A 121,896-nucleotide genomic window follows, 5' to 3' on the forward strand; every position below is an offset into this window, starting at 1 on the left:
TCAGCCACCCAGGCACTCTCCCTTGGGCTACACAACCCTGTCTTCACTTTGGAGGTTGACAAGAGATGCACTTCAGCCCCCAGGTCCCTTCAAAGTGTCCGTGTGGTCTCCAGCCCCTGATCACGGTATACCCTCAGAAATCCCACATCCTCTGTTCCCAAAGGAACAGTGTACCACAGTTCACCACTTTACCTTATACCACTATGCACAGCACTCAAGTTCAATTATAAAACAAAAGGAAGTTTGTTTAAGAAAGAATAGAGATTCAAATAAAAACCAAAGTGAGAGATGGGAACAAATGGTTACATATAAAACAAAATCATACCACTCATTCTAGAGACTAAACCTAACCAAGCTAACCTGTCTGAAGCAGATTCCTTCTCCCAAACTTCTTCCCAGTGTTTTCAGCCAAGCCTAGCTGAGATCTCTTTTTCATAAAGCAAACCCACTGTCAGGTTACTTCCTAGCTGAAGGATGCCAGGGTGTCTCTCTGCACTGCCAAATATACCAGAACAGACCTTTGATGTTCACCTTAAACTAGGATCTTTTCACCTGCCTTTACCTCTTCCTGTTTAATTTCCTTCTGAAGTCTCCACCAGCTCTTCATTAGCATTTTTAGTATGCTAATAGACTCCTACTGTATGATATACAATTCACAGTGGTCCATCATGGAGATAAGTGTCTCCCATGCCCTGCTGAGAGAAGTTTGTCTCAAGACAATCTACATTTGAGTAACCTGCTTTTAACTACAGACCTAGAGAACTTAATTTTTGTATATACCCATTTAGCTCCTCACATATTTTCTGTGCAATGATTATGATGACTGGTGTAACACAAGCTTTCAGTAGAGACCTTACATGGCCCCTTTTGATGAACCCATGGGATCCCTGTGCCCCTTTGTATTCCTGTGCCCTCTGCCAGTTGGCAATGAGTCCTTGGATCACACCCCCTCTAGCACAATACATGGCGGACATGCTGTAAGGAGTTGAGAGCAGAGTCTGACTGAGAATTAGGGAGGAATGGACTCTAAGGAGAAGGCTAGAGATGAGTGGAGAACCAGGAGAACACAGATGGGTGTCTCTGATTCTCTGGCCCCTGGCTGCAGGGAGCTATACTTTAGATCTCTTCTCTGGACTGGGCTCACGAGTTGTGCTTTATACCTTTACTTTGGTTGCAGAAAACCCAGTAACAGGACTGGTCTACATTTAAAAGTTAGGTCGACATAGCTATAGTTCTTGGGTGTGAAAAATCCCTGAATGCTGTAGCTAAGCCAAGCTAACCCCCTGCGTAGACGTGGGTAGGTCAACGGGAGAATTCATCTGCCAACCTAATTACAGCCATTCAGGGAGGTAGATTACTGTCCTACAGTGATGGAGAACCACCATCTTTCAGCATAGGAAGCGTCTACATTACGGGAGCTACAGTGGCATGACTACAGCACCGCAGCTGTGTCACTGTAGCACTCATAGATATGGCTCTGCTTCTGTTTAGCCCTTGAAGAGTCAGGACGTTCCCAGTTACTTTGCTATTTTGCAACAAAGCAGTCCACAGTGGTAGTTAAACTCCTTTCCTGATTCAGGCAGCCTGTCTCATGCCATGATTCCGCCTCATCAAGGAAATCAGCTTAAGGAAGAAGACTGTATCCTACAGTGTAGACCACTGTAGTCTATGCCTTCCTACATACTCCTAGGCCTTGATTCTCCACTGCCCTTGCGCTGTCTCATTTACACCAATGCAAACTGGGTGTAAAATGCTACCATTCTGACATGCTGGCATTTTATACCCTCTTTGCACTCATCTAAATGACTATTGAGGATCAGGCCCCTCACCTCAGAACATCTTTCTAAGCAGTAACACCCTTTGAGATCTGGCCTCACTGTTTGGAGCCTGGGCATGGCATAATCAAGCCACTGATAATATTTGCAAATGTACAAGCCTGCTGGCGTGTATAATTATAAGGGCCAGCCCTTCTGAAACAGGCTGAGCAAGTGTGGTGAAAACTGCCTCTAAAAAGGAAGAGGAACGCGTATTTTAAAATGCTTAGATCGAGTGTTGGGTGTTGTTTATGCTGCAGGGAAAAGGCCTTTGTTGTCGAGCCATCTTGGGGTGTTTGCTGCCAGCATGAAACAACCAATACCTAGAAGCAAGTTAGCCTCCAGGGGTTTAGCACTGAGAGATATTTTGGAGAGATATTTCGGGCCTTATTGTTTCATGGGCTGCCTTCATTTGCAAGCAATAACAAAACTGAAAACTGAAATACAAACAAAGCTCCGCATTCCTCAAGAACTCATCAGCTGCTTTATCCACAACAAAGCAAGATTTGTGTTTAGGGAGAATGTGTGTGTGTGTGTTTAATCTGCCTGTGGGAATTCAGTAAACTTTATTTGTAGGAACATAGGAATTGCCATATCAGATCAGACCAGGGCCAATCTACCAAAACCCTGTTAAACTAGCTAGCAGGGGTAACAATAGTAGCGAAAATGCAGCAGCTCGGGCTACAGCATGGGCTAGCAACCTAAGAAGCCTGCCAGGGCCCTGGTTGCTAGCCTATGCTAAAACCCATGCTGCCATCAAGTAGCCAAGCTCGCTAGATTAAAGCCAGCATGGGTAAGCCTACCTACTCTACAAACACACCTTTACTTTCCAGTGCAGACATGCTTTGACAGTAGACATGCTTTGACAGTAGACAGCACCAGTTACTTCAGAGGAAGGTGCAGGAAACCCTGCACTCAGGAGTTATGGGATAACCTGCCCCAAGTGGGACTGTTCCCTCCTAAGCTCTAATAGTTCAAGGATGGCTCCTGCCATAAAGCAGGAGGATTTCTATCCCTGCCCAAACTCTTGTTTGTTTTTTAAATATTTACTATTCTAACTCTGGATGTTCTGGTTAGCCCTATAAGTCTTTAATCCCTTTTTGAGTCTCACCAAGAACTGGGCCTCAATGGTTTGTGGCAGTCAGTTCCACAACTTAACTGTTGATTGTATGGAAAATCCTCTCTTTTATTCAATTTAAATTTGGTGCCTTTCGTTTAATTGAATGTCCCCTTGTAATAAGAGAATGGCCACTGCAATTCGCCCTCTCTACCTTTTCTATACAATTATCTGATACGGGTTCACATTACCCTCTTCCCCCTTCATGCTTAACAGGAGCTCATTTCATTTCATACAGGCATGAACTGCCTACCCCTCCAGCCCCAAACTCTCCTCCATGCTTAGTGATCATTTTCTGGTTTATACCATTGGGTGGGCAGTCAAAGCTGCCACAGTCTTGACTTTGCTGATACACAACGTGCTGACTATTTCCAGCTCTGGCATTAGGGCCCAATCCAAAGCCCACTGAAATTGTGGAAAGATTCCCACTGACTTCAACTGAGGTTAGATCAGGCCCTTAGACTACTTCCTAATCCTCTAAGTCGCTCCCTGCCCTTCCAGTTTTCTATCCCTTTCCTTTTCCTTGAGGCTAACCACTCATTACTTACCAGGGCAGTGGCACTCTCAGGAGTCTATACTGATAGCCTAAAGCCGTGTACCTTTTCCCATAGGACAGGGGTTCCCAAACTTTTTCTGAGGTCCCCCCAACATGCTATAAAAACTCCACGACCCACTTGTGCCACAGCAGCTGTTTTTCTTCATATAAAAGCCAGGCCCAGTGTTAGGGGGTAGCAAGTGGGACATCTGCCTGGAGCCCCTGCCACAGGTGGCCCCATGAAGCTAAGTTGCTCAGGATTCAGCTTCAGCCCCGGCGTGGCAAGGCTTGGGGCCCCAGGCTTCAGCCCCATGAGGTGGAGCTTCAGGTTTCTGCCTTGGACCCCAGCAAGTCTAATGCCAGCCCTGTTTGGCGGACCCCCTGAAACCTGCTCACAGCCCTCATGGGGGCCCCAGACCCCTGGCTGAGAACCACAGCCATAGGATATAGCATTTCACAATGGACCATGTGGCTATCTCCATAATTTATGTGTAGCATAGGCAGCCAGAATGGGATATTTTAGTGCGTTAAACTTAAGATGTGTTGTCCCTAGAATCCCTGAAACTACAGGTGTGCATCCTGGGAAGGTCAACTCAGCCATTAATCACTCTGAAGTACGTCAAAGGTACATAATACAGGATACTGAGAAAGGACCTTGTGTGTGAAATCTTAAACCAGATTTCAGAGTAGCAGCAGTGTTAGTCTGTATTTGGAAAAAGAAAAGGAGGACTTGTGGCACCTTAGAGACTAACACATTTATTTGAGCATAAGCTTTCATGAGCTACAGCTCACTTCACCAGATGCATTCAGTGGAAAACACAGTGGGGAGATTTATATACATAGAGAACATGAAACAATGGGTGTTACCATACACACTGTAAGAAGAGAGTGATCACTTAAGGTGAGATATTACCAGCAGGAGAGAGGGGAACCTTTTGCAGGGATAATCAAGGTGGGCCATTTCCAGCAGTTGACAAGAATGTCTGAGGAACAGTGGGGGGTGGAGGGGGGGAATAAACATGGGGAAATAGTTTTACTTTGTGTAATGACCCATCCACTCCCAGTCTCTATTCAAGCCTAAATTAATTGTATCCAGTTTGCAAATTAATTCCAATTCAGCAGTCTCTCGTTGGAGTCTGTTTTTGAAGTTTTTGTTGTTGAAGAATTGCAACTTTTAAGTCTGTAATCGAGTGACCAAAGAGATTGAAGTGTTCTCCAACTGATTTTTGAATGTTATAATTCTTGACGTCTGATTTGTGTCCATTTATTCTTTTACGTAAACCAGGAGGTCCTATTCGCTTTCTAGACGAGATTAAAGATCCCAACATGCTTTTCATAAAAGAGTAGAGGAGCTTTCCAGTGAGCTGGCTAAGCCTTCTCCTTCCTGTTATATTTGGTGGTTATTATCTGTCTCTTGCCCTCGACCCTAGGGGTGGCTTCATTTTAATGGTGTTGTAATACATACAGGGTTTATGAAGCATTTTTTAGGAAAATAAAGGAATCATTTGTGTCTTATATACATACACGAGGTATGTATCACTATTTGTATTGGTGGTGAAAGAGGATATTCTTCTGCTAAAGCTGGGCTTCTAAAACGAAAACTGTCACTCAGTAAAATAGATCTCTATCAGTCCAGCCTCCTGAAACATTCCACTGGTGAGAACTCAGCAGGGGCGTTTCCTCTCCAGGTAGTACTACGCATATGCAAGGTAGAAAGCCGAAAATCAAGTCCCCTCCCGTAACATGCAGGGCAGGAAAATACTGTGAGACAAGATTGGACCCCAGGAGATAAGGCTGTTACTACCAGACTTGTGAATTGGCACAAATCCTTTGCTCATCTATTTCCTGACTGCAAGAAAGGTGTGTGGTATCATGGAATTTGTGTCAACACTTGGCCCTCATTATACATGGTTTGGGTAAGACGCCAGTATGAACTGACCAACCCTTCAGCTGGAGGCACAATCTTAAAATAGTGTGTTATTGCATAGCTGAAATGAAAGACTTGGTAGAAAAGGCACAGAGACACTTCTTTTAAAGTAATCATAGTTTACACATAAAAAGAAAAGGAGAACTTGTGGCACCTTAGAGACTAAAATTTATTTGAGCATAAGCTTTCGTGAGCTACAGCTCACTTCGTCGGATGCATTCAGTGGAAAATACAGTGGGGAGATTTATATACACAGAGAACATGAAACAATGGGTGTTACCATACGCACTGTAAGGAGAGTGATCACTTAAGGTGAGATATTACCAGCAGGAGAGCGGGGGAGGGGGGCTGGGGGGGGGACCTTTTGTAGTGATAATCAAGGTTGGCCATTTCCAGCAGCTGACAAGAACGTCTGAAGAATGGTTGGGGGTGGAATAAACACAGGGAGATAGTTTTACTCTGTGTAATGACCCATCCACTCCCAGTCTCTATTCAAGCCTAAGTTAATTGTATCCAGTTTGCAAATTAATTCCAATTCAGCAGTCTCTTGTTGGAGTCTGTTTTTGAAGTTTTTTTGTTGAAGAATTGCAACTTTTAGGTCTGTAATCGAGTGACCAAAGAGATTGAAGTGTTCTCCAACTGGTTTGGGCCAGATTTCCCAAAGAGTTCAGTTCCCATTCAGACACCAAAATAAGTGCCCAGATTTTCCAAAAAGAGCTCAGCATGCAGGGTTGGCACCTTCTCTCCGAGGACCGCAAAGCAGAATTCACACGTCCTCTCTTCCTATTTTGCCAAAAGATACATCAGAATAGCCCAGTAACAGACGCAGTTTCAGGGTAAGCTTTGTCTGCCCATGATGGGAAGGGAGTGTCTTGTACCATCGTTTAAGGGTCTCCCCTTTGAAGAAGAGGAGGAACATTGGAAAATTTGAAGGGACTTTTTGGTTTCCAAAGGAATCCCTCTCCTGGAACATAAGAAAAGTTCTACCTGCAGTATGGAGACCTGGGTTCTAGTCCCACCTCTGCTACTGACTCATTATATAACCTTTGACAACTACTCTCTCCCCATCAGACAGATGGAGACAGGAATATGTCCCATTCTTTGTAAAGTCGGCTATTTAAGCTCTAACTATATTTAAATCAATGGGACTTCTCATAGGACTCAGGCCATGTCTACAAGCTGTGCTGCTGTAGCCCTGTACGTACGCACTTGCAACAGCAACAGAAGGGGTGTTTTCTGTTGCTGTCGTAAATCTACCCCCTCAAGAGGTGGTAGCTAGGTCAACAGATGAATTGTTCAGTCAGCCTAGCGGTGTCTATATGGGGGCTTAGGTCAACTTAACTGTGTTGCTCAGGGGTGTGAAAAAATTTTCACACTCCTGAGAGATGTAGGTAGTTTGACCTAAGTTTTAGATGTAAACCAGGCCTAAAGATTAGGATGTGTGGAAGAGTTTCCAGGATGAGAGCCTGAGGAGGTGCCACTTCCGAAGCATGAGAATACACAAACTTCCCAATGGTGCAGTAATATATATCCTGACGCGCTCAAAATCTTGCCCAGTAAACACTTAAAAAAAAAAGTCCCTCATGTGTCCAGCCAAGTGTTTCATTTCCCTTTCTTCCAACCAGAGATTTAATGAACCCTGAAAATAGTCACCTATAAGCAGAACAGTTACTAAACTGGTCTTCTCAAGTGCTCTGCTTGGTGCCATCAGCCCTTCAACAGCCATGGTGGATCCTCTGTGTCCACAGAATAGGAGTTGAGGGTATCGCATGGCTCCGAAAACTCTCTCCTGGCCTGATCTGGCATTCCTTGTTCACCCAGAATTCCCACTGAACTCAATGGGGGCCCGATCCCACTCTCATTTACACAGGTGTAAATCTGCAGTAACTCCGCTGAAGTTAGTTATGCCAGAGCAAATGCAAAGTGAGAGCAGAATGTGCCTCTAGGTGGTTTGAGAGAGGTGTGCCAGGACTGGGATCAGGCCCCTGCTGGCTCCCCTATGCTCAGGAAGAGGGGCTATTACTAGTGCTTGTTCATCTTGTACGGGACGCTACCCCAGCCGTGAAGCTGGCACAGCGACTGGGAGCCCAAGCCGCCCGTGTAAATCCATTGATTTCAATGCACAAAACTAGCGTAACACCGAGAATTCCTCCCCTGCGCTTCATATCTACCCCATGACTTCAGTAGGCTTCGCATCCGGCCCTGTGTGCATTTGCCCAAGACAGAGGCTATTTGTCCACATCCTCTGCCTCACGGTGAATTTCCACATTGAAGATGCCAAGACAGGGAGGCCCTTAATTACCCAAGCAGGAAAAAACACCTAGGGAGACAGAGTGAGCCTGTGAGCCAATGGAAAGCTTGGGAGAGGTGGCTCCTGCTTCACAAAAGACGCCCTGTTCTCCACCCCCAACCCCCCCCCCCCCGGCCCCCGAACAGCCAGGTCAGTAATTTTCCCTCCTCGTTCTCTCCCGCCCCCGCTGCCCAAATCTTCCCAGATGACAGAAAACAGAAATAACGCCCGCCCCAGAGCCCTCCCTGCCCCTAGCCCAGGCAGCACGAAGCTCTGCTCCCCCGCTCCCCACCCCGTGCCAGCAGAGGCGCCCAGCACTGGAGGCAGCTCCAGGGATGCCGCCTGCCAGCCAGGGCCTCGAGCTCCTAGTTACACAGTAACCTGTTGTCTGGTTGCGGCTCCACCTCTCCCTGCCTCCCAGCCCTCCCCTCCCCTCCCCTCCCCATGCTGTCCCTCCACTACCCAGCCGCCTGTCACCTGCTCTCAGAGACACTGGGGAGACTGAAGTGGAAGACAGGGGCAGAGCGAATATAAAAAGGAGCCACCCTGGAATATTAGGTGGGTTCCCCCCTCCATTAAACTATTCAGCTAAAAGCCTCCGGGACACTGGGGCTGTATTCACATCAGCCAAAGCAATTTGCTGAGGGAAAAAGCACAGGGACGCCTGGTGTACTGAGAATGGCAGCAGGACTTCCCTAACAGGGCACAGCTAACTGGGAGAGGAAATAGAGACCAGGAAACAAACAGCAGAGGCTTCTCAGCACCGGTAAGTCTCACCTCTTAGTTCTCCACAGTCCATTATTCTGTGCGACATGTGCCTACTTCAGAGAACGGGGCCATGCAGCTGGGGAAGCGTGTGCGTTCGGTGCGGGGAAGGGTGGTAAGAATTTAGTGCTGGGAGACGTTAAAGAGAGGGATTTCTCTAAAGAAGGAAAAAGCAGCAATTTTCACAGTGTTTTCCTTTTCTCTCCCTTTCCTGCCCAGTGTCCTACCTCCAGTAGGTGGCACTTTCTTGGCAGGGGACGGCCGTTTGGCAGAGAAGAGGCTTTTTAATGAAGTCTGAAGTTTGTATTTTTATGTCAGCTCTGTTTGTTTGCAAACAAACATTGGGGTTTCCTCCTCTCTGGAGAAGTTGGAAGGAATTTCTCCTGTTTCAAATCGGGATCCTTTCTGACTTGCTGGTTTGCTGGGTCATCCCACAGCACACAAGTTTAGACCGTACTTAAAAATCTAGTGGGAGTAATTTCTGAGCTGCAGAGCTGACCCATGACTGTGCAGACTCCCTGAAATCTTTCATTTTATACCTGTAGCAAGAGACATTGTCTGTATGCTTTCCCCCTTTTGCTTATTTGGATGTTAAATACTGGAGCAAATTCCTCAGGGGGACATTTGGCAAGACCAGATTTCTTTGAAGTGTTGACTGATGGTATTTTTAAACTCTGGGAATTATTCCTCATATTGGCAAAGAGTCCTGTGGCACCTTTTAGACTAACAGACGTATTGGAGCATGAGCTTTCGTGGGTGAATACTCACTTTGTTGGATGCATGCATATATTCACCCACGAAAGCTCATGCTCCAATACGTCTGTTAGTCTATTAGGTGCCACAGGACTCTTTGCCGCTTTTACAGATCCAGACTAACACGGCTACCCCTCTGATGCTATTCCTCATATTGTGAAACAATCAGGCAGTAAAATATGATGCTACGTCTCCTATAATTAGGGCCATTTCGTGTGATTCTGCCTCTGCTGGGCTGTTTTGAAAATGTTCCAAGAACTGTCTGGAAGATTAAACAGGGCCAGATCCTTCAGTTCTTGCTCATTCAAAAAGCCTGTTGCAGTCACTGAGCTGCCCCTGCAGGGTTTGCCTTGCAGTGAGGCCAGTTTCCATGTCAGGGAAAGCAGTTGCAGTGAGAGGGCCAGCTCCTCGACTGATGTAAACTGTCCTACCTGCCTAGAAGTCAATGGAGCTACACGGCTGTCCACCACCTGCGAAGCTATCTGGGAGCCTTCTTGGTGCCAAACAAAATACAGCTAATATGGGCTCCAAGAATTCAAAGCTTGCAGTTATGTGTCCAAGGTTCCATTTAGTTGTGTAATCAAGTGATTTGCTTGGGCACAGAAAAGAATGGCTCAGTAGAAAAAGAGACCCTGACAGCTAAGCTCTTTGGAGGTATAGGCCTTTTAAAAGGCTCTGTCATAAAAAGGGAGATTGAAAGCCACAGACTTGGCTATGGAAATGCAAATAAATGCAGTAGAAACTGTCACACCGGGCGGCATAATGTTCTCATTTAAACAAGAGGCATTTAGAGTAATATAAATTATTTATTTACCATCCTAGATTTGCGGTCAGACCTGATCCTGATCCTCAGCTGGTGTCCAAAACTGGTTGCCTAGTATAGGTTGGTCTTTATGATAAAGTGGAACCAAACTGCACTGGAAACTTTAAAGTGATTGCTTGGGATGAGGGTTTCCTTGCTAGTGCCAGGTGCTGCTTAATGCAGGTGCATGATTATTTGTCTGACATATTAAAGCTCTGATCATTAGGTTTTGTAGTATAGCACTTGAAAGCTGAACCCATGCTAAAGGAACAGATTAGGCAGAATCTGCTATGGGTATAAGTCAGCTGTGGTAGCAATAAATCAGCTGTGGTAGCAAATTGAGTTATGCCAATTTGCTCCATCTGAGGATCTGACCCCTGGATCGGACAGATCACTTTCCTTTGTGCATTGCAAAGGTGAGTGCCCTTCAGATAGGCTTGTGACTGTCCAGGTTCCTTATTAGGGATGTGGGAAATTTAAGAGGCCCCACAGTTCTAAAAGCCCCAAATGCTCCCAAAAATATTCCAGAGGTTTTGTCAGATTAAGGAAAAAGTGAAATATATCTATGTATTGCCAGTGTGTGTAGCGATGGGGTTGAGGAATGTCCATAGGAAACAACTCAGAGCACCACACGTGATCAATTAACTATTCTGGGGCATGAAAAAAATCCCACATTGGAATGTGTGTGTGGGAGGGGAAGGGGGGAGTGCAAGTGTAATCTCACAGAATTATTGCCTGGATGATTCTTTTAGGGCTGGATCCCTCAGCTATGTCCTCCTGTCTGTCCCTCTTCCTTTCTCTCTCTCTGCTCCCTCTCTCCCCCACATCAGTCTCTCTCTTTCTCTTTCGTGAATGCTGATTCTGGGAAGGTTAAGTGGTTTTGATGACAACCATTTTCTCCTAGCACAGGGCCAAATTCTGCCCTGACTCACACCTTGCATAAATTTATAATTTCAGCGTGATCTGTAATAAAGCTACCCCACTACCTGCTGATTCTACCCAAATATACACAAACCTGCCATTCTTCCAAACATCCTCTCTGAGAGACCGTCCCCAGAGGCTGTGCCTTTGAAAGACCATGGACTTCCTGGAATAACATCAGGGCCAGGGATTATTTCCCATCCCGCAATAAAACACACCCAAGTGGCCCAACCTTTGCAACTGTTCCTCCTGGAATGATGTCACAATGGCACTGCAACATCACTCCTTTGCCAAGGTATCCACATCAGGTCTCGTTTGACCTATGTTCAACATTAGATAGCTAGCAAAGTGCCCACATTACTAGCTAAGGTCCTTCAAAACCTCTCACCTGATCTCTGAGATACCTCTTTCGTCCGCTCCCATTGTACTCATCTGTCATAAGAAGCCTCATTGAAGAGCTTTCATAAACAACATGTATGTGATTATGCTACTGCTAATCTGAAATTCTCTAGCCACAGAATAGGTAGTGGAAGTTTCCAAACACTACCCCACCTATATTACAGCAGGGACTCTGGACCCCAGCCAAGAATGAGCTAGACCTTATGCAATCCGAGGCCAAGGTGGGAACAAACTTTGGCTCTGGACTCCCAGTCCAGTACCCCACCCACATGACCATGTGGTCTATTTATCTTACCTCTGGGAGGTGCCATTGTTAGAGGATAGCGGGGAGTTTGAGTCTCCAGACCCGTTCAATCATTGGCCTTTCTGTCGAGATGCATTTTAGGGTCAGTGGTGGTAGGGTGGACACTTGTTCACTGTAAACTGGGCTGAGACATTCCATGCGTCTTTCATATACCTTTAAGGGGGTGACAACAATTCACCCTACCTGCACTGGATTTGAACAGACAACCTTAGGGCAAATTTATCCTATTACCAATCCCTAAAACAGCTGGTCACTACAAACAGGGAGTTTAACTTTCAACTGGAGCACCTTAGGCAGCCGGTAATGCATGGAACTCTGATTGTCCTGATATTGCACAGAAAAGGCCCCTTTTGCTAGGCAGGTTTGTATGCAAATGGAAAGCTTTTCCCTTTGAAGGGAAGCAAAAGGTTTCCATTCACATTATGCAGTTCTTCGGTGGCAGAGTGATTTGTAATCCTCTTTTGATGAAACGCATGATGCCGAGGATAAGATGACCTGTTTTCTTCCCCCGGTAATCTGGATAAATGAGTAGGAATCACAACTAAAAAAAGAGAAATAATCTGCCCTGAAAGTGTCCATGTAGCGCAACAATTTGGAAGCCTCATACAGTTAGTTTTGGTTGCACAATGATTTCCCAATGAATGCACTTAGGCTCCATCCATTCTACAGCTCATCAGTGCTCACAACACCACCGCTGAAACAGGCTCGTTGCTAGCAGGGCTCTAGTGAAATTTCCTTAGCTTGTGGGGATGGGAATATTTTTTCTAACAACCTCGTTATAAACCATGCTCTGGACTACAGGGTAAGGGATCACTATTCCATTCCATGAGTCTCAGAAAAACTGTTCCTGTCCACACCAGCCATGTGAACACCCTGCTAGCAAAAGTCACCTAGAAAGAGCAATGGGTGTATTTCCTGAGGCAAAGGAGGCTGCTCATCCTGTGATGCTCTCCTCACCAGATGTTTTCAGAGGAAATACAGTTCTTGGTTAGGGACAGCAGTTTCCTCAGTCTGCTCCTCCCACCAGCAGGCTCCTGTTGCTTCCACATGGAAAGACTCCATTTGACTTCCATGGGCTTGAGATCAGGTCCTATTGGTCTCCCACACAGGTGGACAATGTATCCCTGAGAGCTGGGAATGGCCCTCACTTTCAGGCTTGTCCAGATATCCTGGTTATTCTACGAGGTGTTTTGTCCCACTTGTTTCAAACACTTACATACTTGTGTGGCAGAGCCTCTAGCTAGTTAAGCCAGTGAAATTGACCTCTGGCAGGCGGAGTGCATCTGTACCTCAAGGATGTCCTGCAATCAGACTTATCATGCTGTCCTCTCTGAGGCACTCTAGCAAACTCCCAGCTGCCAAAATCCTCCTGCCTGCGCTTTCCGGACACCTCACCAGAACCATGCCCTGCCCCCACGCCAGCTACAGCTGGCTGGGACTTTCCACTGTGAAAATGGGGTCACTCAACTCCTACTGCTCCCACTCCTCCCGCCTTCTCACTGGCTGAAAAAGAAAAATAATGACTTCTTTGCTGCAGCTCTCAGCCTCCCTGCTTCGAATGCTGGGGGCTGCCTGCCACATGCTCAGTCTGTCTCTGGGAGCAGCTCTGCTCTCCACAGCAGCCAGGCAAACTGTCTTGACCCTACCTTTGCTTAAACCATGTATTAGAGTAGTGCATTTAACCCTGGATTCCTTAGGATCCAGCCCTTGGCATACTGTTAGGAGGAGAGGTGCAAAGGGGGGGGGGAGGGGGGCTGCTCTGCATTGGCCTGCAGGTGTGAATTACAACAGCTGTTGTTATGGCAACTAGGGATCATTAAGGGTGAAGGGGTGTCCTAGCCATGCTCCTTTTTCCCCAACCATCTCCCCACAAGGGCTGCATGGAGGAGTTGGCAAGATTTCTCCTATCTTGCAGAGGGTGGAATCCTTCTGTGGCCAGTTAAAGAGGCTTTAGGGCAGTTTTGCCCTGGGGGAGCAGCTTACAGCTGCTTTGACACAGCGGAAGATCTGGATTTTAAACTACAGGGACCAATTACAGCCTTTGCATAAGAGTGCAACTCCCACTAGAGCTAATGAAAAATGCACCTAACTGGATATGGCACTAATAAGAATATTACAAGCTTCATTTGGATTTGTTCTTTCAATGCAAATTCTCAAGGGAGACAGCAAATTTCTCCTTCATTCTGGATCCTAATTCTGTTATCAGCTCAAAACAGTTTCTGTTTTATTTTCTCTGAATTATTTCTTCCTGTTTTCTTTTTCTTGGTTGTTTATTGCCTTATCAGTCTCAAATTGTCCAGATTTATATCCCGCAAGGGCTAAAGTGCAGTCCATTTGCATGGCAGTAAACCAAAGTACCATCCATCCAGCAGTGAAATTCACCAGCGCTGTGTAACTCTGAAAGAGAAATACACTCCATAGGAAGAAAGGCACAGTCCTCCAGACCAACACTCCCCATAACCAGCACAGTTTACATCCTACCCCAGACAACCTTCCTTTTGCCAAGGACAGCTGAATGGGAATGGTCTTGGAGCCTATAAGTGTAAGAGTCCCTGAGTCACACCTTGTAGCAAGGACTACGTTACAACTCAGACAATCATTACAATGGTTTTCATTGGTATAAGGAACAAAAGTGCTGTGTTTATGAACGATTGACACGGGCCAAAGCTGGAACCTCTTTGAATTTTATGGAAGTTGGGTGATAGGAGGTTTGGAGTGAGAGCCCAGCATCAAAATGTGCCCCAGTGGTTTTGGTTCTTCTTTAGATCCAAAGCCAGAGCCACTGTAATGATCCCATTAAATCTCCTGCTATCGTGAATCTTTTGCCCTAGGTGGGAGAACTCTCACACAAATAATTGATCTCACAGGGTTTCTGGGTTAGTGACTCCAAACCTTAACTCTTCCCCAAGTCAGCCTTCAACCCAAACAATGTCCGAAACAATCTGGATCCTGCCTCATCAGCCCAGCTCTACTGACTTCATGAGTGGATTTTCTTGAAGTGAGCTGTAGCTCACGAAAGCTTATGCTCAAATAAATTTGTTCGTCTCTAAGGTGCCACAAGTCCTCCTTTTTTTTTTGATGGATACAGACTAAAACAGCTGCTACTCTGAAACCCATAAGACTACAGTAACTCCTCACTTAAAGTCGTCCCGGTTAATCTTGTTTCGTTGCTGATCAATTCAGAAACATGCTTGTTTAAAGTTGCGCAATGTTCCCTTATAACGTTGTTTGGCAGCCACCTGCCTTGTCCACTGCTTGCAGGAAGAGCAGCCTGTTGGAGCTAGTGGTGGGGGCTTGGAACCAGGGTGGACTGGCAGCCCCCCCGTCAGCTCCCCGCTCCCCTAAGTTCCCTGTGCGGCAGCCGCCCAGCAGGCCATCAATTGCCGGCAGTTCCGCTGTCCCTCCCCCCACGGCCCATTGCCAGCAGTTCAGCTGTCCCTCCTGCCCTCTGCCTTGGAGCTGCTCCCGGGAGCCTCCTGCTTGCGGTGCGGGCTGGGGTGGGGTAAGAGAGGGGCTAATATCAGGGTGTCTCCCCGCTCCTGCCACCTGCTTACCCTATCTCCATAGAGCAGGGAGGGAGGGAGGGGAGAAGGGGACATAACAGGGCTCAGGACTGAGGGAGCTTACAGGCAGCAGCTGCTGACTCAACTTCTGGATTTACTTAAAAAGGCAATGTACTTAGAATGCGGTTAGCATACTTAAAGGGGCAATGCGCATCTCTCTCTCTCACACAGGGTGTGTTCCTCTGTCTGCCCTGTTGTCTCCCCTCCCTCCATTTGTGCTGCCTTGTAGAGTGTGAGGCTACATTAACAACGTGTTAACCCTTGAGGGCTCTGCTGAGTTCTAGTTCATCATTTAGCAGTAAGGCATTCCCTAGGAAATATCCCACCCTCTGACTCCACCACCTCAGCCAAGCATCACAATCATCATTGCTGTGTACAGTATTAAATTGTTTGTTTAAAACTTACTGTGTATACATATATTTACATAATATGGTCTTTTGCCTGGTGAAAAAAATTTCCCTGGAACCTACCCCCCTCATTTACATTAGTTCTTATGAGGAAATTGGATTCACTTAACATTGTTTCGCTTTAAGTCACATTTTTCAGGAACATAACTACAACATTAAGCAAGAAGTTACTGTATTCGCTACCTGCTTGATCATTGCTGCAAGTGGGACTTCTCTGGGATCCCTTCGCGGCCTCACTTTAATATTTCTTATACCAACCTGATGGAACTAAGGAATTCACATACTGATGGTGGATGCTGGTGCTTAGTGTAGTCAAGGACTCTCTGATCAATATTGTGGGCCACAGTCTATGCTGATTTACCCCCAGTGCAACTCCAAAGGACCAAATTCTGATCTCAGTTACACGGACTTCAGTGGAGTTGATCCAGATTTACACCAATGAGAGATTCAGATCAGGTCCATAGATGTCAGTGTGGTTGCCTGGGGAATTAGGCCTTGATCCAGAAAAGCACTGAAGCATGTTCTTAACTTTTAGTGTGTGAGTAGTTCCATTGACTTACAGGAGGGTTTGAAATCTGTCCCCAAATCCAGACCCACAACTGGATGGTCCCTGTTTCTATAACGGGCTGATTGAAAATCCCATATCAGCACACCTTCAAAATTTCATGGGGGGTGTAATCAGCAGGCCTGATCCCCTCTCTTTCACTGTGATATAAACCAGGAGTAATTCGTTGAAATCTATGCATCAGAGCCTCAGCATGGCTTCAAGGGAACTGCACCAACTGATGCCAGCTGAAGATCTGGCCTTATAGTTTTACATCCGTGCAAAACCAGTGCTAGTGAGAGGAGAGTCGGGGCTGGTATCCAGATCCAGATTTGCTGTAATCAGGCAGTATCTTGGAGTCCCAGGCACCCCTTGTGATTCAAATTAAACCTGAAGTAGGCTGGCATGTGAGGAATGTGAATAAAGTGGTTTTTTGCCCTGGAGATGAGGAGGGAAGAGTAAACATGTCACAAAAGGCTCAGGGCACTGATTTCAGTTCACTGACCAATCTCAGTTGGGGCTGAACGCTGAAGAAAACATCCAAAGGTTAATTACTGCTGCCGGTCACAGCTGCTTTTAAAACAAAACAAAACAAAAACAAAAAAGCTTAATTAGCTGCAATAAGCAGCAACCCAGCCAGCTGAGACTCAAGAGAATTAAAACTGGGCAGGAACAGATTCAGCAGGATAGAGAGACCAAAATGCACTTGTGTTGTGATCATAGCTATCTCTTGCCAGTGTGTGCATATGATACCTTGGGAGTGCCCAGCTGATTTGGTGATCCTGTCACATGTGGGATAGATGGGAGGACCCTTTTCCTGCTGCGTGTCCATGTGACTGTGATTTAATTACTTATTAAAATGTGAACACCCAAAGTGAATAACTTGTCATCCGAGCTGGAGTTGGCCAAAACAGTGATCTAGAAAATGGAGCACTAAAAACGTGTACAGGCAGCTGTCCATGGCTGTGTGTCCTTATTAACAGCTCCCCTTAGCCAGCAGATGGGGTGCAGAAGAACAGTGGTCCTGATTACTATTCAATCAAAGAGAAGGTAGGGTGAGTTTAATTGCAGTCTGGAAAATCTACATGAATCAGTCCCTGCCCTGAAGGGACTTGTACTGTCTACTCTGAAGTGTCCCACGTTTCTGCCTCTTCCTTTGGGAGGCCATTCCACCACCTGACAGTTCTCACTGAGCCAGATTCTCCACTGCTATTTAGCCTCAGGCTGCACAGGCTATATTAACTGGCCTAGGTTACTGTGCCCTTAAAACAGCCACCACTAACTCTCCCTTCAGCTCCAGGAGCCCATCAGTCTGAGGCTAACAGGTGTCTCTGTTGCCAGGCTCTCCCCTGGCGTTGCCAGGAGCTCACAAAGACCAATCGTGCTCACCCTGCTTCCCTGCATGGTTTTAAAAGTGCCTTTCCGTTAGATGAGCACCAGTCCTGATCCCCTCGTTCCCTGCCCACCTGTCCCCTGGGAACTAGCACAAGGGTGTCGAACAAGGGTGCTCCTCCTTTGTGCCCACAGGCAAAGTTTTACCTGTGACACCCTTCAGGGCTGGAAATCAGGGCCAAGCCTCTGCACAGACATACAAGAGACCTGGTAGCTCAGAGGGGACAACTTGGGGGAAACTGGTAAAGGCCTGATGGGTTCATTGATCGCAGGGGGTTTGGTGCATCCTACATCTGTGAGGTAGGTTTGTGCTGCACAGATGACTTTTCCACCCCTTCCCTTCTCAGCACCATTGACTACTCCGCTGGGTTCCTCCTCTGCCAGCTGGCATGTTGCAGCAGGCACCTGCCACAACTTCTGCTGTTTGGCCCTAGAACAAGAGCTCTGATAAGGAGCCAGGAGAAATCACATGGCTGATATTCTGTGACCCAGAACAAGATCCCCAACATGGGTCCAGAGCTCAAATACAATGACAGCTTTTTTTCCCCTTGTGCCAGGTTAATTATTTGTGCTGAGGTTGTTAAAATGCTTCTGCATCATTAAGATTAGAAATGGCCCTTTTAAGCTGCCTGGACAAATCCAGCGACACACTTTCTTCCATTGGAAATGAAACAAAGGGCAAAGCGAACAGACTTCATTTGGAACGTCTCTTGGGGGGGGATCATTCTGGTTACTGTGTAACTCACCGTGCAGCACGTGTTGTACATCCCCGTGTGTCTGATCCACAGAGGATGTGTTTCCGACAGCTCCTAGATAGAGGAACTAGTTCTGCTTTATCTCTAATTGTAATTAATTGTAGAGGCTCATGCTCTTAGCTGTGTACGTCCAGGGTTTAGTCCTTAGTGCTGACTAAAATGCCACTCATTCCAACTGCACACTAGATTCAAGCTACTAGAGAGAATTCAGAGCTTTGGCCTGTCTTTTAAGCAGACCAGATTGCAGAGTTCAAATTCAAATGTGAACTAAATGGGGGGGGGTCTCATTAGAACATCATTCCAGCTTATGGTGACAGTTGATGTGAACATAAACCACATCTCTGAAAACTCTCCTTAACAGAATGAGCCAAATACTAAAATGTGGCCAGAAACTACCTGCAGAACCATACAATAGGCTTGGAACAAAGGCAGGCAATGCATCAGCCAGTACTGGAATCTAGGATTAGGGTTCAGCCCAATCTCTGACACACTTTGGTTTCGGGAGTGTTGAGATCCAGATTCAAACTGTGTGTCTTGGACCCACCATCTCCCCCTCCAGGTATGGCCCACATTACCATAATATCCAAGCACCTCACAATCTTTAATGTAATTATCCTCACAATAACCCTGTGAGGTAGGGAAGTTACATTATCTCCATTTTACAGATGGCAACTGAGGCAGAGTGGCTAAGTGACTTGCCTAAGGTCACATTAAGAAGTCTGTGGTGGACTTCTGAACTGAACCCCTGACCCATTCTTCTTGCCTTAGCACCTTTTCAAATGGCAAACTGAACTAGGTCTCCACCATCATGTCTATTGAGTATATGCACCTTGTATATTAACAGAGATGTGGCACAGTGCTATGGCAGGCTGCAATAGTTGAGGGCAACCCTTGTAGAGCTATATTGAAGCATTTAAAGGTAATTTAGGATTTCAGAAAATGGGATCCCTGTTCCACATACTGGTTGTAATCCCAACTCCTGTCATCAGAGAGACAGAAACAAGAACCATATAGGGATGATCTATGATTCAGACATAGCTGGCTGGTACCACAGTGCCTCTGTGTTTGCGCCTTTGGCGGATGGTGTTTCTTTATCAATAGCTGGAAGTGGCGACTGACGAAATAAAATGACTTCAATGAAATAAAATAGGGCTTACCTGACTGAAAGCCAGCACTCTTCTTCCAAGGCACTTTGAAAACCAAAACCTTCACTTATAGTCATTTTCAGTCAACAGTCTGTTGCCCTTATTCCTTTGTTTGCAAACAAACAAAGGTTGTTATTCCTGGAGCTCTCACTTGGAAGAGGACGTCATGAATAGAGATGGCCACAAGCTTTCCACTGACAAATGCCATTTTATCAAAATTGAAAGTTTTCATGGAAACATGTTGTGTGTGACAAAATTTTGTAAAGGAAAGAAACCGAAGAACAACAACAAAAAAAGCATTTTGCTAAGGTCAAAACGTTCTCTTTTGACGTTAACAGAATGGAATATTTTGATTTTTGTTTCAAAACGACTCTTCATTTAAAAATTGATATTACAAATTAAAAAAATAAAACCTGTTGAAAGCGGAACACAACTTTCTGATTTGATCGAAATGGAACATTTTAATTGATCCAAAATGACAGCTTTTCGAAAACTGCATTTGGCGAGATTTTTTTTGCCGTCATTTAGTTTCGGAATAAAAACAAATTTCAAAAAGTTTCTTGCAGAATGGAAATTCTGAGTTTCGACCAGCTCGAGTCATGACCACAGAGCCAGATTACTGGGGTTCTGCCGCCAGCAATATTTGTAGAGACTCCTTACAAAACCCGAGAGGAATGATGGTGGTGTGATTAAGACTGGAAATCAGAAGATCTGGATTCAGTACAGTTTTATTTTGACTTAATAGCATTGTATACCCCCTTTGTACTGGTGTAAAGCAACAGAGAATCAGGCAAAAAGTGCACAAAAGGACATAGTAAAGAAGGTGCCGGAATACAGAAAACTGATGTACAAATGCAGTGAAAGACATGTATTTGTACAGTAAAATGGGCAGTGCAGTTTAGCTTGTTGTTGAGGCCAAGAATTTGGCACCATTCAAAGAGAGATTGTACATTTACATGGATAACACAAAGTTATAATAGTTAATGCTAACAGAATCCCATGCTGCAGGGTTTAAACCAACCTCTAACCATTAGGGATTAAGGAGAGACCTTCCTGGGGGTTTATACTACTTCTGCCTATTGTGGAGTTTCCTGCACCGTCTACTGCTGATTATTGTCAGAAACAGGACAGTGAACTAGATGGACCACAAGTCTGATCCAATATGGTAATTCTTATGCTCCTATGTTGACTGGTATCCGCGCACATATCTACCACACAGTCAAGCATGAACACTGGGACTTTCTTCCCCTGTGGACGCTCAGGGCCAAGTTCAGTGGAATTACATCAGTGGAGAAGTCAATGGATTAGGTCTGTGGAATTATGCCAGCTGCTAATTTGGCCCATAGACACATTGCATCCTGTAAACAAATATCAATCTACATCCAACAGACTCCCACTGCCTTTTGATCCTGCCAGCCAAATCAGTCTGGCCAGATCAGCTCCCCTACCCCTTGCAGAGCCATCTACCCCCATAGGACAACTCTGACCACAAGGGGTGAGGAAACCTAACACCACTCCAAACAAAAATCCATTCATTCTCTCTGGCTGCAGCTGTAAATGGAGCTGGCTGTCATAGGCACCTATTGTGCAGCGGTGCAAGGAAGACTAGCAGGCATGAAATATTAACAGCAGAAGTGTGTCGGGCACACAGGAGGAGCAGCTGCAGGGATATCACCTTACAGAAATGCCACATCATTCAGAGCCACACTACCCTCCAGGTACACGCGGGGCATGGCATACTGTTGATCAGCCCCAGCAAGCCCTCTGTTCAAGACTTCCTCCAACTCACTACTGTCAAATAGAAGCCCAAGCCATGGATGGCTCCCAAGTCTACTGATCCCCAGAAGGGTTCTGGGGAGGAGGGTTTCCAGAGCTCATCAGTGCCACTCCACATATTGTCCAGGGGCTGAATGGGCTGCTTCAGTAGCGCTCCCAGCCCCTGCCAGGCCTAGGGCTGGAGACTCACGCCCTCCCCCCATGTGGTTGTGCTGCCACCAGACCGGCTCAAACAATATCTGTTTGTTTTATAGGGACACTCCCGGCTGAGTTCCTAAGTGCCAAGTTTCAGCCCAAAGTGAATTGTTAGCAAGTGTCCAAAAATATACAGACAGGACGTGAGTAAGAAATAGAAACCGAGCAGGAGGAGAGGGAGATGAAAGCAGCAATAGTTAGTTTACAGACTGAAAAAAGCCCTAAAGTGTCAGACACGATTTCAGCAGATGAAACGTCTAAATCCTCCATCGCCCAGCAAAAAAACCCTCAAAATTCCCACAGCTGTCAATGGAATTTACGGATGCAACAGTTTATCCCAACTGAAGGCATCTGTGAACTGCTTCAGGCCCCCTGGAAAGGGGAGGAGAGTGATTCTAGGGCAGGTGACGCAGCTACTCACCTGTGGGGTTCAACATGGGAATATTTGCAGCTTTATTCCTCTCAGGGCATTAGGGGAGCCTGACAGAGGCTTCTTGACTCAACAGAATGAAGAAGCCAGCAGTTTAACAGGAAAGGGACCCTAAGAAATGGAGAACATCTCCTGAAGTGGGAGGGGTCAGATTCACCAATCTGGATTTGCACCCAGCTGCAGTCCCATTGATATCAATCAGGGCATGTGAATCAGCACTGAACCTGGTCCAGAGAGTCCATCCCCCTTTGGGAGGCAGGCTGGCCAGCAGGCACTTGTAAATTCTTAATGCTAAGCCCCATGCCTTGCATTTACTGCCCCTCCTTGCAGAGGGCATTCTTCTGTTAACCAACGGGTGTAAAGCCCTGGTTTCAGTCTTTGATGGAGTGACTTTATCCCTTTGCAAGCCTGAATAGCAGCCAGCAAGTGAGTCCAGCTTTAACATCCACCTTTGGGGAGTGTCAAAAACACCCTTAGCAGCCAATCTCTCAGGTGGAGCTGGTGGAAAAGAATTACAACAGCCTCCCAGTCACACACACAGCTCACTGACCTCAACCCCTTCAATAAATCATCTCATGGGCGGGGAAAGGGGGAGAGAGGGGGGCTGCAGAGGCTGAGAAAGGCTCTTAAAGAGGAACACACCTCAGCATTTCCTGCTGGGTGGTGTGAAGCAAGCCATTATGGCAGGTCTTCTTTCTCGAAAGATTTTGGCCTAGTTCAGACTGGTACCATAATAACACTAGTGACCACAGTGAAGTACAGCTGTCACTGTGGTCACTAGTGTAGACAGGGCCTTTGCTGGGAAGCAGAACGCTGCAGTGCATTTGCCTGCCAGCTCTATTAAGAGCAGCTTTATGGGTCACTTATGAAATCAGATAACAAATTGGTGTTGAGGGCCAGAGGTATCTTATAAACAAGGAAATCTTGTAAGGGCAAGCTAGAGATTATTGTATTGTGTTAACATGTTAACTTGGCCACCCAGCACGTGTGTTAAATAGTGGTTTTAATTAAATATTTATGCAGGTAAATGATTAGCTTAAAATAACCGTCACTGAGAAGCCAATCACTGACCTGGTTACCATATGTTATAGCTGCGGTAACAGTTATTACTCTCAGTATAAGAAAAGAGCTGTGATCTGTCATGTCACTGTGCAGCGAGTGTGGGCTTTTAAATGACAAGTATTCTCACTGATGTGCAGCCTGCTTGAGAGTAAAGCTGCTGAAGGAAGCAAGGTTTTGCATTTTCTGATTGATGTGCTTAAATAGTGTAGTTTGGGGTATTAAATAACAATGCATCGTGGGTATATTCCACCCCATTTCAAGCGAGGATCTGAGCTCTTGAACATTCCTTTACAAAGGCCCACAGCCCCCACTATTAGGTAGATCAGTATACTGTACCCTTTTCTTAAAATGGAGGCATAGAGCCTTCAAGCAACTTACCCAATGTTATACAGTGAGTCAATGACAGAGCTGGGAGTCCTGACATTCTGTCTTCCACTCCAGCCACTAGGCCACACCAGCACATACATGCCACTGGCTGCTTCAGAAGTCAAGTGCCTGCTGGCTTGGAGAAGGCAAATGTGCAGTTCTGGCTCCTGGGGGAGGTGTGCGTGTGTGAGGTAAAGCTCTTCAAATGTGAGCGCTCAGCCAGGAGAAATGGACACGCTACCATTCATAGACACCCTCCACACTTTGCATAGACACAGAGCCCCTCATTCAGTGCCATGTTAGGAGTTTGGCTGGAGTAGAACATTATGTTCCCCTGGAGTTTTTCTTGCTACTCAGGAGGTAGACAGTGCTCTACTCATTAGAATACGAGTCTCATACACACAGCCATTCCCTGTTTTGATTGGCTAGGCTTCCCAAGCAATATAATTCCCTATTTTGATTGGCCCAGTCTCTGATTTATAATGTAATCACAATGTGCACCAGAGGAAAAAAAAGGAGGGGGGGGGCATAGGATTCTTTTCATCTTGAGACTTCAGGTCAGATGCTGCTCCCATTGAGACTACTTCCACTCCCACTGACTTCTCCGCTGAGCCAGCCCTTAGTTCACTCTTTCCAACCTGGCATTATACACTAACTGTACTGGATTCATGGTCCTGAGTCAGGAATGGAGGAGGGAGAAATATTCCCATTTGTGCTATTCGGATCTGAGAGCATTTCACTCTGAAGCCACCAATGCACCTCCTAAGCAAGCATCTGCCCTATCTGGCGCTAAGGGGTCAGGATCCAAAGCCCAGTAAAGTCAAAGGAAAGATTCCCACTGACTTGGATGGGCTTTGAATCAGGGCTTCGCTTTCTCTCAGCCACCTGAGTCAGACTTGCTGCTGAGATTAGAAATGTTTCCAGAATCTCTTGGTCTGTTCCCATGTGTTGTGGATTCTGTGCTAATTATAGGGCAAGGTGGCAGGTTTTACTGACTGCAGAATGGGAGAGCGGAAAACCAAAACTAGCCAACATTTCAAGGCTTTGGGCAAGAGGAAAAAGCTACAGAAGTCTCCGCAAACACGGGCACTGAGCCATTCCCAGGGAGCCTGGGGAATCTGGAGCTGTTTTTCCATATCAATGACTCATATTACAGACCCGCCCTTCTGACACTTTTGATTTGGGTCTTTTTAAAAGATTGTATGAGCTTTTCTATACAATGCCCGTTTATTTACCTGTGCCTGCATTCCCAAAAGGCTCCCCTGATTTTGGGTGTCTCCATTTTGGGGTCCCCATCTTGAGGCACCTAGGGCCTGATTTTCAGAGCACTCACAGCTCCCATTGACTTCAGCTGGAATGTAGGGGCTCAGACTCAAATCAGGCCCCTGGGCTCACAAGGGGGCACCCTAAAGCAGTGAAAATTTAGCCCTTAGTTCTCATTATTATAGAGTAACAGATATTAAGGCAGTCAGGATTTTAGAAGGGATCATTGTGTTCCTCTAGCGGACGTTCTCCATAACGCAGGCAGACCATACCACCCAGAGATTCCTGCATCAAGCCCTTATTAGATCCTTAGGAACTGATTAAGGCAGGATCCCGAGGCTCCAAAACCTGCATTCCCAGGGACCCCGGAAGCAGCAGTGAGTCAGAGAAGGCAGTAATGCAGTGCAGGGATGACCGCTGCTATCTGTGGACTGCTTCCCTTGGCAGGAAGACTTAGGAATGGAAGGAAACAAGACCTTATCAGAGGGACTTGGGGGGAAGGGATATGTTTAAATCAGACGCCATATGAAATCGGAGTTGTTCCCTTCCAGTTATTTAAAATCACCTTCGGGCCTTTGCAACTAGAGGGCCTGATTCACCATTGGCCTGCACCGTGTGTAGTCACACCAGTGCACAATGAGTGTAGAATGCCACCAGATCAGAATGGCCGTGCTCCACACCCACTTTGCTCTGGGTTAAGCACCTCCTCAAGGTGCCAGGCAATGGACAGTCAGGCCCAGCATGGCTACCAGGTTTTCCTCACCCTTAGCATTTCTGCCTGGTGTCTGGAGAGAGAAAGCAAAAAAAGAGTAAGAATAGGAGGGAATTTCAAAAGCCAGGAAAGAAAGTGCCCAGTTCTGAGCCACAACTGTTTACTCATGATAGAAGCACAGATCATGAGCAGCATGGCATCCTTGGCAAGGTATGTGATCAGCAGAGACACGACAAGCTGAAACCTGCTCTGTGTTTTTCCTTAACTTGGATTTGACAGGGCTGTCCATACAGAAGCACAAGGTAAATTCACATGATATAAATCAGCTCAGAGACTGGAGAGTCTGCCCTCTGTTAATTCTCCCTTCAGACGGACACTGAAGTCAACCTCCAAACTTCTCCCAAGAGCTTTTAGATTCTGCACTTTCCCCAGATATTTATAGATCAGCGATGCTGACGGGAACGTGCACGCAGCCAGTTCTCTCATGTTCTTGAGGACAGATTCATCTTCTAGCAGGAATACTCTTTTGGTAGCAGCAGTAGTATACATGATGCTATTATTTGGGTCTCTTCACTAGCATTGGGCCCGATCCTGTGAGCTGCTGAGGGCCCTCAACTCCCACTGACCCCACTGGGCATTGAGAGCTTCCAGCGCTCTGCAGGAATGGACTCTTGAGCTATATCTGTCTAGATTAAATGTGGCTTGCAGGTTGACAAGGGAGGGGAAATAGCCCCCATTTCATGAGCTCCTTCCAAGCGGTTTGTGAATTTTGTATAAAGATTCTGCAAATACCAGCATGTTCTCAGCGGTGGTGCTTTGTGGTATCAGTTTTATGTTTTGAATGCAGCTTGCAAGATCAGGCTTTAGTCTCTAACCCAGGGGTGGACAAACTTTTTGGCCCAAGGGCAACATCGGGGTTGCAAAACTATATGGAGGGCCATGTAGGGAAGGTTGTACCTCCCCAAACTCCCTGGCCTCTGCCCCCTCCCACTTCCCGCCCTCTGACTGCCCCCTTCAGAATTCCTGACCCATCCAACCCCCCTGCTCTTTGTCCCCTGACCGCCCCCCCGGGACCCCACCCTCTATCCAACCCCCTCTGCTTCCTGTCGCCTGACTACCCCAACCCCTATCCACACCCCTGACAGTCCCCCCTGGGACTCCCACGCCCTATCAAACCCCCTCTGTTCCCCATCCCCTGATCCCCTCCGAGAACCTCCGACCCATCCAACCGCCTCCTGCTCCCTGTCACCTGACTGCCGCCCCGGGATCCCCCACTCCCCGCCCCCTTACCATGCCGGAGCCAGCCACGCCGTCACACTGCCTGGGAAGAGCAGCGGGCCTGAGCGCTGGTGGCGTGGTGCAGCATGCTCAGGCTGCGGGGGGGTGGAGGGGGGACAGCGGTGGAGGGGCTGCGGGCTAGCCTCCCTGGCTGGGAGCTCAGGGGCCGGGCAGGATGGTCCCGTGGGCCAGATGTGGCCTGAGGGCCGTAGTTTGCCCACCTCTGCTCTAACCCCTTCTGTTGATCCACAGTAAGGAGGGCAGCCACAGAGGCAGTCCCTGTCTGAGCTCTAATCCAATCTGGCAGTGACCTTGCAGTCCTCCCTCCAAGGGAGCAATCCATGCCAAGCCCAGTCTCAGGAGAAACACATGGGTGGTTTACTTTCAATGCTGGGAAGTTCACCCCACCTAAGCCTTTTCTCAGGAAACCTTTTTTTATTTTAGTACAAATCCTGAGTTTATTATTGTTTCTGAGGAGCTTAGATAACAGAGTATTGGGTTCTTTGGAGAATTCTTCCACTCTGGTACCATAACAATATGGGTTAACTGTGGAAGAGACATTTTTGTGGCTGCTGATTTACCCCACCATGTGCAGTAAAGGGGAAACCAGCCTTGGTTTCTGATCCAGCTCACACTCTGCAGTCAGTGGGAAGATCTGATGCTCTGCAATATACCTATGACATGGGTAGGTACGTAGGGCAGGGGAGACGTCACAGAGAGGGCTGAAGAGGCTCCCGTTGGAGGTGTCAGTGCTGAGTACTGCTGGGCAGCAGAGCCCAGGGGAGTGAGTGTGATGGGGTGGGACAAGGAGCTGCTCCAGTCCTGTGAGGATGGACTGATCCCTGGAGGAGGGGGGAGAGGTTTAACATGGGACAAATCTGGACCATCACAGAGTCTTGATCCTCTACTGTTCCCCCCCCCAAATACAGCCTACTATCCTGCCCTTGGTTCTGAACTGCAAGGAACAGTCCCAGGAGGTAACTGGGTGGGGTTCTGAGGATTGTCAGCATGAAAGGAACGGTCAGCATGAAAGGAACGCTTCCTGCATTCAAACTAGACACCCAGAGACATCTCCTCCTCAGCCTTAGGGTTCTTTCAGACACACCTGTCCCATTCTGACTACCTGCCCAGTTAGCTTTGGCTAAATCCAGAGCCAGTGGTTGCCAGCGACTGCGGTCACCTCCCCACCAGCTTGGATTATTTTTAGCTGTGTGTATCTTCTGTAGAATCTCTGATATGTGAAATATTTAATTTGGAGAACAGGGAGTGTTTGTTTCAGATTCCTAGCAGGACCCACTCACTCCTCTAGTCACCACAGCATGCCCCAGTGCCACACACACAGGCTGCCTGCACTCTCACACTCACCTGGGTGTGTTCTCACACAAGCAATAGGCCAAGATCTTCCAAAAACAACTAACAATTGTGAGTGCCTCAGTCTTCAGGTATCCAGTTATAGACTCCTCGCATCAGCCTGATTTTCACAGGCTGGGAATGCGGCACTTTGGGAAAATCTGGACCCTTTAAGGCACACAATTGAGGCACACCAAATCACTAGCTCCTTAAAACAGGCTGGCCAGTCTTCCCCTCATTTGAAAGCAGGAGCCATCAGCACCAGTTTTAAAAAAAAATATCCATCCAAAACAAGCACCAACCCCCCAGATTTGCTCATGTGAAACAAACAAAACGTGGGGGGGCACATTTCGGAAAACAATTTTTGAAAAACTTGACCCTAATGTTACAGAGAGGATTAACAACAAGTGCTGGTCTCCCTTGCAACAGTTAACTTCCCTTCCAACTAAAACAATACAGACCTTTGAGTGTGAACCATTTTCTTTTTCTAAATTTGTTTCTGTTTAGAGACAGATGGATTTTTTTTGTGGTAGGCGACAGAGCCCTTCACTTCTAGTTCACATGTTCAAATCCAGTTTAGGTTGGTAGTGGTGGAAATTCATTGCCATCAAATAGCTGTTAGGCAGCCTGTGTGAAATAAACCAGTGATCTCAGACCAGTACCTAGTGGATTGGTGTCAATGACAAAGAAACCACACTGCAGTTGGCCCTAGCAGGCACCCTCACTGGCAAACCCAGCAGAGCCACGATGGGGAAACAACTGAGGATGGTTCTATCACGAAGGCATTAGATGGAGGCTCAGGAGAGCTGGGTTAAATTCCTGACTCTGCAACGAACTCCCTATGTGATTTGACAAGTTATTCAATGCCTCACCCCCCACCTGTAAAACAAGGCTAATACTTCCCGCCCAGGAGTGCTGTGAGGATGAACACATTAATGTTTTCCAGGAGCCTAGTAACAGCGGGGTGGGGGCCGGGGGGGACATAACAGGCCATGGAAGACAGGACGACACTCTCGCCTCTGGAGGTGGGCAGCCCAGGCTGTGGTAGATGTGTGCTGGCAGAGCAGCGTAGGGCATCTGGTACAGCTGCTGGCTGTGCTGTACCTGTTCTCATGGGCACAGGCAGACTTAGGCACCTTTCCCCAGCACTACATACACTTCCAAAACTGTCCAACAACATGAACAGATGGAGCTTTGTTATCCTGGGCACTTTAAGAGATAACGTCATGTGATCAACAGCTAATGTTTCTAACTGGAGCCTGGTGTTATTTGCTCAGGCTTTCCCTAATCTAGCATTCTTGTGTGACCCTTTCTGTCGGCACTGACCGCAAGTGTGGCCACCAAAGGCAGAGTAAGGTCAGATCTGCCTCATGCGTGGGCCCTCCCCAAGGGCAGTGTTTCTGTCACAAACATCTCATCATCGCCAACCCCTTTCCACTAACAACATTTGGTCCTTGTGCAGGGTCTTCTCTCTCAGGATCAGGATGCATTTCCTATGCATTCATTAATTATGCCTGACAGCATCCATGGGAGGTGCCAGCCTTGCTCTCCCTGCCCAGACCGCTCTCCTGCTTGTGCCCGTTGTCTCCTTCATCCACTTTGAAGGAAGAGAGGGATGGAACCTGGCATTGACAGCAACACTAGAGCTGGCCCATGCAATGCCAGGCTCCCTTCGCTCCTGCTGACACCCACAGGTTCCATGTCAGCTGGAGTGATCACATGGCCGTGGCTAATGTGCTAAAGCTCCTCCCGGACTAGGATTCCATTCAGATTCCATTACATTTCAGTCCTACCGTTTGGTGAGACTTTAGAAAATGCATCATCTCCTAGGGACAATTCAACATCTCCTGGGCCAGAAAATACACAAAGAAGGGCATCAGATAGGCACAGTTGCCTAATTAACCCCTTTTTGTGTTTGCTCCAGTTAACCCAGTCCATGCTGAATATGATATGCCAGCTCCACTTAGGAAAACATGATCCGCCATAAGGGCCAATCCATCAGATAGGCGCCGTCATGCCAGTCACACAGACAGACATTCCAGTGACAAGGCTGATGAAGACAAGGACATGGTCTGTTGGCGGCAAAAGGGTTAAACCCCAATGTGAAGCTCTCAGCATTACTCCTTAGCTAGCTCACGTTTTGTTCCTCTACATTTTAGAGATAGGACTGAAGCAAAACTCCGAGTGCAATCAACCCTGTACATTAGGGCAGCGTGGACTAGTGGATAGGGCACTGAACTGGGACCCAGGAGACCTCACCTTTGCTGCTGACCTGCTGGGGGTGATCTGGGAGAAGTTACTTCACCCATCTGCCTTGTCTATTTAGGTTGTAAACTCTTTGGGGCGGAGACTGTGTGTGTGTACAGAGACTAGCCCAAAGGGACCCTAATCTCTGTGGGTCCCTCTGAACACAACTGTAATCCAAATAACGAATAGGAATTAAGATATTTATTCAAATGTTGCAGCTTTGGCCAATCTATAGCAGATCTGTAGGTTTTGTAGCCATTTTTAACCAATGGATTGACTTCCTGCCAACCCATTTCTGCTGTAGGACTACACAGGAGGTGGGATTAGCATGTTTGGCTGGAGTGGCTTCATCTCATGCTCCAGTAACATGGCTATATATTCAGTTCAATTTCATTTGACTGTTTGCTCTGCTTATGATGAGCCTTATTTTAGGGAGGCCATCCCATCTGAGCTATATAGGGATATTCCTATTTAGAGAGATACTACCCTAGATAGCAATACTATGCCAGGCAGTATGGCCTCTAGTGGCTAGAGCACTAGACTGAAACTCAGGAAACCTTCATTCTGCTCCCAGCTCTGTCACTGGACAAATGTGTGATCCTGGACAAATGACTCTCCATGCCTCTGTTTCCCCATCTGTCAAATGGGGATGGATGATACTGACGAGTGCCATGCGGAGGACAGAACTCCATTTCATGAAGGCGTCTGACATTTCGAAATTTGGCTTCCTTGCAAATTGGAATGAAAAACCAAAAATTTCAAAAATTTTCCAGGAAAGAAAATTCCAAACAAAATGTATTATGGGTTGACCAAAGTCTTTTGTTTCGAAAAGACTGAAATGTGTTGTTTAAGTTTTGACTTTTTTTAGAAAGTAACTTCAAAACGAAAAATCATTTCATTCCAAAAACGTTGAAACGGGGAGTTTCAATACTGTCAGAACTTTTTATTCCAGTTTTCTTCAGAAAGGAAATTCTGGCTAAATCAACCCAATTGCATGAAGCATTTCGATTGCATTGGAACTGAATATTTTGATGGAATATGCTTCTGTAGAAGTTTCTCCGTCCAGCTTTAACATGTACCCCCTTTACAAAGCACTTTGAGATGAAACACGCTATATAAGAACGAGGTGTTATTACTATTTCTAACACTACACCAGCATTGCTCAGCCTTTCCTCGTTGGCAAGCCTTTATTCAAAGTCAAAATTTTTCATGATCCTCTCACATTTATTATAAAAGTAAGAGTAAAAAAGTATTAATATTCAGTGCCTCACAACCCCCATGATTGCCTTTTGTGGCCCCCCCTTGGCAGTCAAAATCCATGGGCTTTGACAAACACTGCACTACACCATCAGATAAATCAACCTGGGATAGTTCTGAGACTGGTCACCAGAACAGAATAATAGAATCACAGAAATGTAGGGCTGGAAGGGACCTGAAGAGATCATCTAATCCAGCAGTTCTCAAACTGTGGGTCGGGACCCCAAAGTGGGTCTCGACCCCGTTTTAATGGGGTCGTCAGAGCTGGCATTAGACTTGCTGGGTCCTAGCACCCAAGCCCAAGCCCCACCACCTGGGTCCAAAGCCTGAGGGCTTCAGCCTTGGGTGGTGGGGCTCAGGTTACAGGCCCCCAACCTGGGGCTGAAGCCCTTGGGCTTTGGTCCCCGCACCCGGGGCAGCGGGGCTCAGGTTTTGTCCCCGCTCCTGGGGTCGTGTAGTAATTTTTGTTGTCAGAAGTGGGTCATGGTGCAATGAAACTAATCCATCACCCTCTCCTGAGTTAGGATTCAATATACCTAGACCATCTAAGACAGGCATTTGTCTAACCTGTTCTTAAAAACCTTCAAAGACAGTAATTGTGCAACCTCCGTACGAACCAGTTCCAGTGCTTAACTATTTGTATAGTTAGAATTTTTTTCCTAATATCTAACTTAACTCTCCACAGTGGCAAACTAAGCCAGGAGACACAGAACAATTGATCTCTCTCTCCTCTGTATGACAACCTTTTACATATTTGAAGTTATGTCCCCCCCCTCAGTCTTCTTGTCTCAAGACTAAACCTGCCCAATTCTTTCAACCTTTCCTGACAGCCATGTTTTCTAAATCTTCTATCATTTTTGTTCTCTTCTGGACTCTCTCCAATTTGTTCACATCTTTCTTAAAGCATGGTGCCCAAAACTGGACACGGTACTCCAGCTGAGACCTCACCAGTGCTGAGCAGAGCGGGACACCTCCCGTGTCTTACATATGACACTCCCGCTAATGCATCCCAGAATGACAGTTGCCTTTTAAGCAACAGCATCACATTGTCAACTCAAAAAGAAAAGGAGTACTTGTGGCAGTGATCCACTATAACCGCCAGATCCTGCAGTACTGCTGCCTAGCCACTTATTCCTTATTTTGTTTTTTGCATTTGATTTTGTCTAAGTGTAGTACTTTGCACTTGTCTTTATTGAATTTCATCTTGTTGATGTCAGACCAATTCTCCAGTATATCACGATTATTCTGAATTACAATCCTGTCCTTCAAAGTGCTTGCAATCCCTTCCAGCTTGGTGGCATCTGCAAATTTTATAAGCGTACTCTCCCCAGCCCCATCCTCCAAATTATTAATGAAAATATTGACTAGTACTGATCCCAAGACAGACCCCTGTGGGACCCCACTGGATATATCCTCCCAGTTTGACAGCAAACCATAACTACTTTTTGAGTGCAGTTTTGCAACCAGTTGTACACCCATCTAATAGTAATTTCATCCAGTCCTCATTTCCCTAGTTTGCTTAAAGAATATAATGTGTCAAAAGCCTTACTAAAGTCCAGATATATCACATCTACTGCTACTTTAAATACTGATTTAAACAAAGGCAAATTTCCTACTGAGGGGGATGAGAAAAGAAGCAAATAGTGGCAGAGACAAAGCGATCCCGATACACAGTGTTCTAATAATCATATTGCTAAATCTGCCTCGTTTATTTTTAAAATGTACACTTAGTGCCCCATGAAATACAAAGCAAACAACCACGCCCATCAGGAAGATAAAGAGATTTCAGGAACTCTTTCATCAGGAATGCATGAGTAAGAAACCAAGTGAAAGCAAGCGGAACCCAGAGTGAGCTCTGGAGGCTGCGGCGATGCCCCACGGAGAGGAAAGAACCCGGGATGGTGGGGTTGATCACAGGCCTCAGCGCTCACACATTTTCTTTGGTCTATGTCTATATTCAAAGTTGAAACAGTTCAACTGTCAATCTATTAAAAACCTGCTTAAACTTGGTTTATCGCAATTTAGCTTAATAATAATACCACCACGCCCTAACTCTTGTGTAGTGCTTTTGGGCTACAGATCTGTCGATAAGGAATTGAGTTTAACTGATATAAGCCAGGTTTAAAATCAAATTCAGAGCGTTCACAAAAGAAGATTTTGCACAGATTTAACTAAATCAGTTAGACATCACACCCTCAGTTACATATAGACAAGACCTATTGGTGAGAAGTATTAGCTGCATAATCACATGAGACTTTATCATAATGAAATAGTTCAGGGTGGAAGGGGGAAAATCAGGCAAGGGTTAAATACTACTAACAAATAGTAATAATAATGCTGACTAAATGAGAGGGATGGAAGTACTGAAACACGTGCCTGCTAGCTCCCTGGGCTCCTTGCGTGTTTCCTTTTGATACCGTAAGCTCATTGGGGCGAGGGCTCTCTCTCAATCTACCTAGCACTGGGGCTATTGACAGCTACCACAATATAACTGATGATAACAGATAGATTCATAGATTCCAAGGCCAGAAGGGACCACTTTGATTGTTATACCAATAAAATAAAACCCAGCAGGATCTTATTAAAGGAGAAAAAGGCAAAATGCCACATTTATTGTGAATACAGAAAGAATCATAGTAAGCAGTTAGTTATAGCTATAACATTCCATTCAATCTCATATTTATTCTCACACACACACAGGTTCTTCAAGGTTGTTATCATAGTTACCAGCCTTAGAGTTGCTCATGCCAAGCCACTGGCCAGGTGGCCTGGACATGAGGAGGGAGCAGGGCCTTGTCAGATGCTCATCTAATGCTCCTGGAAGTTGGTTTGCAGAATCAGACCCCAAAGTTCTCACTTTCTAGAGTCCACTTTTATAGGAATTTCTTCCTATGCCAGTCTATGGGAATTGCTTCATCATGCTGTTGCTGGATCAATCAGCAGATGGCACATTCCTGACGGCTCCGTGCTGCCAGATGTTATCTTGTTCTTTGGTTCTCCCATTCTTGGGACTGTTGGGTGGATTCCAGTCTGCCCTCCGGGGGCCCTCTGGTTATTTCCACTTGACGCCTTCTTCAGCCGATGGACACTGGATTCTTAGGCTGGCACCTCCCTGATCATTCCGTTATTATCCACACCAAGCATCCATCCACATACATCCTCTATCTTTAATCACAATTGTTAACAAAGCGAGATGAATACAACAAAAGGGCGGGGAGTCTCTGGGTGCTGTTTCTGTTGTTACAGAGTAGTGCTTTGAGTCTCTCTCTGCGTGAGTAGTTGTTGTTACAAAGAATTGCTTTGAGAACAGACTATGTCTTAGAATGTACTAACACAATTAGCAGCTTGCAAGTTTCATACATAGAGGGAGAGAAACAGTACCAAAAATCAAGAGACCTCTTAATTAGTAATACCCTGGAATTTAAACTGTGGGGAATCAAACTCATTTGTGATTTTAATACAGAACTTCTTTAATATGATCCAACATGATCATCTAGTTTGCCCCCCCGTATAACACAGGCCTTCCCCAAAATGATTCCTAGAGTGTATCTTGATTTAACAATTGTCAGCGATGGAGAAATCACCATGACCCTTAATAAATTGTTCCAATGGTTAATTACTCTCACGGTTGAAAATTTTACATCGTATATCTAGTCTGAATTTGTCTAGCTTCAACTTCTAGCCTTTGGATTGCCTCTGCCTGCTAGACTGAAGAACCTGTTATTAAATATTTGTTCCCCATATAGATACTTATAGACTGTAATCAAGCCACCCCTTCATCTTCTTTGTTAAGCTAAATAGATTGAACTCCTTGAGTCTATCACTGTAAGGCATGTTCTCTAATCCTCTAATCATTCTTGTGGCTCTTTTCTGAACTGTCTCCAATTTATCCAACCTTCTTGATTTGTGGGCACTAGAGCTGGAGATAGTATTCCAGCAGCTCTCACACCAGTGCCAAATACAGAGGGAACAGAACCTCTCTGCTCCTACTCGAGATTCTCCTGTTTATGCATTTTAGGATCGCATTAGCACTTTTGGCCCCAGATATACTTTGGGAGCTCATACTCAGTTGATTATGCTCCCCACATAGATACAGGGAATCATTCAACAACTAGTGAAGTCACTTCCGGGGTGGCATGTAGCTCTATGATCTGTATTAATTAACCTAATATAACACCAGCCCTTCTATCGATCTGCAGGGACTGACCCTTGGACCTAAAAAGCAGGAGCCCCTACTGCTCGAATTACAGGAGCTTGAGCAGATTCTGAGAGGTGGTAGCACTCTCATTAGCCACTAGAGGGAGACAAAGCACCACTCCATAGTAGTGTGGCCTACACCCACAAATACCTGAGCGTGGCTAGGTACCTGGTATGCTGTGACTGCTGCTTAGTACACTAGTCAGTAATCTCACTGTCACCACATGCTCCCCATGTCTGCTTGCTGAATCCACCTGTTGCCTCGCTTCACACAGTTAGACCGTAAGCTCTTTCAAGCAGAGCTCAACTTCTCTGTGTGTGTGTGTGTGTGTATACATACAGTACCTAGCACAATGGGGCCCTGATTCCTGATGGGCAGCCTTCCACCGACTTCAGTGAGTTCTGGATCAGGCCCTTAGCATGTGCCACTCATTCTACTGTAACTGGACTCTCTTACTGAAGTGGCTGTCGCAGCACGATGACTCACCTTTAAGTCAGTGGCAGCTTTCTACTCTAGATAAATGTGGGGAATTTACATGCGACACTCCCACCGAAATGCCAGCAATGCCCGTGCATGTGAATCGCACACTTGGCCAGATGAGACTTTATGAAGCCTTCATGTGCACATGGAGCTTACCGCAAATTAGGGTTGCCAGTTTTAGTTGGATGTAGTCCTGAAGGTTTCATCACATGACATAATCTTTAATGAAAGATGAATCTTTAATTCCTGGGGACTCCAGGCCAATCCTGGAGACTTGGCAACCCTAGCAGCACTAGGAGAGGGACTGTATCTATGTGGATGGTGTGTCACATTTCAAACAGCAAGTTTTAATAGGTGACAGATGGCTCCGACTTCCTTTGAGGCTCTTGCTAGACCAGAGGTGGGCAAACTACGGTCCGCGGGCCACATCCGGCCCACGGAACCGTCCTTCCCGGCCCCTGAGCTCCTGGCCCGGGAGGCTCACCTCCAGCCCCTCCCTGGCTGTTCCCCCTCCCATGCAGCCACGCCAGCAGCAGGGCTGCGAGCTCCTGCTGCTCTGAGCAGCATGGTAAGGGGGTGGCGGCAGCACACTCACGCTGCAGTGGAGGGGTTGGGTAGGGGGTCCCGGGGGGGGGCGCCAGTCAGGGGACAGGGAGTGGTTAGGGGCAGGGGGTCCTGGGGGGCAGTCAGGGGTCGGGTGTGTGGATAGGTCAGGGCAGTCAGAGGACGAGGGGGTTGGATAGGGGGTGGGATCCTGGGGGGGGCGGTTTGGGGGGGGCGGTTTGGGGGGGTCCCAGGAGGGAGCAGTCAGGAGACAAGGACCGGGGGGGTTGGATGGGCCAGGGGTTCTGAGGGGGACAGTCAGGGGGCACGAAGTGGGAGGGGGCAAATATGGGGCAGGGGCCAGGCTGTTTGGGGAGGCACAGCCTTCCGTACTGGACCCTCCATACAGTTTCGCATCCCGATGTGGCCCTCAGGCCAAAATGTTTGCCCAGCCCTGTGCTAGACCATTATGCAGGATACATTTTTTGGCTGTTCTCCTGGGTGCAATGGCTTATTCCCCTGGTGCTCCACTGTTATCAATGTCACTTCATTTTATGGCTTATACAGACTCAGTAGGACTCCATGCAGCTTCTCTATGGGAGCTTGTATAAAGCTCGGTCATCCCTCCACAATAATGGATTTGCTGATGGGGCAGCATGCAGGGGCTGCTATCTCAGAAACCAGATGGGGTTTGATTGAACCTAGCCCTATAACGGGAGGAGAAAGGGAGGTAGATCTCACAGCATGACGCTTTCTGACAGAGCGCGTGAAGCAACATAAGTGCTACGGTTTTTAAGATGGCCGCTCCGTCAGTCACCTCCCCAGTTAGAGCTTTCTGTTCTGGGATGCTGGAGGTAAACTGCCAACTCCCTGGGCCAAATCCTGCTCTCATTTATGCCCATGCAACACTTTGGACTTCAGAGAGATTGCAACCATAGTGCAGTGGTTTAAGGGGAGGTATGAACCGCACATAAAACAGCCCTAAAGTGAACAGAGCACAACTGGGGTTTATAGAGCACAGTCCATTCTCCAGCAATCCTAAAGTGCTGCACAAAGAGATCCATCAGCAGTGTGGGGATTATAAAGAGAAAGCAGCAATTTTGAGCTCAGCAGCAATTCACACACAAAGCCTCAGGCACTGGAACTGGCTTTAAAAGGCTTTACCTTCTACCTGGGCAGAGATGAACAGAGGGAACCTTGGGTTAATCTGTCACCTAAATGACGCGCCTCTAACACTGCAGCAGCCTTTAATGATCCTGCTGTAATGCCAGCGTCAAGTCATAAAACGACAACATAGGACAAACTGAAAGCATTCGGTTAGGAATGGGCCCACAACCTGCTGTGGAACTTGAATCCAGGACTTTTGTCTGCCTGTGTGCACACATTAGGTGTTTCATATAGGGAGATATAGCAATTCAAACAGATGTGCTTCCATGACCTCTCCCCGCTGCACATTAGGTGCAACTAAATACGATTATTTGCACACACTATTGACTGTGGACACAGAATCAAAAGCTGGAGCCCTGGATGCCGAATGAAGTCCGATTATGAAGTGTGGTGCACACCCAGGCAAATATTTCATCAGGTCAAACAAGCAGAATGTGCTAATCACAACTCCTTTGTTTCTGTTACAGTTTAATGTCTTGACAGCAACATGAGTCTCAAAGGATCTACCAGCAGCCAGCCTGGCTCTGCAAAGTAAGAACCTGAATGACAAAGTTTGACTGAATGGCTCATCCGCAAGAACTGCAATAGATTACTACCTTCCACCACAAACACATTTCCTTCCACTCCGGGTTCTCCCGTAAGGGCGAGACTCTGCTTTCTCCTGCTTACTTACTTGGGTCTCCTCAGCTGGGGCCAGGGAAGATTCCACCTTGCCATGTCCCAATGCAGTCTAACCAAACATGCTCACGCATGCCATCATGTATCAAGGCTTTGCCACAAAGTGCCATGTGGTTTGATTGACACTCTAGAGGGAAAAGAAACCTATGTCTGGTTGCCCTGTTTCTGTAGTTCTAGGGTTCATTCAGGTGCCCACAATTTCTATGGGGCAGATTCAAATTATACTTGGCCTGGATACACAAAATCACTCCCTTCTCTCCCTGAAAGCTTCAGCCAACCCTGGACAGCAGGGTGCACATGGCAGTACACGACACAACTCTGAGCTGCTGCCTGCCCCAGGAGGGGGAAACCAGGACACAGCTCACTATCCTGACTGGCCCCATTGCTATAGCACCCCCTGGCATCAGGACATGGCATTGCAGGGTACTTTGCTGCTTATGCCCCCTGTTGACCACCTGTGCTGGCCTCACGATGGCCTGTTGCTGTTTGGATTTTCTGTGGCCGTCACCCCCTCAAATTCAGCCCCCTTCCGGGGTAACAGAAATCCAACTGTAAGTCCAAATAAATACCCAAACTAATAGTTCTTCTGCCCCTCTCAAGCAACCCTGAAGTTCTCTACTCCCCACCCCCACACCTGGCCCTGGCAGAGTTTCTCCTATGCTGCTTCCTCCCCACCACAGGTCTCCTCCACTGCCTCCCCTCCCCAGGAACCCCAGCAGCTTCCCTCAGGGATCTCCCTGCTCCTCACAGGCCCTACCTCAGGGTCCCCCACAGGAACCTGACCTGCTCCCTGAGTTGTATCCTCCAGCCTGACTTCCCCAGGCTCCTCTGAGAAAGGGGACTCTCCTGGCTCCTCTCTGAACTGAGTTCACGGCTCTGTTTACACAGTCCTCTCTCTGATCTCTCACAGCTGGGATCAGGCATTATAATTAAGTCTCCATCACATTCAGCTGGGGGATAGCTGTCTGGTCACAGGCAAGGCTGAGCCTTGCTTGCCTTAAAGGGCCAGCCAGCCTGCCTGTGACAAGGCCCTACAGACTAGAAGGGACCAGCAGATTCTGGGAGAACAAAGAAAGAAAAATGGGTGATGTTCAGTGATGGAAGATCCATACATCTGTTGTCTGAGGCAGAGAGTCCTCTGCCCTTTCTAGGTCTGACCTGCCTGAAGGGAAAGCCAGTGGGCTATGCCTTGGAGTGAGCGAAACCTCAAACAGGAGTAGGTCAGATCCCCTCCCCTCACCAAAAGTAGAGCTCTCCAACAGACTATTCCAGCTTCCTGCCAGGCTCCCCAGCTTGTTGCAGTCGGAGGTGTCCCTGGAGAATTGGTGTCAGTGACTGATACTCCTCCAGCTCACCAGGCAGGGTGCTGATAACTACCTCACTTCCACACTAACGCAAGCTGGTGTGAAAAACCCATTGCCCTTTGCCATTAAGGTGGTTTGAAAAGCCCACTGCCATTTGCCATTCAAGCACTAGACCAGATTAATTGGTTACTATCTGTGTTGCTCAACTGAATCACATAATGAAGCCAGTAAAAAAAAAAAAAACACAACAAAAAACTTTCTGAGATTTGTTGTTTATTTGCTCCTTTTCTTTCCTTTTGCAGCAGCAGTCTGGGCAAAGCAGATGGTGCTTCGAGAATGAGTGCAAAAGATTTATATGGTAAGTCACCACCACGGATACACTAGGCTGCTGCTGAGATTTGTGTGAGTAAAGACTGCCAAGTTCAAACTGGTAGCGGGGAAAGCCGAAGGCATCTTTATTGCATGGCTTCCTGTTTGTATCTCATGGTGGGATAGGGTGGGGCAGTTGTGAGATGAACTGACATGGACACGTCACAATTCACCTTTAGGGGGCTTCTCACTTTCTAATGAAGCATCCAGTAGAAGAGGCTATTGCAGACAGGACGTCAGACTAGACAAGCCACGGGTCTGTTCCAATACTGTTTCCTATATTTCTCCCTGCTGAGGTGCTATGTGGCAGCAGATAGGCAAACGACATCTGTTTTCCTATACACCATGCTTACAGCAGGTTTTCATGACATGGTAACAGAAAGGCACATGTCCTCTCTGCACTAGTGGTCATGCCATTGCAATCACTTAGTGCAGCCACCTGATAGGGGCTACCACTCTTGTATTAATTTTGCTAGTGTTACAAACCTGTGCAAAACAGACACACGTCCACAGGAATCCCTAACGTTCTCTGGTTGATTTAGCCAGACAACCAGGTTCTCAAAAGTGTGAAGCTAAAAAAGACTGTTGTGAGCAGGTTAATGATTATACTCATTAATTATTCCATATACCATGAAAAGTCAATGTCCTCTGAAGCTTTCAAAGAAGAGAGAGTTTACAAGAAATCATTTTCTAGATGGCAAGAAGAGCTTCAGATGAACATGCGGGGCCAGATCCTCAGCTGGTGTAAATTGATGTAGCCACATTGAGGTCAATGGACTTACATACAAAAGCATTGTATCAGAGATAGATATTAATAATCATCAACATAACTGATGGATCTCAGCTGATTTACACTAGCTGAGAATCTGGTCCACACTATGTAGTGATGGCCTGAACAAGCAAGGGGAGGGGGTGAGAAGAGAAGTCTTCTCCACCACCCAGTTCAGCTAGGAAGATAAAAGATCCTTAGTTTGGTGTACTCTAGTTGTGCTCTGGAAAGCCTTCTGTGTGTAGAATTCTCATTGACTTCATTAGCAGGATCCGGCCACAGATACATAATGTTAGTTTTGTGAGTGCAATATGATGGGTGCAGATATAAAGCCAGAACTGAACAGAACAGGGCTTTTCTGATTTTGCTTTCCAGCTGCAAAATTACTACACAACCTTGTGGAATGCTGGCAATTCGTCTGGGTTTTTGTAGACTATCAAAGCATTCCAGCAGCAATTCAATGAGTTGTTCAGACTTGATTACAAACTTGCCTTTGCCTATTGGTTGCCTGAGATATTTTCACTGTATCACAGAATCATAGAACTGGAAGGGACCTCAAGAGGTCATCTAGTCCAGTCCCTTGCACTCATGGCAGGACTTGGTAGTATTATCTAGACCATCCCTGACAGGTGTTTGTCTAACCCGCTCTTAAAAATCCCCAATGATGGAGATTTCACAACCTCCCGAGGCAATTTATTCCAGTGCTTAACCACTCTGACAGGTAGGAAGTTTTTCCTAATGTCCAACCTAAACCTCCCATGCTGCAATTTAAGCCCATTGCTTCTTGTCCTATCCTCAGAGGTTAAGAAGAACAATTTTCCTCCCTCCTCCTTGTAATAAACTTTTATGTACTTAAAAACTGTTATCATGTCCCCTCTTAGTCTTCTCTTCTCCAGACTAAACAAACCCAGTTTTTTCAATCTTTCCTCATAGGTCATGTTTTATAGCACTTTAATCATTTTTGTTGCTCTTCTCTGGACTTTCTCCATTTTGTCCACATCTTTCCTGAAATGTGGCACCCAGAACAGGACACAATACTCCAGTTGAGGCCTAATCAGCGTGGAGTAGACTGGAAGAATTACTTCTTGTGTCTTGCTTACAATACTCCTGCTAATACATCCCAGAATGATATTTGCTTTTTTTGTAACGGCATTACACGATTGACTCATATTTAGCTTGTGATCCACTATGACCCCCAGATCCCTTTCCACAGTACTCCTTCCTAGGCAGTCATTTCCCATTTTGTATGTGTGCAGTTGATTGTTCCTTTCTAAGTGGAGTACTTTGCATTTGTCCTTATTGAATTTCATCCTATTTACTTCAGACCATTGCTCCAATTTGTCCAGATCATTTTGAACTTTAATCCTATCCTCCAAAGCACTTGCAACCCCTTCCAGCTTGGTATCGTCTGCAAACTTTATAAGTGTACTCTCTATGCCATTATCTAAATCACTGATGAAGATATTGAACAGAACCAGACCCAGAACCAATCCCTCAGAGACCCCACTCGTTATGCCCTTCCAGCATGACTGTGAACCACTAATAACTACTCTCTGGGAATGATTTTTCAACCATTTATGCACCCACCTTATAGTAGCTGTAAGGTGATCGTGGTCACAGATGGGGTGTCTGGGAAAGTTGTCTCTCTAGAGTGTCCTCCATTGCAGCCTGGTTGCCTGGAGATTTGTCACTGTAAAGTGACCTCAGCCTGGGATAGTATCACCGTGAGTGACCTTGGCTGAAGGGCTGAGTACTTAGCTTAGTGGATAAAGTGTCGAACAAAGTAATCATTAATCATTTAGATTAGCTGCAAAGACCAATACACACAAATAAAGGGAGGAGATAATTCAGTGCTATTTGCACCACTCACGACTATTTGTGGTCTAATTTCTGTCTGGGGAGAACGTGCACCGGTTATTCTATTGGTCACTTGTGTCTGGTGACTAAATAACATGTTTGAGTGGGAAAAAGAAGTGCTGATGCATTGGACTAGTTGGACCATATTCTCGTTTGCACTAAGGTGCCATTACACAGTGTAAGGGGGCCATAGTGCAAATGGGAACCAGGCCTGTTATGTTTTGTAACTCCTATGTAATTCTGTTTTTAACTGTATGTTGAAGGTACCCAGAGCTTGGCTAGGGGAGGGCAGGTTTTCGTGGTGCAAAGATTTCAGTCTAAAAGCCTCCTTCAGTAAATACCTTGATCATATTTTAGTCTCCTCCGAAGGTTGGTCAAAATAAAAATTAAACCGAAAGTTGAAAATAAAGTATTTTAAACATCTCATGTACTAAGGCCACTTCCCTTAAGACAGATATCCACCAACCATGTGAATGCATCACAGAACTGAGACTTGTTATTAGGTAATCAACATGTGGGTGTTAAAATACTGACTTTGTGCCTCTCCATAGGGACACTGGCAGCTCTAAAATAGCTTTTCTGCCCAAAACTGGAAATGGAAAATAAGTAGCCAATGGTTTGGCAAACACTCCCAAAGCACCCATATTCTCTGTAAAACAAATTTGTTCTCAAAAACAAAAGTCAATCACAACACTTAGGTGAAAAGTGCCTTGCTTTTTGGTGAAGCTGCCCCAAAAGCAATTGTTACAAATTCACCGACACTGAGAGCTTTTCCACACAGCTCCAGTGAATAGTAAGCAAGCAGCATTAGGCTGTGGGCCATATTCTCAGCGGGTGTAAACTGGTATACCATCATTGACTTCAAGGCAGCTCTGCTGATTTACAGCAGCTCTGGATCTGGCCCAATATTGCACAGAGGTGTGTATGTGGCATCTCTCATGCCTAGGGGCACATGAAACTCCCCTAGGTAATTTGTCAAGGCTCCTCCAAATATCCCTCTGCATGGAGTGATTTCCCAGTCCCAGGGTGCTAGGCCTCCAGCCTCCCTTCTTCAAATCTCTCCCAACAGTTCACTTCTGCAAATCTCACAAGCGGGGAGAAAAATTAAAATTGTGTAAAGAATTACAGTTAAAAATGCAAATAAAATAAATCTGAAGTGGCCTCAATTATATGACTATGAAGCAGCCAGGGAATGTTAGGTGCTTAGAACCTTGGAAATGCACTTTTATTTATACACACACACACCAGGTACATTTGTTGATGTAAATGATCAAAGCTCCACTGGGGCCAATGGAACCCCTCCAGATTTATATCAGCTGAGAATCTGTCCCATTTTGAGCTCCTGGGTTAGGATACATGTACAAACACAAAGCATTATTCTTAAGTGAGCAAGGCCTTAGTTTTATGTCTCTTCCAAAAACAGCCCCTCCAGCAGCACTGTGCCTTTTTAACACCCTGCAGCGTGCCACCCATTCAATTATTATCACCAGTACCTGGGGCTTCTGTGGTGGTTTCCCATCCAAGCACTAACTGGCCTGATTCTGCTTAACTTGTCCAATCTTATGGGATTGTAACACAAAGTGGCAGGGATCTGGACTAGACCATGTCATTCCTGACAGTGTTCTGAGCCAAACAAAGCCTTTTAAAAGTTGGCATGCTCAGTCCTAAGGCTCTTCAGCTGGTATAAGTCTGTGTCGTGCCTTTGAAGCTGATGGAGCTACACCAATTTACCCCAGCTGAGGCTCTGGCCCGGTGAGTTGCAATAATTTAGCATGGAGGTCAGGAAGGCATGATTCACAGTGGCCAGGTCATATAGGTCAATACAGGATGCAGCCTCCTGGCTAGCGGCAGATGGAAGAAGTGTTCTTGGAAACTGTGGCTATCTGAGCTTCCAAGTACAGTGGGAAGTCCAGATGGATCCCAAATTCAACAGTATAGGAACCAATGGCTGATAAAATCTGCCCTTACCATCAGCTATGGCTGCACACGGTGGAAAATTACTACAGACAGCTTTAGAGAATTAATGTTCTCAATGATTCAGCCAAAAGAAGCACAAAGGAATAGTGCTTTTTTCCCTTTCAGGTCCACAGGCAACCGAGAATGAGATGTGTTATCAGTGTCGAAATGAAAAAAGGTCCAGCTTCATTACCATCCCCATGTCACTAATGGGGAAACTGAGGCACAGAGGGGCTAAATGACAAGTACTGGCATCCCACAGAAGGTCTGTGGCAGGAGCTGGGAATAGGAACCCAGGGTCCACTCTCCCAGCCCCATGCTAGACTACACTGCTTCTATATGAATGAGGTAAGCCTTCTGTGTGCTTACTTTTCTGCCGAAAAACCCTCAGTGGTTGGACACCTATCAGTCTCTCCCACTTTATTGACCTGTATAGGCAACATTTTATAAATGTCATTTAGGATGTCAGAGGTGCAGTACCCCAGTAAATAGAGCATTGAACTCAGACTTGGGAGACCTAGATGCTATTCATGGCTTGGCCAGCAGCCTGCTAGATCATCTTGGGAAAATCACATTACTGCACTGTGCCTCAGTTTCCCTGCCTGTGAAATGGGGATAATGACACGGACCTTCTTTGTAAATCACTGTTTATTAGTAGATCTCAAAACACTTTACAAAGGAGGCAAACGTTGCATTAACCCTCTTTCTTTTTGCATTTAGTTACCCTCAATCTGATGGGGTTTAAATAGGCTGATTCCATTAGCACTAAGGGGAATTTCTCCCACACATCCATCCTCATACCCCATTCACTGATGAAATAACAACAATAATAAAATAATAATAATAATAATGCAAAAAACAAACAAAAAAACCCTGAGGTTAATGCAACATTAAATGTTAGAACATAAGAATGGCCATACTGGGTCAGACCAAAGGCCCATCTAGCCCAGTATCTTGTCTTCTGACAGTGGCCAGTGCCAGGTACTTCAGAGGGAATGAACAGAACAGGTAATCACTAAATGATCCATTCCTGTTGCTCATTCCCAGCTTCTGTTGTAAAATCAAACACTCAAAAGTGAGGAAATTCTGAAAGTTACATTTTCTCCTGCAATGTAAAGTTGGCCATCTGTTCATCCTGTCTGCCTAATATGAATTCCTACACATAGGTTTACATTTAACAAGAAGGATAGGAAAAGAGAATACCATGGGCAGAATCACTGGTACAATCTGGCTGCTTTGCATCACCAGGCATCCAGAGTATACTAGCAAACCTGGCCCTGTGTATGTGCCTTGTGTGTGAACAGTATATGGTCAGCATCTCCTTCAGAGTCAACTAGCATGGCTGGGCCACAAACAAATGAATGATCCCTCACCCAGTTTGCATGAACAGAGGGTGAATGGGTTGCACCCAGCTGTTGGTGAGCTTACCTCCAGGTCATCATGGGTATATAGGGTCATCACCCTTAAAAAGTAAAACACAGTCTCTCCTTTGCTCAGCCCCAAGTTCTGGAAGGGTCTCTGGCCGCATTTATAGAAAGTACCATGGCTAGCCAGACAGTAGGTAGAACGACAGGTAGCTATCATGTTCCTGACTTATTCAACGCACAGGGCGGCCAGCTGAATAAATGTTAGTGTGCACCATGAATAAATAAAGCTGCTTCTCTGCTTACTGGCTTCTGTTCTGAACCTAGATGAAAGGACATTGAGGGAAATCCATTGTATTCTTAGCAATCCCAAGAGAAAGGCTGGGAAGGAAGTACTTTAACATAATTAGTAGTTTACACAACAGGCTTATTGCTGTCTTTGTGGTTGCATTAGCCGGCAGCCTCCTACTGATCTAAACTGTTTTCAAGGCTTAATAAATAATACTGTACCCATTCAAGGGTTATCCACTGAACCCAGGGGGAAAAGGGACTGATCCTAAGATAACTGAAACTAAGGGGGGGGAGGGGGTCTCTCTATTTACTTCAGTGGGCTTTGAATCAGGCCATAAGAGATATTACACACCAGCAATATTCTAGACTGTATAAGTACTTATACTGTGATCATCTGAGTGCCTTCCAGTAGTACATTCAGCAGCATGACTCACCTCAATCACCCCTTCCCGGTTGTCTGTACGCCATACTAATTTACTTGTGCCTAGGGAAGAACTAAGACTGATGCCTACAAAATGGAAGGGGGATTTCACAGCCTGTAACTGAGCTCACAGCAAGAAGTAGTTGTGCTGTCTTATCATGGAGCCCAAGCTCTGAGAGTGCTGAGCACTTTGCCTGCTGCAGATTAAGCAGCTGATGAAACAGTTAACTTAAGGAGTGACAGCCTGGCAGCCGTGATCACTCGATACCAAAAGCAGTTTGTAACTGAAGAAAGGTTTCTACGCTGTAACAGAACACTGGGCACGATGGGCCCAGTCATTCCCACCTGCCTGGCTTAGGCAAATGATGCCATCTGCCTGGAGGTGCTTTGCTTCAAGCAGGGGTACTCAATTTTTTTCTTTCCAAGGCCCCCCTAACATGCTATAAAAACTCCACGGCCCACCTGTGCCACAATAGCTGGTTTTCTGCAAATAAAACCCATGGCCGGCATTAGGGGGTAACAAACAGGGCAATTGCCTGGGGCCCCATGCCACGGGGGCCCCCTTGAAGCTAAGTTGCTCAGGCTTCGGCTTCAGCTCTCGAGTGGCAGGGCTCAGGGCCCTGGGCTTCAGCCCCATGCGGTGGGGCTTCGGCTTTCTGCCCTGACCCGCAGCGAGTCTAATGCTGGCCCTGCTTTGCGGCCCCCCTGAAACCTGCTCGCGGCCCCCCAGGGGGCCCTGGACTCCTGATTGAGAACCACTGGCTTAAGGCAGTTGATGTGCTGTAGCCAGGAGACTCTTAAAAGGGGCAGTCTGCACCCAACCTATGGTGATCCATTGGCAGCACAGTCTCCATGGAGAAATGCCACTGTAGGATCCTTGGCACATAAGAGACCTCATGACCTCATTGGCTGAGTGGAATGTACTACAGGTCAAAGATTAAATTACAACCCGACTGATCACAGACTGGTTTCCACAGTTACACAGCCACAGTATCCAGAGCGAAGCTGATTTCAGTTACCCAACAGCCCGAGCTCTTTGGGAGACTTGGGTTCAATATCTGAGCCTAGCATATAGTTACATGGGCTGGGAGCTCTGCAGAGGGAAGTGAGTAATCTGAACTGGAAAGAAGGTTTGGTTGAACTGGGTGTGCATGAGGTAAGGGTCAGCTCAGTCCGTATTTTTCCCAAGCTGACTTGCCTCTCTCTCCCTAAACAGAACGCAGCAAAGTGCTAGATAAGTGGCAGTTGCTGGTTCTCAAGAACAGAACAAAACGCTTAATGGACTCATCAAGATTGTGATTCTGCAATTGGCTGCCCACATGCAGAGCCCTGTGCCCAGGCGGAGCCCAGGCGTCCATTTGCGTGGACCAGCTTTCAGGATCAGGGTTCTACTGAATAACTGCACAGTCCTACAGTCCTAATCCGTGTCCTCTCCCTACCCCAATTTTGACTTGTTTTGCCTCTCACTTTGAGTGTGTCTACACTGCAATCTGAGGTGTGACTGCAGCACTGGTAGATGTGCCTGCTTCAGCAGAGTCTAGCAACGTGAGTACATCTCCATGGGCCCACAGTGCTGCATCTACGCTGCTGGTTTGAGCCACGTGAGCGCTGGGATGTCTTCCCATGCTGCAACCTCACTTTGGATTGCAATGTAGGCATGCTCTTTGTGTCTTCTGTGAATTTACCTTGTACTTTCCTCTGCTCAGGGATTGTCTCTTTATTTGTTCTCTTGAGGAACCTAGCATGCTATCAGATACTCAAAAATAATGTCAGTTCCAGCTCTGCTGTAAATATGGCGTTGGGACGAGAATCAGTGTTTAACTGGTGGAACTGAACAAACAGGCCATAAAAGAAATGTCGCTTTCTAACTTCTAACAGGGGCTGATAAACAGCAGCATAAATGAAAATAAAGGGCCCAGGTGATCCCTCAGCTGGTATAAATTGGCACAGATCCACTGACATCCGTGGTGTTACGTGCATTCACACCAGCCAAAGATCTGGCTCCAAAAACACAAAGCTCTAAAAATTGCCTTGAGACTCTTTTTCATAGAGCTGGGTAGAAAATAGCCCTTAGTTATTGATTCATTAGCATGCTGGACAACAACAAGGGTGATTATTCAGCATTAGTTACTGGTAATCTCCTGTATAGAACCATGGGCTTGTTAATTATTCCAGCTGAGCTACATGTGACATTCACATGAAGATAAATGGATACACTGTAACTGCGCACATGAAATATTTCCTCCCCCCCCAGAAAATTCCACATCTTTCACACTGGTTTAACAGATTTCAGAGTAGCAGCCGTGTTAGTCTGTATTCGCAAAAAGAAAAGGCGTACTAGTTTGGCACCTTAGAGACTAACCAGTGATGCATCCGATGAAGTGAGCTGTAGCTCACGAAAGCTTATGCTCAAATAAATTGGTTAGTCTCTAAGGTGCCACTAGTACTCCTTTTCTTTTTACTGGTTTTACATGTGTAGCTAATGTCTGCAATGTAAAACTTCAAAGAGAATTGATTCAATAAACAGAGCTCAACCAACTATTTTGTTTAGTGGATTTAGGCCTTGATTCAGGGAAACACCTAAGCACAAGCGTAAGGCCATCCCAGTTCAGGACATAACCGATACGTGCACTACTTGAACTTAAGCTCATGTTTAAAAGTAAACCACACGCTTAAGCCCTGTCTTGAATTGGGATGCTTTTCTGAATCAAGGCCTTAATTTGGCTCCCAATTTTGGGGACGAAAGCAGAACTCTGTCCCAGGGACCACCAAAGAGCAGACTTCGATAAGTTACAGCTATTCACATTAGCAAGAAATCTCTCCCCATCCCAGAAAATGAACACAGCACTCATAAAAGTACACTGGCTATTAAGAGACTTGGAGACTTCACCTAATTTCTCACTCCAGCTCATTTATCTCCTCGGGCCCCTTCTTTCATGGTTATTTGCCCTGCATGGTGATGGGTGGGGAGGTGTCCGTTAAGTGCATGCTTAAGTTTGCTTCCAATAGGTACGAGGAAGAAAGAAAAACATGCCTCTTTGTGATCATCCGCTTACGAGAGGATTTGTGCACTTCCTGTTCAGCAGCATGTCTAGTGGGTAGAGCACTGGAAAGGGAATCAAGACTCAGGGTACAATGTGTATAGTGGGGGAGAGCCATTGAACCAAAGTGTAAACCGGTTATATAATGGAAACCACTTCAAGCCAGGGGTGTGGCAGCACCTAGGTCAAGATTCCAGGATTCAGTTTCCCTTTCTGTCACTGGACTTGGGCAAGTCACTTAACCTTTCTGTCTGCCTGTTTCCCCATCCACAGAAAAGGCTGTAAGAAAATATTGACATCCATAGAGGTGACTGTCACAATTCATTAACTCGACTGGGGCAGGGTGGGGAAGGGGTGGAATTTCTATGAAAAAAAAGTCAGTGTACACACTGCTGCATGCTGCTGTCATCATCATTGAAAGAACTGGGCTACAGTTCAGGCTGGAGTGACTGCACAGACTGCCAGGAGAGGCTGTCCATGGAAACGATCATTTGAAAGGAGTGATGTCAGAGGTCCAGAAAAAAAAATAATCGTCACTTCTGCAGCGGGGAAGAATTGCTGCCCTCGGATTCCATTGCAGCGTATCAGCAGACAGCCTTTATGTGTATGTAATGTGGTTGGTCAGTATTATTGCCCAATAGGAACTGACTGTCTTCACATGACTTTTCTCAGCCAATTGCAAGCCAGGATTTTCTCATGTGTAATACCATCACTACATTACATTACAGGGTGTTGTAAATATCTGTCCCCGAGTGTGGCCAGACTGAGCACAGGGACTGCTTCCTGAATGTGACCCCTGGGGTGCCAGTCAACCCACGGGAGGCTGGGAGGGGGCAGGGCCATGGGGCTTACACGTCTCACTTGATGCCCTGACTCTCCCACTGGGGCAGAGCCACTCCACGCTGCCCCCAGTGCAAGGCTGTGGCTAAATCTGGCTCTTAATGTCTGGGACGTGCTTTGAGACCCTTGGGCACAGGGCACAATGAAAGTAACAACATTGTCTCCAGTGGTTCCCTACCCTATCGTTATGGTTGACGTGGGTAGTTTTCTGGCTCCATATGTGCCCCTCCCCACCACAGTGCCTAACGTCTCTAGCCAATAAGATGCTGTTCATGTTCACCTTTATGGGTCTGAATATTTTAGTCTCGCTATGATAATTTCTGCCTAGCCCATTAAGAACAATACTCAGCAGGAAGAACACGGTACTCAGCAGGATTAATGCAGCATTCTCCCACCTGCTGGCCATGCAATTCCTACCTCCAGCTCTGATCAGGGGTCCAATGGCTAGTGCACTGGTCTGGGAACCAGGAGACCTGGGATGCATTTTACCAACCTGTTTGCATCCACTTGGCAGTACAGAGTCTGCTCCTATCTGCAGCAGGCAGCTTTCTGCTCTGATCAGCATTCATAGCCCTGAATTGCTTGGCCAAGTCACTTCAGCTCTTTGCGCTTCCCTCCCGCCCTGCCCTTTGTGCTTCCCTCCCACCCGCCCTGCTATTTAGACTGCAAACAGCTTCAGGGCAGGGATTGTCTCTATACTGCGTTTGTGCAGTGCCCATCACAATGGGGCTCTCATTTCATTTGGGGATGGTAGGCTGAGGCCGCAGGTTGCCCACCACTGCTCTACTGTGTGTAAATACTAATCAAGAGGACAGCCTTTTGAAGCTGGGCCACTTAAACTTTCCCAGCGCCTGGTTGCTGTGTGTTTATGCCCCTGTGGAAGTTGGTGGTGGAGATTATCTGGTTTCATGGAGCTGTGCCACTGGAATACCTGAGGCACGCTAATTCCGTCTTTCCCCACTGGCTTTGAATGACTACGTTGTTCAGATCAATGTCTCCGGCTGGGTGACTGCAGGGTCTCTCTTCGCGTTCCTTTCCTACCACAGATCCCAGCTTCACGTTACCCCTCGCTTTTCCCCACTGCAGTGCAGCTCTCCTCTTGCTGGCGACCTTTCTTCTTAAAGCCCCACTCACCCTTTCCTTTTTCCCTGCGCCATCTGAAAACAGAGCTTTTTGGAAGAAGAGGGCAGCATCCTTTGGGCAGTGTGTGTATTCAGTTCAGCTCCATTAGGCTTGGATAGGTGTCTGAATGCAGCCGAATCCATGGTCATCACCCTGCTGCCCCATTATTGGTATGACAGTAGCATCTCTAGGGGCCCCAACCAAGGGTGAGGCCCCCACTGTGCTAGGGACAGACAGGGAACAAGAAAACAGCCTCTGTCCCAGAGATCTCACTGTGGGAAGCAGCTGAGTAGCTGCTGTTGTGAAGTAAGGTTGTGGGAAATGGCGGGAGAATTCAGACAGCAATGCAGGGCTCTGAAAGGTATGTCTACACTTACCTTCGGAGCGATCAATCCAGCAGGGGTCCCCATCTCTGGTCGACTGCGGTACTCCACCAGAGCGAGAGGCGCAGGCGGAGTCGACGGGGGAGCAGCAGCAGTCGATCTACCACAGTGAAAACACCGTGGTGAGTAGCTCTAAGTACGTGGACTTCAGCTATGCTATTTTCGTAGATGAAGTTGCGTAACTTAGGCCAACTTAGCTCGCCCCTTCCCCCCAGGGTCAACCAGGCCTGAATGCTGAACAAAGCAGAGAGCTGCCTGCTGCAGACAGGAGCAGACTCTGGTTTCTGTGCTGCTAGGTAGAAGCAAAGTGTGTATTTGTTTGGCCCATGTTCTCCTTACATTAATAGGGAGAGCACCACACAGTCTAGGACAGGGATTCTCAAACTGGGGGTTGGGACCCCTCCGGGGGTCAGGAGGTTCTTACATGGGGGGTTGTGAGCTGTCAGCCTCCACCCCCAACCCCGCTTTGCCTCCAGCATTTATAACGGTGTTAAATATGTTTTAAAGTATTTTTAATTTATAAGCGGGGTCACACACACAGGTTTGCTATGTGAAAGGGGTCACCAGTACAAAAGTTTAAGAACCGCTGGTCTAGGACATAAAAGAGCTTTCTGTGCTTCCCAGCCTTCTCCCTTCTTGCTGCTCTCCCACTCCCCCTGCCCCTGATACCTTTCTCTAGCTTCCCCAATTGCAAACAGGTCCCTGCTGCTCCCTCATGTCCCTCACCAATGTGCTCCCTTTTTAGGATGGACATGGGTAGTTTTCTGGCTCTGTATGCCCTCCCTAGAGAACCTAATGTCTCTAGCCAAATACAATGCTGTTCACTTCCCTACGATCCAAATTCTGCCCTTGGTTACACACACCCAAATCCCACGGAGTTGCAGGTGTAGACAAGGGCAGAAGCTGGCCTGCTGTTAATACTCCCTAGGGGGAGAGAGGAGTCCGGGTTCTAACCCCCCTCTTCTGGCCTCTGGCTGGCTGCTTTCTTCAACCTGTGTGCATTCAGCCATGTTCCACAGCCCATTGCTGCTTGTCTCTCTGGAGATGCTCCTGAGATCTGCTGAGACCTCTCAAGGCTGGTGGTTGTGGTGGGACAGCTATCCAAGCTGATGTGAATCCCAGAAAGTATTACTCTAGCTCTGATTTTTTTCAAGCCAGTCCATCCATCCTATTGTTTCAACTTGAAGCCACAGATGGATGATACTAGGTCAGACTTGCTGCTGTGGCCGAGATCTGCTCAGCACAACAGGTTGGGGAGCTCCCTAATTCTTTGCCCAGATTTGCCCTGATCACTGCCCTGACACAGGCTAGAGAAGCCCCACATCAGCTGGCAGTGGTCCCCAAGGGACCATTGTGACAACATCACAGAAATTCAGGTGATGAATATTGGTGAGGGTGGACTTGTGAAGTAGTTTTGACTCTTGCAACACCCAGCCTTCATCCCCAAGCTTCTTTTCTGCACAGTTCAAAGGGGAGTAGACAGGATTTCTTTCCAAGGTTTTATAATCTTACAATCAAGAATTTTTTCTCATTGTAACTTTTAAAAAACAAACACTGGCTTTTTTACTGGAATGAAAAGTTTTGGGAAAATATCCATTTTGGTAAAAAATTTCTTTCTGTTATTTTGAAAAAACATTTTTTCAATTAAAATTTTTGGTTTTGGGTAAAAAACTTTCAGTTTTTGAAATTTTTTACCAATATTTTGGTAATTTTTTTACCCCCAAAATATACTGAAAATGGTTTTCAAAATAAAAAAATATTTCTGTTTCATTTTCCCCCTATAATCCCTGAAAAATGTTTGTGGGAAATTTAGAAAAAATAATATTTTGCATTTTCTTGCAAAAAAAAAATACCTGCATTTTTCATTAAGCTCTACTTATAAGACAGGCGGCTGTCTCTGTATCTAAGCTTACATGACCAAGGATTTTTTTTCCACTGGGTTGATTATTTTCCAGTAAGTTATTTCCCCCCATTTGGTTTCTTGTCCCCAGGCCACAGCATGGGGTGCTACTGTAAATACTGCCTTCCATCCTTGCATGCTGTGATGAGTTAGAGGCAGACATTTGGTGTTATTGATTGCATGAAGCCCTTGCACAAACAGGAGGTTGGCTGTGTTTTTCTTTGCTCTCATAGAGTGGGTTATATCTGCACCTAATAAAAAAGGAATATGACCCCTTGGAATTGCTTTGGTGATAAACATGAAGCATGAGGAACTGGAATTTAGTTATGCAACTCCAACTAACAGCTAATGACATGCTGTCTATAACACAGACCCCATTATTGTTATAGAGCTTTCATACCTTTGGGCGTCATCCAAAACCCACTGCAGTCAACGGGAGTATTCCCATTGATTTCCAGTGGGTTTCGGCACAGGCCTTTCATCACCAACTAAAAGTGATAGCTTCACCAGGCACAGCTCCCCAGCATGGCCGGAGCAGAGACATAAAATCTCTCACACAGAATTGTTAGGGCCAGCTCAAGATGTATTGGTGCCCTAAACAAAGATGTGAGTTGATGCATTTAAAAGGTGCTGCAGAGCTGCTTCCAAGAAGGTGCAATGCATTGTAGGGAATATTTTTCTTTCTGTCTTTCCCCTTTAAAAGGTACCTTAATAAAATGTAAGTGGACCTGCCTAAAAATGGTACCAACCATGGATTTACTTTTCATGGCATGTTTGAGCAATCCCAGATTTCATCTGTCCTGCGGGTGAGCACTGATGATGTCACAGCATGCAGTACAGCCACACATACTGTGTCCTGCTCCTGTGTGTTACATCTACACTTGGAAGGCTTTGCTGGTGTAGCTATACCAGTCTACCAAAGCACTCTTCGTGTGGATTCAGCTTTTGCCAGTATCATAGAATCATAGAATCATAGAATATCAGGGTTGGAAGGGACCCCAGAAGGTCATCTAGTCCAACCCCCTGCTCGAAGCAGGACCAATTCCCAGTTAAATCATCCCAGCCAGGGCTTTGTCAAGCCTGACCTTAAAAACCTCTAAGGAAGGAGATTCTACCACCTCCCTAGGTAACGCATTCCAGTGTTTCACCACCCTCTTAGTGAAAAAGTTTTTCCTAATATCCAATCTAAACCTCCCCCACTGCAACTTGAGACCATTACTCCTCGTTCTGTCATCTGCTACCATTGAGAACAGTCTAGAGCCATCCTCTTTGGAACCCCCTTTCAGGTAGTTGAAAGCAGCTATCAAATCCCCCCTCATTCTTCTCTTCTGCAGGCTAAACAATCCCAGCTCCCTCAGCCTCTCCTCATAAGTCATGTGTTCCAGACCCCTAATCATTTTTGTTGCCCTTCGCTGGACTCTCTCCAATTTATCCACATCCTTCTTGAAGTGTGGGGCCCAAAACTGGACACAGTACTCCAGATGAGGCCTCACCAATGTCGAATAGAGGGGAACGATCACGTCCCTCGATCTGCTCGCTTTGCCCCTACTTATACATCCCAAAATGCCATTGGCCTTCTTGGCAACAAGGGCACACTGTTGACTCATATCCAGCTTCTCGTCCACTGTCACCCCTAGGTCCTTTTCCGCAGAACTGCTGCCTAGCCATTCGGTCCCTAGTCTGTAGCTGTGCATTGGGTTCTTCCGTCCTAAGTGCAGGACCCTGCACTTATCCTTATTGAACCTCATCAGATTTCTTTTGGCCCAATCCTCCAATTTGTCTAGGTCCTTCTGTATCCTATCCCTCCCCTCCAGCGTATCTACCACTCCTCCCAGTTTAGTATCATCCGCAAATTTGCTGAGAGTGCAATCCACACCATCCTCCAGATCATTTATGAAGATATTGAACAAAACCGGCCCCAGGACCGACCCTTGGGGCACTCCACTTGATACCGGCTGCCAACTAGACATGGAGCCATTGATAACTACCCGTTGAGCCCGACAATCTAGCCAGCTTTCTACCCACCTTATAGTGCATTCTTCCAGCCCATACTTCCTTAACTTGCTGACAAGAATACTGTGGGAGACCGTGTCAAAAGCTTTGCTAAAGTCAAGAAACAATACATCCACTGCTTTCCCTTCATCCACAGAACCAGTAATCTCATCATAAAAGGCGATTAGATTAGTCAGGCATGACCTTCCCTTGGTGAATCCATGCTGGCTGTTCCTGATCACTTTCCTCTCATGCAAGTGCTTCAGGATTGATTCTTTGAGGACCTGCTCCATGATTTTTCCGGGGACTGAGGTGAGGCTGACTGGCCTGTAGTTCCCAGGATCCTCCTTCTTCCCTTTTTTAAAGATTGGCACTACATTAGCCTTTTTCCAGTCATCCGGGACTTCCCCCGTTCACCACGAGTTTTCAAAGATAATGGCCAATGGCTCTGCAATCACAGCCGCCAATTCCTTCAGCACTCTCGGATGCAACTCGTCCGGCCCCATGGACTTGTGCACGTCCAGCTTTTCTAAATAGTCCCTAACCACCTCTATCTCCACAGAGGGCTGGCCATCTCTTCCCCATTTTGCGATGCCCAGCGCAGCAGTCTGGGAGCTGACCTTGTTAGTGAAAACAGAGGCAAAAAAAGCATTGAGTACATTAGCTTTTTCCACATCCTCTGTCACTAGGTTGCCTCCCTCATTCAGTAAGGGGCCCACACTTTCCTTGGCTTTCTTCTTGTTGCCAACATACCTGAAGAAACCCTTCTTGTTACTCTTGACATCTCTGGCTAGCTGCAGCTCCAGGTGCGATTTGGCCCTCCTGATATCATTCCTACATGCTCGAGCAATAATTTTATACTCTTCCCTGGTCATATGTCCAACCTTCCACTTCTTGTAAGCTTCTTTTTTATGTTTAAGATCCGCTAGGATTTCACCATTAAGCCAAGCTGGTCGCCTGCCATATTTACTATTCTTTCGACTCATCGGGATGGTTTGTCCCTGTAACCTCAACAGGGATTCCTTGAAATACAGCCAGCTCTCCTGGACTTCTTTCCCCTTCAAGTTAGTCCCCCAGGGGATCCTGGCCATCCGTTCCCTGAGGGAGTCGAAGTCTGCTTTCCTGAAGTCCAGGGTTCGTATCCTGCTGCTTACCTTTCTTCCCTGCGTCAGGATCCTGAACTCAACCAACTCATGGTCACTGCCTCCCAGATTCCCATCCACTTTTGCTTCCCCCACTAATTCTACCCGGTTTGTGAGCAGCAGGTCAAGAAAAGCGCCCCCCCTAGTTGGCTCCTCTAGCACTTGCGCCAGGAAATTGTCCCCTACGCTTTCCAAAAACTTCCTGGATTGTCTATGCACCGCTGTATTGCTCTCCCAGCAGATATCAGGAAAATTAAAGTCACCCATGAGAATCAGGGCATGCGATCTAGTAGCTTCCGTGAGCTGCCGGAAGAAAGCCTCATCTACCTCATCCCCCTGATCCGGTGGTCTATAGCAGACTCCCACCACTACATCACTCTTGTTGCACACACTTCTAAACTTAATCCAGAGACACTCAGGTTTTTCTGCAGTTTCGTACCGGAGCTCTGAGCAGTCATACTGCTCCCTTACATACAGTGCTACTCCCCCACCTTTTCTGCCCTGCCTGTCCTTCCTGAACAGTTTATAACCATTCATGACAGTACTCCAGTCATGTGAGTTATCCCACCAAGTCTCTGTTATGTAGTGCTTATTCTATCCCTCCTGAGCAAATAAGCTATACCAGCAAAAGTGCAGTTTTGCTCATATACTGTGTCTACACTAGGGACTTCTGCTGGCATAGCTATGTCACTTGCAGATCACACCTTTTCACACACCTGGAGCTAAGCTGACAGAAATTTGTCGTGTAAACCTGGCCTAGGAGTAACCACTAACCTGTTATATGTGTGAGGCAGCACTATTTAGTGACATGTAACTGGATTGCTTTTCTGACCCAGTAATCAGTTACTAGCAGTAGATTCAATGTCATCAGTATCTTTAACAATCCAGCTCTGCAAATCCAGCTCCATGGTAGTTTTAATATTATGCAGAGGCATTTGTTGTCTTGCTTCGTCTCTATGAGCCTCCTTGGAAAGACTGTGCCCCGACCTGTTTTTTTGGCACAGATGCTAAGAACCATGCTAAACGCTCATGTTACCACAAAGTGTGTACGCTGGTAAAGTCTCAAAACTTCACGTTCCAAAAGACTGCTTCCAAAAGTTGCCTGATTTATGCTGGAGGCTAGGCAGGCTTCTAGCAGACCCCAGAATACAGAGGAGCTCAGAGGTCATTCCCACCCTCTTGCTGCCATTTTCCACGGTTTTAATCACAAATCTCGGTGTGTTTTTCCTTAAAGGCTCAGCTCTTGGAGTCATGGGAGAATTACAGCTTTCACTTAAAACAAAAATATGGGAGGAGAGCTTGGGAGAGTCCATGCTCAAAAAGCAGAAGGCAAATACAAGAAACCCGAACTTCACGCTTGTTAAAAATCTCGTGATTGTTAAGCCTGTCTCAGGGGCCTGACTCCTGACTTTGGCTTTTGTGGGGTTGGCAGTACAGCTGCCTATTCTGTCCCCACAGCTAGTGAGTGTAGTTCAGATAGCCTGGAGAAGCTGCCCTGCTCCCTGCCCCTAATACTAAAGTCACAGCCTGTTGCCTGAGATGCGCACTCTGAACCTGGCCTTCCACTGCCTTGTATCATCATTTACACCTGTGCAAAGGGAGTGTGAATCACTGCCGGATCAGAATGCTGGGGCTCTCTCTGAAGTCCATGGCACTGAGTTCCTGGTTATCTTCAGCAGAACTTCTCAGTTCTGCGCATGTCTCTCCAGAGTTTAGAAGTAGTGCAGGGACAGACACAGAGCTCAGCAGCTCTGCCATGGCCTCAAGTCCCTAGGATATTTCTAAACTCCTTAAGGATAGGTGTGGAACTCATTGGTTCCTACTGTGTCGGCTGAGCTCAGAGGCTCTGCAAGGACCATTTTCTGGTCACTGGGAAGGCCTCTGCAATCAGCATGAGAAGCTGCTCATCAAGCGGGCTTCAAAACCTTCCAGGGATTTCCTCTGTATCTGTGGCTAAAATTTCCATCACTATCCCCTGCCTTAGAGGTGGCTGCCTATTAGTGGTTCTTTGCGTACCTAGTTTGCAAAGTGCTGCAGGATGAAAGGCGCAAGGTAAATATGATTACTGGTTAGGCTGCATTGCAAGTGTCACTTAGGTGACCCAATAGTCAGTCCTCTATGCTTCTGCACCTGTGACTGCCCCATATTATTCCCTCTCCTCCTCAATGCCTTCTGCTAGTAGCAGCAAAATCCAATGTGAGAGAAGAGACAGGGAGCCTCCTTTGTGATGGAATATTCAAATTAACCAGATTCGGAGGTGGGGGATAGAGAGCGTGGGGTGCATTCATCTCAGGTGTGACTGGGGACAAATGTAACTGGCACCAAGACTGAGTGTGGCCCCTTGTGTACAGCCACTTTGCCGTTAAGTTTCTGTTTATAGCAATGGCACAAATGCAAATGGAATGGAAGGAGATGATAGCTGGGAACCGCTCATCTCTTTGGATCCTGTCGATAGCACGCTGCTCTCTGGCTTCTGAAATTCCTTACTCTTCGGAGGGCTTCAAAATATATGCCCCATATCAGGAGGCAGAGGGGAAATAGGGTCAGTGGCATACCAGCATGAATGCTGTAGAAGCCCAAAGTGGTACCGTTCAGAAAAGGCAAAACAAGTTAAAATAAATAGCAATCTTTTTTGCTCCACTGTGCTGTCATCATCCATTAACGTCCTTTTGGAATCAATGAGGTTGTTGGGACACACCCAGTCTGTGCCAGATTAATAATTATTCCTATTACGATAGCACCTAGAGGCTCCAAGTGCAATCAGGGCCCTGTTGCGCTAGGTGCTGTACGTACACATCGGAAGAGAGATCCCTGCCTGAAAGAGCTTAAAGAGTAAGAAGACAAAAGGTGGGGGAATGGAAGTCTAATTATCCCCACAGATGCCCAGGAGGCTTCAGTGACTTGCCCCAGGCTACGCAGTAACACTGTGTCTGAGCTGGAAATTGAACCCAGTCCAGTGCCTTAACCATGCGGCCATCCTTCCTCTCCTGCATTTTGTCTGGACGCTGTACCTGCTATGAACAGCAGGAGTCATCCAATAAAAGAGGACGGATCAAATTCTGCTCTCACAGTGATGTAAAGCCTAAGCAATTCCATTGACTTCAATGAAGTTACTCTGGATTTACACCAGCTCAATTGTTTTACTGTCTCTCTCTGGCTTTGTGTGTGTTACAGTGGCATCGGCTGAGTGTGCAACACACACACATTGCATGCCCCGGACCGGCTGTGCCTGAAGGATGATTTGGTCAAGCTCCAACATGCAAGGAGCATGTTTTGTTCTACAAAATGGCATTCTCTGCACAGTGTGACCTTGCACACACCATATATGCCAGGTCACTCCGCACAGAGGACGCCATTTTCCATGCAAGTGTTGAACTGCATGCCTGACTAAAAATGTCAGGGCATGCTGCCAGTTTGTAGCCATGAGCAAGGAAGAGAAGGGAAAAAACAGAGCAGTGGTTACTGCAGGTTTATGCTGAGTGGACCACAGATTATGCACTGCCAGCTTTTATCAACATGCTCCTTTCCCCTGTGGGGTTTGCCGTAGCCCTGAGACTTTCCTTCCCCTTTCGCCACACTAACACTTCACACCCCCCATAGTGTATCAGAGCTATAATCTTTCAAGTCAAAGAATACAGGAGAACTTCTTTGGAGCCAATCCATGCACCTCTGTCCAGTCAGCAAGAGGGTACCAGTAATGTAAAGAATTCCTTCCTCTGGGTTGTACTGTCTCTGCAGCACGTGTAGGCTGGAGTGTTTCAGGAAACAACAGACCATGTGTGCAACCAAAGCATGCCAAACGGCAATTTAAAGCAAAGCTATTGGCCATCAAGCTGTTGGTTAGATATTGCACAATACTTTACTTCAGCACTAAAAGGAATAATTTTTGAGTATTGCACATGGGTTGGTTGCAGTGCCATGAGTCCACCATTGCTCTAGCAGATAGAGAGCAAGGGTAAAAGCAACAGTCTGGAAGGCAGCAGATTTAGGGTACGCCTTCACTGCAAAGTTAACTCTGGTGATCAGAACCCAGGTGACTAGCACCTGTGGGGTGAGCAGCCACATTGCAAAGCCCTACCTCAGTCACTGTGTCCTCACTGGTGCTGCAGTCACCTGTATGTGTTGCTAGGGCGTTTGGGGGCACATCCTATGGTTCTTAGCACTGCGGTACCATGAGCTACTCCGAATTGTGGAAGAACTTGTCTGTCCTTCTGGGCACAGAGAGAGCATTGTGGGAAGGGCATCAGTACTGGAGAGGTTCAGCCTGCATTATCATTGCAAAGTAGGTGGGTTACAAGATCAAGTGACAGTGACACTCGGGCTCTATTTCATAGCGCCAGCCAGGCCAGCTAGCAAGGGTTGAAAGCACCATTAAATCCAGTGAGATGATTTTGTGTGTGGCCGGGAGGGGGTTGGGGCAACACAGGAGTAAGAACCCAGGTTATCTCTGCAGCAAAGACATAATCTTAGAGTCTGATCCCGACTGTGACAGTGAGCTACCATGTAACTTTGGGAAAGTCACTTACATATCCATTACTTTTCCCCAGCTTATCAGATGGGAAAATGTAACTACTTCACCTCCTAGAGACATTGTAAGGACTGGATAATGTTTGTAAAGTATTTTGAGCTTCTCCAGTGGAAGGTGCTGGAGGAAGACAAAGGATTCTGTTATTAGAGGTGTCTGATAATCCAGAAGGACACAGATAAATTAGCTAATGTTACTGATAGTCCAGCTTTCCCCTGTTTAAAATAAACTTGAGGATGGAGCTGTGCCAAACAGTTACTTGGGAGACACTAATGAGAAAGTTGCTGGCTTCAAAGCCTTGTTACTGGTTTAACCTAAAAGTATGAATTTAAACCATCATAGTTAAGCCAGTATAAGTCCCTGTGTGGACACTATTTTGGTTTAAGAGATGCTTATTTCGGCTCAGCATAAGATGACTGAGAACAAGTTTATGCTAAACCAAAATCAGAGTATCCACACAGGGGTTTGCATCAGATTAAGTATATTGGTTTAACCCCCCTATTCCCATATTAAACTGATGCACCTTTCCTATGTAGACAGGGCCTGTGACGGTGAGGCTACTACAGTCTACTGCCGTCTTGCTGCTTAGAATCTTCTGTCTGTGATTAAACAGATTAAACATCCTCCTCATTAAGTGTGTCTGTTTTCAGGCAGATTAGTTATGCTTTGAGATTGGGAGGGGTTGGGCGGGATCAACAGGAAGATGGAAGGGGATCCCGGAAGAGAAGTAAACAGAAACCTAAGGTAAAGAGCCAGACAAATGTACATACAACACACACTGCAATCCACCCACTGAGCAGCTGCCAAAGGCCAAAGTGTTGGTTTTAGAAGATCCTCATTTGAATGACATCTAAGGACAGCATCTCATGGTGACAAAGCCAGGTTGTCCTTGTTCTTTGGACCTTAAAGGTAACACAAACATACCGCCCTGGAGAATCAACAAAAGGAGCTAGGAAGTTTTGGCTTTCCTTTGATTTTATTTTTGCAGCTACTTGGTATTGTGAGCAGAGCAGTGGAGATGCAGCACTGATTAGACAGCAGAAGAGGCCCCCTGAAGTTGTTCAGCACCTGCATAAATTATCAAAGTGACAGCTTTGTACTTACAAAGAAAAGCCTCTCCAATGAGAGATGAGCCTGGTCAGCAATCCATCCCTGCTGGAGATGCCGGCAGAGAGGTGGAGCTAGTCCTAGAGCAGCATGTCTGACCTGATCAGGGCATAGGACCTGATGCAAAGCCAGCTGAAGTCAAAGGAAAACTCAGCCACTGATTGCAGCGGGCTTTGGGTGCATCTCTATATGTATAAGCTTTCGTGAGCTATAGCTCACGAAAGCTTATGCTCAAATAAATTTGTTAGTCTCTAAGGGGCCACAAGTACTCCTTTTCATTTTGCAGATACAGACTAACACGGCTGCTACTCTGAAATCTATATGTATAGTAATCAGATGGCGTAAGTGAAGGAAAGGGAGAACATAGAAAAATTTGAGGTTTCACCACAGCCCTAGAACTTTTCAGGAAGTTCTACAGATTTCTCAAAATATTTCAAAATTTTGTTTTGAGAGGGTGAGATAATTGATTTGCCTTGCCCCACTTCCCAAATACAGCAGACCCTTCAGAGACTTGGGATTCCATAGCTCATTAAGTTCTAAATGATGAGTTCCAAGTACTCCTCTCTCTAGGGCAGCTGTAGCAACCTGCATGGAACTTGGAGGAGGAGCACAGGTTGCAGGAGGGAAAAATTTGAAGGAGGCACCAAGAAGCCAGTCTGCGTGCACATGGCTGGAAAGCTAGCTGCAGTTATGTCAACTCTGTAAATAGTCCCCTTAATAAAGACCTAGTTTAGTTTTTGAAACATGGAGTTCTCTCATATTGAACAGCTCGTATTACATGGCACATGAAACAGCAGAGATCAACCATTGTCCTGGGAAATGGGTTTTGGGGTCCCTGCTATATAATGAACAACTATGAGAAAATAAAAGGGAGGAGAGGATGAGCGTACTTGCACAAGGAGAGTATGTAGAACCATGCATAGTGAAGACAGGCACTGTACAAGCTTTCCCACACAGCTCTGCCCACGCACCTCCTCCCTGAGCTACAACAGCCCATCCTGTTCTAAACTTGCCCTACCACAGCTGTGTCAATGCACCTCAGCCCTCTTATGTAGCACCCCCTGCTATTCCGTTGCTCGGCCCTTATTCAGTTCAGCAAGCACCTTTACAGATAGGGGGAAATTTGAGATAAACCTGTTCCAATGTTGAAAAGTTTTAGTTTCCAGACCTGACAATTTGGCCTGTTTCACCAGTAGTAAATTCACTTTAAAAGGAAGGCACCCAATGTCCCAAGGTCCAAATTGAGCTTTATCCCACACAGACTTGGTGTTCTCATTTTTATTAGTGAAATTATTTAGGTCAGAAATGATGAATTATACAACTGCCACTATGGAAAAGTCTTATTCAGGTTAGACATTAATCCCACAGCCCAGTAACTTTGTGCACAAACACTTGAGTGCCTTTCCATCCAAGCTGGGGCAGGTTGTGATTAAAATGAAGAGAGAATAGAAACAGAAAGTTTCTATAGATGTAGGACACTGAAATGGGGAACAGGGACACAGAGAGATTAACTGTTTTATCCAAGGTCATACTGGATGTCAGAGCTGGGAATTGAACCCAGCTCTCCTTAATCAGCACCTTAATCACAAAAACATTCTTCCTCCCGTAAACCTCTGGCACAGATCTAACACTATAAAAACAATACTGAGTCTGAAGTTTATAGTCTTACTCATTTATGCTTTTGCCAGTGTATCCATAATAAACGCTTATATTGTGTACACCTACCAGTTAGGGACTACTAGGAGCTGCTGTTGCTCTGTTAAGTAGCTCCATAGACAAAGCACATGGAAATATGTGTAATGTAGGTTTATGGGTCAACTCCCAGACTCAAAATAAAAAAAGTCATTAAAAATCAGCTTCCACCAACCCACACAAGGGTATGATTGAAAGACGATACATCTTGTTCTATTTCCACCTCCATGTTCCTTCCTTGGGATGTTTAGGATGTCCTAGCACCACCAGTTAGCTTTGTTGTTAATAAAGACTAAAAGTGTTCTTCCTCTGGCCAAGCAGCCAGAAACATCAGGCTGTGGTTCCCTGACAACCAGCCCAACCAAGATCTAGTGAGGAATGACTGGTTTCAGAGTAACAGCCGTGTTAGTCTGTATTCGCAAAAAGAAAAGGAGTACTTGTGGCACCTTAGAGACTAACCAATTTATTTGAGCATAAGTTTTCGTGACCTACAGCTCACTTCATCGGATGCATACTGTGGAAAGTGTAGAAGATCTTTTTATATACACACAAAGCATGAAAAAATACCTCCTCCCACCCCATTCTCCTGCTGGTAATAGCTTATCTAAAGTGACCACTCTTCTTACAATGTGTATGATAATCAAGGTGGGCCATTTCCAGCACAAATCCAGGGTTTAACGAGAACATCCTGGGGGGGGGGGGGGGTAGGAAAAAACAAGGGGAAATAGGTTACCTTGCATAATGACTTAGCCACTCCCAGTCTCTATTCAAGCCTAAGTTAATTGTATCCAATTTGCAAATGAATTCCAATTCAACAGTTTCTCGCTGGAGTCTGGATTTGAAGTTTTTTTGTTGTAATATATAGCAACTTTCATGTCTGTAATTGCGTGACCAGAGAGATTGAAGTGTTCTCTGACTGGTTTATGAATGTTATAATTCTTGACATCTGATTTGTGTCCATTTATTCTTTTACGTAGAGACTGTCCAGTTTGACCAATGTACGTGGCAGAGGGGCATTGCTGGCACATGATGGCATATATCACATTGGTGGATGTGCAGGTGAACGAGCCTCTGATGGTGTGGCTGATGTTATTAGGCCCTGTGATGGTGTCCCCTGAATAGATATGTGGGCACAGTTGGCAACGGGCTTTGTTGCAAGGATAGGTTTCTGGGTTAGTGGTTCTGTTGTGTGGTATGTGGTTGCTAGTGAGTATTTGCTTCAGATTGGGGGGCTGTCTGTAGGCAAGGACTGGCATTCATAAACCAGTCGGAGAACACTTCAATCTCTCTGGTCACGCGATTACAGACATGGAAGTTGCTATATTACAACAAAAAAACTTCAAATCCAGACTCCAGCGAGAAACTGTTGAATTGGAATTCATTTGCAAATTGGATACAATTAACTTAGGCTTGAATAGAGACTGGGAGTGGCTAAGTCATTATGCAAGGTAACCTATTTCCCCTTGTTTTTTCCAACCCCCCGCAGACGTTCTTGTTAAACCCTGGATTTGTGCTGGAAATGGCCCACCTTGATTATCATACACATTCTAAGGAGAGTGGTCACTTTAGATAAGCTATTACCAGCAGGAGAGTGGGGTGGGAGGAGGTATTTTTTCATGCTTTGTGTGTATATAAAAAGATCTTCTACACTTTCCACAGTATGCATCCGATGAAGTGAGCTGTAGCTCACGAAAGCTCATGCTCAAATAAATTGGTTAGTCTCTAAGGTGCCACAAGTCCTCCTTTTCTTTTTGAGGAATGACTGTCAACTGCCAACTCAGCTTTGTGGGATGGACTATAGGGAACCAGATTAGACTACCAACCCACCCTGGCTAAGCAGTGATGCAAAGCTAGCTAAATCCTTCAGCATGATGGCAAGAAGGAGTCTTCAGTCCCTCACCCCACAGTAAGCTGAGAGCCCCAGCCTCAGCAGAGTTGATGCGGTTAACGCCTAGAGAAGGCAGCGTGGGTGAAGCTAATGTTGCTGTAGAGAGCCACCTGCTGGCCATTCTCAAACAGCATGATCCAAGCTCTGAAGTGAACTCAGTCCTGCCTGGCAGGCTGGAGAAAAAGTTTTTTTGAGGTGAATTAGGGAAAAGGTTTACACAGGAGTCTGCTATAGACCACCGGACCAGGGGGATGAGGTGAACGAGGCTTTCTTCCGGCAACTCACAGAAGTTACTAGATCGCAGGCCCTGGTTCTCATGGGAGACTTCAGTCACCCCAGTATCTGCTGGGAGATCAATACAGCGGTGCACAGACAATCCAGGAAGTTTTTGGAAAGTGTAGGGGACAATTTCCTGGTGCAAGTGCTGGAGGAACCAACTAGGGGCAGAGCTCTTCTTGACCTGCTGCTCACAAACCGGGAAGAATTAGTAGGGGAAGCAAAACGGATGGGAACCTGGGAGGCAGTGACCATGAGATGGTCGAGTTCAGGATCCTGACACAGGGAAGAAAGGAGAGCAGCAGAATACGGACCCTGGACTTCAGAAAAGCAGACTTTGATTCCCTCAGGGAACTGATGGGCAGGATCCCCTGGGAGAATAACATGACGGGGAAAGGAGTCTAGGAGTGCTGGCTGTATTTTAAAGAATCCTTATTGAGGTTACAGGGACAAACCATCCCAATGTGTAGAAAGAATAGTTAATATGGCAGGCGACCAGCTTGGCTTAACAGTGAAATCGTTGCTGATCTTGAACACAAAAAAGAAGCTTACAAGAAGTGGAAGATTGGACAAATGACCAGTGAAGAGTATAAAAATATTGCTCGGGGATGCAGGAGTGAAATCAGGAAGGCCAAATCACACCTGGAGTTGCAGCTAGCAAGAGATGTTAAGAGTAACAAGAAGGGTTTCTTCAGGTATGTTAGCAACAAGAAGAAAGTCAAGGAAAGTGTGGGCCCCTTACTGAATGAGGGAGGCAACCTAGTGACAGAGGATGTGGAAAAAGCTAATGTACTCAATGCTTTTTTTGCCTCTGTCTTCACGAACAAGGTCAGCTCCCAGACTGCTGCACTGGGCAGCACAGCATGGGGAGGAGGTGACCAGCCCTCTGTGGAGAAAGAAGTGGTTCAGGACTGTTTAGAAAAGCTGGACGTGCACAAATGCATGGGGCCGGATACGCTGCATCCGAGAGTGCTAAAGGAGTTGGCGGATGTGATTGCAGAGCCATTGGCCATTATCTTTGAAAACTCATGGCGATCCGGGGAAGTCCCGGACAACTGGAAAAAGGCTAATGTAGTGCCTATCTTTAAAAAAGGGAAGAAGGAGGATCCTGGGAACTACAGGCCAGTCAGCCTCACCTCAATCCCTGGAAAAATCATGGAGCAGGTAATCAAGGAATCAATTCTGAAGCACTTAGAGGAGAGGAAAGTGATCAGGAACAGTCAGTCTGGATTCACCAAGGGCAAGTCATGCCTCACGAATCTAATTGCCTTCTGTGACGAGATAACTGGCTCTGTGGATGAGGGGAAAGCGGTGGACGTGTTGTTCCTTGACTTTAGCAAAGCTTTTGACAAGGTCTCCCACAGTATTCTTGGCAGCAAGTTAAAGAAGTATGGGCTGGATGAATGGACTATAAGGTGGATAGAAAGTTGGCTAGATTGTCGGGCTCAGCGGGTAGTGATCAATGGCTCCATGTCTAGTTGGCAGCCGGTATCAAGTGGAGTGCCCCAGGGGTCGGTCCTCAGGCCGGTTTTGTTCAATATCTTCATAAATGATCTGGAGGATGGTGTGGATTGCACCCTCAGCAAGTTTGCAGATGACACTAATCTGGGAGGAGAGGTAGATACACTGGAGGGTAGGGATAGGATACAGAGGGACCTAGACAAATTAGAGGATTGGGCCAAAAGAAATCTGATGAGGTTCAACAAGGACAAGTGCAGAGTCCTGCACTTAGGACGGAAGAATCCCATGCACCGCTACAGACTAGGGACCGAATGGCTCGGCAGCAGTTCTGCAGAAAAGGACCTAGGGGTTACAGTGGACGAGAAGCTGGATATGAGTCAACAGTGTGCCCTTGTTGCCAAGAAGGCCAATGGCATTTTGGGATGTATAGGTAGGGGCATTGCCAGCAGATCGAGGGACGTGATCGTTCCCCTCTATTCGACATTGGTGAGGCCTCATCTGGAGTACTGTGTCCAGTTTTGGGCCCCACACTACAAGAAGGATGTGGAAAAATTGAAAAGAGTCCAGCGGAGGGCAACAAAAATGATTAGGGGACTGGAACACCTGACTTATGAGGAGAGGCTGAGGGAACTGGGATTGTTTAGTCTGCGGAAGAGAAGAATGAGGGGGGTTTTGATAGCTGCTTTCAACTACCTGAAAGGGGGTTCCAAAGAGGATGGATCTAGACTGTTCTCAGTGGTAGCTGATGACAGAACAAGGAGTAATGGTCTTAAGTTGCAGTGGGGGAGGTTTACGTTGGATATTAGGAACAACTGTTTCACTAGGAGGGTGGTGAAACACTGGAATGCGTTACCTAGAGAGGTGGTGGAATCTCCTTCCTTAGATATTTTTAAGCCAGGCTTGACAAAGCCCTGGCTGGGATGATTTAGTTGGGGATTGGTCCTGCTTTGAGCAGGGGGTTGGACTAGATGACCTCCTGAGGTCTCTTCCAACCCTGATATTCTATGATTCTATGATCCCCAACTAAAACTAGAGAGGAGACAAAGAACAAAAATGGCGTTGAAAGCTCAGGTTTGACCTGCACCATCTAAGCCCTGGATTTTGTTGTTCGAAGCTCCAGCTGAGATCTGAGGTCTCCTTGTGTTTGTACAGTGCAGTGCCTAACGCATAATAAGTGACTGTCCTGAAAAGTTTACAATCTAAGGTCTTGTCTGCATGAGAAAGTTAACACTGCTTTAACTTGAAACAGTTTTTAAGCTCCCACGTGGACACTTATTTTGGTTTAAGTGTGGCTTATTTTGGTTACTTAACCCATCTGATAACTGCCTTACGCTAAACCAAAATAAACTGAAATAAGAGGGTCCACACAGCCTGTCAAGGTTCCTCCCCACTCTGAACTCTAGGGTACAGATGTGGGGACCTGCATGAAAAACCTCCTAAGCTTATCTTTACCAGCTTAGGTCAAAACTTCCCCAAGGTACAAAATATTACACCCGTTATCCTTGGAATGGCCGCTACCACCACCAAACTAATACTGGTTACTGGGGAAGAGCTGTTTGGACGCATCTTTCCCCCCAAAATACTTCCCAAAACCTTGCACCCCACTTCCTGGACAAGGTTTGGTAAAAAGCCTCACCAATTTGTCTAGGTGACTACAGACCCAGACCCTTGGATCTTAAGAACAATGAACAATCCTCCCAACACTTGCACCCCCCCCCTCCTGGGAAATGTTGGATAAAAAGCCTCACCAATTTGCATAGGTGACCACAGACCCAAACCCTTGGATCTGAGAACAATGAAAAAGCATTCAGTTTTTTACAAGAAGACTTTTAATAAAAAATAGAAGTAAATAGAAATAAAGAAATCCCCCCTGTAAAATCAGGATGGTAGATATCTTACAGGGTAATTAGATTCCAAAACATAGAGAACCCCTCTAGGCAAAACCTTAAGTTACAAAAAAGATACACAGACAGAAATAGTTATTCTATTCAGCACAATGCTTTTCTCAGCCATTTAAAGAAATCATAATCTAACACATACCTAGCTAGATTACTTACTAAAAGTTCTAAGACTCCATTCCTGTTCTGTCCCTGGCAAGAACCAGCATACAGACAGACACAGACCCTTTGTTTCTCTCCCTCCTCCCAGCTTTTGAAAGTATCTTATCTCCTCATTGGTCATTTTGGTCAGGTGCCAGCGAGGTTACCTTTAGCTTCTTAACCCTTTACAGGTGAGAGGAGCTTTCCCCTGGCCAGGAGGGATTTCAAAGGGGTTTACCCTTCCCTTTATATTTATGACACAGCCTTTCACAAGGGTGTAACTAAAGTGGGTTAAAAACTGGTGCAGCTTTCTCATGCAGACTGGTCTTAATAGACAGGACAGGGTGGGAGATAGAAGTGTTAACCCTCTGCTACAGATGGGAATGGAGGAATAGACACAGTAAATGACTTGCCCAGCGTCAGTCCTCTGGCAAAAGCAGGGGATTGAACCCAGGTCTCCTGCATGCTATTTCAATGCCATAAGACTACCCTTGCTCTCATTCCAGAAGCTTGTTGTGAAGTCTGTACTTTTACCAGCTTTCCCACTGCCTTTTCATTTGCAAATCCCAGCTTCCCAAAGGGGAATAGTGCTAAAACATCAATAGCCTCATTATCTGAATTTAGAAACAACAAACATATGAACACAGATTTCTCCACTGCCCATTACCAAGTTCCTGAGTTGTCTTTTGCTTGTCTCCCACCCATAAGGGCCCGAGGTCATATGAGGGAGGGAACACACTGGCACAGGATAGACGTTGATTAATATTTTCAAATGGTTAAAACCACAAGATTCTTCATACAGGGTGCCTAGACAGAGTAGTGATGGGTGCATTAGAAACACTGTAGATTAGATTAGGTTCTAACTGATAAATTATGGTCATTTTTCATCAGTACTTTTTGTGGATTGGAAACTCATATTTGACCTGTAAGTAGAGCTGGTCAGAAAACAGAATTTCCTTTTTGCGAGAAATTCCAAGATATCTTTTCATTCCAAATCAGCACATAGAGTCAAAATTTCCATCGGAACAAGCATTCCCCACCTAAAATTTTATTTGGAACCAGCAAATTGTTTTATTTCTGCAATATGAAATATTACATATTGGATTATATAAATATAATTGTAATTCTAATAATTAAACTGAAATGAACTGAAATGTTAATCAAAACAAAATGTTACAACACTATTGAAATGAGAAAGTCAATGATTCATTTAGACTTTATAGAATCATAGAATCATAGAATATCAGGGTTGGAAGGGACCCCAGAAGGTCATCTAGTCCAACCCCCTGCTCAAAGCAGGACCAATTCCCAGTTAAATCATTCCAGCCAGGGCTTTGTCAAGCCTGACCTTAAAAACCTCTAAGGAAGGAGATTCTACCACCTCCCTAGGTAAGGAGGGAGGTCCCCATCGAAAATTTCCTGAGAATTGCCATGTTCCCACAAAACATTTAGATTTTGACAGAACTGCATTTTCCAATGAAAAATTGTTCCATCAAAAATATTTTGGACTAGCTCTACCTGCTGGCCTTTTGGGGCAGGGACACTTCATTTAGTGTCTTCCGCAGATTAGCATATACTGTTGGTGCTTGACCAATAATATCGCTCAGATACCACCAAGATGGAGTACAGTGTATTGTGATAACATAGGACACAGTTTAGTTGTCCAGGAGAAAAGGGGAGATACACAATGCAGTAAGAGAGACCCATTCTCTGTTTGCTGAACCAGCCCTGGCAGCTAAGTCTGCAGCTACCTATCACAGCATAGAAGTGATTTGGACTGGCAGTAAGAGAGGCCTGCAGGTGGTGGCATTGGTCAGCTCCATTTGTGTATTAGGCACAAGCAACCAGTCACAGGTAAGATATCCCTGAGCACACAGGTGCCTCTGGCCACAGGGCTGGTAGCACATGCACAGATGTGGAAGGACACAAGTCGTATTTCTGAAAGTCATGGCACTTGGGTACCAAGGTCCCAGGTACAGCAGAAATCCCAACAATAGATTTTAACATATACACTCACGGGGCAAGTATTTTAACATATACACTCACCTGGTCATTGAAAGTCCAGACCAGCAGCTTCCCCTCCCTTTGCAGAGTGGCTGCTTGGGAGAGAGAGGGGAAGGAGGCTTTGGTGGAAAGGAGGACACACACCCAGGTATCGTAGGGCTGAGACAAAGGCCCAGACTGTGCCTTTGCTGTTTGTTACACTGGCAGTTGGCACAGAACAGGGAAATTATTGAGTGATCCATCCCCTGTCGTCCACTCCCATCATCTGGCAGCCAGAGCTTGGGGTTACATCCCTGACCATCTTGGCTAATAGCCATTGATTGACCTGTCCTCCAGGAACATATCTCTTATCTTTTTTTAACCCATTTATACTTTTGGCCTTCACAACATCCCCTGGCAACAAGTCCCACAGGTTAACAGTGCATTGTGTGAAGTATACTTCCTTATGTTCCTTTTAAACTTGCTGCCTGTTAATTTTCATTGGGGAACTCTGGTTCTTGAGTTATGTGAAAGAGTAAATAACACTTTCTTATTCACTTTCTCCACTCCATTCATGATTTTACAGACCTTGGTCATATCCCCCACTGAGTCATCTCTTTTCCAAGATGAACAGTCCCAGTCTTTTTAACTTTCCTCATATGAAAGCTGTTCCATCCCCCTAATAATTTCTGTTGCCTTTCTCTGTACCTTTTCCAATTCTAATAGATCTTTTTTGAGATGGAGCGACCACATCTGCACACAGTATTCAAAGTATGGGCGTACCATGGATTTTATATAGTGACATTATGCTATTTTCTGTCTTATTATCTTTCCCTTTCCTAATGGTTTCTAATATTCTGCTAGATTTTTTGACTGCCACTGCACATTGAGCCAATATTTTCAGAGAACTATCCACAATGACTCCAAGATCTCTTTCTTGAGTGGTAGCAGCTCATTTAGACCCATCATTTTGAATATATAGTTGGGATTATTTGTGGCACCTTAGAGACTAACCAATTTATTTGAGCATGAGCTTTCGTGAGCTACAGCTCACTTCATCAGATGTTTACCGTGGAAACTGCAGCAGACTTTATATACACACAGAGAATATGAAACAATACCTCCTCCCACCCCACTGTCCTGCTGGTAATAGCTTATCTAAAGTGATCAACAGGTGGGCCATTTCCAGCACAAATCCAGGTTTTCTCACCCTCCACCCCCCCACACAAATTCACTCTCCTGCTGGTGCTGGAAATGGCCCACCTGTTGATCACTTTAGATAAGCTATTACCAGCAGGACAGTGGGGTGGGAGGAGGTATTGTTTCATATTCTCTGTGTGTATATAAAGTCTGCTGCAGTTTCCACGGTAAACATCTGATGAAGTGAGCTGTAGCTCACGAAAGCTCATGCTCAAATAAATTGGTTAGTCTCTAAGGTGCCACAAGTACTCCTTTTCTTTTTGCGAATACAGACTAACACGGCTGTTCCTCTGAAAGTTGGGATTATGTTTTCCAATGTGCATAACTTTGCATTTATCAACACTGAATTTCACCTGCCATTTATTGTCCAGACACCCAGTTTTGTGAGATCCCTTAGTTAAGTCCAAAGCAAAGAGTTACAATCTTGAGTAATTTTGTATCATCTGCAAACTTTTTCACCTCACTCGTTACCCCTTTTCCCAGATCATTTATGAATATGTTGAACAGCATGGTCCAAGTACTGATTCCTGGGGGACCCTGCTATTTATCTCTCTCCACAGTGAAAACTGACCATTTACTCCTCCCCTTTGTTTCCTGTCTTTTAGTAGCCAATTATTGATTCACAAGAGTACCTTCCCTCTTATTTTATGATTGCAAACTTTGCTTAACAGCCTTAGGTGAATGACCTTGTCAAAAGCTTTCTGAAAGTCCAAGTACGCTATATACACTGGATCACCCTTCTCCACATGTTTGTTGAGATCCTCAAATCTAATAGGTGAGGCATGATTTCCATTTACAAAAGCTGTGTTGACTCTTCCCCAACAAATCACGTTCACCCATGTGTCTGACAATTCTATTCTTTATTATAGTGTCAGCCAATTTGCCTGGTACTGAAATTAGGTTTACCAGCCTGTAATTTCAAGGATTGCCTCTGGAGCCTTTTTTAAAAATTGGCATCACGTTAGCTGTCCTCCAGTGATCTGGTACAGAAACTGATTTAAGTGTTAAGTTGCATATCACAGTTCGTAGTTCTGCAATTTCATATTTGAGTTCCTTTAGAACTCTTGGGTCTATACCGTCTGGTCTGGTAACTTATTACTGTTTAATTTATCAATTTGCTTTATTTGGAATATACATTTAATTTGAGCCTCCATTGTGGTGTTTTTAAAAAGTGTCCATGCAGCTTGCAGGCATTTCACTCTTATGACTGTTCCTTTTAATTTCTGTTTAACTAGCTTCCTCATTTTTGTGTTGTTCCCCTTTTTGAAGTTAAATGCTACTGTGGTGGGCTTCTTTGGTATCTTCCCCACCACAAGGATGTTAAATTTAATTACTATATGGTTGCTGTTACCAAGTGGTCCAGCTATATTCACCTCTTGGACCAGCACTTGTACCCCACTTAGCCTTAAAAGAAGACTTGCTTCTCCCCTTGTGGGTTGTTTGCTGGAACTCTGTTTGTTGCTCTTTGTGAGTAATGTATGGGTGGAGAGCAAGGATGGCCTGAAGAACCTGCTGAATCACTTTCTTGCTAGCACTCAACTATTGACATAGTTTGAAAACATCTAAAGAAGTGACTGGCCTGCTAACTTGGTAGATACTGTAGCGTACAACCACATGAATTGGGAGATGCCATGGGATTCGGGTTTCCCAGGCTGATGGGGTTTGAGAGCATTGCTTGGCACTTCTCTCAGTCATCAGAAAGGGAAGGGCAAGATTAGCTCATGTCCACATTGAAGCAGTTCCTCATTAGTAGCTTTGGACATGAATTGCTTTGACCACGGGACCTTTGTCCTATTGGGCCTCCCTACTTTTTTCACCTGTGTCCATTCCAATTTATCTTCTCCTGCTGGACTTACTGTATAACCCCCTCCTCATGGGCAGCATGTGAACTGCCGGCTGGGGGAGGCTAGCCCCCAACCCCGCCCCTTCTACTCGAGGCCTCACCCCTTCTGCCCCCTGGAGCCCAGAGCCCCCACACCACCACAGCCACTGGCCCAGTCCTGGCCCAGGCTAACCCCCCACCTCCAAAGGAGTGCTGGGAGCACGGGTGGCATGCGACTGCAACTCCCACAACCTCAGAGTGCGGGAGAGTGGGTGGTGTGTGGCCCCTGCCTCCCCAGCCAGAGCACTGGGGGCTGGAGGACTGGAGCCGCATGCAGGGAGTGGTGGTAAGCAGGGGGCGGGGCCACACCTGGCTGTTTGGAGACGCACAGCCTCGCCCAGCCTATGTAACCTGCCGCCCATGTCCCTCTTCAAATCTCTGCACCATTCTCCTGCCTCCTTCTGCATCATATTCAGATTCCTTCTCCTCACTTCAGGGTTCTGCAGAGTTCTGCTCTTGCCTGCCTCTCAGCTTTCATTTCCTTCTCTGTCTTGTCATTCAATGCATTGCTCATACCACTATACCTTGCTGTCTCCTCCCACTGCCATTTCCTGCCCATTCTTGGAGCCGCCTCCTTACTCCTGGGCACCAAGCGCTCTCCCTCTCCTCTTTTCAGTGCTTCCTCCAACACCCTGCCTGCTTTCCACTGCTAATCTCTGCTTGGGTGTTCCTTATGGCCACTGCCGCACCTGATCATGATAAGATACGTGCATGTGTGTCTATTAATAAACATATGAAGCAACAATTCCTGTTACAAAAGCTTGTCGTGTGAAAGCAAGCCAGATGCTCTGCACATGATTCTCCCCTTCCTCTTGTCTGGGCATCCCTCTCCCTATCCCATCCCCTCCTTCTTTCTCCACATTTGATACTCACCCTTCTATTATCTTTTAGGCTACATACACACCACAGCTTACGTTGGTATAAATCAGGGGTTGGCAACCTATGGCACGTGAGCCAAAGATGGCAGGCGACCGATTTTTAATGGCACGCTGCTGTCTGCCGGGTCCCAGCCGCCGGCCCCACTCAGCCCGCTGCCGAACTCAGGCCGGGACCCCAGCAGGCAGCAGCGTGTCTTAAAAATCCTGCCTGCGCCGGCCCACTCTTCTCCGCCCCTTCCCCGCCCACCCCGCAGGAGCAGGGTGAAGAAGCTTGGTCCTGCCGGTGGCGGCTGCTGCTACTGCACGGCAGGCAAGGTCCCCCCTCCCCTGCCTCTTCCCCCAGCGCGCTGGGTTCCTGCCCCTCCTCCTCTCCCTCCCTGCAGCCGATCAGCTGATGGCCCTTGCGCCGGAGGGGGAGAAGCGGAGCCACAGTGCGCTTGCTGCTCTCGGGGGGAGGCGGAGAAGAGGTGGGGATGGCGTCTTGGGGAAGTGGGGTGGAATCAGGGCATATCCCCTCCAGCCCCCTGCCGTGAGCCGCTCTGGGCAGGGGGCTGGGAGCACCCCCATGACCCTAGCCCACACCCCCAGCCCTCTGCCCTGACCCCTACACCCCCCCACACGCATCCCAGCCCCCTGCCCTGACCCCTGCACACACCCCCACACTCCCAGCCCTCTGCCCTGACCCCTGCACCCCCCACAACCCCAGCCCTGACTCCAGCACCCCCCACACCCCATACCCCGACTCCTGCACCCCCCTCACATGCCCCCAGCCCTCTGCCCTGACTCCTGCACCCTCCTCACACACCCGCAGCTCCCTGCCCTGGCTCCTGCACCCCCCCACACCCCATGCCTTGACTCTTGCACCCCCCACATTCCTACCCCCACCCTGAGCACCAAACAGGAGCTCCTGCCCCCCTCCCCACATTCCCACCTGCACCCCTCACACCAAATGGGAGCTGCCCAGGTAAGAACTCCACACCCAAACCTCTTGCCCCAACCCTGAGCCCCCTCCCTCATTCTAGCTCCTGGCCAGACCCTGCACCCCAACCCCCAGCCTGCTCCTTCACCCCCAGCCCTGTGCTCAGTGCACTCCCACCCTCATCTCAGTGCAGAGAGACAGGAAGAGAATGGCTAGAACCAGGGAGAAGGTAGATACCCACTCTACATGGGCAGGGCCGGGATCCCAGACCGGCAGCGGGCTGAGAGGGGCCGACAGCCAGGACCCTGGCTGGCAGGAGCTAGCGGATGGAACCCCAGACCGGCAGCGGACTGAGCCGCTCAGCCCACTGCCAGTCTGGGGTTCTGACTGCCGGCCCCTTGCCAGCTGGGGTCCCGGCCGCAGGCCCCGCTCAGCCTGCTGCCGGCCTAGGTGAATGGAACCCCAGGCTGGCAGCGGGCCAGTGGCATAAGATCAGCATTTTAATTTAATTTTAAATGAAGCTTCTTAAACATTTTGAAAACCTTGTTTACTTTACATATGACAATAGTTTAGTTATATAATATATAGACTTCTAGAGCGAGACCTTCTAAAAAACGTTAAAATGTATGACTGGCACGCGAAACCTTAAATTAAAGTGAATAAATGAAGACGCGGCACGCCACTTCGGAAAGGTTACTGACCCCTGGTATAAATGATGTCACACAGGGGTGTGACTAAAGCACTCCCTGAGTGACGTACGTTACCCGAAGCGCGGGTGTGGACAGCGCAATGCCGCGCACTGGGACGGGAGAGCTCTCTCCCCTCAGCTTAGAGCGTCTGCACTGGTGCAGCTGCCCCACTGTAAGCGCTGTAGTGTAGCCATCGCCTTAGTTTATGGTCTGAGTCCGTTCCCACTGAAGACAATAGGAGTTTTACTGTTGACTTTAGTAGGAGCTGGACAGGATTCTTGGATAACAAGTTCCTCAGGGTGGGGAGCTTGTGGTTTTTTTTAGATTTGTAAAGCCCCATGCACCCTTGTGACACTAAATAAACAGCAGCAGCAGGAAGGTAAGCTCTAGAAAGTAGTGATTTTAGCATTCATATACTTCTGGACATATTTAATGCAAGGGACAGATACGAAATAATTAACTTTCAAAACAGCCCTATGTGGTGCATAAGTAGTGATATCCCCATTTCACAGATGGGGAAAACTGAGACTGAGAGGTAAAGTGACTCACCCATGGCCATACAGCAAGCAGTGGCAGAGCCAGGATTCGAAGTCAAGATCTCTCAACTCCTAGAGTTACGCTCTTCCCTGTAGACCACAATTCTTGGGATTATACAATAGGGAAAAATGGCTGCTAGGAATGGAAGTGTGGGAGATGAAGCCCATGCACACACACTGCCTGTCAGAGTAGCTTAAAGGATCCGAAGCACACCAATTTAGTCTGATGGGGCGGGGGGGAGAGAAATAAACCCACTCCTTTATACACTACGAGATTGCATTGAGAGGATGTGAGCATCATCAGGCATCAAGACTTTTTGATGTAACTATTGTAGTTCTCAAGGTTAACCCCTAAAAGTGATGATTAATGCCACTCAAAAAATTGATATTTCAATTTTTTTTTTGCAAATCCCCTCCCAATACACTTTTCAGAGTTTAAAAAAAACCGCTATTTTCAGTTTTCCAAAATTTTATTGAAAGTATTATGGATGGTTTTGAAAATATCAAAAGAAAAAAAATTGATTTTTTTCCCCGTTTGTTTGTTTTTTTAATTTGGGCAGAAACAATTTGGTAAATTTGACCTGAATCTGCATTTAAAAAAAAAAAAGTTTTGTCAGATATTTTGCCCAGCTTTAATGTAGAGCTTTTGTGCAGCGTGGTGGGTGTTCATAATTTCCCTTTCAGAGAAATTTTGCTTTGTGGCCCTGAGCCAGGTTTCTCAGGCAGGGGAGCCATACCTCACTCTCTCTCTTCTGATAACCTCATAGTTTATCTGGCTTTTTAAGTTTCATTTCTTTGACAAACAAGCTTCCAGAAATTCCCCTGGCTTCCAGAAATCAAGTTACCGGTAATATGAAAATCCAGACGTGTTGTTTGCGAGTCTCTGTAATAAAGGTTAATATATTTTTCTACACATGCGCTGTTTCCAATGGATTTGATTAATCCAATACATTCAGAGGGATTGAGAAAGGCAGTAGAGCCAGTCATGTGAGCTACGGACCTTGGATCCTATTTCACTGATAAATGAACATTAAATGCAAGGCTTGTTTTCTTCTTTTTTCAGAACAAAGGAAGAAATACTCCAACTCTAATGTAATTATGCATGAGACATCGCAGTACCATGTACAGGTGAGTTTGCAAACAGCCTTTACGGGAATGAGCAGTAAACTGCGTCAGCGATGGGTGCTGATAACGAACGTGATTCGTTTATATCATGACCCTTGCTTAATTCACTATGCATGAGACATCATGGAACCTAATTAGTTCAGAGGCCAATTAGAAGCCTTTCTACGAATGAGCAAAGGTCACCCTACCCACAGGAAGTCATTGATAGTGGCTGATAATGAAACCTCTTGAACCGCATGCTCCTTTCGCCAGTGTTTAGTCTGCTAGTTCTTTCTTCCTTTTCCCATGCCCAATGCCTTTTGAGGGCTAATGTAAACGTACTGTTACAACCTGGCCCACTCCATGCAGTCACCAGTCTGTTGACAGTGGACTTGTGCTTCCAAGCCAACCAGGTCTGGGCAGAGAGTCTAGTCACTGTTTCTTAGGACACATTCCTGGGCTCAGACCTCTTGCCTGATACTCTTCCTTGGGACAGGGAGGTGCTGCCATCCAGCTACCCTGAATCCAGCATTCAAGACTTCCCAGGCTTCCCAGTCACAGATACCTGCTCCTCCAGCATTCCACCCAGGCTTTGGCTTCCAGTTTAAACCATTCAGGGACAATGTGGCAGGAAAGCAAGGAACACAGCAAAGGAATTTCTTAACCACAGTGATTTTACTCTTAAAGCACCCAACAGATCGAGATCTTTGAAACTAACAAGAGTCCTAAGACACATCCTTCCCTCATCTGATCTCACCCATTCTGTGATTCCATGGGTTGTCTATGTTTCAGGCTGGGCAGGGTTCCTCCTGCCCTCCCCAGTCCTTCTTACATGTGGTGAAGATTGGCTCCTCCACAGAGCTGCACCCCCTCTTAAGTAGGCCTCCGGGCATAGGTCTACACTTCATTGTAAACCCAGGTCTGTGGGACCCAGGCATGTGGACTTGGTGTTTCCGAGCCTGTGCTTGGGCATCCATACTGCATTGTAAGCCTGCGTTTATGCTAATGAGTCCATACTGCACGCCACAGACCTTCTGACTTGCATCTGCAGCTTGAGCTGCACAATGACAGGGCTGGACCAGTGTCTCAGCAGGACTTGGCTCCACCCCCCTAACAGGGTCCTAGGACCCAGGTCCTGCATGCATGCTGATCTGTGTCAGACTGATTTGTGAGTGGATGGAAGCGGGGAGTTGGGCTCAAACTGCATCAGAGTCCAGCCTGAGCGTGCAATGTCGAGATACCCCGTCTCTCTGCCAAGTATTCCAGTGCAAAGCTCCAGCCTCTCCCACAATCATGCTTGACCCAGCTGTGTAGAAAAAGACCTTATGCCATGGGGGTTGGCCAGGAGTTGAGAGTCACTCAAAGTCAATAGCACCAGGTGACTCTCAGTGATAGTGCTTCATTGAGGTATCCGCTTTCCCGGGCATGGCAGAGCAGCTGCGTGAAAACAGTACAATAGGTTGTCTTTGGGCATGTTTACGCTTCTGGTCAACACAGTACAAAATGGAGGCCATAATTTGATACTTACCTATCCCACTCTGCTGCACATCATTATAAATTCAACAATACATCCCTTGTTTGTAGCCCTTGCATTTTGGTGTTGTGGAGAGAGAGGTTGTGAAAGCCACCAAGGTGTTGACGCAATTCACAAAGCCTTGTGATGTCAGGACAACAGTCTTTCTAAGCTCCTGGGTTCAGCACCTCTAGCTAGCTGTTCTGCAGTGAAGACATAGGCCTCCGAGGGTACATCTACACAGCAACTCGGAGGTGCAATTCCCAGTTTAGGTAGATGTTCTGCTCAAACTAATGCCTAAGAATAGCAGCATGGCTGCAGCCTGCAGCAGCATTGCCAGTGGCTCAGTTCAGCTGTCTGAGTACAATCCCACCTGACTCCTCTGGGTATGTCTGTGGGCAGCTAGCCTGAGCTGCCACCCATGCCATCACGAACACACAGTTCTAGCTAGGCACTAGCTAAAGCAGAGCTAGCAAGTATATGTCTACCCACGCTGGGAATTACACCTCCCAGCTTCATAGACATACCCTGAGAGGGTTACAGGCTCACCACCTCTGCCTCGTTGGGCTGAGATCAAGACCCAGGCCTTTGTGAGGCCTAGCTTGCTGATCTGACACATCACAGATCTCCGGGAGGCAGCAATTCTAACACGCTGAGCTAACGTCAAGGCTCAGATCTCCAGTGATACATCCACACAGCCAGTAGCAGCAAGCCTCTGAGCCCAGGTCAACCGACTCGGACTTGTGGGCCCCACATTACCTTGTTAAAAATAGCTATAGCTGTCTGAATATGTCCCCAGTGGGTCAGGCACGATTGAACTCATGTGGCTAGCCTGAGCCACTGCCCACGTCACCAATTTTACTGCGCTGGCTCAAACTGATCCGGGAAGCACCCTCTCAGCTGCCGTGTAGACACACCCAGTGCGGTCTCTAGCTTGCTGAGAGAATGTCAAGTTCCCGCTTTTGTGAAATTAGGGTTCACTTGCTTGGCTGATGTCAGGACAACTGCCTTTGGCAGCTCACTGGCCCAGCATCTCTAGCTTACAGGGCTGATATGAAGGCAAAGTTCTCTGCAAGGTGATTAGCTCATCAGCTATAGCCTGCTGAGCTAACATCACGGCAGAGACCTCCTTGTGGGCTACTTGCTCAAGAACCATTGTCAAAGGGTCAGCGGGGGTCCCAAGGCATCACCCTCTCTCTGGCAGCGGTAATGCCTCGTGGCCAGGGTCCAAGGCACCGCCCTCTCTCTGGTGGCGGTAATGCCTAGTGGCCAGGGTCCAAGGTGCTGCCCTCCCTCTGGCAGCGGTAATACCTCGTGGCCAGGGTCCAGTAGTCACTGCAGCCAGCGGCTGTATCGCCCAATGGTGAGAGTCCAAGTAGGCTGCTTTCCCTACCGGCTAGGGTGCCTAGTGGTGAGTGTGGCGAGTGTAGAGGAACTCCAGCCCACCCTACTCCAGCTGCTTCCGACCTAGGGCCTTTCAAAACCAGCTACCCTGGTACAGGGCTCAGGGCTCCATATCCCCAGATACATTCCCTGCGTCGCTCCCTGCCCTTTGCTCTGTCTCTGGGATCCCCTCTGACGCATTGTCTCCTTTGGTCCCCGCGGTTGAAAGGCTTCCTGCTGCACGGCTAAGGTGTGCTGCCTTGGTGGGTTGGAGTCCCGGTGGCGTCTCAGCAGGCATCTGCAGCACACATCCATTCTCCTCCTCAGCCATCCACACTGAGCTGAGCTGCTTCCTTTTATATTCTCCCTCCACTGGGAGCATGGCCCAAAGCCAGTTTTTAAACCCTGCGTCACCAGTGCAGGGTTGATATGCCCCGTCACAGCCATAGCATTCTGGGTCAATACCAAGCATGCACTGCTAAGTTCTCTGGATCAGTTTCTCTAGCTTGCCCAGATGATGCCAAAGCACTGGTGGCAACTAACTCAGCAGTTTTAGCACGGTAGGCTGTTACCAAGGTCCAGGCCTGTGTGAGGTCAGTCACAGCACCTTGAGCCCCCTGAGCTTATCTAGAGACCCTCAGTTCTGTAAGACAACTCTATCAGCATTTGGCTGGCAGGCTGATGTCAAGGCAAAGACTGGGCCTCTTGGAGCTTGCTGGCTCAGCAGCTTTTGTGTACTGGTCTGAAGCCAAGTAAGCCTCTGTGAAAGTCACAGCCACAGCAGCAGTGGTTAAAAATAGGTCCACACAGGTGAGGGGAGTGCAACCATTGTGGTGGTTGTAGATTGTTATAGGTATTGAGGTTCGCAGTGTTGTTGTAGCTATGTTGGTCCCAGGAGATCAGAGACACAAGGTGGGTGAGGCATTGTAGGAGCTGGTCCAATAAATATATTAACTCACGCGCCTTGGCTCATAGGTATTGACATCACATTATGAGAGGATGTTGTGTCATCTCATGTGATGGGACATGGCGCGTGGAAGAGAATGGGACAAAGGAATCAGCATACCTGAAAGGAATCCATGTCCCCAAGTAGGCCTGGGCCGGGGGGGGGTGGGGGGGTGGGAGGGAGAGAGAGAGAGAGAGAAACACTTGTGCTCCCAGCCTTTCTTTCTACTCTGTAGTGCCAGGAGGGGAGAGGCAGCTGACAGGGCCGCTCTGTCTAAGGGAGGGGAAGTCAGCAGCAGGGTCTCCCTTCCCTGCTCCCCAAGGGGAGGGAGAGCTGAGTGAAGCAGGATCTGCCTTTCCCCCATGTCTGTGCCCAAGGGCACAGGAGGAACCAGCAAGGCATCAGGAGGAGGCAGACTGGGGCCTCCCAACTTGGACAATCCTCCTCCTACACCAGATGGGATGCTGCTGCTCTGCCTAGTGGCAGGAAAAACTCAGAGACTCATCAGCTCCCCAGCCAGGCACCAGTCCCTCCTGCTGCTCCCACTTCAGATTCCCCCTGACATCACCAGCCAGTGAAGAGGTAGGAGGAAGGGGAGCTCTGGGAGAGCCGAGTTCTCCTAAGCCTAGAAGAGAAAAGGCAAACGCTCTTGCTCTCTCTGCTTTAAGCATGTGCTCCCCCATGTGACTCACGAATTTAAACTCTGGTTGATTGGCACAAGCTTATAAATTAAAGGAGAGTCCTACAGTGGTTGCTGAAATCCATCTGCCAGAACAAGAGGACCCCACTGAGCGTGACCTCCCACCAAGAGAGGTAAAGGGGCTCTCTCTCCAGCTGTTGTTGCTTGACCCTGCTGTGGCCTGCTCGACATCAAGGTAGCAGCACTCCCATCTTCCATTGTTACAGACATCCCACTTCCAAATGAGGAGCCAGCCTCATCGGAGAGAGGATCCTTGCTCCGCTGAGCCCTGAAATGTAGCATTTTGGTGGTGATCCTGTCAGGGAACATCAGGCAATTTCTCCGTAACACCAAAATTTGGTCTCCCTGTCATGTCAGATTTTAAAGCCCAAAGAGACCACGATGATCATTTAGTCTGACCTTCTACAGAACACCAGCCACTGAGCTTCACCCAGCCACGACTCCATCTGCTAGGCAGAGGGTCAGAATCTACAGGCAACATGAGAATAACGACCTCACTGCTCTTCTTTGCCCGTCACTACATGGGACTCTTTGAAGGGGTGCACTGGGGAGGAAAAGCATTCTGTGCGGGGTCATGACCCCATCTGGGGCCCATTAATAGGTTGTGGGGGATCATGGCCACCCTCCTTTATATGGCTAGACGAAAAAGGGGGATGGGAGCATCCTGAAAAACGTTTGTTGCAAAATGGCATCAACCGTGTGGAAAAGGTAGAGAACCCCTGAGACAGAGGACATGGAGAGCCTAACACAGGTGTGTTTGGTTCAGCCATCTCGCGGCTATCAAGCTGCATTTTAAAGAATTCTTTTCTAACTTGCTGAAAATTAGGAAAACCATAGACGTGAATTGAAGAGCTAGAGGAGGTAGCAAAATCTGACGCTGCATGGACGGCAAAGTTTGCGGAACGGCGAGCAGCCCTCCTCTGCTGTGCGCAGTAGCTAGGCCTCAGAGCAATACTGTTCTAGGGGGACTCTAGGGAGACTGTTGCATCAGAAGGTATCACTGCCACAGATTAACATTACATTGGGTATTGGAGGCTGAAGCAAGGGCAGGCTGCCAATGGCCTCTCATGGGATGTGTGGATCCAAGTGAAAGGTCTGTGCTTCCTGCTTCGCTCCCCGAGGTGGAATGGTATTACAGAAGCAACACAGTCAGCAGGCAGTGTAGAGGAAGCATCTCTTGCTGTGCTGGGGCAACACCTTCTGCTTGATGCAGAAGTGGCATTGAGCATCTAGCCCTGCTTGGGTTTGTAATGAGCATCTTCTGGCCAGAGGCTGTCAGGTGGAGGAGGAAATGGGTTGATTCCCATGGACCGTTTCCAGTCCACAAGAAATAAAAAGGTATCTAAAACCAGTTGGTCACTTGTCATATATTTTAAATGCACGAGGCAGGAAAAATAGGAAGATGAATTTTTGAGATAAATTCTTTCTTATCAGAGGTTCCTATATACTAAAAGAAGTATCCTTCTGTCCGCTGTAGAGACCTGATCCAGCAAAGCACTTAAGCACCTGCTTAACTTTAAGCAGGTACCTGAGCAGTCCCATTGATTTCAGTGGGACTACTCAGCTGCTTAAAGTTAAGCTCAGACTTAAGTGCTCTGTTGGATTGGGACCCTTTTGTCTTGTATAATTAAAGTTCAGAATAAGTAACTTGATGGCTAAGAGCCCCACTTTTGCTGTTGGTCACTGATGTGCATCTTGATTTTCACTTAAGAAAAGATCCCTAACATGTGACAAGAGTATTAAACCACTATTTCAATTAGACCTTACTCTAGAAAAAGTGTGCTGTATAACTGCACCAGAGGTGTATAAACTTTGTATTGTCCATATTGTCCTGAATGAGAATATAATAAAACCTTTAAATGGCTTCATTTCCTGCTGGCCTGTCATTTTTATATGCACACTTGTATAGACACAAGCTACACATCATAAGCTGAATGACTAAAGGTTCATTTTTCTTCACATCCCTTTTCCTAGATCTCAGATACCGTATTTTCAATCTGATTTTTATTTTAAGCTATCATTAGAAGCCCCATAGTGTTACGTACCAAAAGGAAGTCACGGTGACAGAGAAGGGACTTTAAACAGTGACACACACTTCAACCTCCATTAGTTATGTTTCATGCCACCCATCCGTGAGGCTCCACCTTGAACTCTGATCAGAGCAAATATGTTTTCATTGCCATCCTGCAAGGTGTATGTGTTTTCATAAAAAATGAGTTGGCCTTTTATATGCAGAACAGCGATTTGTATAATGATAAAACTTGTTACTAAATTGCATTCATGGTCCACTCTTACAGTATATATTGGATCTGAATCACTTTACGGGTGAAATAGATTACATTTTGCTTTTAGGCTTTCAAGTTTTCTTAAAATGAGATAAATACAAGACAGTAGCAAATGTCCCCCTTCCCTGGTAACTTAAAAAAAAATTGGTCCAGTATCTAGATAAGAGTGAATGACAGGGGGGAGGAGAGGAGGCAAGTGGGGGGGAGTTAATCTACCAATACATGCTATGACAGTCATGTGAGCAACTATTACCCCTATAAATATTAATATAACCAACAGCAAATAGCAGAGGAATTTATGAAGACTGTAAAACAGGTAGATGAATGCCATAGAGCTGATTAGAATTCCAGGCAGTGACTGTAAAACAATGCAATTCACTGTTCGGAATTCAGTTTTGTCACCTCAGGAACATAAATATAGATAATATTATTGCCTTTATGAAATAACATTTGTGGTATGACATTTTAATTAACATAAAACACCTGGGTGTGTTAATTCTCACCTGACTGCATGGCCAGTTCTGGCTTTCAGCACAGCTGCTCAGAGCACACCTGCCATGGTTTTGTTTACGTATGATTCAGTGCCCAATGAAGTCAATGGGAGTCTTTTCCTTGCCTTTGATGGGTGTTGAAATGGGCGCCTATTCAGTGCTAGGCATTTTACACACTTTCCTCCCTCCATCCAATCCCACATCTTGGCCTGTCTTTCTCACATCTCTTCATGGATGTCTAGCTATCAACTTAAATGCAACATCTCTATCACGATGCCTACAGAACACGGCTGACAATGGCTAGTCAAGCAGGTGGTGACTGCTACATATTATGCTATTTAAGCTATTATTAGAAGCCCCATAGTGTACCAAGAGGTACTTCCTATGTACCAAAAGGAAGTCATGGAGAAGGGACTTTAAACAGTGACACAAACTTCAGCCCCCATTAGTTATGTTTCATGCCACCCATCTGTATTATGATCATCCTCATCCTCCCCAGGCACCTCTATTTGTCTATTTTATTCACCTGTGGTGTTCCATCATAATTCCAGACTATGAACGTTCTGGGGTAGGAACGTTTAGTACAGTGCCTGGACCAATTGGCCCCTTATCATTGATTGAGGCCCCTCGCCACCACTGTAAATATAAGCAATAATAATATGAAATGATGTCTACTTCGAAAAGAGCTGACATTCTACCCCTGGCAGACAAAGGACAGGGGAAAAGGAGAACAAGGAACAATGCACACTTTCTTCTCTTAGGGTTCAGAGCAGTAGCTGTGTTAGTCTGTATTAGCAAAAACAACGAGGAGTCCTTGTGGCACCTTAGAGACTAACAAATTTATTTGGGCATAAGCTTTCGTGGGCTAGAACCTGCCACTCTCGTTATCACTTCAAAAGTTATTTTTCCTCCCTTTGTACCCTGCTGTCAATTGAATGGTCTCGTTAGATTAACCTCACCCTTGGTAAGGCAATTCACACCTTTTCATGTATTTATACCTGCGCCTGTATTTTCCACTCCATGCATCTGATTAAGTGGGTTCTAGCCCACGAAAGCTTATGCCCAAATAAATTTGTTAGTCTCTAAGGTGCCACAGGGACTCCTCGTTGTTTTCTCTTAGGGTGAGATTCACCACTCTGCTGGGAGCCTATCCAGCAGTGACAACCTATTTTCTGCCTTACAGCTTAAATAGACCATTGCTTTAAAAATGTTACTGGTTTTTCTAGCTCTTGATGTGATACCAGGTTACAGCTACAGATCTGATTTATTTGCATGCCTCTTGTGAAAGGTCAGAAGGTTACATGGCTTTCACTGGAATCATTGTAGAATGCCAGACAATATTATCCAGTAACTATAGAATTCATGTGTGTCACCGCTACATTCTCTGCAGTCAAACAACATTAGCCCAGGAGTTTCCCAGTGCTCTTCCTGTGCTGCAATTGCACCTTATCTGCTTGTGAAGCATCCGTAAGTGACAGTGGATTTTATTTTCTAGGCCTTTGAGTTGGATCATCCATTGTTCATCAGCTAATGTTATTCCGAACAAGGTTACCAAGGAGAACTGTGCAGATCAGAGGCCCCTCAGCACCACTGGCATCCAAGATAATTACTTGTGACCCCCTCCTCTCACTCTCATTCTAACTACCTTTATACATAGAAGAGTTACCAATTACCTTGGTACGGAGGGGTGAGCTGGAGGTGAAGAGCTCTATATTCCTTCATCATTCCCCTGCGTAGGGCCAGCTTTATGAGCAGTATAAGCGGCTGCCTAGAGGCCAGTTGGTCTCACCTTTTTCCATACTGTGACTCCATGTTATTAAAAATAAATAAATACACTCACGATTCCCCTCCCACTGAGCCATAAAGAAAGGGAGGGGGATTGTGCCTCAACCTGGACCAGTTCACACACAGCTTGGGGTTAAAAATCTACGGTTCAGAGTGCCATATCTAGGAGGTATTGTGACAAAGCATGGAGTCTTCACGACTAGCCGGTTAGAATTGCTACACTGGATACTGTCTCTTTAAGGGTAGCTGGAATGGGAGCCCAGCGAGATGGGGGGAGGGAATAAGAATTATATACCTACGATGCCAATGCTGCTGAGGGGCAGGCTTGCCTCTGATCCACACAGTCCCCCTCTTGGTAAACTTTATTCTGTGCGACATGATTGAAATGAGCTAAGCTGACTTGAGGTCACCCTCACTCTTATTAGCCTGACACCTCTCCTGTGTGTATTCTCCCCCCTGCCCCCGCAGCACTTAGCCACATTCATCATGGATAAGAGTGAAGCCATTGTGACAGTGGACGACGCCATCAGGAAGCTGATGCAGCTCAATTCTAAAGAGAAGATCTGGGCCCAGGAGATGCTGCTGCAGGTGAATGACAAGTCCATCCGACTGCTAGACTGCGAATCACAGGTAGGTCGTGACCTTTCTCCTCCAGGGCAATATGCAAAATGGGCAATAGACTGCATTCAAAAGTATGCCACTTTCCAGTTGGCTGGGGAGGGGTAACATGCTTTTCTGGGGCTACTAAACTGGGAAAAATTGATACAAAAAACTGCAACAGGGACTGACTGATTTTAACGTGTAGGACAGAAGGGTTTCCTCTGAGTTTGAGTGCACAGCAAGGTGGGACTGAACTAACTAACCAAACTCTCAGCTCCTTGCTGCTATGCTCAGGGATGAACGATAAGTCAGACCTCGGTGGAAGTGACAGGTGGAGATTGATGGGTCTAGTCAGGAGTCCACAAAACGGTTTGGGTGGAATTCATCACTATTAATTATTTGTATTTCTGTGGCTCTAGGAGCCCCCAACACAGATTGATGCCCTGCTGTGCACATATACACACACACACAGTTCCTGCCCCAAAGGGTGTACAAGCTAAATAGCCAAGCCAAAGGGTGGGAGGAAAGTCTCATTATCCCCAGTTTAATAACAGGGAACTGAGGCACGGACACACTTGCCCAAGGTTACCCAGGGAGTGTGTGGCAATGCCACGAATAGAGCCCAGCTGTCCTGAGTCCCAGTCCGGTGCCTCAACCACAACCGCACCCTTCCTCTCGGTGCTCCCCGCCCAGCCCCGCTTGCCTGTGTTAACGCAAGCCCAGCGTTGCTAGTTCACTGCTGCAGGTGGAGCGTGGCAAGGGGGCGACCTCTGTAGCACCAACACCAATGCATCGTGCTGCAAGCCCAAGAAGCAGCCTGTGCTCTGGGACCCCATCCCCAGAAAGCAAGGTGGGAAACTCCGCTTCCTCCTAGTTGGTCCCGAATTCCCAGGCTCATTCGTCCTCCCCAGACACTGACGGGAACTGTCTTCAGTGTCCAACACAGAGCTTCAGGGACATGTACTGCCGGGAGGCTCCTGCCCAGTGAGGTCTCCTACTCCCTGCAGCAGTGACTGCGTAAGGCAATGCAGGGGATGTCTAGGTGTTCTTTTAACACCACTCCCGGGTGCATAACCCCCTCCCTGATGTTTCACAGGAGGAACTGGAGGACTTTCCCCTGATGACGGTCCAGCTCTGCCAAACTGTGCTGAATCAGATGCGCTACACCTCCATCCTCCTGCTGGTGTGCCAGGACTCGGAGCAGCACAAGCCCGACATCCACTTCTTCAACTGCGACGAGGTGGAGGTGAGCAGGGAGGGAAAGTGAGAGGAGCTCTAGGAGGGAGAACTCATTACTGCTTGGGGCTAGATTTTCAAACCTTCCCCCTGCTTGGGCACGTCAAGATTAAAAACCAAACCAGAACCGTATGGAAATGACGATGCAAGCCTCCATGTGCGGGAGCGAATGCAGAGTGGATGCACAGACGCACAGTCTGCATGAGCTTATCCTAAGCTGGCTCAAGTAAGGGTGCAGAGCAATGAATATTGTCATGCCAGAGTACTTTGCACTGAACATTGCCTTTCGTTCCACCCTGTCTAACATAGACCCAGAGCAGAGACATTTCACCAGAGTACGAATTACAGCGGCAATGCTTCCCATCCCTCCTTTTAGCTGGTAGCACTGGAGAGCGTTCTGCCGGCCTTAACTGCAATGCCTGGCCTGGCATTTACTGCTGCTGGAGATCCCCTTCTCAGTCAGAGCTGTGTAAATTGGTGCAGCTCCATTGAAATCAGTGCAACTGGCACGCAAAAGAATTACGTCAATACATCTGGAATTACTGGGAGGTTTTCCCTGCAGCCCTGTCCATTCTGGACCCTCAGTTGCCTCCTTCAATCCTATCCCTTCCTCTTCCAGAGAGCCAGTATGCGGCTGTGTAGCTTTGTCATCAGGCACACAGTCAGGAGTGCAGCCAGGAAGCTCTCTCCTTATCTACGCTGAGATTTCAGCCCCACTGAGACTGCAGCTGCCAGTGAGCAAACCCCTAGTGTAAGCTCAGTTTACCCTAGGGCAACACAATTTGTATCCCAGTTCCAAATCAAAGGTGCAAATCACCAGTGTAAGCACATAACTACCCTCGCGGTTTGCACAGACACCAGTGGCTGAAATCCGATGCCCAAGAGTGTCAAAATCCTGCTGCTTCATAGCTAGTCACTTGAAACTAGTCCTCCTGCTTGAGAACCGGGTCCTTTCACTTGCACCTGTGTTCTCACTGGCTGCTCAGCTAGAGGTAGGGAGAGCACTACACAGTGAAACTGCCAAGTTCACTTGTAATGCAATATGAGCCTGTAGCCAGTGACATTCTCAGCCAGCTATTTCCCCATCACGCTACCTGCATCCTCTAGTTCATTCAAAGCAAAGCCTTTAAGAGATCACTGTTTTGTGTTTAAGGCGGAGATGGTCCACGAGGACATAGAAAGTGCACTCGCCGATCACAAGCAGGGAAAGAAGATACGGCCGCAGACGCTCAAGTAAGTGCCACAGACAGATGGGTTCCCAATGTGCAGTGAGGGAACAAATGCCCCCTGCTCTCATCGGCTACATAGAAGACAGAGTACAAAGGTGGACCAGGCTCTCCTGGATTAGTTTGAATCCAGAGACAGGTTAAGGTCAGGCTGGGATTTGAGATTCGGGTTCAAGGCCAAATGAGAGCTGGAGTTTGTTGGCAACGAAATCTTGCGCACTATTCTCGGGAGATTTTGTTCACATCTGAACGAGAGCAGGAAAATAGGCCCCCTCCTGGTTTTGGATCGAACCCAGAAATGAAACTAAAAGGGGAGGTTCAAATCCAACAGTTCAGGTTTATCACACACCTCCATTAAAAGCAAAACCTCAAAATTGAATTAGATGCTCTGCTTTAGGTCCGCCTACAGTTAATATGTTTAGGAGGACACAGGTAAAAGGCTAAAGTCAGACCTGGTGTAAGCTGGCTCAGTTCCATTGCAATTTACAAAGGGTCTGAATGTCTTCACTCGAAGTTTAGCCCTCCTTTTGCTGTCTGGAAATGGGAACTGCAGGCACTTTGATAGATAAATGTTCTCATTTCACTGGGGTTCCGTTACCTTTTGTCCAAATGCCATTTTACAGCAATACTCTTTGGTGAATCACAAGTGATATTCTGGCTGCTGTGATACAATAGCAGGCTCTAGTTCCTTCTCCGCTCCATATGAGGAATCCCCCTAGCATCATAAAATATTCTGCTGCTTCAAGACACCCGATGAAACTGCCTACACCAATATCAGTCAGACTTTTCTGAAAGTATGGACCCTATAGACCAGTGGCTCTCAACCTTTCCAGACTACTGTACCCCTTCAGAAATTTGATTTGTCTTGTGTACCCCCAAGTTTCATCTCACTTAAAAACTACTTGCTGACAAAATCAGACATAGAAATACAAAAAAGTGTCACAGCACGCTATTCCTGAAAAATGGCTGACTTTCTCATTTTTACCATAATTATAAAATAAATCACTGACAATATTTATATTCCACTTATTTCAGTGTGTAGTATATAGAACAGTATGAACAAGTTGTTGTCTGTATGAAATTTTAGTTTATACTGACTTCCCTAGTGCTTTTTATGTAGCTTATTGTAAAACTAGGCAAATATCTAGATGAGTTGATGTACCCCTGGAAGACCTCTGTGTACCCCTGGGGGTACAATACCCCTGGTTGAGAACCACTGCTATAGACCAAACAGGAGGGAATTCAGTGTAATCAGTTAACATCTGTTCTTTTACTCATAGAAACTTACCAGAAATGCACATGGCAATGTGTTCTCTTTTAATGTTGTTATATTGCAAACTCCAAATGCTAATTAAAATGGGAGGTGATGTGTGCCAGCAAAATGCTTTGTACTGAGATGGTTAGTGTTTCTCAAACCCTGAAAGAGCTGCATATATCTAGTGCAGGAGGCGGTTCAGATTAACCCACACCACTCAGTGTGGTGCTCTGTCTCCCTCTAGTGATGGCTGGGTCGCAGATGAGGCTGAAGGACCTGCTACAGCCTTGACTAACCGAGTGAGTCTTTTAGCTCAAGCAGTAGAGAGACTCACGTGTTAAGATCCAGACATTTCAGGTTTGATCCTCACTGCTGATGGCCTATCCAGGGGTGTGACATTGCACAAGCCCTGTGCACAAGGGTGAATTTCAGCCAAAACAAAATAGCACACACTGAGTTTCCCTTCCCTGCTCCAACTGGCCACTCTCCTGAGAACAGGAAAGGCTGCTATTGGTGGTAGGATGAATTGCTTTTGTGTTCTTTACCCTGCAGAGTAAACCAAGAGAAAATAAAGCAGCGACAATCTATACTCCCACCGCCCCAAGGGCCAGCTCCTATCCCTATCCAGCATGAGATGCGAGGCTCACCACAGGACCACAGGAACCGTGTGGCTCCCACTCCAGAGCATAATGGACCAGGTACTGGAGACCTTCAATGGCTCTGTAATAGGAATGTGTGACTAATGCAAACAGTTACGCAGGCTGACTCCCATCCTGGACCTCTGGAACTGCACTGAACTCATTTTGGGTCTGACGTCGTCATAACACAAGAAAGCAAATGTCATTTCACGGAGTTGCAAAGTGGTTACTGTAGAACTGGAAAACAAACACCCTTTGTTTATGCATTTCAAAAATGCAACCAACAGTACATATTTCTACCTGCCAGGCTAGCAACTGGTAACCTGAGCAATGTGAGTGGGCTCAATGAATCAAAGCCTGGAAGCTGCTTTTGAGGTCATGTTATTATCATTTGTATTGTGGTAGCACCTAGAGGTCCCAAGAGAGATGAGGGCCCCACTAGGCAGTGTGCAAACACATAGTAAGGGACAGTCCTTGCCCTAATGACTTTACAGTATAAATAGACAAGACAAAGGGGATACAACAGACAAGTAGAAGATCAGGAACTGAATTCCTGGCCCCATTAAAGACTCAATGGAGCCAGGATTTCACCCAGAGAGACTCAGTGACTGGCCAAAGATCCTACAGGGGGTCTGCAGAAGAGCCTGGGATAAGGTCTCCTAAGTACCAGGCTAGTGCCTTAAACACAAGACCATCCTTCCTTCATTAGTCCTGATATTTTGTTTCACTTTGATCAGAAAGTTGTTTATTTTTCCTCCCAGAAAGAAGTTCCCAATTTCTTTCTTTGAAAAAGCACGGGTGGGGTAAAATGGCCAACAGATTTTACACACCTTTATTACAGTTACATGAGTTGCTAACACTATGAGGTTTGCATTCTACCTGCTCTTTTTCTAGGCTCAAGAAAAGCCAACGTAACCAGGGTACAACATGAAACTCCAAATACAGTAAAAGCTGTGTTATCTGGCAAACTCTATAAACTGGCATTTCTGATCTTCAATGGGGTTGCCAGGTGTCCGGTTTTCTACCTGAACGCCTGGTCGAAAAGGTACCCAGGTGGCTCCGGCGAGCACCACTGACTGGGCCATTAAAAGTCTGGTTGGCGTGGGGCTGGCAGGCTCCCTACTTGGCTACGCATGGCTCCCCTGAAGCAGCAACATGTCCCTGCTGCTCCTAGATTGAGGAAGGGCCATGGGGGCTCCGAGTGCTGCCCCTGCCCCACCTCACGTGCTGACTCCACAGCTCCCATTGGCTGGAGGTGGCACCTGCAGGTGGAGGCAGTGCGCAGAGCCGCCTGGCCGTGCCTCTGCCTAAGAGCAGCAGAAAAGTGTCACCACTTTCCGGGAGCCGCCTGAGGTGAGCGTCGCCCAGATCCAGCACCCCGAAACCCCTCCCATGCCCTTACCCTCTTCCCTGAGCTCCCTCCCACACCCAAACTCCCTCCCAGAGCCCGTGCCCTGCACCCCAACCCCGGCCCTGAGCCCCCTCCCGCACCCAAACTGTCTCCTTTTTAGTTAACCAGAATTTTTGACTTACTGGCACCCCCAACATGCCTGATAACGCCGTTACTGCACATAGAATCATAGAAATGTAGGTCTGGAAGGGACCTTGAGAGGTCACATAGTCCATCCCCCTATGTGCTGAGACAGAACCAAGTAAACCCAGTGCAACCCTCACAGGTGTTTGTCTAACCTGTTCTTAAAACCCCCAATGATGGGGATTCCACAACCTCCCTTGAAAGCCTATTCTAGTACTTAACTATCCTTATAGTTAGAAGGTTTTTCCTAATACCTAACCTAAATCTCCCTTGCTGCAGACTAAGATGATTACTTCTTCTCCTACCTTCAGAGGACATGGAGAACAATCAATCATTGTCCTTTTTATAACAGCCTGAGGGTTCTTTTCCCTGACTTCTTTTCTCAAGACTAAATATACCCTGTATTTTTAACCTTTCCTCATAGGTCACTTTTTCTAAATCTTTTATCATTTTTGTTGCCCTCCTCTGGACTCTCTCCAATCTTTCTAAAGTTTGGCGCCCAAAACTGGCCATAGCAAGTAGAGCAGGACAATTACCTCCCATGTCTTATATGTGACACTCCTTTTCAGACACCCCAGAACAATATTTGCCATTTTCACAACTGCATCACGTTGTTGATTCATATTCAGTCTGTGATCCACTAGATCCCCCATATCCTTTCTGCAATACTACTTAGCCAGTTATTCCCCATTTTGTACCTGAGCATTTGATTTTTTTTCTTCCTCAGCGCAGTACTTTGCACTTGTCTTCACTGAATTTCATCATTGACCAATTCTCCAATTTATCAAGGTCCTGAGGAGAGGAAATACTCTTTGTTGTCTACTGTCCGTCCTTGGGAAACAGCTGATCTGTTCTTCTGTGTAGAGAAATGCTGTTTTAGAATCCGCTTTGCATAATGAAAATAATATACAGCTGGGATTAGAAGATAGAAATTTGATTATTTTTTTAAGCAACTGAGGTACACACAATACATACTAGATTTAGAATGTCTTGTTCCTGGATTCAGAAACGTCTCCAGGATGAAAAGGAAAATAATATTTATTACTTGTATTATTGCAATGCCTAGTGGCTTCAGTCAATATCAGAGTCTCATTGTGGCAGATGCTGTATAAACACTCACTAAGAGACAGTACCTGCCCCAGAGAGCTTTACAATCAAAATAGACAAAAGAGAAAAAGAAAGCATTACTATCTCCATTACCTGGTAATCTAGTAGGTCTTTTCCAGCTCTCATTTCTATGATCCTAAGCTATCATGGTGTATTTTTTCCTGCTCTCTCAGACCACATATGTAAATTACACACTTGGATGATATAGCTGGTGTTGGTGCCCCAACATATGCACAGAAACATAGAACTTACAAGTGTAGCCTCAGCCGCTGTAACTGTACATCATACTGCTGTTATATTTTCATCTGCCTAGCAGTATGGTCATCACAGAGAACACTCTGTTCAGGATTCACAACCAAGGCCATTTACACATGAGCAAACTGGAGCTGAAAATTCAAATGACTTGCTGTTGCTATTCCATAGCACGGGCACTGCCATTAAAAGAAACCAAGTAGCACAAGACCAGAAAATACCATCCAAGCTATAGTTTAAACAGAGGTTGCCATTCACCCTCCAAACCACCAACCCGATCCATCTTCCACAACAAGGAGCACAATGATAGGCCCAGGACATAATTTTTTATTACGCTACATTTCTTATCTAGCTGGCTTCATTGCTGTAATGTGACTCCAGCCAGTTATGTCCCCTTCCCAGGTGTAATCCTCAGCTACGTGACTAGCGCGATAGACCATTGTGAAGTCATAGGCCTCAATCCTGCAAAGAGCTCTATGCAGGTGGATTAAGTCAGCGTGTGCAGCGGTCTGCCCATGATCAATGAAATCAATGGGGCCTTAAACTGTAGAGATCACTAGCTCATTACAAACCTGCAAACATGCATCCTGGCAGAATGCCATGTGCAAAGAGGGCATGGCCACAATCCTAAATAGTTAGCATTGGCCACAGTTTGCAGAGACAAGACTTTGGAATATGTTGGCAACTGACCTCTTCTGGGACAGTCTCTTTCAATGAGATATCTCAATGGGACTTCAAAAATGCCAAGGAAGATTTTTCTATCACTCACTGTATACTTGGCATGAAACCAATCTCTCTGGTTTCCCCACCCCTACATCTAATATCTATGATGTACCAAGTCCCGTTAACAGGATCTGAAGGGCACTTACTGGCATTTTGTTTTTGGTTCCACAAATTACTTCCTTTACTATTTTTCCAATACCGACTTCACTAAGAAGCGTGGTATCCCCTCCCCAGCCACAAGCACAGCTGTGTCTGAACTCTCCCTGCTGATCGATACCTTCATGTTCATGGTCAGACTGGGACTGTTCCATGGCCTCTCTGGATTACAGTCACCAGCTACACCACGCAGTGTAGTCAAGTGTATGTCTTATCCTACCTTCATAAAGGAGGTTAGAACTGTGCACCTTCTCCAAAAGTATAAGCTCTGGTCCCTTCAGCTGAAGCAGGATCTTTAACAGCTGTTATTAGGGTTTACACAACACAGGCTGCAGCCACTAGGGGGCAAGATAGTCACACTTGAGCAGGTCTGCCATTCTATCCACCCAAGGACAGTGCTGTACAGACTCTAGACAATGCACTACTAGGTCTCTCACTGAACACTTTTGTTTATTATTTGCTTTACAGTAACACCCTGGGGCCCACTTAGTATCTGAGACCCATTGTACGGGGCTGGACATTTTAGAGTTAAGCCTCCTGTATTTTTTATAGGCAACACTTCTGGTGCACAACATCATCATAAAATGGCCAAGACCTACACACCCTTAACTCTGCTCTTCACAGTATGTTCCAAATGCTTTATGGAATTCTCTAAATCTGCCCACTACATCAACAGGGCTGGCACTGCTTAAGTTCAGGGACCATGTCCAGATAAAATGGAGTTCGGCGTGTATCAGTGGGACAGTACAATACCTTGAATGTAGATGCCTCACTGAGTCGGTTCACCATTCAGACATAATTCAGTGCTTTCTCTGAACACCTGTCCAAACTTGTCACCTAATCCCCTCAGTTAGGGATGATATGCAGACAGGTTTTGTGGTTCTCTGCCAAACCAATCTCCCAATGCTCCTGTATTATATATTCTGTGCATTTGTCTGAACTCCTATGGCACTTGCTAAAGGAGACTCCTGGGACTTTGAACTCTTGTTTCCTGAACTTAGTCGTTATTCTTTTAACGAAAAGCTGACCCAGAACCTGCTTATTCTGAAATACCGATATGTCATTGACCAGTCTGTCATTTGAAAGCCTATGGACTACCTGTGTCTTTGTTTTTATTTACTCAGGGTGAGCTTATGCAAATTAAACAGAATTACATCATGAGGCAGCACGTACAAGTCTGCACAGAGCTCCTCTGATCTTTGTACAAGCATGTATAAAATATCAGTCAAGCAGAAATCCTGGCACCCTGGGGCTAGCAGACGAGCTTTTGCATTTATTTGTGTCTTTTATTCTCTCTTTTCTTCAGTCATCCCTTGTATTTTTGATCTTTTGCCCATGTGACACTAGAAGCTTCTGCTGATGGATGGTGTGTATGTGTATTTCAGTCAACCTTGACCTAAGAGTGCACGTGGCAGCTCACATTGTGTTGCTTCGAGGTGTCAAGAGACTGCCGGTCAGATCTCCAGCAGACCAGCCTAGCAACACTGAAGTCAATAGAGCTACAGCTGAGGATCTGGCCCTGCATATTGCTTTCAGTAGCTACAACTAACTGGTTGTTGTTTCTTATGATTCATGCACTGTTTGCATTTGCAAGCGGACAGTAAATCAATACACAGACATCGCAGACAGGTGCTACACCTCTGAAGAGCTTAATTAGCAACATTGATCTCATCCTAGCTGAATGTTCTCTGCATTCCCATAGACACATTTTTGTAACCCAGCATAAATTAACATACAAAACCAATCAAGTTTTATCACTCAGTTGGGTACAATGCCTTTATTATTTGTTGGGAGTGCACCCCCATTTTCATCCTTCTGATTGTTAACACCTTGCCGTTTGCTTGCTTGGCAGAATTTGAACAAAGCAGCTCCAGCTCCCAGGAGCATGAAGAGTCCCGAGCGATCTTAGCACAGAAGATCGAAAAAGAAACGGTTGGTAGCAGGAGTTGGGCATCCATAACAGGCAGAGAGATGTGGGGAGAAAGGGAAGAAGTTTGTCCTTCATGGACAAATTGCATGAAATTTAATCATTTAAAACTGGCACCTAGATACCCACCAAGAGGAGATGGACAAGAGAGATGATAATGCATAGGTCAGATTGTGCCATTTGTATGTGCCTTACTCCTTGAGTAGTTGGGACTTTTCAAAAAGAGTGAGGTACTAACCTGATATGGAAAAGAGTGCCCTGATTAGGCCCAGAGATGCTATTTATGCAGTTTATTTTTTCCAGTTGCCATGCAGTCCCATTCACAGGTGGTCAGATACCACATTGATGAATGCAGTAGAAGTGCCTAAACACAGAATTTTGTGCCTGGAAATCACACTGTTAGAAAAAGATCAATTCCACTTTATTTCATGCCTTGATAAACAGCTCCTCCAGGGGCTCTACGAAAGTGATCACTAGACCTTGGGACTGAGGTCCTGGTGGAAGTTATACTTCAACGCTTGGGCTCCTAAGTCTGATGCAGTAGCTGCTCTTTGGCCCTGGGTTCAGCATTTTTGTTTCTTTGCTCCATTCACAGCAAATCCTGAACAGCACCCTGGATGACATTGAGGTGTTTGTCGCTCGGCTTCAGAAAGCGGCAGAGGCATTCAAACAGCTGAACCAACGGAAGAAAGGGAAGAAGAACAAGAAGAAAGCGCCAGCAGGTATATTCCATCAACCAGCATAATAAGCAAGTGGGTAAACAAGAGGACTGAGTTAATGACTTGGGAGGAAATCTAAGCAGGAACAAATTGGTGTCTTCCTGAAGCCTTCAAGTTCAGGTTGAGTGACATAACAATATATTCAGCACCAGTCTATGACCCAGCTCAGTAAGCCCTTCCCTCTGGGAACCCATTACTGGAGTACAGCAAAGATTGCAGCATAGAGAAAAGATGTTTGCATTGTCTTTATTATGTATGTGCTGCACTGCTAGGGCTCCTGAAATCCAATGGGCCAAATATCCCCTTGTCATTAAAGCCAATTCCTTTAATTCACTGGAAATTTGCAAGCATGCTTTGCTCAAATAATCTTTCTTCCCAACTTCTTTTCAGAGGGGGTACTGACTCTTAGAGCAAGACCTCCAATGGAGGCAGAGTTCATCGACTGCTTCCAGAAAACCAAGCTGGCTCTCAACCTCCTGGTAAGGTGCAAATGTATTTCATTCCCTTTCTATGCTGCACGAAGAGTGCTGTATACCTGTAGGACACAACTACTAGGCATGTACATTGGAAAAGAACTGTGATCTCTCAAAACCAACAGAAAATAATACTGAAGCACCTGCTTTATTTCCTCCTGGTTATTTTACTGCGGGGGTGGGGTGGGACATATTCGAGACTCCCACGTCATAGTCACTTGTTGACAAAATGCTGGTTAAGGCTTTTATATAATGTTTCCTGAGGCAGGTTTCTAAAGGTAAAAAGGTGGAAGGTCCAGGCACAAAAATATTGTTACCACTTTTGACCCGACCTTCTAGTCAAAGTTCAGCCCTGGAGGTTGTTCTTGTAGGGAGGAGAATTGAAGGATGGAGTCTGGTACCTTTGAGGCAATTGTGTTTATTTACACAGAATGCACAAAGTCTGGTTCCCTGAAAACAGTAGGAACCAAACAACAGGAGACAGTGTCCTTGCTCACAGCACCAGACTTCTTTCAGCTGGCACCCCCCAACGGTGCACTCGCTCTCTCTTGGCTTTTCCCAGGATTGTGCTACCAGCTGCTTGCTAGGCCGCTGTCTGTCTCGCTTCTCCATCCACACACACACACACCCTTACCCAAGGGCAATGACCTGTGGAGCCCACCGCCCAGATGGTCAGAGTTACTGAGCAGGCTCACGTACCCCCTATAGTCTTAGGCAGGATGGCTCAGCTGTCTCTCAAAACTATATTAAATGAGGGGTGGAGATCACAACAGTTTAAATGAGGTTTAACCCAGCCCTCATATTTGCAGGCCAACATTTGTGTGAGCACAATTATCACAGCTGTGCACGCAAATGGGCCGTTAGACATCTAGATACTCATTTGGGCACAAGTCAGTATTTTTGCACATACACTTCCACTTGCTGCCTTTAAAAGAAATCTGACTAGTTATGCAATCTTTCTACTTCTCTGTTTCGATGGGGGGCAGGAAAGGAAAAAGGTTGTAAATAGGAAAGAAAGAACCATTGTGCTTGAACACGATTCACATCGGACACTTTATATACAGCGTTACTTTGTATGAGCTCCTAAAATACTGGCCCACGTGAAGTCCATAGGTAAGTGAGCATGCCCATGCTTCTAATTCTTCCCCCCAAATGCTCTATATAGCTCTTACTTTCCATTTCTCCTCTGGATAAGTTGCCCTGTTACAAACAGTACAGCGAGGTACTACCAAGCGTGAAGAGGTACCAAATGCTGTTGATTCGGCTTAACTATACATATTAGAAAAGCAGGGTAATGACTCTGTTTGAATGAATTCTGTCATTTCACAGCACTCTAACCAAGCTTGCCCAATGAACCAGATCTAGCAAGATTTGTTTTAAGGAAGTTAGTGGCAGAGAAACCACAGACTGTAAACAAATCTAGGGCAACTAGCAGACCAACTCCAGACTTTTCTACTGCAACTGAATATTAACCCACCAGGAAATGAGCTGGCAGTGCCAGCAAACCCTACCACTCCTCCCCACAGTGACCATTCCTCACAGGGAAGAGACCTGGCGCAAACTCTGATAGGATAACTACCACCAGAGGCCAGATTATGAACCCCACCACAAAGGCAGCATCCAGGGCAGCAAGAAGTGTCCTTAAAAACTGTCCTAAAGAGGTGCCCGAGGATTCACCTGGAGTGCAGGAATCCTTAGTTGGCATGGCTGGATTTACCCCAATCCTTCCTGATTCCCTCAGCCAACAGGGGCTGGGGAGGGAGCATGACCGGGGCAGAATTCTGTTCTAGCTGTCACAAGTTAAATCAGCCCCAGAGCTGCTGTTAACTTGATGCTGGAGGCCAGCCCACAATCAGGGGAGGTTTAGAGCCACCTTTGCTCCACCCCTGCCTCTAGGATTAAACCACAAAGAGGAGGAGGAGTTATGTAGTTTTCTCCAGAGGGTGAGGGCTCAGGTTAGGAAAATGGGATGTAATTAAGTGAAGCAAAATGTAGGCTGAATACCAGGGGAAAACACCAAGCTACAGGTTCTGTGAGACCGGGGAATGATCACCTAAGGGAAGTGGTGGAAGTACCATCTCTTGAGTCATTTTAAAAAGTGGTCTGGACTGGAGGATATTGTAGGGAACAGTCCTGCACCAGTTCTCTAGGAGTGACCTAGTAAGTCTTTCCCATTGCTAATTTTTCTGACTCTGATAGAAAGAATCACTCTGGCTCTTCAACTTTGCCTCGTTGGAGGAAAAGTGACACCAGAAGCATTGAGGTGTTCCAGTTAGAAAGGAAACAGTTTGGGACCAGGGTCAGCTCTGTTAGGCATTTCTACAGTGCCTAGCACAGTGGGGCTAGAGTGTCTAGGTGTTACAGCACTACAAATAATTAATACTATAAAACTAACAGCTTTAAGACTAGAGCTGGCTGCGAGAGGATTTTTCCCTAAAAAAGTTTGTTTTCATCTAAACAAAAGGTTCATGTTAGCAACATTTCAGATTGTAATTAAAAAAAAAAGTTTGGTTTGATAAATATGGGATTTTTGGCAAAAATTCCTATTTAATGGAAAACCCTTTTTCTGTTGGAAAAAATTATTTCAGTGGAAGATTTACAACCAGCTTCTTTGGAAAGTTAATATGGTGACTTGCTTAAAACTTTGTCCTAGACAAAACTCAGCTGTTGCATGTTACAATTAGGAGTGGGGCACATTATTATACAGTCACACCGGGCCACATGAAAGTTTGAAATGTGTATGTAAAGGCGGCACAATGTTGATCTTAATTTCCCTTTAAATAGCTCTTGCCTCAGCATAAATCCATAAAGGCTGGGTCTACAAACAGATTTTCTATGGGATAAACATGATAGGAGTGTGAATTTAAAAAAACCCAACAGAATGGTTATGCTGGTACAACTCACAGGATGGATGCAGTTATACCAGCATAAAGGTGCTGTCACAGATCAGGGCAGCTCTTCCTGTATTGCCCACTTGTGTTCCAGCCAGGGCACCCACTCCAGGGTCCTAGCTCTTCAGTCGTCACTTCTCTTGGGAGGACACCTGCATCTCTCGCCTCCTGACAGGGTTTTTTCCAGTCTACACAGTTCCCTGCCTAGACTGTGAATTCCCCAGCAAGTCAGACTGCCTAAGACAGCTTGGATCCATGCGTTGCGTATTCCTCAGAGGCAATAAACAGAAATTGCCCACAATTATATGTTATGGCACAGCTCTTTCTAAACAAGCCCAGTTATTCTTACGGTGAAAGCATTACAGAGAAAACATATTATGGACAATAAAGACCCTACACATGTGCTAATAAACTTACCAGAGCTCACCCCCAATTCCAGCAAGGGCTCTGGTAGGTAATCAGTCCTTCAAACCCCTCATAGAAGTTTTTCTTTGGCTACAAGTTTGTAACAGCTTTTCGTGCAGAATAAGAACACATATGCATAGGTTTGCCTTTCCTGTATACAGTGTGGGTCTTTGATCTTCAGAGCCCATGAATAGCTAATCAGTCAGCTAGGCTCTCTCTTCAGGGAGTAGCTTCAAAAGGTTGAGTCTGGAGGTGGGAATTTTCATTCACCTCCCTCCAGGTGTTTTCTAGGAAACCCACTTAACTTTCTTTGTTCCAAAAATTCTTTCGTGTCTTGATTGTTTAAAATAGTCTTTTGAAGCTCATAACACTTCCCAGAGTTTACACTGGTCATGTCTGCCTCCTAGAGAAGTTGCATACAATCCCACATCCACATATAAATTTTGCATTTACAATACAATGGAGTCCAAATCTACTGAAACTTAATTCAATAAGATCTCCCAAAGATATTGAAGGAAATTGCCATCTCTGTCACAGGTGCCTTAAACCGGTAGAGCTTATTCCTCTTCCCATATGGGAATAGTTATACTGATATAAAAGTGCCTTTATACCGGTATAACTTCATCCACACTAGGAGGTTTGTACCACCTTAACTATACTGTCATGGTTAGTTCCGTACATCTTGTGGGTTTAGATGAGTCCTTAGTCATAGACACAAACTGCTGCCCTGAGGGAACATAAAGGGGAAGTAGCAACGACAATATTAATAAATTAAACTAGCCCCAATAGAAACACAGCATTTGCAGAATCCCAGGTTGTGTAACTGCACACACGTTAGGAGGGGTCACTTCACTTAGTAGGCTTATGTACATCAATTCTTTTTTACATTTTCTTCTCCACATTAATATTTAAAACACACACCATCAGCCCAACGTTACTTAGAACCTACGTAGCACTTCCCCAGCAGGAATCCGTCCTTGCATCACGCTTGGGAATTGGGCAGCTCCACTTTGCATATGGAACCACTGAAGCAGAGAGGTTAAGTGATTTACCCAAGACCACAGAGTGGGATTCGGTGCTAGAGCTGGGACTAAAGGCAGCCGTTCCTGGCTCCTAGGGCTGTGCTCAGATGACCTCACCTGTCTCTCACAACAGGATGCATGCGGCGGAAATAATTAAGGCACAAAAATAAGGATTTTAGCACATGCACAGCCGCAGTACCTTGTAGATCCAGTGAGAGATCTAATTTTCTATTGTAGCAATGCCAACAATTTGTGACAGCGAGAGAAAATAAAGGAGGCATAGACTGAAGTGGTGTCACTACATCTCCCATTGATTGCTGTAAAAATACACTTGATTATCATAATATAATCCGAGGCATTTGTTCTTCCTTTGCAACACAGCCCATTTCAAAAGGCAGAGCATTTAAGCCTTGACTGTGCCTGGGATTCCGCAATCAGTGGCCAACAACTTCTCTAGATAAATTGGTACAAACCCCCAAATATACACAAGGCCTTCGGCCCTGTCTACACTACAGTGGTGCAGCTGTGCCACTGTAGCATAGATGCTTCCCAAATCGATGGAAGGGGTTTTTCCATCACTGTAGTAAATCCACCTCTCCAAGAAGTGGTAGCTAGGTTGACAGAAGAATTTTTTTCCATCAAGTTAGCTGCATGTCTACAGTGGGATTTAGGTCAACTTAATGATGTCACACACAGCCTTGAACAATGCAGCTAGGTCGACCTAAGTTTTAGGTGTAACCCAGGCCTCACTGAAGAATTTTCCCTGTTGGTAATTTGCTGAATACATTTGCTGGGCACCTAGCTCACAATGGGGTCAATGTCTAAATACTCCTGAAGTTCTAGACCCTTCTCTCTACCCAGAACTTTATGGTCCAGGTTTTCAAAAATGACCAATGCTTTTGGGTTCCCAACTCAAAACACCTTGAAAGGTTTTGATTTTCAGAGGGCAGATGCTTGGCACTTTCTGAAAAATCAGGCCTCTTTATGGTGTTTCAAAATGGACACCAAAGGAAAAAAAGAAAAAAGAATTGAGACACCAGCTGTAGCTCATGAAAGCTCATGCTCAAATAAATTGGTTAGTCTCTAAGGTGCCACAAGTACTCCTTTTCTTTTTCCAAAATCATTGCGTCACTTGGGCTAGGTCTCATGATTGGAAGCTAACCATTTATTTTTTTTAGTTCTCAGTCTCCTACAGTAAGGGAAAGTACCAGAAAACAGTAATCTCTCTGTATCACAGAAGACAGGAACCAAAAGCCAGGTTTGGATCAATCTGGGATTCTTCTCTTTTCAGGCCAAACTGAGAAAGCATATCCAGAACCCAAGTGCTTCAGAACTAGTGCATTTCCTCTTTGGGCCACTGGAACTGGTAACCCTTTAAATACAATTCTTATTCTTACTAATGTGCCTGTATAAAAGGCAGCACCATCAGAGAATAAGAGAGACAGAAAGATACTGGACATGACCCAGCTAAGGGCAGGCATGCCAGTATTAGCTGTACAAGTGCAAGGTAAGAAGGGAGCACAGAAGCTGATCCTGCATTAGTGATCAGCATTGTAGCAACGCCAACCGTGGGCATGTAGCTCCCCAAATTATCCCAGAATGCTAGCAGGTGCAACTGTAACCAATGTTTGGGGCATGTTGTGTGTTCCTCACAGTCTAGTACAGTTCCTGCTCACAAGATTTAGTCCTTTAGTTCAAACTATAGAGTCTTGTGTTCTTAGCATTGGCCGTCCCTGATCATAACCAAGATGGCAGCCATTGCAGAAAGTCAGAGGGGCAGTACATAGCCAAGCACCTCACTTGTTAGATTAGGACAGCTCTGAAACCCTCAGACACCCACCACCTATTTTTATCCGGGGCACTTGCAGGGAGCATATGGGAATTCAGACTACTGTGCAAAACTGCACGACGAATTCACAGCCAAACCTTGAAACAGCGTAACACTCATCTGGGTTCAGGTTTAATTACAAACTTGAATGTGGCTCAAACTATTAACTAGGGTTGCGAGCCTTTTCAGACTTAGGGCCTACAGTAGTGAGAACAAAATATGGTTTCAATTTGGAGTGGCCCTGGGCCCCAGTTTCAAGCAAATATCACTCAATATTTGCCCTGAAATACTATGAGAGATTCCCAGTTTCAATGAGAAGCTCAGAGAAATTGATTTTCAGTTTGAGATTGTGGGATTTGTTCATGAAGTGAAAGTTTGTAACTGGCATTGTGTGTATGTGACCTAGATCGTCCATAGCTGTGGAGGCCCTGAACTCGCAAGGTCTATCCTCAGCCCGCTTCTCTCTAAAGACACCATAGATTTCCTGAGAGGACACCTGACACCAAAAGAGATGATGCTCTGGGAGTCCATGGGCGAGACGTGGACCAGATCCAGGTGAGAGTTAGTCTGGGCAAAGGGACAATCAGCAGATTTCCAAGTTCTAAGAACAATTCAGAGCAGCATTTCACTTCTGTAGCCTGTTCAGGGGGGCTGAGCATGAGGGCAGGATTTCATCCAATAGGTTGAAAAACTAGGGGCCTGATTCACTGTTGTTCTGCACCTGTGTGGCTATTTACACCCTCTGCACTGATGTAAGAAATGTCAGCGGGTGCAGGGCAATGGGGACTTGGGTCCTAGAAATGTATCATTTGAGGATCTCACTCTGCATATAATTTTCCCTCCCATCTTCTAAGAGCGGAATGGCCTAGAGAGGCTGTTGTCCCAACCTACATCCCAAAGTTCCGCAATGGATGGGAGCCGCCCCAGGAAATCTTCCGCGGAGCCCCATGGGAAATAGACATTGGACATTTACAAGAAGAGGTAGGTCTCATGACGCAAGTCATCTTCCTTTTCTACCAACTTACTCGGCCAGCAGGCCAGATCCTCTGCTATCCCAGTTTACACCAGCTACAGATCTGGTCCTGTATTTCCAAGCTGTCAGGGACAAATGCCAGGTTCACAGCAAGAGCCTTGCTGTTTTTCCGCTGGGTTGACGCAGACGTGATATCTACTGACTTTCTTGAGATGAGGCAATGGGCTTTATTCTCCACTCCATTACTGCAGTGAAATGCCATTGAATTCAATGGAGTTCACCAGTTTTATGCTGGTGTGAGCGGGAATCAGGTGCAAAGAGTCAGTGGGTTGGCTGGGTTAGAACCCAGGTTCCGAGCTCTCTGTTGCCAGTACTAAATCTCATAGGGCAGGTCTGCACTGCAAAAAAAACCCAACACCCAAAAACCTGCAGCTGTGAACCTCAGAGCCTGGCTCTATAGATTCAGGGTTACACTCTGGTGCTAAAACTGGCAGTGCAGATGTTCCAACTCGGGCTCCGAGACGCACCCTCATTGCTGGGTTTCAGAACTCAAGCAGGAACATCTAGTGCTATTTTTATAGCTGTAGTGCAAGCCTGAGTCTGTAGACCTGGGCTCTGAGATGCACAACAGTGGGTGTTTTTTTGCAGTGCAGACTTACCCATAGCATATACACTGTACAGAGCAGAGGCCAGAAATCCAGAAATCTAGTTACCATCTACAGCATCCTGGCCTCTTCAGCAGTAGCCCAAAAATCACACCATACTTCAGGGGTGGTGGTGCCATCCGGGGCTTCCCAAATATACAAAATATCCTTTGACCTAACTGAGCTACAATGGAGTTTGTGATGGAGTCTGAAATACAGTAAAGGGGTCGATCAAGAGCGGAATTTATGTTTACTAATCTGAAGAAACTATAGAAACTCGGAAACACATTCATGGATTTTAAGGCCAGAAGGGAACACTGTGATCAGCCAGCCTGACCTGTATGACACAGACCTTAGCATTTCACCCAGCGGAGGGAATTATTCTTCCCAATCCCTACAATGTAAGCAAGCCACAAACAAGCAAAATAACTTGTGCTTCAACTAGAGGATCTGTTTTTGAAAGACAGCCCATCTTGATTTAAAGACTCCAGGCGATGATAAGTTTACAACTACCACCTTCCTGTATCTGATGCAGATTTACGCTCTCTCAGTAACACTATGACTCCATTTTACGTTTCCAGCTGTCATCAGCCAATGGATATCCCTATCGTAACTCATCAATAAAACGTGGCCAGACGCCTGAGCAAACACAAGCAGTGGATGCCTTTAAACAAGGTGTTACTCAACATGTAAATAGGTAATGTACTAGTCCCGGTGCTTAGCACAATGGAGCCGTGATCCTTGATTGGTGGCTCCAGGCATTATCACAATACAAAACTAAATACTAAGATATTTGTCCTCCCACCCCCCACCCCCTTGGTATGTCTTTGCTATCATTAATTCATGCTAGTTGTCTACATCCAGAGATGCCAAAGACCAGTCAAATAATTATTCATGCATGTACTGCCTGCCTGAAAAGCATTTTAATCAGCACATATGCAAGGAAATGGGTTACCCCCAAGTGCATTTCATCTTTGGAAGAATTATCAGCTGATTTTGTCAGTCAGTCAGTATACTTTTATTTTCAGACCATCGTGCTGACATTAAGAAGTTGGTGGAGGTTCTGTTTCCCTGCAAATTATCCTGTGTTTGGGATACTCTGTTGCAATGTTTGTTCAAGTGGAACAGTTGTATGGCTACAGAAGTTAGGTTGCTCCTTTATGTTCATTCCCCCTAGTATTACGTGTTTAGGGAAACACACTTTAAGGATAGAATACATGCTAAAACCTACAGCTGGTCAAGAGTTTTCTGCTGAGATTTCTGTTGTTGAACAATGCAGTATTTTGCAAAAAAAAAGTGTGATTTCAACAACATTTTTGATTTTTAATGAAAAATTCTAAATAAAAAATGTTTCGGTTTGTCAAAAATCAAAATGAAAATTCCCATTTTAAACAAAATTGTTTCAGATTCCTCCTCCCTCCTCAACAAATTGAAACTTTCCCCAAAATATTCTAAATGAAGTAGTTTTGTTCAAAAAAAAAAAAATTCAACCAGCTCTATATAACAGCTAGGCATTTATCATTATTATTACCACCAAAACATCTTATTCTAGTATCTGTTGTGATTTAAAAAACTGTCATGGAGATGAGGATGGGCCAACTCCAGAGCTGAAACCCCCAGATCCAAACTCCCAAAAAGCTCAGATGTGAATCAGATCTAAACTTCAGGATTCAGAATTCTTTCTAATGAGCCAAAGCAGAGCGCCAGATGTGATATCCCCCTCTCCCTCCTCCTGTGCCCCCTCCCAGCCCACACGCAGGAGTCTGGGAAAATTCAAATGCCATCAACTATGTTAGCCAGTTCCAGTTAATTGGAAATCAGTGAACACATTATAAACTCCGGTGTAGACTGAGGCCAGGACTACACTGCAGATCTATATCAGTATAACTACCTCGCTCGGGGGTTTGAAAAATCCACATTCCTGAGCAATGCAGTTATACCGAACTAGCCCCCCATGTACACAGCACTATGTTGACGGGAAAGCTTCTCCCATCGACATTGCTACCGTCTCTCGAGGAGGTGGATTAAGTACGCCAATAGGAGAAGCTCTCCCATCACCACAAAAGCATCTTCTTGTAAGCATCTTCGCTGCGTGTGAAGACAAGCCCATATTCAAGAAAAGCATGTGGCCCACTGCATTCCACCTTTTATAGCCAGAATGGGGAGTTCTTTGGTAGGAATTACAAATCAGTTAAGTATCTGAATAATTTTTATTTTGCAGTGTTTTATCGATGTAACATCAATTTGCAGCAGCCACAGTTATAAAAGAAATCTCTCTCAAAAAGTTTTGGTGCATGAAGAATTTATTCTTACAGACATTTAGTTCTTTTATCAGTAAATTCCCACAAGCAGGCTTTGCTGTCCTTATGTTTCTCGTTTTACCAGCTTATCCACATTTCAGATAGGATTATATTTAGCAGCATCCATGACACAGCTGTAGTCATATAGGCCTTGATTCCAGTTAAGCACATGCTTAAGTACTTTCCGGAATCAGGGCCAGGTCTACACTAAAAAGGGTTTGCTGGTATAATCCTCCTAGTGTAAACACAGCTTGTTCTGGCAAAAAAAGTTTTATGCAAATACCCTGAGCAAAATAAGCTATACAAGCAAAAGCACTACGGTTTTTGCTAGTATAAAAGTGTGTGTGTGTGTCACACACACACAAACACCACCCCTCTGCCCGCTTAGCTGGCACTGCTATACCAGCAAAAGTTCTAGTGTAGACCTGGTCTTAGTAATGGTGGGCAAAAAACCTGCTGCAGGTTTCTCTGCAGTTAAACTCCTCAAGTGCCAGCCCTTCCCCTGGTGACTCACTTTGCTGCGGGCATGCTACAAAAATACAACTCAGACATTCCTCCCTCTCCCTGCCTTCTGGGCAACTGCTGGGAAAGGTTACCACTCCCTTTCCTGTCTAGTAGATTCAGGCTGCCAGTGAATCGATTCCAAACCACAGCCAGCACCATAGACTTGCTATTGACATACTGTACAAGGCTATAATTATTATGACAATTTATTGCCTGGAACACAAGTTCTCCCAAGCCAGGAAGACTAGAGGCAACATCTTATGGCAGACCTCACAGCTGGTTCTCTGTAGGCCACTGCTCACATAAAATGGAGCATATATTAATATATGTTTAAGAGCCATCATCTTTTGTACTTGGCATAGACCTCCCAGTTGCCAGTTTTTGGGTGGGGAGAGGGTGGTTTAGGACATACTAGAATAATAAGAATTAAAAAAATCATGACACTGAGGATGTGTTTCCATAACAACGTGCTGGTTATAAGCCAATCAAAAGTTAGGATTGTGGGAGAAACACACCTTTTGGGGAAGAACTATTACTAGACACTCCAAAACCACACAATGGGCTGGGGGTCAATAGCTAGACAAACAGATCAAGAATGTGAGTGTGTGTATTCCAGGGATGCAAAGCTAAAATAATATTTGGACGACATTAGCAAGGTTGGGCCAGATTCTCAGCTGGCATTCATCAATGGAGCTACACGAGCATAGCTCCACCAGAGGAGAATTTGGCCTGCTCATTTTACACTCGCTATAAAGACAGAAAGCTCCCAGCCATCTGCAATGCATAGCCACACAGACCTGAAGATCCATAGAGAAAACATCTCCCTGGTTCTAGTTTACACCATTTAAACATGGTAGCTTCCCCTTCCCCAAGATAAGGAGCCTGCTTCTCTCTTGAGAAGTCACTTACCCCGTGCAGAGTGGTAGTGTTTCACAACCATTTTGCACCTGTGTAAATGGCTACCCAGGGTGCCAAGGCACAATAGAATCAGGCCCATGAAGTCTGCTCAGATTTATGGCATGAACAGCTGACATGCTCTGGTTAGCTGGCTACTATAACTTTGTTTCAGTACAGTAAATTCAAGGGTTTTCTGTGTCTCACAAAATTGTCTTAGTCCTCATTTCAGCATAGAAACTACTGAATGGAGAACAAATCTGTCTTTTTGTATGGTCTGCTTACATCAACCTCACAGCTATGCTCTGGTCATTGGTTGAAGAGCCTGCACTTTCCATTTGTGTAGGACTTTTTACTGGAATGTGATGAAAATCTTTTCACTTCCTGGTCACAAGGAAAGGGGACTTGTCCAGGGCCTTTGCCCCATTAACAATCTGCAGTCTCTTTAGCTGCATGCTAACATAGTTACTACAAATACCAGTTCCTCCAGCACTGGCTTTACTGACATGGCTGTCAGAGGAGCCCTGATTATAACCTCATTTTGTCTCTTGAAGGAATTTTGAGGCACAAGGGATGGCCCTGCCGAAGAAATATGCCAAAATCCGCTACGATTTCACTGCTCGAAATGCCAATGAACTCTCAGTGCTGAAGGATGAAGTCCTGGAGGTAAATTAATAAACTCAGGAGCAAATCTTTGTAGTCCTTGCTTTCTAGAGAGGGAAAGATGATGCACCAAGAGACTGAAAAATCCCAAATAGTTTTCCTCTGGAAGTTCTGAATAGCAACATGAAATTTCATTTGGATAGTACGCTTTAAATTTGAGTAAGAAAAGGAAGGCTGGTACTTTTCCAGTGCCTTAGCACATGGGCTAAGCTGAGATTTGAGACCACACTCCGGTTGAAAAAAATAGCAGCAAAGAAAACCATATTATAATACAGTGTCTGACAACATACTGAGCCCAATTTCCAAGCAGAAGGCTCAGTCTTGCAGCACTGAGCACTCTGGCCTGAATGCAGCAAAGCACTTAAACCTTTGCTTAATATGCTCACCTTTAAGCATGTGAGTAGCCCCACTAAAATTCATTGTTTGGTGCAAGAAGGGTCTTTCTGCCTTAGATTTCAGTATGATGGTGAACTCGGGGACTATTTTCCACTAAAATGTGATACAAAATTTTTAACCAACACCAGTCTCTCTCATTGTAACACACTTTGTTGTCACAAAATACATGATATGACTTTAGTCTACATGTTAAGGCTACATTGGATTAAGAGACAGACTTCTGTTAAATATGTATCTGGAATAATTGTACGGTTGCATCACATTGGGTTCGCAAATCTGTAGAGTAGGAAACCTGACATTTGGTTTGTCAAATATAATTATATTAAAATCTTAATGCAAATAAACACTGAAGCCCAGGCATGTGTTTCCAAAATCTTTGGGTTAAGGACAGCTTTCACACACCATTTTTAATCGGAGTTCAAAATAGAAAAAGCCTGTAAGAAGAGACAGGTGATGATGCCAAGAGGAAGATATTCGGCTACCAATACACCATCTTTTCCATGTCCTGTTTATGTAATGGATGGGCTGTCATTAGGTTATATGAAAATCCTGCAAGCACTTTTTCCACCTCTGGCATGATTCACTGTTAAAGAGTTTTTGGGGGTTTTTTTAAATGCAAAAGCAAGGCAAGCATTTCTAGACATGATCTCTCTCATCAACTAAAGCTTTAAAAAACAACATGCAAATTAAGCGGGAGCTGGGGGTTCCTAAGGACACTAGATACATTTTTCCTCAGAGCTGTTGCCCAATAGGCCACTATTATGATTGTTTTATCAATCCTTTTCAGGGAGTGTTTATTAAGGCGACATTGGAATTTAATGTTACACGAAGCTGTTGCAGTTTCCTTGCCTGCATTACAAAGCTCCCATATAATTGTGTGTTTTTTCCACTGCAAGCCCATGCAAAGATGTGAAATTTTTGTTACCTTGCATGTGTCATGAATGCCTGATGGTCTCAATGGCTGAATTACATTTTCTCCCTCACAGGTGTTGGAAGATAATAAGCAGTGGTGGAAACTGCTAAACCGGAGCGGGCAGGCTGGTTATGTCCCCTATAACATCCTGGACGTGGTGAAACTAGAAGATTATGAACAGCTCTATAGTCAGGTGATGTTTCATCGGTGATCAGCTGCGGTGCATAATCAGCCTCTGCTTATGGCCAGCTTCAGTAGGCATTAAAAAAAAGGGGTGGGGGGATACTTGTAGACCTTTTAAGACACCCTCTCCCGGACTGTATAGATTTTCATGAGTTGTGCTGTCCTCGCACCTAAGCGTTATTAGGGAGTCAATGCCCTACGTAGACACCTCACAGCTGGTGTAGGGGGTGGAGTGATGAAGTAAAGCTCCACAATGAAGACCCAATTAGGCTTTCAGCAGAAAACTCTGTGAAAACAGCTGCTGGGCACTTGGAGGAGATACAGCTCCACACCCAGTTGCTAGAGGATATGGTTATCGCTTAAGATGGGATTTTCTGCTTTATGTACAATCCTGTAGTTTCTTTGTTTTCATAGATGTGCCCTACACCAGAGGTTCTCAATCTTTTTCTTTCTAAGCTCCCCCTCCACCCCAACATGCTATAAAAACTCCACAGCCCACCTGTGCCACAATAAACTGGTTTTCTGCCTATAAAAGCCAGGGTCGGTGTTCAGGGGTAGCAAGCAGGTTATTTGCCTGCCCCACAAAGCTACATGGCTCAGGCTTCAGCTTCCGTCCTGGGTGGCGGGGCTCAGGGACCTGGGCTTCAGCCTCATGCGGTGGGGCTTCAGCTTTCTGCCCTGGGCCCCAGTGAGTCTAATGCTGGCCCTGCTTGGAGGCCCCCCATAAACCCCAGGTCCCTAGTTGAGAACCACTGCCCCACACCACCAAGAAAGACCGCAGAGAAGCCATACTCGCTTACCAAAAGGCCTGAGTCATCATTGCTCTGCACTATGTTGTCACTGACTCCATTGCAATGCGGGAGTAAATACTACCAGCTCTGACTCATTGGCATTTCACAACCACTGTGCACTGGTTGAAATCCCTGTGCAAGCTGCAGGGCAATAGAAATCAGGCCTTTGGTTTTGTTCCTGAGCCAGCTAGCCCCCTCCACCAGCTTGCAGGCATTTGGCACATCTCTAGCCTTCCATTCAAGGATCTCAAAGCAATGTAGAGCTGTTAATGAACTAGCCCTTGTAGCATTGCTGGGAGGTCATTATCATGATCACCACAGGCATAATGACATATGAGGAAACAGGCACAAAGCTCCAGATTCACAGAGGGATTTAGGCACCCAACTCTCATTGAAATCGGTGGGAGTTAGGTGCCTAAATACCATTAAGGATCTGGGCCAAGGTGATTAAGGGTCTGATGTTATGGGGACTAAGCCCCTGCAGCTCCCATTGATTTGACATGGAGTGGTGGGTGCTCAGCACTTCTGAGAATCAGGTCTTAAGGCCCCAATCCTGCAAACACTTACGCAGGTGCTTAACTTTACTACTGTGAGTAGTCCCATGGAAAGGAAGAAGTCACTCACCAAGTCAGTGACAGAGCTGCGAATAAAATCTAGCTCTCCAACATCCTAGTCCTATGGCTTAACCATGAGATTACATCACCCCCGTCAAGATAGCCTCATGGTCATCTGTTCTCTTTTCTGTTATTACTAATTATTAATTAACTTTTATACTGTGGTAACCACTGGAAAGCAACCATGTCAGGGCTCCGTTGTGCTAGGCACTGTATAAATACATAGTAAAATGACAGTCCCTGTCCCAAAGAGTTTACAAGATTGAACAGGTGGGTGACACAAGCAAGCGAGTCAGGGTTGATGGAAATAGGATAATAAAGAGAATAGGAGACACGCAATTCTTAGCCAGTCAGTAGTCACAAATTGCCACCTGCCTACCTCATCTAATCGCATCTCTTACAAGTGGGTGGCAGTCGAATTTCACAATTTTAAGCATAATGATTTTTTGTTCTGTGATTATATGGCCAAGCCATTGAAAACTTCATGTACTGATGAAAGGCTCTTGCCAAGCTAGTGTAAATGATGAATTATTGATCTAAAATGGCAGTGAAACGTCACCTACAGGCAGGTAGGCAGAAGACAAATTCAGTATTGTCAGCCCCAGGTATTCAAAAACCCTGGAGTGCAAGAGGAGATAGACTGGAGTGGAGTGAGATTGATTTAAAAAGCACGAGCCATTAAAGATATCATACAATTCCTTTGCCGTATGGATTCTGAGCCTTAGGGGCCACTGATGTCACATTTTCTGGCTTTTCAACAGTCATAAGTGCAGGAGGCTAACCTTTCATTTAAAAAAACTGAGATCCTCACAAAACCACTTGACAGCTGGAGTGGGGACTTTCAGAAAATCCCTCATTACTGCAAAGTTCCTGATAAAATCCTGGGAGCTGGCAGCGCTGTAAATTAGTATCTTTTAAAAAGCCCTGTGGCAAGTCATTAAGCAATGAGCTTTGGACTTTGCAGGGCCAACTGTGTATGATCACATTTAGCTTGGCATGATTTCAACAACACAACGGTGAGGCCTTCATGCAACCTGAGATAGCAGGTGGCAACAGCGTGTGAATATTCATGCCTCAGCTAATGGAGACCCTTGATTCAATTTCACTGGATGGTGTAAAACACAGAATTAAATGGCAGCTGGTCAAGTACAGTTTCTCATCATTACATGTTAACTTCAATAGAGCTAGACCAGTTTACAGAACAGCTGAGGACGTGGCCCACTGCGCTCTAATCTACTATGGTTGTGGGGGGACAAATATTTAATAATGCTGAAAAAATATTTTACTTAATAAAATCCCTTTTATTTTTTATTCTAACCAGAAGTACAAAGGAGACTTGAGTCCGAGAGGAATTGGCCCTGCCAGCCCTACTCACAGGATTCCTGGTAGCTATGCTGGTGATAAATGGGGAAGTGAAATGTTAGCCGGGAACTCTCCTCACAATGCCAAAGAACGTAGGTGCATAGTACCAGGGTTCTTACCGTTCACCACAACTCAGACATGCGATATTGTTTCACAATACACAGACCAAACAACTTGGCACTGCAGTTCTGGAACTTAGATTTAAACTGAGAAGCTTCCACCAGAGTGTTCTTTCCTTTGTTTGTATTGGGTGCTAGTGGATTTCTTCTTTATTTCCTTTTCTAAAAACTGTTCATCTGTTAGTTTCCTTAGTCACTGTGTATATGGGCCTAAATCTATGTACCTAAATCCATATTTAAGTACCTAAATATGACATAGGCAGCAGAAAAAGGGGAAAGATCTTCACCCCCCCACTCAGGCCTCTTTATGCCATATAAAAGGGCCAGTGCAGCACACAGGGGCTGTAAGAACTGTGGTTCTGGCCAGGGGAGGATTCCCCCAGTGCAGTCACTATGGAAGACAGCTAGGAAGCTGCTTTCCGAGACTCCCTGTGCAAAGCCTGGTCTAGGGGGCATGCCAGGGCTGGGGCCATAAGGGGCACAATGAGGCAGGGTTGCAGCACTGTTAAGATTCTGGGCTATGCTCCACAGAGCAGCCCTGAGGAAGCTGCTGCAACTTACACGGCCCGCAGGGCTGCGCAAACTGCATTGTAGGCCCCACAGCAGCCCAGAATCAGGAGCAGCTTAAAAACACCTTAACCTCTCCTCCCCATGAGCTGCAAGGTGTGTGCTGCACCAATCTCACTCCCCCTGTGTTTAGCCGCCTACTAAGTGGCTATTCAGGCACCTACTACTATATGTTGCAGCAACCATGTCTTCCCCCACAATTTTTTCTTTAGTTTTTCTTTTACCTATTCTCTACTGTACAAAACCTGTAGTACTCAGCACATTCCAATGCATTGTGTGGATGGTTATTGCAAAATAAACAACCCCTTATCTTTTTTAATTGTCATATATTTATAATGTCTTCACTTTAAAAGTGTGCTAGACTTCTGGCTCCAAAAGAAATCACCCAGCTCTTTGGGTCACCAAGCACTTTTCAGTAATAGTTTCCCAACCAGCTCTGACTTTAGTAAAGATCCAGCCAGCTAAAAGTAAGGCGGTCTATAGGTATGTGTTCATTTTTCTCACACCTTACAAATCATGGTTTGGTTAATAGTGCCCCTTAGAATACACGTTTATTAAATGAAATTTAATCATGCCCCATAAAGTTTGCCATTGTGCACCATGATAGAGAAGGGTTTCTTTACCAACTGGAAATTATACAGCTTTAATAGTTATAATCATCTTGTGAACTAGAAATCCCATTGCAACAATTCATTTCACTGAGAACTGAATACACAACCATTCAATCATTACCACCATGTAAAAAAAAAAAAAAAAAAAGAGACAGATCCCTCAGGTATTAGTTAGAGAGGTAAGACACAGGAGGAGGGATTTACCCTGTGTCCATATGTCAGTACTGTCCAGTCCTGATATGGTGGCTAGTAACTACATAACACAATGCCGTCTCTGCTATCCATCTCCTTGCTCTCAGGATCAGCAACAACTATTCCAAGATTCTCCAATTAGCCCTGCAGGAGTTGCTTTAGAACTTAAGCTAGGATCTTGCATTGCAGGACTCAGGGACACAATACCTGCACCCATCCACTCACTCATCTTAGGAGCAAGTCACCCCAGGACTGATTCTCACCTAGCTTTTTGAAAACTAAAATCAGCCTAAAACTCTGCTACAGGGACTTGTGTCTAGCTGTTATTTTGCATTCCCTCCATCGGAAGAGGTATTGTGGAAATACAGCATTTAAAGCATGAAAGGAGGTTTTCAGACCTCAAAAGCTGAAAAAGGAATTTGAAAAGATGGGCGCTAGCTTTGGGGCCTGTGGGACATGAGAGAATCCTACAGTTTGTTCAGCATGTTGCTACTAAGGTGATGGCACATTATATGTTTCCTTTACACTTTGTTCCTGAAGCAGGTTTCATGGTCAAAATGTCATGTCTCACCCATCCCGCAAAGCACTTAAGCACCGTCTTTAAAGTTAACCACATGATTAAGCTTCCTTGATTTCCTCTCTTGAGTGTGTTTTTTTACAGAGTTAATAGAGCTGCAGAGTCAAATTCTGCCTTTACTTACACCTTATGCAACCTCACTGATTTTCACTGGTTGTGACTTAAGACAGAATTTCATCTCCGGTCTCTAATTTGTCACCTGAAAGTGTGCTCCATTTTCCAGAACTTATCCATCATATGGATGAGGTGAACGATGAGCTGCTGAAGAAGATCACTAATAGTAAAGTTCAGCTCCCCCAGAGAAACTTTAAGGTGGAGAAGACTCAGCAAGTTGCTGTGCCCCTGATGTTTGAATCAAGCGCTGAAGAGGTCAAAGCATGGCTGGAAGCAAATTCCTTCAGCAAAGGGTAAATCTGCACAGCTGCTATGTGAGATGCTGAACTTTCATTGAAAAGGAGGCAGCTTTTGACATTTTTATTGGATTACAGGATGTTTATATTTGTTTAATTTATAAAACCTGTGAGCAGGTGACATTTCTACCCTGCTCTTAACACAGTATGCACAGCAAGTACAGAGTCCAAACTACTCCTAGGGCTTTTGGTTTACTGACAAAGAGACAATCAATGTAACACAAATACCAGCCGGTGTCTTCTCTCTAGGTGTGGCTACTCCTACAGTTCCTCCCTGAGGACTGTTCAATCTCTACACCACCTCTTCAGGGGAGCACTCCCACCTCCCTTATATCCAAGATGGAACGAGCAAGCAGGACCCAGTGGTCAGCAGAACCCAGTTAGCATCTCCCAGTAGGATCAACCCTGGGTGACAGGGTTAATTCACAGAAAAACACCTTACTGCTGAGAATCCCAAAGCACTTTGCAAAAGTAGTTATTTCACAGATGGGAACACTGGGGCACCGAAAGGCTAAGGGCCAGATTTTTAGAGGTGTTTAGATGCCTAGAGATAGTGAGGCACCTGGTGGGATACTGAAAAAGTTCAGGTGCCTAACTCTGTTTAATATCAATAGGAGTTGGTAGCTTAGGCACTTCTTGAAAATCTCACTAAATCCTATCTATATCTTTAGGCACCTAAGTACCTTTAAAAATCTGGCCCTAAGTGACTTGCTCAAGACTGCAGAGAGAGTCAATATGAGAATTAGGGTTAGAACTGGATCCCATGTCTGGGCTGTAATTCCTAAACACCTCTTACCTAGAGATTATAATTAAGTATAATAACTAAATATGGGCTGCTAACTTTTCTTAATAATATTAAATATATATGGAGACAGAGCCTAATCTCATATGTTGACTGCTCATTGAGTGGACACTGCCATAAGAGGGCAAACCTTCATAGACTTCTCACTCCATTTTTCTCCTTCTTCTGACCCATTTGTATCACATGCCTTTCATTACTTGTGTTTTTCTAGGACCGTGGAACATCTTGGCATACTTACAGGGGCCCAGCTTTTCTCTCTGAATAAGGAGGAATTGAAGAAAGTGTGTAACGAAGGAGCCAGGGTATACAGTAAAATTACAGTGCAAAAATCTCTCCTGGAGGTAAGAAGTTTTCACAAAATCCTATTAGTATGGAAGCCAGTAGCACAAAATACTAGCAAGCTCTATTGAACAGGCATTTTAAGAAACACAGTTATATTAACCATGATAAGAGTCCTGCTGAACACTTGTTTTAGCATGAAAACTAATAGAAATCTTGTGAAAACTACAATTTAGAAACATTGGGCCAGATCCTCAGCTGGTGCAAATCAACCTAGTTTAATGGAAAGATCTGGCCTATTAACTTATTCCCTATCTCCTTGAAAGCAGCTCCACCTTGACAGCATTCTATATAGCTTATTTAGGTTAAGCTGTAAGCAGTTTTGAAGTTCAAACTCTTTATGTTTTGTTGCCATTCCAGAAATGTGGAGGGGATTCAGAGCTCCAAGAAATTATGAAACGTCGCCATGAGAGGAGTGATTCTGCTCTTTAAAATTCTATCTGCTTTTTTCAACTATTTATCATAGTAGTGCAGAAAAAGGGAATAACAGCACCGATCCCCGATCAAAATGAAAGAGACTACAGAGACCATCACCTACCAGTGTAACTGCCATCAAACTGACAATTCCTGGAACACTGTTGATAAGGAGGATACTCATTCACCGATATGCTATCATGCTGAGAGAGAAGTTTTAGTATTGCATGAAATATTATTTTTATATCTATATATTTTATACAGAAATTTTATGTGTATGCAGTCCAGAGCATGAGCAGGATCTGAATTCATGGGATTCTAAATGTATGAAGCAAGGCTGGATTCAAGTTAAACCACACCCAGAACCTTATAATATACTGCTATATGGCTCTCCATTGATCTGATAAAGCTCTAAAAAGAAGGCTAGAAATAATTCTCCCAACAAAGGACTGCACGAATTGCTTAGAGTTTCTGTACCATAAACACTAGAGCTTTTCCCCCCCTTGTTTCCTTCTTGTCTGTGACAGAGACACTAAGCAACAGTATCCTGGGTTTCCCTGTTCATGAAGGCCCAGCAGCAGTTAAGTTTCCTCTCTCTGTTCTCCTCCCAAGCCTTAAACATTTTAAAACAAGGGCTGGGCCTGTCTGTGCCTGAAGATGAAATTACAATAGTGTGTGAAGATGAAATTACAATAGTGTGTGTTTCAGAGTAACAGCCGTGTTAGTCTGTATTCGCAAAAAGAAAAGGAGTACTTGTGGCACCTTAGAGACTAATCAATTTATTTGAGCATAAGCTTTCGTGAGCTACAGCTCACTTCATCGGATGCATACTGTGGAAAGTACAGAAGATCTTTTTATACACACAAACCATGAAAAAAATGGGTGTTTACCACTACAAAAGCTATTACCAACAGGAGAGTGGGTTTGGGGGGGGCGGAAAGAAAACCTGGATTTGTGCTGGAAATGGCCCACCTTGATTATCATACACATTGTAAGGAGAGTGATCACTTTAGATAAGCTATTACGAGCAGGAGAGTGGGGTGGGGGGAGAGAAAACCTTTTGTAGTGGGTAAACACCCATTTTTTTCATGGTTTGTGTGTATAAAAAGATCTTCTGTATTTTCCACAGTATGCATCCGATGAAGTGAGCTATAGCTCACGAAAGCTT

General features: G+C 45.9%; 1 protein-coding gene across 5 annotated transcripts; it reads left to right on the forward strand.

The window, feature by feature from the left end:
* The first annotated feature begins 7,996 nt into the window (after window positions 1–7,996).
* EPS8L2 (EPS8 signaling adaptor L2) lies at window positions 7,997–121,533 on the forward strand. Of its 5 annotated transcripts, none has more exons than XM_048854824.2 (21): window positions 7,997–8,449; window positions 38,225–38,288; window positions 40,042–40,097; window positions 79,325–79,389; window positions 88,937–89,098; window positions 90,165–90,314; window positions 91,458–91,537; window positions 93,338–93,483; window positions 99,048–99,127; window positions 99,718–99,844; window positions 100,232–100,320; window positions 105,924–105,998; window positions 106,867–107,015; window positions 107,315–107,441; window positions 108,659–108,774; window positions 112,330–112,441; window positions 113,821–113,940; window positions 116,657–116,720; window positions 118,987–119,170; window positions 120,187–120,316; window positions 120,675–121,533. In XM_048854824.2, the coding sequence occupies exons 2-21, from the start codon at window positions 38,245–38,247 to the stop codon at window positions 120,744–120,746; spliced, it is 2,148 nt and encodes a 715-aa protein (XP_048710781.1). In that variant the 5' UTR covers window positions 7,997–8,449; window positions 38,225–38,244; the 3' UTR covers window positions 120,747–121,533. The 5 variants fall into 5 exon arrangements, with proteins under 5 accessions (XP_048710781.1, XP_074985407.1, XP_048710779.1 ...); XM_075129306.1 differs by having other exon boundaries at window positions 7,998–8,241; window positions 40,045–40,097; window positions 116,657–116,789; XM_048854822.2 differs by having other exon boundaries at window positions 7,999–8,449; window positions 116,657–116,789.
* The last annotated feature ends 363 nt before the right edge of the window (window positions 121,534–121,896 follow it).

This window comes from Caretta caretta, chromosome 6 (genome assembly GCF_965140235.1).
Source record: "Caretta caretta isolate rCarCar2 chromosome 6, rCarCar1.hap1, whole genome shotgun sequence".
NCBI lineage: Eukaryota > Metazoa > Chordata > Testudines > Cheloniidae > Caretta > Caretta caretta.

Bases quoted from the DNA above. Each gene is read 5' to 3' on its own strand.
- EPS8L2 (XM_048854822.2), top strand. From the start codon at position 38,245: ATGAGTCTCAAAGGATCTACCAGCAGCCAGCCTGGCTCTGCAAA. The intron at 38,289-40,041 runs GTAAGAACCTGA...TTCCTTTTGCAG, and splicing joins AGCCAGCCTGGCTCTGCAAA to CAGCAGTCTGGGCAAAGCAG. The intron at 116,790-118,986 runs GTAGGTGCATAG...TCCATTTTCCAG, and splicing joins TCCTCACAATGCCAAAGAAC to AACTTATCCATCATATGGAT.